General features: G+C 40.3%; 6 protein-coding genes and 2 long non-coding RNA genes across 14 annotated transcripts in view; 5 read left to right on the top strand and 3 right to left on the bottom strand.

Moving 5' to 3' along the window:
- sdhaf3 (succinate dehydrogenase complex assembly factor 3) overlaps nt 1–5,768 on the bottom strand; it is a 16,560-nt gene extending 10,792 nt beyond the window's left edge. The window contains exons 1-2 of one of the 3 annotated variants that reach the window (XR_006008105.1): nt 5,437–5,768; nt 1,355–1,926 (exon numbers count right to left, since the gene is read on the bottom strand). Coding sequence is in view for 2 of the 3 variants with exons in the window: in XM_041967063.1 (XP_041822997.1) it covers nt 1,783–1,926; nt 5,437–5,613 (321 nt within the window). In the remaining variant the exon portion in view is untranslated. Of the gene's footprint in view, nt 1–489; nt 1,927–5,436 lie in introns of those variants that run through there. The other 2 variants (XM_041967063.1, XM_041967062.1) reach the window with 2 other exon arrangements.
- Nucleotides 5,769–6,600: 832 nt separating this feature from the next.
- On the top strand, nt 6,601–14,449 carry si:dkey-202e17.1 (uncharacterized protein LOC555344 homolog). 3 transcript variants are annotated; one of them, XM_041967059.1, is made up of 5 exons: nt 6,633–6,733; nt 6,863–6,917; nt 7,078–7,241; nt 9,671–10,332; nt 13,764–14,447. In XM_041967059.1, exons 3-5 carry the CDS (start codon nt 7,091–7,093, stop codon nt 13,926–13,928), a joined length of 978 nt encoding a protein of 325 aa, XP_041822993.1. In that variant the 5' UTR covers nt 6,633–6,733; nt 6,863–6,917; nt 7,078–7,090; the 3' UTR covers nt 13,929–14,447. The 3 variants fall into 3 exon arrangements, with proteins under 3 accessions (XP_041822995.1, XP_041822993.1, XP_041822994.1); XM_041967060.1 differs by lacking the exon at nt 6,633–6,733 and having other exon boundaries at nt 6,783–6,917; XM_041967061.1 differs by lacking the exons at nt 6,863–6,917; nt 7,078–7,241 and having other exon boundaries at nt 6,601–6,733; nt 13,764–14,449.
- A 1,935-nt stretch (nt 14,450–16,384) lies between these two features.
- Nucleotides 16,385–48,436, bottom strand: col28a1a (collagen, type XXVIII, alpha 1a). The gene is made up of 33 exons (XM_041966913.1): nt 48,356–48,436; nt 46,768–47,345; nt 46,075–46,134; nt 41,803–41,856; nt 41,660–41,704; nt 40,245–40,271; nt 39,882–39,926; nt 39,748–39,792; nt 36,223–36,276; nt 36,052–36,120; nt 35,367–35,435; nt 35,199–35,267; nt 34,908–34,976; nt 34,741–34,809; nt 34,577–34,645; nt 31,862–31,930; nt 31,682–31,753; nt 30,095–30,163; nt 29,688–29,759; nt 26,301–26,369; nt 24,681–24,749; nt 24,445–24,513; nt 24,284–24,352; nt 24,112–24,180; nt 23,954–24,022; nt 23,738–23,806; nt 23,571–23,651; nt 22,695–22,730; nt 22,584–22,620; nt 21,806–22,357; nt 19,712–19,848; nt 19,318–19,582; nt 16,385–16,557 (listed from the first exon to the last, which is right to left on the bottom strand). The coding sequence occupies exons 1-33, from the start codon at nt 48,426–48,428 to the stop codon at nt 16,385–16,387; spliced, it is 3,441 nt and encodes a 1,146-aa protein (XP_041822847.1). The 5' UTR covers nt 48,429–48,436.
- A 12,830-nt stretch (nt 48,437–61,266) lies between these two features.
- On the top strand, nt 61,267–79,590 carry LOC121628010. Its single transcript, XR_006008095.1, has 3 exons — nt 61,267–61,277; nt 61,553–61,555; nt 79,461–79,590. It is a non-coding gene; the product is annotated as an uncharacterized LOC121628010 (long non-coding RNA).
- rpa3 (replication protein A3) lies at nt 63,507–64,345 on the bottom strand. The gene is made up of 4 exons (XM_041966902.1): nt 64,186–64,345; nt 64,015–64,089; nt 63,831–63,942; nt 63,507–63,746 (listed from the first exon to the last, which is right to left on the bottom strand). Exons 1-4 carry the CDS (start codon nt 64,282–64,284, stop codon nt 63,664–63,666), a joined length of 369 nt encoding a protein of 122 aa, XP_041822836.1. The 5' UTR covers nt 64,285–64,345; the 3' UTR covers nt 63,507–63,663.
- umad1 (UBAP1-MVB12-associated (UMA) domain containing 1) lies at nt 64,612–79,311 on the top strand. The gene is made up of 4 exons (XM_041966901.1): nt 64,612–64,837; nt 65,073–65,161; nt 68,911–68,996; nt 76,032–79,311. The coding sequence occupies exons 2-4, from the start codon at nt 65,080–65,082 to the stop codon at nt 76,305–76,307; spliced, it is 444 nt and encodes a 147-aa protein (XP_041822835.1). The 5' UTR covers nt 64,612–64,837; nt 65,073–65,079; the 3' UTR covers nt 76,308–79,311.
- Nucleotides 79,591–82,526: 2,936 nt separating the features above from the next.
- LOC121627996 lies at nt 82,527–84,541 on the top strand. Its single transcript, XR_006008091.1, has 4 exons — nt 82,527–82,901; nt 83,008–83,153; nt 83,735–83,886; nt 84,013–84,541. It is a non-coding gene; the product is annotated as an uncharacterized LOC121627996 (long non-coding RNA).
- Nucleotides 84,542–85,973: 1,432 nt separating this feature from the next.
- On the top strand, nt 85,974–121,892 carry glcci1a (glucocorticoid induced 1a). 3 transcript variants are annotated; one of them, XM_041967072.1, is made up of 8 exons: nt 85,975–86,610; nt 105,066–105,217; nt 107,468–107,557; nt 115,539–115,694; nt 117,309–117,461; nt 117,563–117,773; nt 121,000–121,120; nt 121,199–121,892. In XM_041967072.1, exons 1-8 carry the CDS (start codon nt 86,268–86,270, stop codon nt 121,494–121,496), a joined length of 1,524 nt encoding a protein of 507 aa, XP_041823006.1. In that variant the 5' UTR covers nt 85,975–86,267; the 3' UTR covers nt 121,497–121,892. The 3 variants fall into 3 exon arrangements, with proteins under 3 accessions (XP_041823008.1, XP_041823006.1, XP_041823007.1); XM_041967073.1 differs by having other exon boundaries at nt 85,976–86,610; nt 117,312–117,461; XM_041967074.1 differs by lacking the exon at nt 115,539–115,694 and having other exon boundaries at nt 85,974–86,610.
- Nucleotides 121,893–144,179: the final 22,287 nt, after the last annotated feature.

Genomic DNA, 144,179 nt, shown 5'->3' with positions numbered 1-144,179 from the left:
CTACAGAAAAAAACCTGAAATTATTTTTGACAGCGTATTTTTGTAAAGGTTGAAAAAAGGTTGGATCAAATATACCTTTTTTATTTTGGTCCCGATCAGACAGAAACCTCCCTTCACTTCAATCTAGAGATGGATGAAATCCAGTGTTTGCTTTTTAATCAAACTGAATTCCGTTTGAAATACTGCCAAAGCCGCATGTAAATATGACAAAAAGCTTGTCATCCCCTGGTAAAGAACAAAAAAAAAGAATTCAAAGGGATCTGGGTTTGGAAAACATCCCAGACAGATGAGACTGCCTCGTCCTCAATGACAGAAACCTCTCAGGATTCCAGCTGCAATCTCCACCTACTTCATTAGCGAAATTACCTGCTGATGGGTGATTTAGCATCAGTTACGCTGGAAAACATTGGCTCATTCTCAAACAACAACAACAAGACCATGAATACTCTTAAAAGTAGGATTATTTGGGGAAATACACAGATCCCCATCAGCACACAAAGCAGCCGGTTTGCTGTGGGTGGGGCTTGAATTATTTTCTTTATTTTTCTTTTCTACAAAGATCCACACAGTGAACCTTCAAACTTTATATTTCACTATTTACATAAATAAATAATAAATTTAGCCTTTAATAAGGCAGAAATATCCAACCTGTCCCACCAAACGGTTCATCGATCCCGACACAACCCAGGGAAGACAGACTCTCCTTACAGCCTCTTACGGGTCAGTCCAGACACCTCATCCACCTCCACCTTAGCTCACACTTTCCCACAAACATCTCCCAAACTACCTGAGGAGTTACCTTAAAGTTTAAATCTGATCCTTCAGATTGAAGATCATCAATAACAGAAGCTGAGCAGTTAGAGTGAGAGAAATGACATGAACGCAGGCCTGCTCCTTCACGTTTCACTCTTTCCTGAAGCTGCTCTGCCACCATGTGGTGATGGACTGGTATAACAAGCACAGTGGAAACCAGGGCTCTCCAATCCTCGGTCCGGAAGGGCTGCTGTCCTGCAGGTTTTAGATGTTTCACTGCTTCAACACCCCTGATTAAAATCAATGTGTCTTTGTGTAGAACCTGACAAGCTGCTGTCTCCATTAATTTGAATCAGGTGTGTTGGAGCAGGAAACATCTAAAATCAGCAGGACTCAGAGTTTGACATGATCATTTGATTTCACAACTTAGTGTGGTATTAAACGTCACAATTAATTACAATTAATTAATTAAGAGGGAAGAACTCTGCCATACTTTCCCATAAAAACATGAACGCAGAAAACTAACAGATTAAATCATCCTTGTCAGATTTCTTTGGTTCTAGAAAAATTCAGCAAGATGTGATTGTGGAGGTGGACTCACCAGCCTGCAAAGCGTCACATAAAAAAGGAAATCCATCCAAAAGGTTTCTTAGCCAGCAGCACAAATGTTCTGTGACTGGGTTAAAAGATGCTAACGTTTCTCTAGCCTAACACTGAAATGAAATGTTATTTCTTATTTTCTGATTCTGTACGTCTGGTTGGACAACGTGAGGAGTTAAACAGCGTTCACTGAACGTTTCATTACACGGATGCTAAAAACTGAAAACATCTCAAACTTTGGTTTGATTGATAGTTTCTATTCTTCAAGCATAACTGGCTCGGCGTGAAGTCAGTGTGGAAGAAAGAATATTTAATTCCAGCTATGTGGCCTAGTTTCTTTATTTCCACTGTTCAGTATTATTTATGTCAAACAGCCAAAGCTGCTGGATGTTTTCCTGCTTTCTGACTAAATGTTGAAAAGCATTTTTACTATGTAGTTTTCAGAAAGAAGCCTCCCAGGTCCAGGTAGAGGTCCGGGTAGAGGTCTAGATAGAAGTTCAGGTAGAAGTCCAGGTAGAGGTCTAGACAGAAGTCCAGGTAGAAGTCGGGGTAGAGGTCCTGCAGCGTTTTCATCTGAAATTCAGAGATAATATGTCGGGTTTATTTATTTTTTAACAGAACAGAAGGGATGTAGATGGAGTGAAACTTCATGGCTACACTTGTGCAACCAGTTACTCCATCATGTATGCAAATCCTCTCATCACCTGGCTGGGATTGGCTGCACTCCACCACACCTGCTCCGGGGTTTGCTGCCCTCCGGACCAATCGTTGCCTCGCTGTGTTTGTGGAACTGGGCTGAATTGTGTCTGACCGTTTAGGTCTTGAGTTGAGCCTTTAAGGCAGCTTGCTTTAGTTTTTGTGTGACCCTGGTTTCAGTTAATTGTTTGGGGTTTGGACCAGATAGGTTGGTCTGCTTTCACAGCAGTTTTTGGTTTGTTCTACAGTCATTTCTCTTCTGCCATCATTTAGCAGATCTGAGAGTAAGAACAACACAACCAGAAACCAACCAGGAGGGACGTCATAATTAAGTGGTAGGCAGACTGCTGTGAGTCTAGTTGGACCCAAGAGCTGTCATGTAGTGCTAGAGGAAGTATGCATATATATTTTTTTTTTTTTGTTTTATATTGTTTTTTCCAAGTCATTTTGTTTAAATACAGAATCACGATTTCATCACACAATACCATCTTGGGCATAAGTGCACACAGCTTATTCAGTACCTGGTTGAGCCAAAGATCTGGACAAATCTTTCTAACTCATTCGGAGTAGAAGAGTTAAGCTAAGTGTGGAAATGCTCCTTAAACAACTGAGTCTTTAGCTTGCTTTTAAAAGTGGATAAGGACTCCGCGGATCAGACAGAGTTTGGTAGATCGTTCCACCACCGGGGAACAACAGAGAAGAAGAGTCTAGCTACTGATGTGGCGCCACCTTTTGGTGGGAGCACTAGGCGTCTTTCACTGGCAGAGCGTAACTGTGGAGAGGGAGTGTAGCTCTGGATTAAGGAGTGGAGGTAGACCGGAGCCGTTTGGGTTATTGTTTTGTAAGTCAGAAGCAGAGCTTTGAATTTGATGCGCTGCAACTGGAAGCCAGTGGAGAGCGATTAGCAGCAGAGTGACATGAGCTCTTTTGGGCTGGTTGAAGACCAGACGTGCTGCTGCGTTCTGGATCATGCAACTGAGCATGCAGGCAGGCCAGCCAGTAAGGAGTTGCAGTAGTCAATCCATGAAATGACCAGAGCCTGGACCAGGAGCTGGGCTGTGTGTTCAGTCAGGTAGGGTCTGATCCTCCTGATGTTGTAGAGAGCAAATCGGCAAGACCGGGAAACCGAGGCAACATGGTCCTTAAAGGTCAGATGCTTGTCTACCATGACACCAGGTTTGTTATCTTATTTAGTTATCAGTGCTGCTCCTGTTTGTTTTTGATTGTTTTAGCTTTGTTAGTCCATCGTGTTATTTCTTTGATTTGAGCAGCACCACCCGCCCATCCCTCCTGTTTTCTGTAGGTTTCCACCTTCCACAGGAGAGTGAATTCCATGTTACTCCATTTTACAGCTGGACATCATTCTTGTTATGTTACTTCCTCCTTCCCTAGCCAGGCCAGGTCATAACATTTGCTTTATATATTCTGTTATGTTGGCATCAATAGACAGAAATAAAATCTAAAGACCTTTAAGGAGTCTTGATGTGGGTTACACATATCATGCTGGGAAATTAATACATAATAATTGACACAAGTGATGATGGGATTAAGCAAATGTACCAGGAGTAAACTTGACACAGAGAACATCGCAGGCCTGACGGACCCCTTGTACGAGCTGTCAGGTCCCTGTACGACCAGAGCCAAAACTTGAGGTTTGGAAGGAGAGTGTCTCAATTTACTGGCCAATCTATGTTCCTACCCTCCCCTATGGTTAGAGACTGCTGGTAGAGACCAAAAGAACAAGATCATGAATACAAGCGGCTGAAAAGAGTTTCCCCAGAATGTCTGAACTCAGAGACAGGATGAGAAGCTCAGTCATCCAGGAGGAGATCAGCGTGGAGCTGATTCTTCTCCACAATGAAAGGAGCCAGATGAGGTGGCTCGGGCATGTGGTCAGGGTGCCTCCTGGACGTGTCCCTGGTGAGGAAAGAAGGAAGGAAGGAAGGATGGATGGATGGATGGATGGATGGATGGATGGATGGATGGATGGATGGATGGATGGATGGACGGATGGAAAATAAGATGTGGAGTGCTGTAAGTTGGACAGCTTTTCCAGATGATAAATTCAGATTATGAAGAAAGAAAAAAAGACTGGCTATTAAAAGAAATGGGATTTCTGCTTTCATTCGACTTTAAAGAAGACAAGTTTCATTTCAACTTGTTTCCCTTCATAATTTATTCCTTTTCAGCAACAACACGACGCCCCTCTGGTCGGAGGATGAAAGATCCTCGCGGTAGATGCTTCAGAAACTCCAGCACTTCTTCTGAACTTTAGGAACAGAGGAAAAACTGGATCTGTGGCTTTGGTTTTGGGTGAAAAAAAGATGTGTTTGATGATGCACCTGAGGAGGAAAGTCAAGTGCTGCTATGTTACCTTCACTGAGAAACTTAAACATCCAAGTGCCTTGAAATTTTGAAAGATCAAAACATTTTTGTGCAGTTACGCACAAACTGACTTTTTTTATTTTATAGTTTTTAAAACTCACATACTGAAGAGAAAATTACAATGAAATTAAAGTTTTCCTCAAAACCAATTACAGCTTTATCCCTTCATCAGCTGTGTCAAGATCTTTAATAAATTTAGGACAAAAAGTCAGTAAGTAGGTGTTTGGTTGATTATTTCTTTGTTGTAACAAAACTTATTGATAATAAATCAGATACTGTTGAAAAGTCTGTTTATTTCTCTTTTAAATGGAGCCACATTTTTAAGGAAAATGCATTTCTGGGACAAGCAGCTGAGTTTAGTTTGTGTTTAAACTACTGAAGTGTATCCTATTTACTTTGGAGGGGGATAATGTCTGCACAAATAATAGGCTAATTCTGGAAAACAGTGCTCTTTTATTTTTTTGTAAAACAGTCTTTCAGAATTCAGAAAAACCATGCTTTTAAATAAAAAAAAAAATCAATAAAATAAAGATCTAATTCTGAAAAAAAACTGTCTTAGTTTGTTTTAAAGAGTTTTTTCCATGGAAATTCATTATGTTTTCATACCAGGCATTGTTTTATTTTTTTGTTTGTTTATTGTTTGCTTTTTCTCTTTACGCCCACTGACAATATAAAGCCAAATTTTTATTAAATGATTCCAGTTTAAAGCCACACTGTTCCTGTAAAAAAATAACCTTCAGAACAGAATGAGACTAAAACGAATCAAAGCTGTATTTTGTTTAACCCCGTCATTCATTAATCAAGCCAAACAGTAAGAATTTAACATTTTATTTTATGGTAGTTGAGTCAAGTTCTTGTAAAAGGAATTTAAATTAAGAGTTTTAACACTTTTCAATGTAACATCACTAAATTAGTTTTTTCTTTCTTTCTTTCTTTCTTTCTTTCTTTCTTTCTTTCTTTCTTTCTTTCTTTCTTTCTTTCTCATTTAATTAAATGTTTTACCTCCCACTCGGTCATGAACTTCTTCACCTCCTCCGGTTGTACATTTTTATGTCTTCTGAACTCGTCTTTCACATACTGGTCTCCCAGAGCTCGGAGGTCTAGCGGCAGGAACCGGTGCAGAACCAGAATCCTCTTGTACAGAGAACGGACGCTCGAGAGGTGGACGGAGGTCGCCATGACGTCATGTAACGGTGACAAACTGATTCTGAGGCCAAAGACTTCTAACAACTGTCATACACGTCGGAAAGCAGCCACACACCCCGCTGATGGACGCAAAGCAACATTCAAAGAAGGTTATCCAACTCGTGCCCTTGTTTATCCCGGAAGTTAGCTTTCTTCTTCTGCTGCTTCAAAGGTGTTGTCTAATGTATGTGTACTACCGCCACCTGCTGGCCTGAAGAGGAAGTCCACTGTCTCTGGACGTTTGACATTTGTGTGGAAAACGTGGAAAAAAGAAGAAGAAAAAGAAGAAGAAGAAAAAAAGGAAATCAGGAAGAGGGCATTTTTCATATATATATATATATATATATAATTTATTGCCTTAAAATTTTTAGAAGCTGATAAGAAGCTGATATTTTGAGAATGAACATGTGTTAATTTAGTTGATGAAAGCCAATAAAAAGCGGAAAAACAAAACAAACAAACAAAACAACGAGTGAGTTGAATGAGTTTGGAGCCTCGTCCTTATATGTTTAAACTTCTTGATATTAACTCTCCATACAAATGAATTAGATAATATCTGTGACCCCGTGACGTATGTTTAACATTTTCTTCACAGCTGTGGTTTGTAAATTCATAAAGAAGAAACCGTAATCATAAAGGACATTTTGTATTTGAATTTGTAATTTTTAAATTGTATTCCCACAGACTAAACACACACACACACACACACACACACACACACACACACACACACACACACACACACACACACACACACGCACACACACACACACACACAAACATTTCATGTGTGATTTTACACAGAAGAGAATTTAGTCATCAACATTTTTTACTCATTTGGTTTAATGGTGCTTTCAGGTTCACCCTGCTCTCCTAGACGAACAGCCTCGTCTCGTTTCTACCTGCTCTTTTGTCTCTGAGGCTCTTTGTGATATTTGTTACTGATCTTAATTCACCTGTGTGGGCATGTTTACAGAAGCCATAAAAGCTTATATTTTACTCTCCCTCAGCAAACAAAGTCAAACAGGTGACGTTACATGAAGCTTCACGAGCTGCTGCTGAATTTCTTTCTTTTACGTTTTGAAATGATGAGGACTACAGGAGCTGTTTTCAGGTGATGCATGTTTTATGTTCACTCATTTCCTCTTCAGCCCTCTGTTTTTTTCTCTCTGTTTGCATGTTTGGTTGCGTCAGGAAAAATTGGTTGTTGTTCCTCTTAACTGGAATTTTAATGTGTGTTCAGGAACTCTGTAATGTGTGTTAGTCTGAGCGCCAACCAGGACTCGTCACCATAGCAGGTCAAATATTTTATTTTATGTTATTTAGTTTAATTAAATTTCATTTAATTTATTTCACAATCTTTATTTGTCTGTTGGCAGTTTTTCAGGCCTTTATATTTTTTTTTAACCTACAGTACAAAGTGGTGTTAATCTGTCTGATCATGTCTGTAACTGGCAGGTAAATCAGGAGAATGAGGAACACATCTAACTTAATGTTCAGTGCTGGGCTTTTGGCGGGATTTTTCTCCCTTTTCTTTGTGTTGGATTCAAACTTTTTGATAAAACAGCTCAGCAGGGACTTTAAGCATGAACCCAAATATGGTTTCCAACACACACATACGGGTAAGTATTCATTTATTCATGTTTTCTGGGTAGCAATCTAATTTTTAGGCAGCAGACTGTTGAAATGACCGTGAAACCTTCTGTATTGTAGGTGTACAGTGAACACTGTGTAATTACTGGGGGACCAAATAAAAAAGCTCTAAGACAAACAAGGAAGGATTTGAGGTCTTACAAATAGCTTCAGATACTTTAAATTTAGAAGCTTTTATTAAGAATATTTAATCTGAGATTATTTAAAGTCTGGTTATCATTTATTTACTGCATTCCTGAACTGAATAGAAATCCATCTGTGATGAATTCAATGCAAATTAATAAACAACAATACAACAACTTTTTCCCAGAATGATTATAAAGTCATCTTTATTAATGTTGTTGGATATTACTGATTGACAGTTTAGTATTGACTCAAAACATATTTTGTAGAAGAATATCAAAGTCTGAGCGACGATCTACAAATAAAGACCAATAATAATTTACTGACATTAATTATGGAAAACGAAGAACATTTGGAGGATATGGCAGTGGTTACCATCTGGTAAGAGATATTTCTCATTTAATGTTTTCTTTTAATCAAATTTGTCCATCTGACTTTGTCCAAATATAGATTCCTAACTTGTTCACCATATTAACAATGACAATGAGTCTTTTTGCCCAAAGGAGATTCTCAAATAAACCAAAGCAGATTTCTGTCAAAAGTAAACCAACCTCACAGCATTATTCCAGCTTCAGGCGGGTCACGGTCTGGATCGTTTCAAAGAGTAGGGACAAACCAGCTCAGCAGGATATTCTACATGCATCTGTGTATTTATGAGACCTTCAATTATTTCCTTGTTACAGAGCAGCCAACTAAGGAGTGGGAAAGAAAAAACTTTTAAGAGGAAGCACAGATGTTTTTCTTTGCTGAGGTGACACGGTTAACACAGATATGCTAAACAGGATGAATACACTGGTAAAATATGGAATGCAAACAAACTCAGATCTGAAGCTCATCAGTGGTGCGTTGAACAAAAGCCAGTGAGACAGCATTTAACCATCTTGGACAAATAATAAAGTTAAAAACAGACTTAAAATCACCACCTGCACAAATAAGCAACAGGAATGAAAACATAAAAAATGAATGTCAAACATTACCCTCCTAGCAGAGGAGGTGGAGGTGGTGGTGGATGACGTACATCTGGGTGTTCACCGGGACAGCAGAGTGGACCAGAGGCGAGGCTGTTTGAGACATTATTCAGAATTACCCTCTCACATATATGTGAAATTTAAGTCATTCACATGTTGTACTAAAACCTCTCATACACTATACTGAAACTCAGGGTTGCCAACCCTCACACAGTGGCCTTGAGGCTCACACATTCATCATTTTTGTCCAGGCCTGTTTCATGAGTTTATTTTTTTAAATAATTCTGTTGAAGTATGGTTGAAAAGAAATGTCTGACTTTCATTGGTTAAATTTCATAGAATTTTTATTTATTATTACTTTTGTCAGATTCAAGTTATTTCTGTGACCATACATTTATATATATATATATATAAATAAATATATATATGGTCATTATGATCTCCCGGACCTTGGCTCCAAAAGTTTTTCTCTAACGGGACCTCTTTACATTTTAGTTAAATACCCCTGGTCTAAAACAAGCAGCTAATGAGGTGTTTTATCAGCAGGTGTTTACTTTGGGTGATGCTGCTGTAGGACTTTTATTACGGCTGCACAAACACTCACACTTTAACGATAAAAGGAAAAACATGTTTTTATCCAGATCATCAGTTTTATCAGAGTTTCTTCATCAATGTCAGCTGTTTAACTTCAGTCGTCACATCTGCTGGTTTTAGGACCGAAATTATTACCATGGAGACGGTTGGTGAGATGATATATGAATTCTGAACTCTGATCTAGAACATGGTAGAGATGATGCAGAACAACATATAGAGGTACATTACATGCTGCATTTAATGACCCTTGGACATCTGACGTTTACCCAAGAGAAGGTCAGTTAACAGTAAATATTTGTAGCATCGGCTCGTTGATAAAATACAGTAAACACAGGCAAATTTCAGGCATATAAAAACTTACGAATGGTGATTAATCATGATTAATTTGAAAGCTGTGATTAATCTGATTAAAAATTGTATTCATTTGACTCCCCTAGTTATTATGTATCATTATTTGCTACTAAAAAAATACTCAGACCAGCAACCATACCACATTCAAAGTCATTTAAATCCATTTCCTTTCTCGTTGTGAAGCTCAGTTTGAACTTTAGTAAGTCGCCTTGACCATGTCTACAGGACTAGATTTAGAGCTTCTGCCATGTGACTGGCTGAACAGCTTAGCTAGCAAATAAAAGGTGATCCTAATAAAGTGGACAATGACTGTATAAAGCTTACAACACATTTATGATGTTGTGTGTTTGTACTTCCTGCAGGTGAGAACAGCTCTGTCAATAGTTCCTCTCACAAAACACGGATCTTATGCTGGATCATGACAGGACCTAAGAACTTGGAAACCCGAACCAAGCACATCAAGCAGACATGGGCCAAGCGCTGTTACAAAGTGCTGTACATGAGCTCAGAGAAGTCTGACTTCCCCACTGTGGGGTTGAACGTGAACGAAGGAAGGCAAAACCTGTACTGGAAGACGATCCGAGCCCTCCAATATATTTACCAGCACCACCTGGATGAAGCTGACTGGTTCCTGAAGGCAGATGACGACACGTTTGTGGTTGTGGAGAATCTGAACTATATCCTATCCCAATATGATCCAGAGGAGCCTCTCTACTTTGGAAGAAGGTTTAGCCCTTTTGTCAGTCAGGGTTACATGAGTGGAGGAGCAGGTTATGTGTTGAGTAAGGAAGCATTGAGGAGATTTGTCAAAGGTTTCAATTCAGGAGAATGCACCCACTTCTCTGACGTGGAAGATATGGCCCTTGGGAAGTGTATGGAGACAATGAAGGTGAAGCCAGAGGACTCCAGAGATGTGAAAGGGAGGCAAACGTTTCATCCCTTTCCTCCAGAATATTACCTGGTTCGACAGCCTCCGAGACCCCGCCCTTGGTACCTGATTTATGATCACTACACTCCAGTAGAGGTAAGCAACATACAGTATCTCATAAATAAATGAGTACACCCCTCACATTTAGCAAATATTTCATTATATCTTTTCATGGGACAACACTATAGAAATGAAACTTTGACATACTGAATATCAAAGTTTACTTTCCATAGTTTGATATTCTGTATAGCACAATTTAACTTATATAGTGTAATGTCATGAAAAGGTATACTAAAATATTTGCAGAGGTGTACTCACTTATGTGAGATACTGTAACTCAGGCACAAACTTTTACTGATGAAGTTGTATATAATAATAATGGGATTAACAAACTTGTGGGCCTCATAATGACACTTTCATAAAAAGTTCTGAAATTACTAAAGCAATTCGAAACAATCTCTAATATGGTTTTTATTTCACTGTTTAAAGAAAACAACTCAGCTATGGTAAATACTCAGACACAATGTGGAATTTGTATTTTTTATTATATTGTTGGCTACCAAACCATAAATCCTCAGATTCAAAAGGAGCTGCTTGTTTTTGTTGGATCCTGTTGAAGAACCAACAGGGACAACAGGTGCCCTGTCACCTGCATCTGGGCATGGATATCTGGGACAGGTTCTCTGGCCTGGGTGACTGTGGTGGTGGTCCCTCTATTTAAGAAGGAGGACTGCAGTGTGTGTTCCAACTACAGGGAGATCCCACTCCTCAGCCTCCCTGGTTAGGTCTATTCTGGGGTCCTGGGGAAGAGACTCTATCAGATGAACCTCAGACTGAGTAGGAGCATCAGGGCTTTTATCCAGGTTTGGAACTGTGGAATTCTCACCAGGGTCCTTGCAGGTGCTTGGGAGTACACCCAACCAGTTTACATGTGCTTTATGGACTGGGATAAAACGTTTGACTGTGTCCCTGTGGGTAGTCCTGTGGGGAGTGTTTTGGGAACAAGGGGTACCAAAGCCAGACTGATACGGGCCGTTTGACATTCGTAGGACTATCAGCGCTCGGTCTCCTTTGCAGTAATGGCAATGTCAATTTTATTTATATAGCACATTTCATTATATGTAAACACAATGTGCTTTCCATAAAAAGAACAAGAAATATAAATACACAAGTAAACACATACAGTATGTACATATTCTGTGACACACATTTACACACATACATAAGCACATGTACACATGAATACGAAAATACACATAAAAAACAATACAGCTGGTGTATACCAACAAACATCGACACAGTGTAAAGACAAAGCCTGTGAGAATAATAAAGTTTGTAGTTTGGTTTTGAATGTAGTAGCTGACCTCAAGTCAGCAGGCAGCTTGTCCCAGAAAACAGGACCACAGTAACTAAAGGCACCTTCAGCAGCCTCAGATCTGATTCTAGGAACAACTAAAAGACCTGCATCTGCTGACCTGAGTCCAGCGGAAGTGCAAAACAATATTACATCAAGTGAAACACTTTTACATTATTACCATACACATTTACATCATAGAAACCATGTTTACACTTACAAAACAAAAGTACAATCCCAAAACACTTTTACCAATGACAAAGCAACTTTACATTTATGTGAAAGACTTTTACAAGTTTACCCAAACACAAATACAAAGACAGGCGTTTCACCAAAATCTGTGATCCATCAGGACCTGGGACCACGGGGGTGCATGTGCGTCTTAGAAGACAACCAAAGTCTTGAACACTTCTATTGAAAAAACCTATTCCTGATAGCTATCAGAATATGTTATTTTACTGTACCTGCATTTTAATAAACTTAGACTTCAATTAAAGTGTTGTCAAGGCTTTGCTCGTCTTCTAAGACAGATGCACAGAGGGCTCCATGCAGTCACAGATTCTGAAGGATCACAGATTTTGGTGAAACACCTGTCTTTGTATTTGTGTTTGGGTAAACTTGTAAAAGTGTTTCACGTAAATGTAAAGTTGCTTTGTCGTTGGTAAAAGTGTTTTGGCACTGTACTTTTGTTTTGTAAATGTAAATATGATTTCTATGATGTAAATGTGTATCACAACAATGTAAAAATGTTTCATTCAATGTAATATTGTTTTGCTTCCTGGCCACCGTACCCGAAGGACCTGATGGGGTCATACACATTGAGCATGTCAGAAATGTACAGAGTGGCTGAGCCATTTAGTGCTTTACAAAACAGTAAGAGGATTTAATATAGGGCTGGATATATCAATATATCTGAATCAATTAGATTCGATTCACAACAGCCTATTTCGGTACAATTTCGATTCAATTCGATATTGATTCATTTAAAAATAATTGTGTAACACCACCCGTTTTTCTTGAATAATAAAAACATTCTTATATCTGCTGTTTTATGGTCAAAACTTATATTCCTGCTTGAAAAAGCACTACTAACATCTGCTTCTTTGATTGTGTTATTTGGAAATGAGTCATGAAGGTCTAGGTTATTTACATAAAGTTTTTTTTTAGGATTTAGGATTCAACGTATTACCTTTTGGCTTTACTTCCTTCTGGATTATCATTGGTGTTTCTAAAGTGAATTTGAGTTTTAGCCCTTGTGTCTCTTGACTGATTAGTCAATAGAGAGGTCAATCATCAAATTCCATTGCCAAACCCCCCCCCCCAAAAAAGCTTCATCCTCCCTCTTCTAAAAATATTGCTCCCTGTACCCGTCAACATTCTTTGAACACCCCCTGGGTGCAGTACTGCCCCCTGTTGAGAAATGCTATTCTAAGCTGAACACCACATAACGTTCCCAAACTTGAAAAACTTCCTCAAATGTTGAAGGAGTGGCAGTAAGGCTCGAAATATAATTTCCTTTTAATTACTCGTAATCTTGGCCATTATGGCTGCCTTCTGTATTTTGTGTATTTTGTTTGTTTGTTATTTGTATACATCCTCAGGAATTAAAGCTACGCATTTGCAAATCACAATATCAGTGTAACCAGTGTAGGGACCAATTTGACTGGATGTAAGGCCACGGGGTCTACAGCAGTAAAGATGGTGGAAGATTCTAAGAGATTCTAAGATTCTTCTAAGACAACACTTGGCACACTTGGTTTAGGAGCCTTACATACCATCTACAATACCACTTTTTTTTATACTGTGATCTCAAAATCAACCAAACACTAACCTCCTCTATTGTCACCATGTGTATTGTTTTGTTTACACCCTACAAATTCAGCATCTCCATCTGGTCTCTGTCTGATCCTCTAATATGCCCCTTATGGAATCCTTCTGTAACAAGTGTAGTTCACAAGCAATTATGTGAACAATTACACTCACAATGGAATAGGTACGCCACATGAATGCAAGGTTTAAAAAGCAAGTATATTTTTGTTCTACACTTAGTCTTTAATCACACAGCCTGTTCAGCTTGATAATGTCCAAGTCTTCAACTTCAACTTGAATATAAACAGGGGTTTTAAAGAAATCATTAAATGTTTTTCCTCTTTCTCTTTCCCTCTCTCTCCAGGGTCCAGGTTGCTGCTCGGATTTAGTTGTTTCCTTTCACTACATTTATGCTGTCCAGCAGTATGTGTTGGAGTACCTGACCTACCATCTGAGGCCTTACGGGTACAAATACAGATTCAGACCTGATGACAAAGTGGACGTGACAACCATCAAGAAAGTAATATAGAAACCAGCCTGTCAACTATTTGAAGACGAGAACAAGGGAATGAGTAAACTTTCACCATTACAGAAATGGTTTTATTTATTGAAAATAAGTTTATTTTAATTTTTCTACTTACTATTCCTTCAGAAACATGAACAGTGTTAAACAATAAATGATATTTTTACAGTCAAGTGTGGCTCTTTTCATACAACATTCATTGCAATGGATGTTAATACATTTGGTTACAAGAAGTGAACACTGATGCGGCTACAATGTTGTGAATGTTCTATAAACAGCTTACAAATCTTACGGTTTACTAATCAAGACTTAAATGCTCCTGAACTTGTTGACACCACCTGAAGAAACTTCTAAAAACATAACAAATCATATCCCAAAATGTGGTACCTTAAAACAAAATATAAAATGATTTGTACACTGTTGGGTCCATAAAACACATCAGTAAGATCCGTATGTACACTAGACTACACTCACATAGCAAGTAGAAGTATATTTGATTTGATTTTTAAAGCTAACATCATTACCAAGTGATGCTAGCTAGTACCACATCACTTGATTTCTTTTGAAGCTAACATCACTAGCTAGTGATGCTAGCTAGTATCACTATCTTACAACCAGGCTAGAGATAGTAAGTGGTAAATGGTCTGTATTTATATAGCGCTTTTACCCAAAGCGCTTTACAATATACGTCACATTCACCCATTCACACACACATTCACACACTGATGGTGGAAGCTGCCATGCAAGGCACTCAACCACGACCCATCAGGAGCAATTTGGGGTTTGGTGTCTTGCTCAGGGACACCTCAACATGAGCTCGACAGGCCGGAGATCGAACTGGCAACCCTCAGGCTACAAGATGACCACTATACCCACTGATCTACACCACCTCTAGTATCACATCACTTGATTTCTTTTGAAGTTAACATCACTAGCTAGTGATGCTAGCTAGTATTACTAGCTTACAAACAAGCTAGAGATGCTAGCTAGTATCACATCACGTGATTTTCTAAGCTAACATCATTAGCTAGTGATGCTAGCTAGTATCACTAGTTTACAAACAAGCTAGAGATGCTAGCAAGTATCATATCACTTGATTTTTTAAAGTCAACATCACTAGCAAGTGATGCTAACTAATATCACTAGCTTACAAACAAGCTAAAGATGCTAGCTAGTATCACATAACTTGATTTCTTTTGAAGCTAACATCATTAGCTAGTGATGCCAGCTAGTATCACTAGCTTACAAACAAGCTGGAGATGCTAGCTAGTATCATATCACTTGATTTTTTACAGTCAACATCACTAGCAAGTGATGCTAGCTAATATCACTAGCTTACAAACAAGCTAGACATGTTAGCTAGTATCACATCATGTGATTTTTTTAAGCTAACATCACTAGCTAGTGATGCTAGCTAGTATCACTAGCTTGCAAACAAGCTAGACATGTTAGCTAGTATCACATCATGTGATTTTTTAAAAATTAACATCAGTAGCTAGTGATGCTAGCTAGTATCACGTCACTTGATTTTTAAAGCTATCATCACTACCTTAATAACAAGCTAGTGATGTTAGCTAATGATACTAACGCAGACCAGAATTCTGATAAACTACTGATTGATTGTAATGGTAATTTTCTTTCTTTTTTTTTTTTCTTTTTTTTTTTTTTTCTTTCTTTTTTTTTTTTTTTTTGTACCAAGGTGGTGTTGACACCTGTTGATCATTCAGACAATGAGGGAAAACAAGAAGGGAGATGCTTTCAACTTTCCATAAAATAAAACAGATCTCTTATTCCTACACAGGTTAGCAGAACAGCTAAAAAAATCTTTACATGTATTTACAGCACTGACTTTTAAAGTGTCATCTTGCATTACAACTTTGTAGGATTGTCACTGTGTTATTCAATATGAAAGTGTGAATGTGTTGGTGAAACACATAATTACTCAATTAAGAAATTTCACAGTTCATATTTTTTCTAAAGTTATCCCTGTAAGCTATCACCAACATTTCTAAAAGTTATCTCTTATTTTGACCTTTTCTAGGAAAATCTTTTGATTAAATTAATAGCATTAACTACTACTGAATGCTATCCATTTTCAAACGAGGCTACTTTGGGGGTCATATTTAGACTTAGTTTGTATTTGAACACCTGGGTTCAATGGAGCTTAAAGGGTTGATAAGTGAGTATAGACTATATATACTTTGCACCTTTTATCCAAATAGATTAAACAGCTAATTTGTGTGTATAAGATCATAAAACAGTAGTAGCACCTGCAGTGTGAATGTAGTCCTAGAGACAGCTTAGAGGTCTTCATAATCTCCTTCACCTGCAGAAGTACACAGAGCATGGCTGCAACAGCTGCTGGTCTGGGCTCTGGTCAGAAAGTAAAGCCTGAGTTGCTTCTGTTCATCAGTGGCACTGATGAAGCTAGTTCGCTCTGTACATTTCCACCAAACAGTCTGTTACGTGTGGATACAGGTTTTCCTGCAGATGGCTTCAGTCTTATAGTTGTTTAAATTGCCCTCACAACCTCCGAACCAGAACTGGGCACAGGCATGTGCCACTGAGTCGTAGTACCACCTGACTGTGTACTCCCGGCAGGGACCTGTCTTCATTTTCTGGAAGCAACCCTCTCCTGAAATGAGAAGAAAATGTGTGAAATGTTTGACTTGAACTGATTAATAAACATCACTTTACAGAGGTGATTATTTTAAACCTGTTGAAATTAGTTAGTCATTGAGATAAAGGTTTAACAGCAAAAACCTCTCACTTGATGCTAATAACCAGCTGTGAGGCTGTGGTTTTATAGTTTGTATAAACATTTATACACCTAAATGGATTTAGGTGAAACTTTTACTAATTCCCAAATATCCCTTTACAAATCCTCAGCACATCATCATCTGCTAAGTGGTGTAAAAAGAATTTAGAGGTTTAGGAGGAGTACCACACAATGGTGACATTCCATCACAAGTTCAATTCCTGTATATAAAAAAAGTCAGTAAAGACAGAATAACTAACAGTACCAGTCCAAAATATGTCACACTTCAATATGTTGTTGGACCTTCTTTATCTCTGATTACAGTAGCATTCTCAGCGGCAGCATCTTGATAAGCTTCTGCAATGTCATGCATTATTTTTTCTCCAAGAGCTTGTATTGATAATGGAAGAGTTAGAACTCCATCACATCCCAAAGATTCTCAGTTGGGTTCAGGTCTGGGCTCTGGTGGCCAATCCATATGTGAAAATGATGTCTCCTGTTCCCTGAACCACTCTTTCACATCAGTATGTATCAGTATAACATAATGATTAATGTGCAGGCTAAAAAAAACAAAACAAAACAAAAAAAAACAAAACTATATCTTAAAGTGTTTTATCCCTGTATATTCTCCATAAACACCCAACCAGAAGCTGCCTCTAACACATTTTGACCCAAAAGTATCCGACTTTCACCCAGCAGCCAAAAAAAGAATAGCCTAGATAATAAAAAAAATCAGAAATCTGCCGACTCACTGTTTATGTTCATGAATGATGGTTAAAATCTGCTCACTTTCAATAAGATGGTTTAGTTCAGGTAGGCATGAAAGAACTAAATTAAAGATCTGCTGTTTCAACCAGTGAAGATTACCAGGTAACCAGTCAAAACAACCAGTTAACCAGCTATTCTCCAGCTGGAGACACTGACATCATCAACTAATTTAGTAAATGTAAGAAGACAAACTAAGGTAAAACAACTGTTTTAGTTCAATGTTTTCATCACTTCATCATAACTTTGTAAACACCTAGTATGTTCACTGCTAACTGTTAGCATGTTCACCGCTAACTGTCAGCGTGTTCACCGCAACCAGGTAAACAAACAGAAAATCAAATAAAATAACATTAAAACATACACTAACTCCTAAAATCAAATCGCTAAAATTTGATTAAAGGAGGCAATAATACTTCCATGATCCCTTTTCAAACCTAAAAAAATCTATGAAAATTGTTTTGAGGTGCGTTATATCGGATATTAGGTTTAATTCATTTGTTCGAAATAACTCTATCCAGTAGTTACACACCACACCTCTGGATGTCAACATTTTCCTATTAAATAAGACATTTTAGTTGTTAGAATAAAGAAATTCAAAAAAAATAACACGTTCTTTTTGTAGAAGATTTCACAAATGATTACTGGATCCATGTTTGATCCATATTTTCAGTCTAGTATTGATATATCGGCTCACTGATCACTGAATGAATGTAACGTTACATCCCACTGGCTAGGTCTCCAAAGGTCAATCAATCCATGCCATGAAAGTTTAAATTACGACTAACTTTTCAAGTTGATGCATTTTCAAGAAGTCAAAACAAATCATGCTTTTGAAGTACTAAGGGTTATCAAGCCACGTCCAAACAATGGTTGATGTGATTTCATATGTCTTAGGCCACATTAACACAGCGACAGCTAACTATGTTTTGTAAAAGTTTCCTTAAAGGACAGAATAATTTCAATGTGTGCATCCACACAAAACACTGAAAAACCTGTTGTACATATGCGAGGCCTGATGATGCAACGCCACCACAAAATAAACTAAAAACAGAGAAGAAGACATGGAGTGTGCTCAGAAACTCATGCTGGTGGGTTTTCGCATGTTGGTTAGGAAAAATGGAGCAATAGTGTCATCGGTTCAGAAAAAAAGTGTTTGGATTGTAAACAGAAAAAAAACAGTGCTCTTTCCAGATTTATTCACTTTGGGACCCAGTTTTAAACAGTTTGTATTTTCAGGCTAAAATGTCCAGACAATATAAAAAGCTTTAGCGGATACATCTAAACTCATCTCTGTGTGGGCACAGCCATAGTTTTTTCTCACTGCTTCCCATTTCCAGTTAGTTTTACTTAAATAGTTAATGGTGTAACATGTTTAATATTTATTCAGTCATTCATGAATTCGGAGAGTGATGTTTTTTTATTTATTTATTCATTTATTTATTTATTTTCGAGAATGCACCAATTTCAGTATCGGGTATTGGTCCGATACTATGTGTGTGTACTTGTACTTGGTATTCATAAAAGCTTTCCGATACAGAACCTGATACCTATGAAAAGGCCTGTCAAAATTAATGTGTTAATACAAAGAAATTAATCTGTGGAATTAACACATTAATTTTTTAACACATAAACAACAAAGTTATTACTCATGCCATATTAAAAACCCAAATTCAACATCATCTCAATGGGAGGAACTAATTTTGGAATGTAGGTCCCTTGTCAACAAAGATGATATGTGAAAAAGGACAGCAGTCAGGTTTCTTACCAGATGGTGTGAGACATTACGATGAAGGTTATTTTCTTGTCATGTGTCAAAATATAATGGAAAGGTGAGCTTTCAGTTTGGTTTGTTGTTTTCTGTCTTTTTACCTGACACTAGTGAATCTGTCCGTGATGGAGTAGAAGAGCTGAAGGGAGTTGGGGTGCTCTTCAGCCAGTTAGCTGGACTCTCTGGGCCCACCACGGAGGTCAGCCCTGGGCCCTGCTTCTCCATGCCATCAGGAGACGGGAAATTGTAGCCTGGCAGATTGTTCCAGGGCTCCAGCAATGATTGTGTATCAACCTGGTTCTCATCAGGCCATTCTGACTCAGGTAACTCTGGCTGGACTATAGATTTCTCCACTGGGAACTCAAGCTATGGGAAGAGCACAGAAAAAACACACATTGTTCCTGAGTATGAAAATCAAAATCCATGATAAATTTTGTGTATATCATGAATTATATCAATCTATCTTATCAAAAAATGAAACAATAGCATATTTACTTGTGTTTCTTCCTCTCCTGGGAACTCTGTAGAGTGTCTGCCAGGATGGAGTCCCTCAGGTGGAAAGAAATACTTTGGCATGAAGGGCATTGTGCTATCTGGACCACAAAGCTGCTTCAGTATGTTACTTTCCAGATCTAAACCAAAGCAAAGAAAGCGATAATAGCATAACATTCATTACATGACCTAATGGGAGAAGAATTGTAATAGCTGGTGAAATAAATAATTAACCACAGAATTCCAGTTTATTGTTGGGTTTCACTCATTTTTAACATCTGCCAGAGGCAGGTGTGTTATGCTGACCAACAAGGGCTCAAGTCTAAAATATTGATCAATTCAGATGCATATGGTGCCAGAAAGTTTGATGTTTTCTTTTTGTTTCTTTCTTTCTTTTTTTTTTTTTACATTGTCAGTGATCAGCACAGTGGTGTAATTGACCATCAGTCTGAGCCACACAGCTCCAATGCATGTTCAATAAAATTCCCTTTTCCTTTTAAAAGCTTCATTTAGTCCTACATGTAAGGTATTAGATAATGTAGCTTTAGTTACTATTTGCGATAATTATGCTATATATCAACACTCAAGCAAACGTAAGATTAAAAAAAGTGGAAGACCTTGCAACAACAACACACAATCATCTATGTGTATCTAAGTATCTTGGATAGCTGCTGCTTAAAGTTTGCACTGAAAACTAATGCTAACAGTAACACAGCTAATCCAACTAATCCATTGTTACCTTAGCCCACTAGCTGTCTCAATTTAATGCCAGCAATACAGAATGTGAAAGTAATGTCACACCATGTTGCATGCTGGGAGGGGAGCACCATCTTGTAAGGAATATTACTTCATTACAATCATTGTTAGGACACATGTCATCAACGTGTCCACTCAGATGAGACATAAATACCATAACACAATTTTCTCCAGTCAGTCCTAAAAACCTGGATGAGATCACCAGCCACCTGAAATTCACCACTTGCTGTCTTGATGCCCTGCCAATAGAGGTGTTCAAGATTGGTTTACGATGCATGGCCTCAGATATTTTACAGATTGTAAACACGTCTGCTTTCAGGCGTCTTCCCTCAGACCCTAAAAACAGCCATTATCAAGCCACTACTGAAAAAGTAAATCTTAGCTACAGGTCGGTAGAAAACCTCCATTTCTTAGTAAGATTATAGAAAAAGCTGTCTTTCAACAGCTACACAACTTCTTGGCACTAAATAACTATTCTGATGTCTACCTGTCAGGTTTTCAGCCACACCACAGCACTGAGATGCTCTAGTTATGGTCTTTAATGACATCCGCCCAACACAGATAGCAGAAACATTTCAGTCCTGGTACTGCTGGATCTCAGTGCTGGATCTTTATATTGCTTCCTGCACCCCGCTGTGATGCTTTTAATGTTTTATCTACAGTGTGTGCAGAATTATTAGGCAAATGAGTATTTTGATCACATCATCCTCTTTATGCATGTTGTTCTACTCCAACCGGTACAGGCTTGAAAGCCTACTACCAATTAAGCATATCAGGTGATGTGCATCTCTGTAATGAGAAGGGGTGTGGTCTAATGACATCAACACCCTATATCAGGTGTGCATAATTATTAGGCAACTTCCATTCCTTTGGCAAAATGGGTCAGAAGAGAGATTTGACAGCCACTGGGTGGGCGGATGGATGTGTGGGTGGATGGATGGATATTGTCATTCATTTGTGTTTCTCTTTTTCTTTCTCAGCAGGTATCTCTGGCTTAGAGTTATGCTGCTTGTTGAACCCTCTTTTCTGTCCTCTACACACCCAACTTGGCCAGGTAGATGGCGTGCTTTCTGGTTCTGGTTTTGATGGTTTCATTATCTAGGTCAGCATTCATGAACTGGTTTATATGAACACAGGTATTATAAACTGGACTAATTTGGATCATACAATGGACTTGTTTCAACTGGATTTAATTTAACTGTATCTGTAAAAGTGTCTTAGGATGACTTTGTTGAGAAATGGTGTAATAAATGAATAAAGCTGAATTGAACTGAACTGAATTGTCCTGGTCAACGGTTCATTTTCTGATAAATGAATTCAGCTTTAGTTTTTTTTGCTTACTTGGCAGCATTCTGAAGTCATGGATAAGGTAGACGTAGTCTTTATCAGGATCAGAGGCGATGGTCTTCATCTCAGCCTGGAACTCTTTATATAGAGGGTCGGTCTTGTTCAAAACTCCGATAGCAAATATCTCAATGCCTCCGTCGTGGGCCTCCCTGGCTGTCTCTTCAAACTTCATGACATCACGTGGGTCAGCCTGCCCATCCGTTAAAACCAACGCTACTTTCCTCACGCCGGGTCGCGAGGCCTGGAATAACTGATTTGCTCGATGGATGGCGCTGCCTGTGAAGGTGCCCTCACCCAGGTAGGGCATTCCTCTGACAACAGCCTTGATGTCGTTCTGGCTGGGTTGCTGCTGCAGATTGACCACCACAATGTCTACATGGCTGTAAAGCACCACTCCGATCCGACTGGCTTCCCGACTCACTGTCAGCTGGTCGATAATTGCGTTCACAAAGTCCTTGACTACTTCGAAGTTTTCTGGCCCCACGCTCTCAGAGCTGTCGATCACAAACACCAGCTCCAGAGGGCTGCTGCACTTCAGACCACATCCTGGGTACCAAATACAAAAGGCAAATACAGCATGAATGAAGCTGTTTTAAAAACAGGAATCTTTGTTGTATATTTGCAGTGTGCCATCTTTAGGCAGCTTATACTGTGTTAAGTTGGAGGATGTTAACAATATTCAGTACGTTCAGCTTCTGCCACAACTTCTAACAAAAAAACACAAAATTATTACAAACACCTGGAATAAACTTCTAATAAACATGTTATTTACCACATATTTCTTTGATGATTCTGACGATGTCTTCTCTCTGTGGAGAAAAAAAAGAAGGTAAGAAAACCAGGTCGTGTCTTCTTGTATAACTAATATCTGTCAGCATCTTACCGTCAGTCCTGGGTCCCCTTTCTGTCCAGGTCTTCCCTGTGAGAACAACAATAACAAAGCTTTGGTGCAAAATTTAACATTGTGTAGAGAATGATCTTCTTGGCATCAATTGCTACTTTTGATTAGTTTCTTAAAATCTGTTTCAGCAGTCTGAAATAAAAACACTAAGTTTAAAAAGCATATGGTTTTAAGTTGACAGTGAATGAGGGGGAAATTAGTACATTATGCAATTAACTCAGTTTGATGTATAGTTACTGAAAGTGTTGTACAACTTCACCTTCCTGGCAGGTTTTAATATGTTGTGCATGCATTACTTAACAAGAAAGCAAGCATCTTCATTTTAGTGTCAGGTCCTGCGAATTAAGCTTAGCACAAAAATTTAGTAAATAGTTTTTAGTGGATTATATCAGTAGTAACAATGCTTTTTGGTAATAATTGGTACAGTTGAAAAGTCTTTATTTCCCTTTTAAATTGAGCCATATTTTTGAGGAAAAGGCATTTGTGGGATGAGCAGCACCTCAGTGCTGACTGCTAAACCACTTTTGGTGGAGGTAATGTGATGGTGTGGGGGCAGCGTCTTCCTCACTGGAAAAACTAGGCTTGTCATTAGAAGAAACCTCCATGCAGAGAGATGCGGAGATAAGAATCTGGAACCAGAGGTGATCCCACATTCTTTGTTTTTCCTGATTAAATCTCTAAACACTCTTAGTTTGAAAAAGTAACTCAGTCATTTCGGACTGAACTGTAGTTTTTACTTTAAGGATATTTAGCAAATTATTCCCATGTATTTAGATTGCAACTGTTAAATCCACAGTCTGTTTTAGTGGAAAGTGAGGAGATCATAATCTACATTAAAATGAAACATGTCTTTTTTACCTCTTGTCCAGGTGAACCAGGAACTCCAAAGTCCCCCTGGTCTCCCTTCCTTCCTCGGTCTCCAGGATTTCCTTGATCCCCCTGTATATGTGTGAACACCGGTAACTAAATGCAGTACATGACTTGTCATGCACTCATTTCCACATGCAGCATCTGAATCGGTGTACCTTATCTCCAGGAAGACCAGCCCCCGGTTTCCCCCTGGGACCCATTGGCCCACGAAACCCAGGCTCTCCCTTGGAATAAAGATTGATGAATTGTAAGATCCAAAAGGAATCAAACAGCACAGACTGATTTAATATAATAGGATCATGGATGCTGATAACAAGCTCCAGCACAGCTGAGTGCAGAACTGTCTTGTCTGTGGAGCTTTTCCTGATTACCTTTGATCCTGGAATGCCCTCTCCTGGAGGCCCAGACATGCCAGGTGGACCAGGCTGCCCTGTAGCCCCCTAGAAACACAATACATTAAAGCAACTGCCGAGATACCGTATAAGACCAATGACAACCAAAACTGTTCATGCTTATTGTGCACACTGACCTTTGGTCCAAAAAGTCCAATTCCTGGAGGACCCGGTGGTCCTGGAACACCTGGTAAGCCTCTGTCACCCTGATAAAAACAAAACACAAAAACAATCAACCCATAGTTTCATTCAGTATGTCTCTGCATTCCTGCAAAACACCAGTCAACAATCAGAGCAGCACATCCTCACCTTCACTCCAGGTAGTCCTTTCCCATCTGGTCCCATTTCTCCCTGAACTCCCGGCAATCCGGGCAGACCCTAGTGATCAAGGCAACATCACGGAGAAGAGCATCATCCTTTAACTCTAATCTTTAAATCTAATTTATTGAGCGGAACCTGTTTTCTCCTACCTGTGGTCCTGGCAAGCCTTCTCCCTTCAACCCCGGTGGACCTGCAGGTCCAAAATTTCCTTTGTTTCCCTGAAGAGCAAAGGAGGAGAAAATGGACTAGTGACAGAAATAAAAAGATATTTTGCTGTGTGTTGTCTTATCTATGACCACATCTTGTAATTTCATTATTAATTTGCTTTTGCATTCATTTGATTCCACAGTGGACATCTTTTAGCTCCAGTCTGGGATCAAACTACCTTGGGCCCGATGATTCCTACACCAGGCTCCCCAACAGGTCCAAATGGTCCAGCAGGCCCAGGATCTCCCTATCAGTGAGCAAATCAGCTATTAATCTTTGTATTATGCAATAACACATGATATTTACATTATGTGAATTGGTTCATCGTCTTCCATACCGGATCAGTCAACGTCTGGGTTAACAATAACCACCATCTGTGCTGTTAACCTACAGGGTGGAGAGAATGGCTACTGTAGGTCAAAGAAGGAAAGGAGGAAGGTGAATCTGTAAGCAGAGAGAACGATAGGAAAACTAAGAGTCTAAGACTAAGAGTAGAAGGAGGAGTTTGATAGGATGCTCTGGAGGTGAAAAGAGTGTTGGAATGAGTGTGAAGCTAGAAACTGAAGGTAATGTTCAGTGTTGTTTGTGGTAGGATGTGAATTAGACGAAAAGGAAAAATTATGGAGTGAGTTAGATGAAGTGATGCAGAGTATCCCTGGAGATGAGGGGGTGGACAGGTTTGGTATCCAGGTATAGGAAAGCAGAGGGGCAGATGGTGGTAGACTTTGCAAAAATGATGGAATTGGCTGTGGTGAATATTTTCTTCTAGAAGAGGCAGGAATATGGGATAACATAGAAGCGAAAGTAGGACCACACAGGTGAACTACATCTGGTGTAGATGATGTAATCTGAAGTAAATCATGGTAGGTGAGAGCGTAGGATGGTGGTATGTAGGATGACTGGTGGTGAGGAAGTTGAAAAGAACAAAGACAGAACGACTCTGGGTGGTTAGGAGGGGCTTCCAGATGACTATAATACTACAGCCAATATGATCGAGAGGCAGGTAGGAGAGGACTCAGTGGGACACTTAGGAGGAAAGTAGAACAGGAGTCTTGGTGGTGGAATCAGAAAGTGCAGGAATGTATACAGAGAAAGAAGTTAGCTAAGAAGAAGAGGGAGACTGAGGGGACTAAACAGAGTAGACAGGAATACAGAAAGGTGCAGCGACAGGTAAAGGTGGAGGTGACAAGGTCAAGGAAAGGATGTACGATGACTTGTATCCTTGGTTCCACTGCAAGAAAGGAGAGTCTAATTTTTACTGACTGGCGAGGCAGAAAGATGGACATGGGAAGGAGTCCATGTTTCTGACTGGTCAGATGCTGCAAACTCCGCCCCTTTTATGTGAGCGCAAACTGATCGAGATGGAAAAAGCCTGGGTTGAATTAATGAGTTGATAACCAGCTTCGTCATACTGTTTATCAGGATTGTAAATGTAAGGTAAGGTAATGTAAGTCAACCCAGGTAACAGAGGGACATCCCGGGTAAGTTAATCCTGCTTCGTAGTACAGGCCTCAGATCTCTAAGATGTTCATGTTGTTCTGGTTAAAATGGTGTGAACGCCAGAGAGCACAGAGATGACAGATGAAATGAATGCATACGAATTGCAACTCAACATGACTGAAACAAACTCAGGAGGTTCCAGGTTACACTAAATGCAAGATAACAGAAGGGATTTAGTTGTTCAGAGATTTTGTGGTTAGTATCTAAAAAGTTTAATGTGTATATTTTTTGTTTAAATTTAAGTCTAATATAGTATTTGTTCAGTTCTTTATAAAAAATGAGTCATTAGATTAGTTACCTTTGACCCTGGAAAGCCACGACCAGCAGGCCCCGGGAGGCCAATCATTCCTGGACTGCCAGGCTCCCCCTGAGTCCGTAAAATATCAAAAATGAAGATTGTTATTGACAACATGAAAACACAAGCATTTCTCTTGTTTTGTTGTTTGCACATAATGCCATCAAACATCTTTACCTGGAAAAATCATAAAGCTTCCATCAGAAAAGATCAATAAACAACCAAACTCTTTTGGTCACACAGGTGAACAATAAGCAGGTGATAATGACGTGAATGACCAACAGACTGTCGGTGAGTCAGTAGCTGTGTCCCAATTCAGGGCCACTACGTAGGCTATGGAGTGTCCTACATAGACAGCACACTCCGAAGCCTGCTTAACGTTCGTAAAGTGGGACAGTCTACCTAGCCAACGAGAATTTCCCATAGCAGCAACATAGGACTTTAAATCACTTAAATCTCTGAAATGACCAAGTTTGCATTTCAAAAGACCCTTTAGTGAACATGAACACCAACCGAGTAATAATGCGAGGAAAAAACACATGAGTCTTTAAAAAATCCACGAATATTAAATTACAGAATTTTAATGTTGCCATTTAACAAAATTTTTTTAATGCACTTGGTTTTGTCATGTTTCTACTTAAGTGTAGTTTTAAAAAAAGAAACATACTCTGAGCTTGGCTGCTGATTCGCCACCATCTTGTGCACAATAAATTCTGGGAGAAAAGATGCATCACCAACAGCCTTCGTTTGAGGCCAAACATTGCAGATTGGTAGGGTGGATTCGGAGGCTCCTTCCAAACGGGACAGTGCTTGGGACACCACAATGACGTATGTAGTCGACAAATCCACACTTGAACGTGTGCAGACCCTGAACTGGGACACAGCTATAGACACCACATGACCTTAATGGGTCTGAACCTGTGAATATTCTAATACTGATAATCTGAAACTCTTCACCAACTGCCTAGAACTTAAGAAGCCATTTAGATGGTGAGAGGTGGAATGTCTTCAAGAACTAGGAAAGAGAAGTCCAGTTGACTTTAAGCAAGCCTTTAGGATTACCATGACCTGGAAAACCCTCAATCTACACCAAAGATCCCCAATTCTGGACCTCTAGGGCCAGTGTCCTGCAGGTTTTAGATGTTTCCCTGCTGCAACACACCTTATTCAAATGAAATGGATCTCTAACAGCTTAATATAAAGTTCTACACAAACCAGTAAATGACCTGTTCCAGCAGGGAAAATCTAAAATCTGCAGGACACTGGCCCTAGAGGTCTGGGATTGAGGATCCCTGATATACATCAACATAACCAACATTTTGAACCATGACTTTAGGAAGTAACTTGTTTGCTTATCCTGATCCTTAAAATATGACTATTTAAATACTTGGTTCACAGTGGTAAGGATTTATGATAGAGGTTGGAAATACACTCAGCTCCACATGTTCAACTGCTTGCTAACACAAATATCTAAGCATCCAATCACATGGCAGCAACTCAACACATCCAGTCATGTAGACCTGGTGAAGATGACTCGCTGAAGTTTAGACTGAGCATCAGAGTGTGGAAGAAAGGAGATTTAAGTGACTTTAAACACTGAGATTCAAACAACCATGCACATTCAAAGCCACTTAACCTCTTCATGACAAGGCCTATTTTTTCTAGCTTCTGTCTGATGTGACATACCCTGAATGAACTGAGTATATATTCAAGGGCTGTATGTATTATGTTGATCTGTAGAGAAAGCTGAGACGTGAGATTACTGCAGAAGAGTCAGAATCAAGATATTTGTTACTGTGTAAAGGAACCTGAAACGCAGCAGAAATGTAAAGTTATCTCCTAAAATAAAAGCACATTACTTTCTGTAAAAACCAGTGGATAGCAGCCCAGTTCATCTAGAAATGAGTAAAGTAATCCTCGGAATGAGTAAAGTAATCCTCGGAATGAGTAAAGTAATCCTCGGAATGAGTAAAGTAATCCTAGGAATGAGTAAAGTAATCCTAGGAATGAGTAAAGTAATCCTCGGAATGAGTAAAGTAATTCTCGGAATGAGTAAAGTAATCCTAGGAATGAGTAAAGCAATCCTATTGCTTTCCCCACAATGGAATTTTATTTCTTGTATTTTATCTATTTTATTTTAGCATCTTCGTTATGTTTTTATTTCATTAATTGCATTTCTTTTAATCTTTTTAATCTCTCTCTTTCTCCACCCTGCTGAAATGTTTTATGTAAAGCACTTTGAATCGTCTTGTACATGAAATGTGCTACACAAATAAATTAGCCTTGCCTTGCCTAGGGATGAGTCAAGTAATCCTAGGAATAAATCTGATATCTCATGAGGAACTGTGCTACAGTAGAAGGTAAAAGTGATCCTGAGCAGGTTTCCAGGTATTCTAATAGAGGTGTTACGCAGGTAAATGTCAGGAAGCCATCGGCCGATGATGATGATGATGGACACCTCTATCAATGGTCAGAGTCAGGAGGATCCAGGGATAGCCCCACATTCACCTTAGAAACAACATGAGGGTCCAGAAAGAAGTGAAGCCCAAGATAGTTTATGATAGAAAGAGAGAATCCTTCACTATAAACCTCCTTCATCTCCATGGAAACCAGCAGGACCTTCATGGTTCATTTCTAACAAAGGCAGAGTCATAGAACACGTTAGCAGAGTTTTTAAAACTGGAATCAAACTTTTCACCACAAACAGCAGCAGTAAGACCTGGTTTCTGGTTCTGGCTGCTAGCTCCAGAGTTTCTGTCCCACCGTGATGAGACGGATGTCTCTGGAACCAGCAGAGTCTCTGCTTTCATTGACTCCTTGTTTGTGTGGAGAAACTATCAGAAGAAGTGGACAGAGATGTTCTCATGGTTTTCTTATATTTGCTGGGGGTTTGAACTGTTTGGTTTGGATGCTGCTGCTTGGTGGAGTCTTTTAGCTGAGTTTCTCTCGTCACGTTGCTATGCTACATGTTAGCATTGCTGCTTCTTCGTGTGTGCAAACATCTTCTGTACTGCACAGATCTCACGCACAGAAAAGCAATGAGTTGCTACCATGTGATTGGCTGATTAGATATTTGTGTTAAACGGTGAGTGTATATTTTAACCAAGCTTGACTCGTCATCTGTTATTGTTAAGGATTTATCATTGGTTCAGTCTCAGTATGCTCCTCTGTGTCCAGTAGCAGGAAGACGTTGTTTCTATTGTTTCAATGTTTTGATTCAGCCTGGCTGTAAAACTGCAACCAACCTCTATTTTGTTTTTTAACTTTAATACAGACATTAAAACTGGACATTCTGAGGTGTAACATTATAATTGCAGGAATCTAAAGTAAGCTACAGGTAGCAGACATGTTCATTATTACAGCTCTGATATTGACCCGTGTTCAACATACCTTAGCTCCAGCTGGTCCAACTGGACCTGAGGAACCTGGAAATCCCCTCAGGCCTCGGTCACCTCTATCGCCCTGTTGGCAGCCACATACATACAAAACACGTTAGTACCATTCATATTGTATGAGCAAAGAATTCAAAAGCCTCTTTCACCTTTCTGATCAGAAAAGTAAATAAAGTAGAACCAGCAGCTACCTTTGTGCCAGCATCTGGATCAGTACAGGTAAGTCAACAGGTACCTCTAAATGTTCATAGTACCTATTATTTTATGTCTGGTGTGTTGATGTAAGGTGTGGAGCTCTTAAAGCTGGAATTCTTACAGCTGAACATAAAACAATCAGGACATCCTCTGAAGGAGTGTTTGCATTAAACCTGGACAGCAGCTGTTCTGTGGGGGAGTGAAGATTACCTTTTCTCCAGATATGCCTTTCCCCGGTGCTCCCTCTGGGCCTCTCATACCTGGCAACCCCATCTCTCCCTAGTTAAAACAACAGATTAATGTACAACACTTAATTCATTTTAGGTCAAATAAACTGAATAAATGAAATGAAAATGACTTTAATTAACCTCAGAGGAAATGGAAAAGATGTGAGGTAAGTTTTATTTAAACATTTAAATGTAACTCGTCAAGGCGAAACAGCTGGACTGATCTGTTATGTACTCTGTTTTGCTTTTTATTGATTCTTTGGGTAAATCTTGTTTTTAAGGATTTTTGTTATTCATCATTGTGAGGATTCAGATTATTAGGTTGTAAAGTTTGACAACGTGAGGTGTGACAGTGGTACAGCAGTGTTTCGGAACTGGTTGGCTAAATGGGGAAAAGCAGCACATTTCAGTCTACACGAGAACTTCTGCTGTCCAGAAGATAATATCGGAGGATATCAGCGCTGGAGCATTAATTGTGTTGCTCATTCACTGATAATTCACTGATTCACAAATTCACTGATTCGCTAATTCACTGATTCACTGATTCACTGATTCACAAATTCACTGATTCATTGTACATGTTGTCTAATGTTTGTTTTAACTGTTTTAACTCCATTTCATGCCTTTCACTGAGCCCTCTGTCCTGTCCTCTCCAACCAGTCCAGGCAAAGGGTTTTCCTTCCTGGTTCTGGTTCTGATGGAGGTTTTCCTTCCTGGTTCTGGTTCTGATGGAGGTTTTTCTTCCTGGTCCTAGTCCTGATGGAGACTTTCCTTCCTGGTTCTGGTTCTGATGGAGGTTTTCCTTCCTGGTTCTGGTTCTGATGGAGGTTTTTCTTCCTGGTTCTGGTCCTGATGGAGGTTTTCCTTCCTGGTTCTGGTTCTGATGGAGGCTTTCCTTCCTGGTTCTGGTCCTGATGGAGGTTTTCCTTCCTGATTCTGGTTCTGATGGAGGTTTTTCTTCCTGGTTCTGGTCCTGATGGAGGTTTTCCTTCCTGGGTCTGGTTCTGATGGAGGTTTTTCTTCCTGGTTCTGGTTCTGATGGAGGCTTTCCTTCCTGGTTCTGGTCCTGATGGAGGTTTTCCTTCCTGATTCTGGTTCTGATGGAGGTTTTTCTTCCTGGTTCTGGTCCTGATGGAGGTTTTCCTTCCTGGGTCTGGTTCTGATGGAGGTTTTTCTTCCTGGTTCTGGTTCTGATGGAGGTTTTCCTTCCTGGTTCTGGTTCTGATGGAGGTTTTCCTTCCTGGTTCTGGTTCTGATGGAGGCTTTCCTCTCCACAGTGTCCTTATGCAGCTCAGGATGGAGGGTTGAATCAAAAAGAAGATTTGATCCAATCCGTTGGTTTCCTTAGCTAAAGGTCATTATTTTTGTGAGTTGGTCTCTATGAACACAGGTAAGTGGATCACACGACGGATTTATTTTAATTGGTTTATAAATGGATGACAATGAATTGCACTGAACTGAACTGAGACTATAAAAATGACTTGAGATGAGGTGTTTTGAATTGGCTATGTATAAATAGAGCTGAGTTGAATTGAACTGAATTAATGGGTCCCCAGACCTGCGGACTCACCTTCGTTCCGACACTTCCATCTTCACCTGGAATGCCAGGTATCCCAGCAGGCCCCTCAGGTCCTGGCTCACCCTGGAAAAATCGTCCATGTATTAACTCTTTTTATGAGCTTCAGCATTTCTGTCTTGTTGTTCATTCTTCTGAATGTGGCTTTATTCAAACAGGTTCTGGTTCTCTTACCTTTGGTCCTGGTACACCTATGCCCCTCTCTCCCTGACGTCCAGCCTCACCAGGAAAACCCTGATCTCCCTGAAAAAAAAAAAAAAAACACAAATTACAGAAAGAAAACATAGATGACAAAAACTGAAAGATAAAAAATATTTTTTAGTCTAAAGATTGCTCAAGAAAAATCATGTGTAAACATTTCTGTTTACACGTCATTTAACCCGTCCATAGCAGTCGTCCCGTGGGCCTGACAGCACAGATTAATATTTATTTTACTCAGTCTCCCCTTCAAGTACCTACACATGTCATACAGCAGTGAAAAGCTAAGATTCTTGATATGTAAATACGGAGGACCGAAACGGCCAAATTTAAATAAATAAAGAAATCTAAAAATGGCTCAATAAACAAACTGATATGCCGAAAAATTATACAAAAAAGTTAGAAAACCTATAAAACATCCCTTTTTTAAGTCATTTTCAGCTGTTTTAATTTAACTTTGTGTTAATATTCATATTTATTTATATTTATTTACTTTTTCATGTCATTTTCATTTGAATTTATTTTATTTATTTAGAGATTTTTAAACATTTTTCCTCCTTTATTTTAAGGCGTGTATTTATTTCTGTATTATTTTCTTTTAAAATTTTCTTATCCTCAAAACATTTATTTCTGTATTTTCATTTAACATTTTATTTATTTATTTATTTATTTATTTATCTATTGACACTTTCTTAATTCAGTCATATTTATATCATCATTATTTCCACTCTTGAATTTTCTTGCTCATTTTTTCCAAGCGTATTCATTTTGACTTTTTTTTGTATAATTTTTTGGCATTTCAATTTGTTTGTTGTTTTTATATTTCTGTATTTATTTTTAATTTTAGCAGTTTCAGTCCTCCATAACAGAACAACAGAGGAGGATTTATGGTCGCACAGCGTCTGCATAACCGCCGTAGGCTCGGCGTAGGTCCCCAGAGGCTCGACGTGCACCTCTTCCAGACCTGACGTGCACCCTTGCTACGCAGATGGTTACGCGGAGGTTCTCCCTTGTGATTGGTCAGTTTGGGATCACGTGTTGCCAGATATCTGGATCTTCTTGCTGAATTTGTGTGGTAACCACAGTTAAAACAATAACCAGTGAATCAAGTTGATGAGAGGCTGATTGAATTATTTCTTCTTTTTCTTTCACAAGCTAATAAAGACGCTGAACTGTACTGGACGCCATTGTTGTTTTAAAACAGGAAATACCACCGAACTAAAGTGAACCATCAAAAGAACTCCGACCTGGAGAGTTTACCGGCCAAAACCACCCATGCTACCACCTTCAGATGGTGGAAGGTGGAAAAACTGCAACACAACACCACAACGACGCGTTCACCCTACGAGTACGAGAGCAAACTCACCAACGACCCCACACAGATGCCGCGCGAGTATAAATCCGCCTTAAAAGTATAACAACAGATGATGTAATACTGGATGTTATTGAGTCTGTGCACCTCTTAAATTGAACTGTGGCTGTAAGTTTCCATCCATATAATCTGTTGAGAACTTTATTTATTTATTTTTGTTATTCCTATTATCTATTAACTAAATGTAAAATTTAACTTTCTATAAAACTGTCAAAATACTGTAAAGAAATCAAAGAAAGTCTCATTTCTAATTCCTCTGGGCCAATCTATATGTAGCCAACATTACACAAATCCACCACTGGCAGGTAGCATCCGTACATCTGACATCAGTAGTAGGTCTCGTGTTACATGCAGCAACCTGAACATCATCACATGTTTACATGGACACAAGTATTCAGAGCTAAAGTCAAAATTAAAAGTCTTCATGTGCTAAATATGCTGATTGCTGATGATTTATTCTGTTCAAACGTGATGCATGTAAACACAAGTCATGATCAGAATAACTGTTTTTTTTATTACATTAGTGTAAACAGTACATGTCGCACTAATATTAGGTCAGAACTGTAATTCAGATGAAGAAATTTTGTGCATGTAAACATGGTTTGTGTAAATCAAAACATTAGCTACATTTATTTGGAGCATGTTTGAACAAATGTCCTATCAGAATAAAAAGGCATCATGTAAACACCTCAACTTACCTGATCAGCTTTGACTAGAATGAATTTTCTATCAAAAGAAGTTTTCAAAAAAGATTTTAATAGAATTTAATCTTCCCTGTTGTCTTTTTCTTCTGCTAAATTAATTCACATCACATATGTCAAAGCATTACAATCAAATGAACCTGATGGAATCACTTTATCCGGCGTCCATGTGAACATGTCAGCTGGAAAATTTGATCTGATTAGTTTTAATAGAATAAATTAAATATTAACTATATAAATGTAGCTATTATTAAGTTATCAAGTCCGATCTCACTTTTTTTTAGCACTGACTACACTGGTTAGCCTGCATTTAAGTACATTTTTATTATCATATTTAATCAAATATTTTAAAAGCTATTTGGCCAAGTTTGATATGATTTCTTATGGAGAACTCTTCTCTTAGCTCTCCATCATATCATGTAAAGTCAAACTTTATTACTGTAGCATATTTAACAGTAACCTTGGTTGACTGAAGAACTCTGCAACCCATTGTAATTGTAATAAAATCAAACATTGTGCAACAAATATTGACTAAGTCAAGACAAAAATAAGAGGATTCCCTGATTTCTCCACAAACAAAGGTCAGTTTCTGTTTTATTTCAAAACTCTGTTACTGACCTTTGGTCCAGCAGCACCCATTCCTGGAGGTCCTCTGGGTCCAGAAGGGCCAGTAGGCCCTTGGTCCCCCTAAAGCCATGAGAGAAATGTTTCATTTAAAATGTCATCATGCAAGCATGTGGTAAACACAGTGGGCAAAAGCTCCATTTTTTTAACAGCCTTGCCTTTTCTCCTTGAATGCCGACACCTGGAAATCCCACCAAACCTGGAAACCCAGGGGCACCAACGTTTCCCTGAGAGTCAGATTGGTAATAGGTGAGGTATATCGCCCTTTATGGCATCACAGCTTTATGCTACATGTGTTTGCAGTTCTACTGACAGTTAGCCATACCTTATCACCTTTGAGCCAAAGCCCTGGAGGCCCCCGACTACCCTTTGGACCATCAAACCCCCTCTCACCCTGAAAGACGAGCAAGGTGAAATATGATGAAATTGGTGAGATCTCATTTCAGTGCTGAGATTTGACTCAAGGAAAGCTTAGAGTCCAAATAGTAAAAACATTGTTTACTTATTATAACACAATTAAAGGTAAAAAAAAATAGGTCTACTTTGTGAATTAAGAATACTAATAAATGAAGATATCCGCATTATTCATAGTAACAAGGTATGTTTGTGAACTTACCTTGGGCCCTGGGAGACCCTCACCTGGAAGCCCTGGTGGCCCTTGCATCCCTGAAGGTCCTGGTGATCCCTAAACACATCAAAACAAAAATATTACTGACCTTTAAAAGATGTTCACTGAAATTCAAAAACCACTCAGCAGTTCCTAAACCTAAATGCGTTAACTCACAGGCATCCCTGGCTCACCAAGACCTTTTGGTCCAGGTGGGCCTGGTCTTCCATGGTTCCCCTTGTCACCCTGAGAAGTAAATAACAAAATAGAAGTTAAACAAGTTGTATATAAGGCATGGCCTGGCCTTCCCAAGTACCGGCCCATTTATACTCCTTAACGTATGTACATAGCGACGTCTGTTTCAAACGTCATACGTCGCCTTCCTCATACTTCCATGCATCTTTTACGTTGCCATGGTTGTTAAGTCAATTCCTCCACTAGTGGGCAGTGCTGATTTCAGAGTTAACGCCTGCGATCTGACATCAGTTGCCATACTACATCGCTTTAAAGTTGTTTCCAACTGCCCAACACACCCTAAACACTCACATTCCCTGTCTAAAAAAGCTTGCACAGTTTTCACTGTTTTACAGTCTTCGTCTTTATTCTCCTGTTTTTGTTTTGTTTTTCCTCTTCTTCTTTTCTGGTTTAATTCTTTCAGATTTTTGGTGGTATTGCTCCGTTTTCTACATCAAGGGATGGATAGCTAAGCTCTGGGAAAACGGACAAAATTATGTGCGTAACCAACTCAGAAAACGGACGAAACTGTCCGTCCGTCTGTGTATCTGTCTTCTGCATCGAGTATAAATGGGCCTTAAGGCAACAATCCTCATTTCATCAAATGTGAAGTAAATTATGGATTTACCTTGGGACCTGCAATTCCAACGCCATTCTCTCCTGGAGGTCCAGCTGCCCCCCTTGGTCCACGCTCACCCTTTAAAACAAGTGGAAATAAACTCTTAAAATTTCTCATAACTAAACTTGTTAATAAAGTAATTTATATAAAGTATCTGATGCTCATTCCCACAGTCCATACTTTAGGTCCAGATGGCCCCTCAGGTCCCTGTTCTCCAGGAGCCCCGCTGGATCCCTAAAAAAGGAACAAAACAATGAAGCAAGATGTGATTTTAAAAAAGGGAAAAGGAACTTGAATTTCATTAGCATGTCGTGGTTCATGATGGTTTTTTCAACAGCATTCACCAAGCAAGCACCATCATGTTAGGTGGATGTTTTGTTTTTATTTTGTTGCTCAAGATCAGTCTCAAAGCAGCACTCAAATTAGACATGAGCTGAGCTAAATAACTTATTGTGAACAAGAATGTGTTGTTCACGAACGAGCCGAATCTTTGTAGTGAATGAGAAGACCCAGCTCCCGCTCACGAGAGCTGAATGTTTAAAAGGAGGGGGGACTTTATTTTGACTGGCACCCTTTGCAACCAGTCACATGCAAGGAAAGACTGGGATCAACCATTTTGTGAAAGAAGGAAAAGGACAGACGGTAGTGGTATGAGCCAGGTTCACAGATATGTTCACCAGGTTTACCAGTCCACATGAAGTGTGTGGCGATTTGGAGGAGGTCTTCAACCCAAGCCTCAAGCTGAAGGTGGAACCACAGCTCTGGAAGACCTCCTGTGTGGTAGCAAAAAAAATCGCACCAGGTGGCTCTCACATCCCATCTGATGAAGACCCTGGAGAGACTGATCCTGGAACACCTCCACTCCACGGTGGGACCCTCCATTAATCCACTGCAGTTTGCCTACCGGTCTGGCATCGGAGTGGAAGATGCAGTTACCTTCCTGCTACACCGTGCTCTGGCTCAGCTGCAGAAACCTGGCGGGACTCTGGGAATCAAAACATGATTCTGAGGATGAGCATCATCATCATCATCATAATTTCTCCAGTGCCTTCAGCACCATCCAGCCGGTACTCCTGAAAGCCAAAACGGAGAGGGCTGAGGTGGACCTGCACCATTTCACAAACTGGCCCCGGTTTCTGAAAGCCCCATATGGTATTATTAGAAAAGTTGTGGACGGATTTTGATAAAAATTTTCAGGAACTCTCAGAGATGGAATAAAGAGCAAGTGATTAGACTTTGGGGGGGATCTGGATTCTCTCTGCTTCTAGTTGGAGGACTTAAATCTGACAAGCTAAGCTGATATCGATGATACTGAGCACTGAATCCTCCAAATACCCCCCTTATGTCATTTTTTATAGCAGCTAGTGCAAAGCAGCCAGGAGCCTAGAAATGAGAAAAGCTTAACAGAAATCTGTCAAGGTCACTTTTTCAAAATATTTTTAACATTTTTCATTTGTGTTTGACCTCTAGAAAGATTATGCAATATTTTTATGTTTTGTTTCTAAACATAAATTGGCCACATCTATTTTTACTGGTTTTACCTTTCTATAACATTTTTAAACGATCTTGCAAATGCAACCATGTCTTGTTCTGGGTTTTTATAGCACTATACACACACTCTTCCCTTCATCAGCTCCACCTGTTCAACTTCTTGTTAACAATAATATCAAATCAACCAATCACATGGCAGCAGCTTATCAAATTTATAGCCTTTTCCCACTAGTACCCACTTACCCCAGCCTGACACCACCCCTCCCGATTTGTAGGTGTTCCCATCAGGATTTCACCGGAGTGAGCAGACACATTTTTAGCACCTACTCCGTCAGGGTTCTGAAGGTGCAGGTGTCGGGCCGAAAACTGAGATAGCAGGCCATTATTGGCCATAATTTGATGTAATGGGGCAAGTCATTAGAGCGACTCCTGACCCCACCATCTTTAAAACCCCGAAGCTGTGACTGTACATTGGCTGCAGTGGCAGCAGAGATGTTGTTTCAAAAGCACCATGGTCCAACACAGGTGGAGACCTGTTTGTGCTTGTTGGCTGATGGAAAAATCCAGAGCGAGCTGGACGGTGCACGTAAAGCATGGCCTCGACGTCCTCCAGTGTTGTTCCGTATGTGTCACAAACAAATGACTTGACCGCCATGCTAAGACGATCCCGCCCACACTGAACGCGGCCTCAGTTGCCCCTATTCTAATGGGAACAATCGAAACTGGGGTGGTGTGGTGTCCGGCGGTAGGGCTGAGTGGGTACTAGTGGACATTAGTCATGCTGCTGAAGTTCAAACTGAGCATCAGAATGAGGAAGAAAGAGGATTTAAGAGACTTTGAATGTGGCATGGTTGTTGGTCTGAGTATTTACTGGGATTTTCACACACAACCATCTCCAGGGTTTCCAGAGAATGGTGTGAAAAAGAGAAAATATCCAGCGAGCAGCAGTTTTCTGAATTAAAATGCAGCAGAAGACCACACCGGGTGCCTTGTCATGATTGTATTTTCCTTCCTGCATTTCAGTTGTGGCACTGGTCTGCGTCACTCGAGCTCTATGAGTTAAAGAAATTGCAAAAAAAATATGTTGCTCTGATTTTTCTCCTGATCTTCCTTTTACCAGTCAGACTAAGAAAACACCAGTTAGTGCTTTAAACTGAGGCACCTCAAAAATCTGAACCTGCTGTTTAAAAGTGTTTGAGGGATGCCGGCTGGAGATACTTGATAGTGAATATATACAACAACAGATACATGGATAAACTTTTGGCGGTGCATGCAGGTAGATTTCATGGGAAATGGAGACAGACTAGATTGACATGAAACCTTGTGGCACTCTGATGATGGCTCCTGTTGTTCTACTGATGTTGAAGGGGGCAACAAGCATTTAAGGAGAGAGGGAATGAATAATATGTGCCCAAATCCTAATCCACTGGGACAACGTCTGCTCAAACACTTCAACCAAACATTGCAAGCTTGGATTCTCTGCTTTAGAAAAGCTATATTAGGAGGGGGTTAAGACCTAATCCACAGCTCACATTCCACAAGTGCAGAGCAGAAGATGGCCCAGGAGTGTGTCGCTTTCACTGCAGCACTGACTGTTTCCGCACAGAAGCAGGGCGACACAGAAATCTTTCAAACTGACCACACACCCAAATGTGTCTTTCTCATTAATCTTTTTATCAGACTGAACGTGGCTGCCAGCTGAAGACTGCACATATTTCCTACCAGAATCCAACCTTCTTTCATTTGTGAAGCTCAACATTTTACAGTTTTATGAGAGAGAGAGAGAATTCCTCATATCTGAAAACAGGTGAGCAATGGACTGCCTTTAGTAAATGAACCGCATTTATTAAGTCATTTTCTTTTCTAGTTGACCATACCACAGAATCCTTCTGCACTTTTCTCCCATACTGTACATCGAGCACATCGAGTTTGTCTTTGACTCTTTGACTCCAGCTGAGTGTGGCAGTCTTAGGATAAAGACTAGAACCAGAGCGAACAACTTGTCTAAATATTGACTTAACCCATAAGGACTGCTGCCTAATGAGTGTATTTCATTACTAATAACCAAGATTAGTCCTCACTAAGCACAAACATGTCTAAAGACCTGGTAAATAGTCGTACCAAACGTAGAAAAATCCCTCTGATAACAAGACTTTGGGATCTTGTTGGGTTACCTGTTTCATTTTGATCAGTGAAATAAAATATAAATTTCACCTGTTCTCCTTTGGGGCCTCTAGGGCCTGAAGGTCCTTCAGCACCCTGTTGACAAACAGCACAACATCAGGATTTTTACTTCAGGACTGTGATCATGGAAGTTGAGGAAAGAGAAAATAAACCACAAAGCTTACTCGTTCTCCTTTTTTACCCTCGACTCCGCATTTTCCATTTTCCCCCTGGAAAAGGTGAGCAGAGATCAGAGCAGGCATCCATCTAATGTGGGCACTGAGCCGAGTTAAACGGTCTGACAATGAAGCTCCGATGGCTTTTCTGTAGGAATACTATGGCAACAATCACTGTCTGTGTATGCACTGTATGTGATTTAATATAACCTAATAACAAAGGCATCTGTAAATCCACCACAATAGACTAAAACATACATTAATGTGTCATATTTATCTTTTTATAATTACATTCCAGCACGATAAAAAAGACTTATAACTTATAACTTAGAAAATAAATTAGAATATCTCACAATATTAAACCTTACATACCTTTTCCCCTTTGCTGCCAGGTGGTCCCTACAAAAAGGGAAATTTTGCATTACGATTTGAATCAGACTCTAATTATCAAAGATTTTATTGTGAAAGAATTTATTCAACCAACTGTTCTGACATATTATCAATAGTTTAATTTGTTAAAATGAAATAAAAAAGCTCATCTGGAATCTTAATGATGAATAGAAATATTTCACACTACTAGTCCACCTCAAGTTGTTGCTGCAAAAAATGGCCAAACCAACCAAGTCGTACAAACTTATATTCATCAGATGATCGTTACAGGCACTTCTGAAATACAGTATTCAAAAGATTGTCTACAAACATGCTAAGATCTCGCAGAGCATCGATAAGTCACGCGAGAGCAGGGTCGTTTTTGTCCCCAGGAATGAAAACGCATTAAAACAAAATCGATCGAGTTTTATGGACAGTTTTTTCATTAATTCATGTTTTCTTTTATTATTATTTAATTAGTTGTTAAATGCGCCTCCAGTTATTTCTTATGTGGATCGATTCCATCCTTTTGTTGCTTCTGTTTTAAACTTTTTACAGATGTTTGATGTTGTCAGATTCAAAATATGAATGGCTCTATGAAATGGTAAAATATCTCAGTTTCAGCATCTGATATGTTGTTTATGTTTAATTGAGAATAAAATGGGTTTATGAGATTTAAAAATCACTGAATTCTTTTTTTTCTTATATTATACACAGCATCCCAGCTTAGCATATGCTAATAGCCATCATGCTATTAGCAAATGTTTGACCTAATCAAACATTCAACCACATTTTGTTTTGTCAGGAAAAGTATTAGTGATGAAAGTATGTCAGTTTATACAATAAGCTCTCCTAAATGATCCCTAACTTAGTAGCATCTAGCTTGCTACCACCAGTTAGCCTGCAGGTGAGTTCTTCCTCTGGGTATTAGGGGGAATAAACTACTTATTCATGTGTTGATATTTGATAAAAAAAAAATGTTAATATTGAATGAGATTAGAACATCAGCTGCCCAGTAAGGTATTCTAGTAGCCACGATATTCAACAACACTGGAGGCAGAAACAACTCATCCGGTTTCAAGTTCAGGAATGCTCTTTTGTGGAAAAAACAACAGTGCGATCTCTTTTTTATTCTATTCCCAAATAAGTTACTCCCTCAAATTCTACTTTATTTCTTTTGAAATGTATAAAACAAGGAAGTATAATCAATTTAAATGCCCAGAGTTAAAAAACAAAATCAATACAGTGAAAAGAATGGTCTCCACCTGAATCTGAGTTAAACTCAGATTTGTTTTTTTTTTAGGACAACAGTGGTTCTGCATCCCCAAACATGACTTCAAAACACATCTCAACAGTACTTTCATGTACTTTGATCTGTGAACAAAGTACAAAAGAAAAGAAAAAGGTCTGATGATTACCTGAATGCCCACCACCCCTGGATGTCCATTAATGCCAGGATCCCCCTAAAGAGATGGAGCCCAGACAAAGAAGCTCATCAAACAACACCACATGGAGTCTTTCTGTTATCAGCCCTATAAATATGAAAATAACAGAAACTTACACGAGATCCTTTTGGACCCGGAGCGCCAGTGGAGCCGGGCTCACCTGGTGGCCCCTACATGAAAGCAAAGAGACAGAAACACAACAGTTATGACCATATTTAAGTTTAGACTGCTGTGGGTGACTCAGCATGTACACCAGCTATAGTTTTTCTTTTACCACTTTTTTCTGAGTGAACATCATGTTGTCACAAATTCCCTGTAATCAGGTGATTTAGTCCATGTCAGTGATAATTTGACCATTTTTTGCAACTGAAAAACAAACTCATTGATCATTGATTATTTGTCACAGACTTTGACTTACAGTCAGTTAGGCTAAGCTTGTGACCCACATTCATACCTGTGGTCAGTGTAACGTCTTCAGCAGAAGAGTCCACTGTACTGGAGGCAGCATAAGATCCTTCAGTACAGAAGATGTAACGGAAGCAGCAATGCTAACGTGTATCATAGCAAAATGACGGAGGAAACTCAACTAAAAGACTCCACCAAGCATCAGAATACAAACCAAACAATTATATGGGAATGTAAGAAAAACATGACCAGTTTAGAGATGGCTTCCAGAGATATTTACCTGCGTAACACCTCCATTAAACACCTGGAAACCTGCCAGGTTCACTTTTTACTGTAGCACAGTTACTTTACTCATTCCTAGGATTACTTTACTCATTCCTAGTACTACTTTAATCATTCCTAGGATTACTTTACTAGTACTACTTTAATCATTCCTAGTACTACTTTAATCATTCCGAGGATTATTTTACTCATTCCGAGGATTATTTTACTCATTCTGAGGATTACTTTAATCATTCTGAGGATTACTTTACTCATTCCTAGGATTACTTTACTCATTCCTAGGATTACTTTACATATTCCTAGGATTACTTTACTCATTCCTAGGATTACTTTACTCTTGAATAAAGCATGCATACCAAACAGAAAGATTCCAGCAGAGATGTGACGAACGGCTTCAAGTGAATATTAGAAAACAGACTGCAGAATGCTGAAAAACCTACATGGTTTAATCACAGACGTGTAGCCTGGGACTGGGTTCCTCTGTAGAGATGTGATATTTGCTAAATGTGTTCTACAAGGTTGCTGACACACTCTTATATCTGAAACATCATCAGTTTAAACCGTCTAGTCTACCACTGGAGAAAGTTCCTGGACTTAAATCAGGAGGTTAGGTTGTATGAAACTGCAGGAAACTTTACTTTTTCTTTGTCAGGACGAGAATCTTCAACATTAATGCGTTTTCCAAGATTTGTTTTACTCATTTTAAAACATCATCAGACCTCTGATGGATGTAGAGAGAAGAGAGAGGGCATTCCCAGATCGACCTGTCCGTGACCTCTGCCCAAGACAAACCTGGACTTCAATGGATCAGGTTCTCAGATTATCACAGCCTGTGTTTGTTCATGTCTAATCCTCCACCATTGACCTTCGTTTCTTTCAGAGAGGCTCTCTTCAGTACCGCCGCCTGTAAAAACAGCCGTCTGACCACCTGCTACACTTTCATTGTGGGAAACATGCCCTGGACATCTTTCCTCGTCGTGCTTTGGAAACAGCTGCACCTGCTCGTAGAGGCCACCAGCCCCAGTGTTGAGTCTGAGAGAATGCCTGGCTATCAGGGGATAACAAAAACACTGTGAGGGGATTTGTGGGCTCTGTGTGGCTGAGGAAGTACAAGTCAGCCTGAAGCCAGCAGATATAACCACAGCCAGGTGGGAAGCTGGTGTAGAAGTAATAAAAACCTTTTAAAGTATCGGCTGCTGACCATGTCACAGAATATCACGGCTTATACCCGATGCTAACTAATGCAGGAGAGAACTTCCCACCGGTCCGTCCACCTGTACAGCATTTTTATCACTGGAAACCTTGTGTGTCGAACCAAGTCTTAATCTTATATTCAGTCAGTTATGATCGTGTTTAGAGAGCGATGTACAAGGCGAGAGCAGAATGTGGATTATTACAGGTGTCTTTCATTTCTTACCTAGTTACTAAATCCTAATATGGGTTATTTTACACTCATTAAGTTAAATCATTTCTCTTTCACACCCAGTTTAGCTGTGAAACCTGTTTCAGGACCAAAAATCTTTATATGAGAAAAAAACACTTGTCCTGAGAAGATTTAGACGATAATGGAGTGAAATAATCTGCCAGTGCAGATGGGACAGCTGAGGATGGCAGCGTCTCAGGAGGTCCAGCGAGTCATCCAGTCACTGGAAGGGTGGCGGCTCGATTCCTGCTTCATCCTGATAAAGTCAGTTCACCCACCTTGGCTGTTGGCGTGTTACTGCCATGTTTCCATCAGTCTGCCCCAGCAGCTGGGACTACATGGAGGTTAACACCACCAGAAGAGTGGAGGATGAAGATGAGGATGAGGATGCTGTCTCATTTTTCAGAATCTGACTCATTTTTCTTGATTTTATTTGGTGTAAATTCTTGTTCTCGTTTTTAACGATAAAAATGAAAGAACTATCTTAATTTAAGATATTTCCTGCTTGAGTAAAGCTTAGAAATGTTTCCTTTTTCAGGGAATCTTACCAAGTGTAATTTTCTCTATGTGTTCTAGCAGATCATTTCACTTGATTAAAGTCTGAATCTTCTCAGGTTTGGTGGTTTTTCAAGTGTAGTCAGACATCAGAAATGAGTCTGATGAGTTTACTCATAACACATAAAAAATGTTATGGGTGTAAATGAAATACTGTCAACAACAGATAAACTGTAATTTATTTTCTAAACCCCAGATAATACCTCCTGCTTCTGGTGAACACCAGAATTTAGCTGTAGTGTTGTGGTTTCACACACCATCCATCATAAACCAGTTAAATGATTTCCATTTAGTTTCCCACAGTATTCATTATTATGGTCTGCTTTAACAACCCTTGTTTTTTTCTTTCCTCCTGCACCATCTTTTCCATATAAACATGTTTTATGTGCCATGGCGGTCTGGGTCACAGAGAACCACAAACATCTCACTTCAGGTTTATTCTAACTCAAATGGACCGTCCTGCATGAGGACCTGAATCTCAGGTTGACCAAGAAAACCAAAGAAAGCAATTTGAACAGAAACATTACATTAACTGGTTTGAGGGGAATAGAATAGTTTTGCCAGTGGATGGTGGTACCATGCTAAAAGTTGTAAGTGTACTGGGACGGTGCCAGTCTGTTAAGTGAGTTTACTGATGCTGTTTAGATCACAAGCAGCTGGTGAGTCTTGTCATTTTATTCTTTGCTGAATAAACCTTGTTGGAAACTCAGCTCATGATTCAAGCACTTATGTATGCACCCGAAATGAGACCTACTTGACACTATTGTGCCATTTTGTGTAGTTCTTTTCAGACAATAAGAACAACTAAGCACTGGAATCAGCCATCATGAGGGTTGAGGGGTGGTAAGTCAGGGTTGCAGCTAAAACGTCGGTATTTGTAAAGAAAGGCGAAAAGACCTGCAAATTATCCATGAATTACAAAGACAAATATCAATGTCCAAACACAGACCTCAAGCTGGGAGAGTTTCAGCTATTTACATTTAATTTATGTGTGAAAATGTTCCTGAATGCAGCTGCTGTTTGTGAACAAAGGCTGCTGCAGTTGGTGTGAATGCTAATGCTAGCATGTTTGGGCTACTGACAAACATTTTCTGATGATTGCAAACATTAGTCAAAGTCTGACCCTAAAAGTGCTCACAGGTAGCAGAGCTGTGAAAATGTGACATAGTGTGTACAAATAACTACATCCTGAATATTTTGACTTATAAGGCAGTGTAAGTTAGATAATGTCTCTATATAAACAAGATTATGTCATTTTAATCGCACTAGTTATTGCACTGACATCACAGCACTGCATTGTATGCAGTTTTTACTGCACAGCATCATACATGGTATATTCTGATATTACCAATGAATGGGACAGTGGTGTGCATGGTGACTATGTCTTTTGTTACTGATACTACTACTATTATTATATAGCTGGTATTATTGTCATTGTATTTGCATTATTTTTTATTACTACATAGTTTCCGTATACTATAACGTAATGTATGGCATTGCCTCGTGTTTATTATTGGAATGGAGAAGGGGAGGGATTAAAGAAGTGTTGGCTTCTTCCCACTTTTTTTGAACAAGGAAATTTTTGCTGTTATTATTTTTTGGGCTTCATTTTCTTTCTTTTTTTTTTTTTCCTTTTTTTGTTTGCTTTTATGTTCAAATCAACTCCCTCAAACAAATTTATTTATTCTATTTATTCCAAAGGAGCTTACTATACGACACCTACCGGACTTCCAGGGTGACCCTTCGCCCCTCTTTCACACAGACAAGTCTTTGGCTGTGGACACTGAAATAAAGAAATAGAAAATATGTTTTTCATTATGTCTATGATATGCTAGTAGAGCCATTTATTATCATTTGTGGGGGTGTGTACACCTGCAGACTTCCATGCATAAAAAACAAGTAATAACCCCTTACCGCCTGGTGTATAATATTAGATACATCCAGTTTCTGAGACCTATTGCAACACTTTATGGTAAAAACAAAACAAAACAAAGACAACAACAAAAAAAAAAAATCTGCCCCTAGTGGATACTTTTGGCACTGCAATAATTCTGACATCACACAGTTAAAAGCAGCACATTTATGCAAATTATCATTGTTTATTTATATTTCACGTTATTTTAAAGGGGAAAAAAATAAATACTTCAGATTAAAGAAACTTGAGTTTTTACTGTGATCATCACAGTAAATACTCTCATACAATCAGGTAATCAAACACTTTATGATACTCACCCCAGTCTTTACAACTGTATCCTGAAAGAAGAGAAGAAAGCAATTTAAGTTAACATCTGCATTTAAGTCTTTAGAAATGTTCTTTTTTTAACAGCTGCTGTTGTATTAGTTATAAACTGTATTGTCTGTGTTGTAAATCTGTTATCTTTTTCTATTCTCTTCCCTGCGTCTGATTGCCAGGAACTCCACGTACCAGTTCGGTGAAGAGTTTATCATCCAGCTGGCTGTCAGTGAGGCTGAGGACGTACTGCTGTGGGGGCGCGGTGGCGATGGATCGCAGCTTTGTGTCTATGGCGTCCTGTTTGGGTGATGGTGGGGACAGCTGGATGACGAACACCCTGATGTTGTGCTGTTTGGCCTCTGCAGCAGCTGCCACTGCGTCGGGGCTGCGTGGGTGGTCAACTCCGTCCATCATCAACAGCGCCACCCTGAGGCTGCTGGGCGACGTCTCCTGCAGGAACACCTTGGTGGCATTGGTGATGGCGTAGGCGGAATATGTGCCATGGCCAATGAAAGCCATGGAGGTCACCCGACTCTGGAAGACATCCAGGTCCTGCCAGTCTCTGAAGTTGTGCTCCACCAACACGGTGCTGCTGTACTGCAGTGCGGCCAGGCGCAGGCGGATCCGCCAGCCGGGCGACTGGAGCTGCATCAGCTTAGTGCTGAAGCGCAGGATGAACTCCTTCTGTTGCTCAAATAGCAGAGATTTGGCTTTCTCTGAGCTGTCTACGATGAACATGATCTCCACCGGGCAGATGAGGGCTGGGCAGGAAGAAAAAGAAACAGACTTATTCAAGCACCCGTTTACTACAACTTCTCTTGGGCAGTTTTTGGTTGTACTCAGTGCATGGCTGGAGGCTGGAATCTGCCTCCTCAAGATGATAGAGTGTTCCATGGGAAAAGACTCCTTCTCATAGGAGGACAGCACCGCCACTGGTGTGTGATTGACTGATCATGTGATTAAATTCAATCCAGTTTTAATTATGTAGCATCTCATTCCGGGTGATATAAAAGTTAGTCTTTATTTTTGTTAAACAGTATAAACATTGTTGGGAAGCTGTTTGAGGGGGGACCTTTTTCACTGCTGCACCACTAAACCTGCAGCAGAGCAGCTGTGTTGTTGTAGATGTTGAGCGGAGAAAATGGGCAGAGAAAATTCAGAAAGTGAAGCCATAGCAGACACTGAAGGTGAACATGATGACGTGTGCTGTCTGGAGATATTTTGGTTTTAAATGGTTGGATGAGGACCATACTACTAGTGACTGAAAACAATGTTGAGTTAAATTGGTTGGTGGAAGAGGGACCACCAGCAGTCTGCTGCACTGCCATAGCTGGAAACATGCTTTGGAGAGCCAATAATGTCTGAAACTAAGATCAGAACTCTCCACATCTTTGGTTAAACTGATAAAGATGGAGGACACTCAAGTTAGATGTCACTTGTAGACGTGTCACACTGTGTCACACAGATAAAAAAAAAGCAAGAGGTGGATGAAGACAACCAACAACGTCACAATCCATACAGTCAAAGACCTGGTTCTGATAAGTCCTGTGGAGAAAGATGGATTTAGGAAATCTTCTCAATCAGTGGAAAATTTGGTTAATGCCCAAAGATGAAAAAGGGGGGAAAAAACAAAAAACAAATACCAACATTATTAGTATCTTTGTACAACAAAACGAATACATTAAAGCCATAGCAGCGCTTGGATGTACACACAGCTATTACACACACTTAATCTCTCCACTAAAGGTCAACAAGCTGAAAGAAAACTCACTTTTAAGTTCATTGACGATGACCTGGTTATCATCTCTCTGTCCCTTCTTTCTTCTGCCTTGGCATCCGGTCATGCTCGACAGCACCAGAACAAACATGAGAATCTTCGCAAACCAGTGCGCTGCCATTGTAGAGTCAGCAGCCCAGCCTGGAAAAAACAGAAAAGATTAGAGCAGCTTTAGTGGTGAATTGTCCTTCTGTTAGACACAGCTGACTGTCGCAGAGCTGCAGTTACTTCATGTCAACACTAGAGGGCGACATGACAAGCTGATCTTCATCCCGGAGCACTGATGATGGCGAAATGCTGCTTCAACCTTTAAAATAGTAAAAGCTACTACATACTAATTCTACTGCTAATGGTTTACCCCTCAAACACTTCCTGTGCTTATAGTCAACTAGGAATGAACAACTCAGGTATTAATCCAGAGACAAAATATAAATTTAACTGTCATCAGTATTATATGTGTACATTTAACATTCAGTAACTGGGAGTGATTTGCTCCAGTTAATGTAAAATAAAAGATAAATAATAATTTAATAACAACAGGACTCTGAACTGTGGATCATATTATTGATCAGTTTATTTTTATTACTGCTATTATTACAACTTTCTCTGTTACTGCTAATATGAATGAATCTGTTATTTGTTTTACTGCATCTGTTTTGGATTTACCATCATTTACAAACACAGTTCCAACAGTCTCTGCTTGCTATGAAACAGATCCCACTAAATGAACTTTACTTGTGATAATAACCATAAAATCTGTCATCACAATGCTCTTAAAGCTGAAAACAAAGTTTCCTTGTGCTGCTGCTGATGCCACAATAACCACTAGAAATACAGAAATGGTGTGAATAACAATACTTAAAATGAATAAATAAAAATAATATTACTGAGTTTGGAGCAGTTAAAAACATCCCATAATTTGCCATGAGGTCACATACCTGTGTTTCAATGAAGAGACAAAGTTATTCCACCAATGAGATGAAGCAGCAGCTCTGCAGTGTGATCAGTGGGACAGCAGAGACTGATCCTGCAGAGGCTCGGGCAGCAGTCAGGGATTCAAACCTGCAGCAACTTCCTGTTTCTACCTTCACAATAAAACTCACAATGAGAACAAGGGGGAAAAAATATTATTTTCAACATGTTCTTACAGTTAAAACTCAGTCAAGGTCATTTTAACAACTTAATAATATCATCTGGAGCATATCCTGATATTTTGACTTTTTTTTCCCAGAAAGGACAGATTCACTGCTTTTACTATGAAGAAGTTCTTTTCAAGAACAACAAGAGACAAAACAAGCTGTATTAGTGGTCTAACTTTGTCCAGCTCCACCTCTTGTCAGTCCTGGTTGCCAAAAAGTCCAAGATAAAAAAATGTCCACATGCAAAGTTGAGATTAGCTCACAGTTCAGCCTCTGGAGGCATCATGGTGGTCCGTTTCTGTGGTTTTAATAAAAAGGAATGATCTTTTCTTCTTTACTTCATTTTGCTCATAACACAATAAATTTTGTCCAGTTGTTTAGTTAAACCTGCTCAGATAAGTCAGCGTTTAATAAAAAAGATTCACCAGATAGAAAAATCTGATAATTCAATTCTCATTCTGCACTTTATCAGGTACCTGGTTGGACCCCTTTGTCTTCCAGAACTGCTTTAATCCTGGTGTGATAGATGAAGCAGGTGGTGGAAACCTTCCTCAGAGGTTTTCTCCATATTGACATGACAGCATCACACAGCTGCTGCAGGTTTGTCGGCTGCATCCATGATTATATAAAGCAGCTGAACCCATTACTATAATGTTCTTTCAGGGATTAATGGGGTGTTTTTTCATTTAATTATTTATATTTCATTACTTGGTAGCTATTTTTTGTTGTGCAGTTGGTCAAATTAATTGCACACACATATATATATATATATAAAGAATATCATTTACAACAAAGGGGGGTGGTTCAGTTCAGAAAAATAGACTTTATATAACAAGAGTTATAAAAGTTTTGGCTTAGATGTGAATTTGTTTTCAGGAATAAAGTGGAAGGAAGCTCTGGCTTAACATGTCTACACAGGTGAGGATTTTTATGTATTGTTCATCTTTCTGCATAAACAACCAACAACAGTTGAAAACCAGTTGACAGTTTAATCTTATGGTCAAACATAACACAAAACAAACATTTTATTCCTTGTATTTAGGATATAATGAAATGATTTTGTTTTTCAGATGAACTCTAGTCTCCCATATAAACTGGAAAGGATAAAAGAAATTAGAGGGAGAGGCAACATGGAGGTCAAAACAAGGCAGCTCCGGCGGCTTCCACAGAAATAAATGTTTGATTCATGATATGGAAGAGAAACAAGTCTATTTTGGATGTTTAAAGTCTAATCTTTATTGACTCATGTCCAGAGCAGCAACTTAAAAATGTAGCGCGGCTGTAAGGAGCTGTACCAGAGGGACGTCGGTATGCAAAACTTCTATTAGCTGCTTCCATAATTCAAACAGACAGGCTCGGTTCAGGCCTCATGCCCAATGCCTGACATAAATCACCGATGTGTCTGCGGGCTGCACCTGATCCTTCTGGAACAAGTTAGCAGTACCCGGGAAATGAGGGAAGACACTGCTGCTAAGAAGAAGCAGCTCTCTAAAGTCACCTTAAACACAAGCTTTAATGTTTGCTGGAAACATCATGAAAACATGGATCCATTCTGCCTTGGATCAACACTTCAGGCTGCTGCTGGTGTAATGGTGGGGGGAGATTTTCTTGGCCCACTTTGGGCCCCTTAGTACCAACGTGGCCTGGTTTAACCAGCACAGTCTACCTGAGTATTGTTGCTGACCATGTCCATCCCTTTATGACCACAGTGGAGCATCTTCTCATGCTACTTCCAGCAGGATAATGCACCATGTCACAAAGCTCAGATCATATCCACCTGCTTTCTAGAACATGACGATGAGTTCACTGGACTCCAACGGCCTCCACAGCCACCAGATCTCAGTCCAGTAGAGCAGCTTTGGGATGTGGTGGCCCATCATCCTGAAATTTATCATATGGATTATTTTTCCGTTTTGGGGTTGTTTTTTTGTTTGTTTGTTTGTTTGTTTGTTTGTTTGTTTGTTTTAATAAACAATGCTATAACTGAAATGATCAAACTGGTATTTAAAGAGTTTTTGTATGTGGACAAGAGACATCAGATTTTAAAAAATGAACTATAAACTATGTCACACAGTAAAAAAAGTTGAGAGAAACGTACAAAAATGCCAGAGGAGGACATAAGGGTTAACATAATTTTTTTTGTGCTGTACTTTAGTATCTGTGAGGACGTAGCAGCGATTGTTTTACCCATTGCTGGTGGTGCTCCAGATCAAGCCTGTTACAGGAGGGCGACTTTGTGTATAACTGTGTGCTTCAAAAGCTCGGACTAATCAAAATACATCAGGAAGTGCTCTCTAAACTCGCAGTATGGCATTGTCTTTGTTGCCGCCTGGCTGTGTTGTCTTAACACAGCGCTGTCTGCAGACAGTGCCACCACCAGATTTACCACCCGTCTCTTCCCATCGCCCCAGCAGCATTCGCCATTCAAAGTTTCTCCGTCCACACCCTGAGTGATCCACCTCCCTTTGAATGTCAGGTTACATATTCCACAACCATCAAAGCATCTGGCTTCACATCAATCACAATGTCATGTATGCAGAAAATTAAGTATTACTATGAGCAATTTAAATGTGAAAGCATTAACAAATCTGCACCTCCACCTTCAGCCTGCTTAGGTAGTCCACATTTAATTTAGTCCCACTGCAGTCATGAGGCTCTTTACAGTGAAACTAATGCCAACCATGATACCAGTCCATCACTAGTTAGCAGACAGACACATCAGCCAGTGTTGCTGGCATGTTTTTCTGCCACCTGATATTCTGTAGAAATCTTTTTTTATAACATTTACCTGCGAGATCACAAGTAAATCAATTCGCTTGCAGTGTGAAAGCAAACAGAGAAACCATTTAACCGAAGAAAGGATGTTACATTGATCGGTGCTGGATTTCTGGCTGCCTCCCCTGCTGCTCATACTGGACAGATGCTGGTGAAAACCAGATTAGAAACCCTGAGACTGCATAAACTTGGTGTTGCTTCATTGTTTATTTGCAGTAAACAAGCCGTTTTTGGTTCTGGCCAACCGATGAGCCGGACTTTCTTCTTCTCTCTCATGGTCAGTGGTTGTTTCAGGACTGGTCAGAACTGATGACCAGTCTATACAACGTATAATCTGGTGCAGGGATCAACAGCCCTGGTCCTTGAGTCCCACTATCCTGCAGGTTTTAGATATTTCCTTCTTGAACTGGATACAAATAAAATGGATCTTCAACTGTTGTCAAGTTCTGCACAAGCAGAACTTGACAACAGACCCATTAATTTGACTCAGGGGTCATTCAGCACAGAACGTTTTAATGTTTTATGTAATGTGCCACACAAATAAATTTGCCTTGTCATGCCTTTTATCTTGACAAATTATATCTGTGCATGTACATAGAAAATGAATGATATGGACCAAACAACTCAGAACGAAACAGATAGAAAACACGACACAATGATCTGGACAGCAGGACAGACAAGACAGCTGGACAAAATGATCTGGAAACAAACAGATGATATAAACATGATTTGATAAGCTCGGCTTCATATCAGTTATGATAATTATAGGCTGACATTTGCTTCTTTTTCTGTTCATTTGGTTTTCAGAAATTAAATGAATCCAGTGAGCGATGTGACACGAGTTCCTTTATTTCCAGTTTTGGGAGACTCCTTTCTTAGAGACAGTTAGAGATTCAAGTAACCGGCTTTTAAATGTGGGTGGGAGAGTATTCTAGAGAGATCACCACGGAGACAGAGTGAGACTGATGTTGGGACTCAGGATAGTGCAGAGCGTCTCAGTAATGGTGATCCAGAGTGAGTGAACTGGTTGGCATGGATACGGTGTCTGTGCTACCTGAGGTGCATTGTGTGCAGATATGTGAATTACCCCGTCCCATTTTAAACGTTTTACTTTGAGTGGTGAGCTCTGTGAATAACTTCATGTCGTATAAGCTGCAAGCTGGCGCTGGTGGTCATGGAGAAGATGTTTGTTCCCAGAGGTCGGGGTTGGGAGAAAGATCCAAGTCTTTTCCCAGATGGTTGATGGGAGTGTTTTTGTAGTCTTTGTGCTGGAGATGAGTAGGTATAATTTAGAGATTAGTTTTATAATTATTGATTCTAATAATTCCTACAGTTAATGGAGATGATTCTAATGCCTTGTTTTGTGGAGGGGTCTCGGTCCTTCCCACCCTGTACCTCTGTACTAGTGTGTGAAATGGTTTAAACTGGCTGCCTGAACATAAGTGGCAGAGTTGTGTGATTTCTGTACCCAGGGGGAGAAATGAATGGGTTTGTTTAGTAACTTGAAGGTGGGATTGTGCCATAGTGGGGTGTACTTATGTGATGATTTAGGGATTTGGTTAGTTTTCCAGCGGCTAATGATGAGGTTACAGATGTTTGATTTTTTAGTGGTTGTAGGAGGAATGGCAGACTGAGATCTTTTGACACTGGTTTTCCAACTAGGAGTGATTATGCTTGTCTTTGTGGGTCTATTTAATTAAATACTGTAAATACAGAAACATCTAAAACCTGCATTCAGTAGGCTCTGAGGACCAGAGTTGGTGATTCCTGATCTAGTGGATCAATCAACTAAGGCTAGTCACTAGCCTTAGCCTAACGATAATACCAGCATCTCCTTGCTAATGGACAGTAGAGGGGAATCCACCACCTAGAGAAGTTGTTAACCCCTCAGTGCTAACACACATCCAGGACAACAGATGATCTAATGAGAGGCTACATTAGATTTACCTACCGCTTTACCTACCGCTTTACCTACCTCTTTACCTACCTCTTTACCTACCTCTTTACCTACCTCTTTACCTACCGCTTTACCTACCTCTTTACCTACCTCTTCAGCTGCTCAGGCATCATATCGTAGCTGGCTTCAGGATGGATACAGTCTCATGAGGGAATTGTGTAGCCATGGCAGGTTGTTCCATATTTTTATTTTTGGTCCTTTGCCATATTTCACAAGCTTGTCGGGGTTTGATGCTTTTTACCTGAACATCCACTAGAGGGCACTAAAGCAAACTCAGGCTATGTAGAAGTTCTGGATTTACATAATAACATTAAACATGAAGATAATGAATGATATTTGTATTTGGTTTATGTAAAGATTGTGAAAAGTCAAAGCTGCCATGTTATTTAAGTCCATTAAATCAAGGACGCTGGATATCTGGTGATATGTAACTACTCAAGATCTGCTTGTCACGTTAATAAATTAAGATGTGCACAACCAACTCTACAATTAAACACTGAATAAGGATCACATAGTGAGATTGGTATGACAGCAGTGCTGCTAAGCTAATAATAGCTGCAGCTTCAAACGTATGTTATTGGATGGTATATTAGTTCCAGTGAAACATTTAGACACACATGTCCAAACTTTTTACTCATACTGTTAGTGCTATTTTTAGTATTGGTGTCATTATAAAAACAGCTATTACAGAAAGATAACGAGCCACATCTGCTATTTTCAACAAGCTGCAAACAAAACTTTTATTTTCAAAGAGTACTTCCCGCCTCCAGAGGAGCATTGCTTGCTGTGAGTTTACATCTCCAGCTCTGAACTGCATACCTGAATGAGAAACTGAGAAAAAGTCTGAACCTGATGGAACTGTTTAAAAAATGGCTTTAGAGTTTAGATTCCTGAGCTGTTTCATGTTTGTGAGCTGCAGAGAGGGTGCGGGGATGGTCTATGTGCATGTGTGGTTCCCACAGAGAAGCACAGTGGAAGAGCTATAATGATGTGGGTGGGCTGTACTGGTGACATTGCATTAACCTCTTACTGAAGCTAAGATATAAGCAAAGTTTAAACACAACTTCAGAGATCAACATGCCGCCGTCCCTGCTGCAGTAACAGACAGTTTTAGAGCCTGTGGATGTAAGCAGGAGCTGCTCTAAGGTATGAAATCTTCTTGAACTTGCACTGCTCAGATCATTTGTTAACACTCCCTGTGGCACTTCAAACTGTGGCAGGCCTGACAGCTTCATACGATCCGTCCACCAGGCCTGCTCTGGGGCCTGATGCATGTGATAGATATGCAGCAAATTTTTAGACGTGTTGGCTCACATTACATAATGAAGAAGTCCTCATTGACAGCCAGCTTCAGTGGAAAGAAAATATCAGTGTCCACCTTGGTATGTAGAATATGAACCGATAACCTCTGCAGGAATGGTAATGGTTTAAACACAGAGAGATTTACAGGATCCATCCAGGAGTCTTGGAGTTATCGTCGTCATTTCTGGGTTAACGAGGACTGAACTGCATCATAAAAATAAAAATAGAGAGAAAGGAAGAAAGTTTGGAGGGAATTTATCATGGTTGGAGATGAGTTGCTGACACAGAGGAAGAAGATTTTGTGTGGTCAGTCTGGACGAAGATCAGGAGGATTACTCTTTCTGACAGTTTCAGAGGTGTCGGTTTGTGAAAGCTGCAATCAAACGTGCCTCATTTTGCCCAAAGAATTTCACTTCACAATGTTTCAGTGCACCAGTTTGGCTCCAATTCTGAGCATTTTAAGCATAAAAACTGAGAAACTTTTGCATTTAATGATGAAAATCTCTGATGTCTCCCTTTAACCCTTTAAACTTCACTAGATGATCCCGGAGTGCCGTCACTTCTATCATCACCAGTGTGTCAGTGGCGGTGGTGTGTAGCTCTGTGGGGTTAATGTGATGGATAGCTACCCTTTAGCTGATCTACAGTGTTTATTCAGAGACTATCTGGTAAATCCACAGTGATCCATGATAACATTTCATCATAAATAAAACTACTGTGTTACTGAGACCTGGAAATTGTGATGAAGCCACTTCCTGAGTTATCCATATTAACATCAACAATTATAATAATATATTTTTCCTTCCCAATGATAAAACTGAGCGCTGCCTTTCACCCATCTCTAGGTTTTACTATCGAGCATTGGGCTGCCGTGTTTTGGCATCCAGGGAGTCATTCGGGGATTAAGAGTCTTGCTAGAGGCCCAGTGTGATAAATAACACACTTTTGGATCAGATGGAGTCTCTTCAGAACATTCCTGGGACAGAATAATCAGGAATTACAGTCGTCCAATCTAAAGAAACAAAACCATGGACTGATTTCTCTCTCACTATCAGACAGGATGTTTAAAGCTAAAACAAATGATAGCACTCACATCACAAACATAACAATCCATCAAACAATCAGTAACCTTCATATGTGTGATGTGATAAACGGGTCAATGCTTAAACTTCACACTTGTTGTCAGGACAAAATTCTGTCTGTTGTTCTAAAACCACATACTTATCTGAACCCCAAAGAAAAAAGATTAAGAAGAAAGAAGATGGATGAATGGATGTGTGTGCTGGGTTTGACGAGGATAGGCTCTGACACAGAGGGAAAATGTTTCCATGACGAAGTGTGGGAGATGGAAGTGATAGTATCTGTGGATGGAAGCAGATGGAGCAGATGCTGCAACATAAACAGCAGTGTCTCAACTTGCTGAAACATGGCAGCTGCCTTCCTCCGGGCTACTCCTCTCCCACCCATCGCACTGAATACTTGCAGGGAGGGGTCCGGGGACGGGTCATCTTTTTACAGCAGCTGACATTATCCCCCTGACTTCACTAATGATATACGCATCTATGCGCGGGTTTACTATAAAGCAGTCATTTCTCGCTTGATCACGATTTATGTCGGCATCCTGAACTGGTTGCAAACTTACAGACTTAAAACCCTGTTAACGTGCAGTCAAGCCTGCGGCTCTGGAGAATCACACCATCTTTCACACTGATTTATTACAAAAACCAAATGACAACTTATCCTTGATTTCAGAATATTTTCTGTACTTTGAGGCAGTAAAATACTTTCTTTGTAAATTAAGTTAATGTGCTTTAAAGTGGAAAAACTGACTGATCATAGTCAATTTAATCAAATGTATTAATAAAATCTCACATATGGAGAGTAAAAAATGTGACTTATGTGATTTATAAATGTATGAAACAAACTTTGTTTTCTTACAAATGTGTTTGAATCCACATACAAACATGAAGCAATATGACAACACGTAAAATAACTTTACACAAGAAATGCAGTTCCAATACTTGATTTATTTACTTTAAATAATAATAATTAATAGCCAGTTAATGACTTGTTCTAGAGGCTGATGGCTGCTGCAAGAATGACCTCCTGAACTTTCTGTGTTGCAGCAGGCGTGAAGAAACCTCTGACTGAACACTGTTGTTTCTTCAGTGTAAAGGACGTGAAGAATTGTCCATCATGCTCAGCTGCTTGTATCAGCTCCAGCAGATCCAGATCAGTAAACCAGAACACAAACAGATCTTCTGGATTTCTTCAGGCCTCCGGTTCTGCTGTCCCAACAGATGCTGCAAAGCTGAAACACTTTCCACAGCAGTCTTATAGAAGATCTGCAACATCTGGGTGCAGACACTGAAGGATCTCAGCTTCTTCCAGATGTTGTCTGCTTTGTCATTTCTTCTAGATGCTTCCGTGTCACATTTCCAGCCTAATCTGCTGTCCAGCTGAACTCGGAGGTGCTTGTATTCCTGCACCAGCTCCACCTCTTCTCCCAGGATGTAAACAGTGTTTTCTTTTCTCCTGAAGTCAGCAATCATCTCTGTTGTTTTGTTTGTGATCATGATGAGGTGATTGTTTCTGCACCACCTCACAAACTGACTGACCAGTTCTCTGTACTCGGCTTCATCACTGATACTCCACACACCTGCAGAATAATCAGAGTAGTTCTGCAGATGACAGGACTCAGAGTCGCATTGAAGTCTGACGTGTACAGTGTGAAGAGAAATGAGGAGAGTGGAGTCGCTGTGGTGCTCCAGGGCTGCTGACCCTCAAACACACAACCTTCCTGTCTCTCAAACTGTGGTCTGTTTGTTAGCTTGGATGTTATGCTGGTGTTAGGTCGTCATATTAAATAATAAATAAAATAAATAAATAAAGAGAAATAAAGTATTTCTATTCTATTCTATTCTAAATAATACACATCGTAAGAATTACGAAACTAATTTCTCTCCATACATAAAATGAACAAATGCAGCAAGGACAAACCTGTCCAACATGGACATATGCAGCAAGGACAAACCTGTCCAACATGGACAGATGCAGCAAGGACAAACCTGTCCAGCATGGACAGATGCAGCAAGGACAAACCTGTCCAACATGGACAGATGCAGCAAGGGTAGTTTTGTCTGGACACTGCAACTTCATCTGGGGTCTGGAGGACCTGCATGTCCAGAAATGCAGATGTGGTTTTACAATCATCTGGTAGGTGACGCTGTCACAAAAACATTCTGGTCTGGAGGTGTGGGTCCAGATCTGCAGGTCTCAATCTGCAGCTCTTTGAGTCTGCAGACAGATACCACTGTTAGGATGTCAACGCAAGCTTACCGAACTCACTGTCCACATTAAAACGGAAAATTTATGAAAATTTAATTTTCATAAAGGGTAGCAGTCAGTAGGCACGCAGCAGCTGTAAGGAGTGTTCCAAAGATAAGAAGGTCAGGTTGCCTTTTATATGGCACGTTATCAACATCCAAACATCTTGACTCCATCTGGTCTTCGTCCTCGAACGACACCACACCGCAAATCAGGCCACTGAGACACCTCCAAGGACAGAACCCAGACAGAGAGGAGCCGGACTTCGCATTGTTTACGCAGATATGATTAAAGTATAAAGTCAAGATGACTTAGATGCAGCAGCATTCAGGTTTTGCACCACATTAATTATTCCCATGATTTAATGACCTGAAGTTCATCTTCAGCAGAGGTCTGTAGTCAACATACCGTCTTCATCTGTGGAAGACCAGGTTAGGGAGGAGGCACTGGGTCAGCTTCTCCAGTTCTAGCTGCTGTGGTGGCTGTCCAGCAGCTGGAAAGATGGTCATGTTCCATGTTTGATTATTTGGTCCTGCTTTCTTTGACCACTGATGGCATCATGGGTCACAAAGAAGAGGGACTATTGTTTGGTGCCTGTTAAGAACCAACTTTTCAGATTCCAAACCAGCTTATTTTGGGTATGAATGCACCGGTCGCACCATGTCGGTGCCCAGCCAGTGGAAAAGGACTATATGGAACCATCTCCCAGTTTGGGTTCAGAAGGCAGACACCGTCTCTACTTTTAAGATTAGAAACCTCCTCAGGTTGGAGGATTGAATCAAAGAGAGGATTTGCTGTTATCTATTGGATTCCTTAGCTTAGTAATTATTTTTATTAATTAATTTTGTGAAAACACTTATTATAAATTGGAGTAATGTGGAAAATATAACATATTTGTTTTAATTAGATTGTAACTGGACATCAATGAATTGGATTGAATTGGAATTTTTTTGTGGAAGTGCCTTGAGAAAACTTTGTTATTCACTCGTCCACAACAAAGTTTTCTAAATGAACTTTTAAGATGAATTAAAGATGAACTGAACGAAAGTGAACTGAACAAGATAAAACATGTTTATTTATGAGCTTTTAAGACTCTGGCAGGTGAATTATTCACTGTTAAATAGACCTGGTCTTGCTGATTCTGGTCTTCATGCTGAGCCAGTTTCTACTGGGTCCCTCCAGCTCAGCTGGAGATGTGTGAAATGTTGGCCGCTGCATTCATATGAAATACAATCTAAAACTTCTTTCACTTCTAAGGGCTGTTTGTTTTTTTATGTATATTTGAAGATGTAATAAAAGAAAGCATCTTCTTGTTTCCACAATGATGGACTTCAAGTGCATTACATCTTCCAAGCAAAGGGGACAAAAATATCATTTGTTTCATAACCCTGAATATGTCTCATAACCAGCTGCTGTAAAAGACCCCTCCTGCAATTATTCAAACACTTTCACCACTTCCGCGTTGGCTTAAGGAATTTAAATCAGTTGGTTAGAGTTATAAATTAATACCACTTTTATGGTCAGGACTAAAATACATTCTTCTTGCAATGCAACTATTTTCTTCACGGAAGCCATTTTTATATTTCACAGACTGTCAGCACCTTTAATGTTACACAATCTTTTAACATAATTATTTGTCACTTTGACCTAATATTTCTCAAACTCAGTTTTCTATTTTTTAAAGTCCTTTGGATGCAGTGGAACTATCATTTCTTCTGCAGTAACACTCGAAAGCTCAAAGGTCACGTCCATCCAACAGTGGTTTCTGTTTTGGCTTTTTTACACACTGAGATGTGAAAAGAAAGAGTCCCTGAGCCATTTTTTACAATATTATACAATAAGAAACATATTTCTTTGAAATAGTTAATGCTTCTCAAATAAACTTTCACAATGTAGTGAGCCACTTGGAAAGACTTAACATTTGGTGGATGGTCTTTTTATACCCAACCCTGACACCCTCACCTGTCACAGTTAATGAGCTGATTATAAGATCTTCCAGAACATCATTAGTTACATGTTTTAATATTTCTCTGCCTCTCCCATCTTTTTTTAATTGTGTTGTGTCAGAAAATCATTTCCTGCTTGCTGGTGTCTGTTAAACAAATGCACCACCTAAAGAATAAATTACGTTTGCTTTACTTTTATATAAATATTATTGCAATTGTTAAATCATAAAATCAAAAAACTCCCCTTGGCAAAGAAAATTTGTTCAGCACAACACAGCAGCCGGACCATCATTCTGCTGCTACAATGCTGGACAGGACATGTAAAAAAATTCATTAAAGTACATATTTGATGATGTATTGCTACTTTTATTTAAGTAAAGGATATAAATTAGCTTTTTTCTATTCCTGTTAATGAAAAAAAAAATGTTTGTTGTAACATGCACTGTTTTCTACTGATGTGTCACTTCTTGGTCCTTCCCAAACTGCAAGAATAAAAAAGGAACTGGGATTGGACCCGTTGTCCTGTCAGAGGCAGCAGCCCCAGTTCATGCAAACCATTAGGAACCAGCAGGATGTACCAAAATTATGATTTGAACTGATCGTGAGTGTGCTATCATGTGAATAAATATAAATTAATAAACAGTATGTATCTTACAAGTAAATAATCAGAAAATAGTTGTTCTGTTTGGATGAGAAACAGTGACCAAATGAATGGATTGAAGTTGGTACATTAAAATAGTTTCAGCAGGTTTTAGGAGCCTCATTTCTTTAATAATCAGAACTATTCAATAACTCTTTTATTAAACAGTCACAGACAGAAACCGAGCAGCATTTTTAAACTAATCTTGCGTGTTCTATACATGTTTATAAATGATAAACTGAGGATTTTCTCCAGCTGTGAAAACGTTATTTATAGCATTTAACTTGCATATATCAGCAACTGATTGTATAACTACATTATAAAGGTTTTACAAGGTTACAAGGTTTTAATTAAGTATATAAAATAGAGTTTAATCCAACATAACACCTTGAATTAAGTCCATTTTCCAGCCTCTGGGAGGATTCCTGGAGTTTCTGGGGTCATACTGCCTCCTGCTGGTCTGTAAAGTTCATGGTCAGAGGATGAAAAATGAACTGCTGCAAGTTTAATTTCTAAATCAGCTGTAACACCCGTTTCTCTGAAAACAGAAAGGAAAACTACTTTATTAACCCTGCAGGGAAATTATGCCTAAAATTAACACTGATTATATATTTATATTATATATGATTCTGCACCTGCAGGGTTTACAGAAGAAAGCGTAAATCTGAAAAATAATTTGACATGGGATGATTATGATGACGATATCTTTATTTCGAACAAGTACTTTAACTGGAAAATCAGATGTAACAGCAAAACCACAGAGGCCAATAGATTTAAAAAGATCACAATACAAAGAGAAAAAAACAATTTACATGTTCAAAAAGGAGTAAAAACTCTTAATGAGCTCCCCTTTTTTCTAAAATTCCTCACATTTAATATAGATTGAATAAAGTACATGAAATATATACTTATATTTATATAAATATAAGTATATGAGTGGTATAAATATCTTATTCTTACTTAAAATAAAAGATATGCATATGAAAAAAGACAATATACATATATGTATATATATATATATACATATATATATATTCTTTTCATATTTTCCTATTATATCTATCAATACGGATACATTTAAAATTCAAAAGCAGACCTGAATCATTTCAACATGTTGACTTAGTCAGCTGTCATGTTTATGTTTGTTTAACAGGCACCACACGGTCTGCAGTGAGCTGGTTTTTTATTTTTCCTTTTTCACCAAAGAAGTGAGCTTGTTACAAATCCATTTACATTTTACATTTACTACTCTCACACATCCTCGTGGTCCATGATGTGCTTAGGAGGCATCTGCCTGATTCCAGCCCCAGACCAACACAGGTCCTCCATATTTCCAGCTGGTGTGAGACTTTGTGGGTTGTGGACCTCTCCAGGTCTGCGTCTAACCAGAAGACGTGTTGGACTTCAGCTTCAGTGATCTTTTTCAAACCTCAGCCCGACTGGCTTTTCATGACCTGTAGTTGTCCGTTTCCATCTGTTCTTGCCATAACCCCCCAGTTTGCCTCCATGTTGGAAGACTACCTAACATCAGCCTTCCGTTCTCGAGTGATGGGTTTGTCATCAGTGTCAAGTTTATTAATACAGCACATTTATGCAGCCAAAGCCTCCAAAGTGCTTTAAGACATAAAAATACAAGGATAACACACAAAGGTACAACATAAAACTCCAACAGGGTGCCTGTACTCAGCCAAAGGTCGAGGTAAACAAGTCTTAAGCTTCGATTTAAAGCCCAGTTTGCAGACCGCACAGTTAAAGCTGGGTCATCAACAGCAACGTGATCATCCCCGTCCCTCCGCCAGACTGTAGCTTTGCTGTCCTCATAAAGCAGAATGACATCTGCTTGTGTAGGATTTTAATATTTGGTAGTAATACTCAAGAGATGCTGACTTAAGAAGAAATTGCAGTGGTCTCTTTTTCCCTAGAACTGTATGCAACTTTAACCAAGTATTAGTTGTGTAATTAAATTACTACTTAAATCATTTTAACTATGGTCTAACACATGAAATGTCTTATATTAAGAATTTAGCATACAGATATCACTTCCAGCATCACGCAAACATTGGTCTATTCAGTTTTATTTATGCAGAATAACTTCCACTTGTTGCAGTATTTAAACTTAATAAATTTATTGAAAAACATTTGTACAAAACTATGCCTTCACTGCAGAAATTAGGCACAAAAACGAACAAACTGACACAAATCTCCAAATGTAGGTTTCAACCACTGGCAGCCACCACAAAGGGATAGTGCTGGGGGAAATCATGGATGACTTTCAGGGCCTCATTGTACAGCTCCAAATCTGTAGAGGACAAACACGTTACTGAAGGACTTAATGTGTAACTATGAAACTGTGTGAAAAGTGCTTTGTCTATCAGAAACCTACCAAAGGAAATGCCCTTGTCTTCCCGTAGGATGTTGTATGTTGTGGCCATTATTTCGCCTCTGCTGGACACCATACCGATAACCTCCACAATGCCGCTCAGCTCTTCTTCCAGCTGCACAGATGAGTGACAGGTAAACACACCCCAGCAGCATTTCATTCACCAACTGTACTTATAATTACTTACAGGGTCGTTCAGTTCAATTGTTACAGTTTTTCCTTCTCCATCTGTGACAGTAAACGTTTTCCCAGTTGGATGAACCTTAAAACGGAGAAAAAGTATGTGTTACTAATATTCCATAGGTTAGCCAACCACACGACATAAAAACTCAACCTTTCTGCTAAAAAAAAAACTGACCTTTCCAACCCGCCCGACAAAGCAGACCGCTCGATTAATGTGCTGAGACAGCATAGAATAGTTTATTCTTGGTTTCGGGACATCCAGTATACCTGCCATCTTCGCAGCTTGCTGTTATGGCGTTTCTGATCCCGGGGTAATGCGCCACAGCGCGCGAAAACATAACGGCCATCATTTTTTCACTCTAGGATAACCTGCGCGGGCGGAGTCACCACATTTCCTGTGAAAATGACGAGTGGTACTTCCTTATGCGGCTAACACGGTGCATAAAACCGAATGCCTCCAATTTTCCGGAAGACATATCCGTTGAGCTCCAATGTTTTATTCCCCAAAGAACAGGTCCCAGCTAAATAGTTCCGCTTCGGACCGCAGAATAGGTCGTAACGGAACTTTATGGACATTTGTGGTTTCTACACGGACACGGATCGCATTAATGCCAGTGATGTCACCCCTATATCATAACACAACATAAAACGGATATTGCAGAAAGGACTCAAAGGAAAATTAATTTTGGATACGTTTTGGTTTGTTCAGTGTCCGAGTGAAGTCTATACGCCGAGCTGAAATAAACGGCTCGACTCCAAATCTAAATATAAAATTTACATGAACCATGAACTGAGTTTGTGAGCGCGTTCTACACTGACGGACAACAGTAAGACGCTAAGTTTCACTTTACAGAGAAAGTGCTGCTGTTTTCACTGTTTAAAAAGAGTGATCTTGCTATGTGAAAAACAGGCTTTCCTGGTGGGTTGTCTGAAATAAATCCCATATTACTCGGCCTTCCTTTCCTTGTTAATTCTTACTTGAACATGGAATTTGAGTTTAAAATTATATTGATATTTATATGCTGTTGGAATAGATTTTTTTTCTTTTTTTTAACTTTATAGGAAAATCATGTTAAGTTTTCTTGGATTTCGTAAAGACTCAAAAAAGTCAACATCCGACAAGGAAGTCGATGGAGGATTTGTCATCGTAGGTAAGAAATCAGAAATATTCAGCCTTCTCACAGATTTTAAGGGTTTGGATTAATGTTTTACAACTTGAGACATAAAATCCAATAAAATGCATAGTGTAGCATTTGTGTGTAACAGTATATTTAGTTAAGATTATTCAGCCCTTTATAATACCACTGTTTTTAAAACTTCCAGACATTTTTTATTGAGCTGACACATAATGAAACCTTTGGGAACTCTGTAATGATCCTTCATTTTCTTCAGCTGTGATGCTAGTTTGAACCCCAACCATGGAGGTATTCATGGAAAGACAAATGGGCTTCACAAATACTTCTACATGTTTGCACAAATACATTTGGTTTGGATTTAAGAGTACAAAATAACCACATATAATCAGTTTGGTTTTACATATAAGCATTGTACAGATCATTGCATATACACACATTGAAAAAATTGTTAGTAAGGACAATAAAAACAAACAAAAAAAAAAAAAAAACAACATTCATGTGCTTTCTAGATGCGTCTAAAGCTTTTTACAGAATTAATTAATGGTAATGGTTTAGCAAAAGGGAGGGGTCCCTCTGTATCTATTAAAATTTTTAATAATTACACATAAGTCTGTGGAAGCTAAATGGGGTTAAGCTGAGCACATTTGCATTCTTTTTAGTAACTAGTCGGGTTCAACATGATGGTATACTGTCATCTGTTCTTGGCTATATTTACATGGGTGGTCTTTCTAGGAAATGAAGAGTCTTTTTAATAATTTAAACACAGTTAGATATTTGGGTCATACAATCAGATATGACTTATGTGATGATGATGTTCTTCATCCGTGCTTTAAACTGTACATACAAGCAAAGATGCTGGCACATAATCTAAAATAAAAAGCTTCAGGTGGCTTTTCACGATGCATTCATAATATTATTTCACTTCCAAGGTAGACAACGTGAAATAAAGTTCCTGCCTTTCCTGCTGAACGCAGGAACTTCAGGTATAAATCCATCTGTATATCCACTGATTAGAAAAATATGATCATACTGGACTGAACCAACACTAACTAGAATACGTGTCTGTAGTTTTATTCACTGTTTTTATTGTTTTTTCTTTTTATTGCTGATTTGGACTGATGTGTCTGAAATGAAGTAAAATTAAATTTAAAAACTGTAAGACGAGATTATTTCATCACACCTGAAGGGTCGGGTGAGTAAGATTTCCAAAAAAATAAAATTCCCAGGGACAGTATCAGGAGCGCTGTAGGGAAGTTAAAATCTGATGAAACCACTGTAAACCTGCCTGGATGTGAAAGGAAAGTCCAACTTTTCATCACAGGTCTGCAGCAGCTTAGTCAGGACTTGAGTCTGCTGGAGCTGAATGGGTTTACTACGTCCTGGTATTTGCCATTTTAATGGTCCTGTTCTTGATGATCTTTGCAGAGAAACATATCTCTGATTTTAAGCAAAATAATACACTCTGATATTTTAATAAAGGATTAATTTGTGTGTTCTCTGTTTATAAAAGACTTTCCCTGCCATACTGTCCCCTGCGTTACGAATAAACCTGGAGCAGTAGAATAGTTTGGGGACTTTAATCACTTCTTTAAAGTTTGTTTGCACTGTTCAGCTTCACACAGAAATTCCTTAAATCATTTTTGTTGCTCATTGCAGGCGCTTTGGTTCACCTGCTGCAGGCGCTTTGGTTCCCCTGCTGCAGCGTTTTTAACAACACAGAGCTGCCTGTGGACGCCTGTCTGGAAATCATGCGTATCAGCCGATGCCGATACTAGTAAAAACGCAAATATTGGCTGGTCCGAGTATCAGTCTATAATTAATTTTCAATAAGCAAACACTGTTTTACAAATAAATAAATAATAAAATCCTCTGAGGCCTCGTCAGGCCTCCAGAGTTCAGGATGTAACACACGGAGAGTTAGCTAACTTTTTATTTGGTTCATCACATGTTGCTCATCAACATGTTGGAACATCAGCTGACTCCTGAGCTGTGAAGAACAGGAAGAAACTGTTGCTTCACTGAAGACGTCTAACATGAAAGTCAGAGTTTATTACATGAAGCTGGTCACATAAACCGTCTTCATCATCTCCTGAAATATTCCACACCACCCAAACAATCTACAGTTTTTGTCAGATTGCAAACTGCACCTGTGTTGTTAGAGAATTATTTCCAGGGTTTGCATTTTATAATCCTTTCTACTTTATTTACACAGCTCTTGGTCAGCTGGAGGTCATTATTATTGTAATGACTTAGCTGCATCAGTAACCATTGATCAACACATTACTAATACACCGTCCTTACATCTTTTTCTGGTTTATGGCCTCCTGATAATTCAGATTTAGTGACGGAAACTTGAGATTTTTGCTGTTATCAGTGAATCTGTTCATAAGTCGAAGTAAGTGGATCAGTTAACAGCTGTAACAAAGCTCCTACCATCCCAGCTTGGCTTCTTTCTCGCAGACATGATACCAAATTCAGATTTTTAATATGGCTTGAGTAATAACTTTGTTGTTCATGCATTAATTTTTTAAAAAATTAACATTTTAAATTTTACAGATTCATGTCTTTGTATAAACATTCGTTTTGACAACCCTAATGAAAATCCCACATTTCTCTGATATTTTCTTTTTGTTTATTTTTAATGATCTGGGAACCCCCGTAAGGAAAGGGACTCCCAATCTGGGAAAGGCTGATGTAGACCACCGGTGTTTCTGGTTCTAGTCCTGGTGACTCCCTGGTCCCTAATAGGCCTCTGATGATGTGGCGATCCATACACTTAATTCACTCAATTATTGGATCTGCAGTCTGGTCCTTCAGTCTTCAGATCTTATTGCTGTGAGGCCATGGTGCTAACCAACACACCACCATGCAGCCCCCCAAAAAACTAACTGCTGTCAGGTAGGGCTGGGCGATATGGCCTAAAAATAAAATCTGCGATTTTTTATAACTAAATCCGATTTTAATAGATTTTTTTTTTCTTTTACAAAACATAAACAAACGTATTAAAAACATTTAGTTGTTTATAGATAAATGCCAGCAAAAACAAAGCATATATTGTCAAAGCTTTTCCACCATATAAACGACATTTAAAGACTGTACGAATGCATCTGAGATGGACTAATGAGAATAAATTAGGGGAAAAAAAATTACTTCACACAAATATGCGACACAATGCATCCGTCATCTCTTTCCATCTGGATCCTTATCATACAGGATCCACTGCAGGAATAATTCCCCTGATGAAGGTTGTCTCTTAACGAGGGTTTGTGGGTTAAGTTGACTTCTGCATCTCGTAGAGAGCAGCATTTCTCACTGCTGTTATACACACAGCTAAATCCCAGGCGTGAGTGAAGGACCACTTCACTGAACATCTGTCAGACACAGTTCTGGTGTGGAGGGAGGGCTAAGTCTGCTGCTAACTAACTATGGAAAAAAATCCCGATTTTCATAAAAATAAATCTCCAGAAATGGAGAATTCGATTTATCGATTTTATCGATTAATCGCCCAGCCCTACTCTCAGGATAGTAGGAACTGCTCTCACCTTCCATAAGTCTGATTATAATAAAGCAACAGGGACCAACAGTGTTAATAACAGTGTAACAAATTCTGCTTTAAGATGATTTTGGTATCAGCACAGAAGATTCCTAAAGAAAATATTAAACAAATAATAATAAGTCTTCAGCATTAACTGGTGAAGAGCATTGTTTTTCCTCAGGATATCATTAGTAGTGAGCTAAGCTCTGTTTTATTTATTTATTTGCAGGAGAGACACCAGAGGACCGCAGTCGGAAGACGCCGTCCATGAACGTTGGACAGCTGTATACGAACGTTGTTGTGCAGCCATCAAAGGTGAGCTTGCTGAGCCTTTCAGATCACCATTATGTGTCCTGCAGTATTTCACTTAGTAATAGTGTAAAAAAGAAGTAAATTCAGGTTTTAGGGCCACAGGTCAGGATGTTTCAGTGCAGCAGGTTAAATTAAAACAAAAAGATGTTGCTGTTTGACCAATAGTCCTTATTTTTTCTGAATATCGCTAGAGAAGAGTTAAAAATGATCAAATATGTTTTGTTGTCTAGGGCTGGGTATCGTCACTAATTTCCTGAATCGATTCGATTCACAAAAGCCTATTTCCATTCGATATCGATTCATTTACAGCTAAACATCCACCACCCATTTTTCTATTGTAGATGTTCTCAGAAAAAAATTTTTTCTTGTTTTTTTTTTACATTTACTTGACGATCAATGTCAGTTATCTGGGAGTAATCAGATTACTGTAAGAATCTGATCTGCTGATCTGATCTACATTTATTTCTGAAGTACTATAACAATACAATGTCTCCCAGATTCAGAGCCAGAAATGCTGTGATGAAGAAAAAAAAGAAAGAAAAAAAGTGAAACTTTTTAAAAGTCCTGATGAAGCGTTTCATTCAGCGAAGTCGCTGTAAATATTCTCAAAAATTCAGATACCTACCTAAAACCACGTGACTACCAGCCGTCACCACGGCAACCAGAGCACGCATCAAGATGTCATTCCAAATCCAATCCAACGTAGTGTGTAAATATTTTTATTTTTATTCCTTTTATTGTATTTTATTCTTTGTTGCATATCTATTCAATAAAAAATGTTTTTCGCCTCCTTTCTCCATGTTGAGCTTCTGCCTGCAATGCATTGAGGTCTATATTGACCCGTCTAGTGACCATCAATGCTCACTACTTTTCAAGATGCATTGTGGGTAATTTTGAGTGCCCTACTTTTTTCTCTCTGGACATTCAGACACTCCGACAAAATGGCGTGGTCCCTATATAGGGCACTATGTAGGGAGTAGGGAGCACATTCGGACACAGCCCAGGTGTGTGTGTATATGCTAAGATCTCCTCGCGCCTCTTAAGTCATGCAAGAGTAGGGTCACGTTACCAGAAATCAGGACAATTTCCAAGTTTTATGAATCAATATTGGACTTATTTAATTTGAATTGATTAAAATCAATTAATCGATTTTTTTTAACCCAGCCCTGTTGTTGTCCATATGTTGTGTGTTTTTTATGCCTTTCTTACTATGACTAAAAGTATTCAAATAGATCTTTAGGTTGATCATTATGGGGATACAATTTAGAGCAGAACGCTTAGAATAGGCCTAGTGTGCATCTACTGTAATAAAATCATTCATCAGTGGTGAAGGAAGGAAGGAAGGAAGGAAGGAAGGAAGGAAGGAAGGAAGGAAGGAAGGAAGGAAGGAAGGAAGGAAGGAAGGAAGGAAGGAAGGGTGTTTTTACTTCTCTCAGCTCCTTGTGATACCTCCGCATTCCTCATCTTTAAAAGATTTTCCATGATGAGGAATGACTTGCATTTGATGAGGAGGAAAAACTGGTCCAGGAAGCAACTCTGGTGATGAACATCATGAAATATCTGATTCATAGCACTAAAATAAATAAACCAAATTGTTAATGTGCTTCATTGGCCTCCGTGTTTTGGGGTTTTTATGGTATCAGTTCTGAGACCAGTGACGTCCTTTTCCTGCAGCTGTAACTCTCAACTGAAACTGATGTTTTGATGTTATAAGCCTCAGTTTCTAGGTGTTGTTTGGTTTCTAATTGAGGATAATTTAGTGAACACTGGTGTGCATGTGCACTTGTTCCTGTTTACATTCGGTCCATATGGCACCCTGCACCCACCACATGTCAGTCAACCCACACAAATTTCCACTCCCACTAGTGGTCAATCTGAACTGATCATTTTTGTCACTAATAAACATGAAATGTGTTTACAGGCCTTTTCAGTGGCAGTGGCCATAATATGACTGCTTGAAAACTAAAGTGCCCAAGTCAAAGTTTGGGATTGTTTACCGGAGGTCATATAAACGATTTAATGCCGACTTGTTTGTTAGTGATGTTAAAGATTTAAACTGGTTTGAAGTATGTAAAGAAAATGATGCAAATATTTCTCTGAATATCTTTATGAATAGATTTGTAAAGCTTGTAGATCAGCACGCTCCACTTGGAAAGAGGGCTGTGAAGGGTAGAGTTGAGATCGTTGATGCATCAGAGGGATAGAGCTAAGGTAGCAGCACTTAAATCAGGAGTTCATTCAGACAGACGTTTTTATTGCAAGCTGAGAAATAGTCACTAAGCTAAACTAAAAAGAAATTATATTTTACAGTTTCGATTGCTAAGACATTTCTCAAAAGCGTCTCTCCTTGTCTCCAGACTGTGAACACAAAACCTAGTTTTCAAGGTACATTCACAAAACCTCAGACTCTTCTTCCAAAACCGAACTCACCTCAAAACAGTTCAATCTGTGGCCAGAACTGAACTATGCTGTCAAATCTTGTCTCGAGTCAGTCAAAATTAAAAACATGACTGAGCAGTCACTAAACACGACATAGAAAGCGCAATGCTCAGGACATGAAGCTGTAGAATAAATGTTTATTGTCCACTGTAGGCTACATGCATGATCCAAAACAAATAACCTGCATTTAGCTCTCCTCTCAGATTTCTACCCATCGCAGGGCCTCACAAACCAGCTCTCTCTGAACTGGCTTATAAATGTTCCCTCACACCATTTCCACGTGTGGGATCAGTTTTGAGTTGTTGTGTTCAACAGGTGACGCCTGTGCTTTAATTGTGCTTGACTGTTGCCTCCTGTGCTCACCATTATGCAGCACAGGTGCATCACAATGAACATGTGCTGGCAAGTTGTGTCCAAACACGTGGAAAGTGCTGATGGTTTTGCCAAAAGAGTGACTGATTCAATCAGTGGGTTCAGGCAACTGAGCGTTTGGTTGGGACAGTAGGGTTCAGTGTTTTAGCAATTTAGAAGAACTGTAAACAAAAAATCAACAATTCGGTAAATGACAGTAAAAAACTATGGAAGGTTTTAAATGAAATTATGTGTATGTTGAATGTGCAGATCAATTTATTACCAAACCATATGAAATTGCTAATTACTTTAACTACTTCTTTATCAGTACAGTTGACAGTTTGAGATCTGACATCAGTTTAACACATAACATAATTAACAGTATTATGAGGGACCAAATGGGTTATTTTTCATTGGACAAGCTTAACCAAGTAACCGTGGAGAAGATGTTACTCTCAAAAGACACATCTCCAGGTATAGATAATTTGGATGGGAAAGTGTTTAAGGCTGCTGGGCTGCTCTCCAAGCCAATATGCCATTTTTTAACAGATGCATACTTAGTGGGATCCTTCTGGAGCCTTGAAGGTGTCTAAAATTATACCCTTCCCTAGAGGCACTAAGGCAGGTTGTTTTGGTTTTAACTGTAGACCTATTAGCATCTCCCTGTGCTTCACAAAACACCTGAGAAAATAATTTTTTAATCATATGTTTAATTATTTTAACAGAAACGATTTATTTACAGATGCACAGCATGTATATAAAGACCAGGACACGCTACCAGCACAGCATCAGGTCGCAGGACTGATTAATGGTTAAAATCTATAATTAACAAGGAACTAGTAGGTGCCGTGCTCCTGGATTTTACTGCTGCTTTTGATGTCATCGATTATTTCATCGCAGCCAAGCTCAAATGTTTTGGCTTTTCTCCCCTTTCTCTGGCTCAGATGAAGAGCTACCGCTTCAGCAGAACACAGCCAGTAATTTTTAATGGTAGTTTTTCTGCCAGTGGGAATATGTCTTGTTCTGCAGGGAAGTTGTTTAGGACCTCTTTTTTTTCAATTTTCATAAACAATCTGCCTTTAGCTGTTTAAAATGTTTAAAAATAAAACATAACCAAATGTATAAGAATGAACCAGCTGGTATTAAATACTGACTAAACAAAATCCAGCTCTTATCTTAGCTCTTGGGAATGCCACTGCACTTAATTTGCTTGTGGATGGGGTACCAATCGAGCAGGTGACTAAGACCAAATTATTGAGTGTTAAATGAAATAATCTATTGTCTGGTCTGACCAGATTGATCATATTGTTTCGGAGATGGGAGAGGGCAAAGCAATTTCAAGGAAATGTTCTGCCTATGTTCCATCTTCTGGTATGCATGACGTAGTTCGGTCACTTGTTCTGTCGGATTTGGAGTACTGCTCTGTTATTTGGTCAAATGCTGCTGTGATATACTTTGGTGTGTACAATTTCCGAAGCTTAACTACAGGTATTACAGTCCTTACTCCTCAGATTAATGCACAGCTTTAATTTGCCTCTTTCTTAGTTGTCCTCTTAGACAGCTGTCTCATGTCTCTATGCTCTTTTCCAGCTCACATACATATCATCAGTCTTTGCTCACTTGGTATTAAAAATCTATCTACATTGCAGTAATTTATTGTCTCTTTGAGCAGCATCAGTGTAATAAGTTATTCTGGCGGCTTTAATCTGTCCTCTGTCTCTCCTGCTTCATGGCTTTATGTTTGATAAGAGAAGAGTTGTGTTCGTAGGGCGAAGCTCTGAAATGAGCATCAGGCTGCTGAGCTTTGCGTTATTCAGTCCATTTCTGAATTTGTTTTAATCCTGCTCTGAGTGGGATGATTTCACAGTTCTGGAACAGGTGTGGTTTGATCTTTTTCTCATCTACGGCTTTTCAAACTTTGAGGCCAGGACAAAAATGTTGGCTTCAGTCCTTTTCTCTATTTGTATTTTTCATATGCATTTTCTTTTGCTTTTTACTTCAGCAGCGTTCTTCTACCATCTTTCTGTGTTAAATGTTAAATGTTTATACTGATGAGTCTTACAGAGATTGTAGCAACTAATAATGACCAATAATGTTATAATTATGGCCATTTCAAATGTAATAAAACCAATAATGTAATAATTTGTCAATAATATAATAAGTTGGCATTAAGCTATTGTTTGGTTAAGTATGAAGAAATCCTTGAAAATGTAATAATTGGAGTAAATGATGAGTCAAATATTACATAAATAAAACTGCATTTCTCAGAAATTCTAAATGTTTTAGCAGTTTGCTCATCAAAAAGAGATATGATTGCATTATTGGCCAAAAATCTGCCATTACTGGTTGCTACAGGGATGGTTTTTATGTGAGGCAGCATAAGCTGAAGGATTATTGTGGCAGTAAAATCTGAGTTTGCAGCCTGCTGTGAGATTAAACCTGACATGTTGTAAAGTGCTACACCCTCACTGGTCATGCTTGTAGCTGCTGCCATTAAAAACAAAGCACCAGTTCAGGCTGCTTGTTTCTGATCCAAGTAGAAATTATTTATATTAGAGAAGACAAGCAAGTTGTTATCAGGACGGATACAAACATCCTGCATAACCTGATAATCCGCCTGCTTCATAGACTGTTGTATCACAACAGCTCCCACTTTAAAGCTTCTCTGTGATATCTGACACCAAGATGTCAGCAGCAGATCCTTTAAGTCAGCACCCTGTTCCTGACTCTTGGTTTGCGGCGTATGCTACACCCATCACCCACCCCTTTTTCCTCCAGAACTGCCTTATTCTTGGTGTGATACTCAGAGGTTTTGCTCCAAATGAACATGACAGCATCACACAGTTTCTGCAGGTTTGTCGGCTACTTCCATGATGAGAATCTCCCGTTCCACCACATCCCAAAGGTGTCAGGTGTGGTGGGAGTTTGGGGATGGGACGTAAATGCGGAACCAGACAGGAGGAAGTTGCATGAAGGTGTCAGAGGTTTACTGGTCCAAAACAAAAGGCTCTGCTACAGCAGGTTACAGGACCACTAACCAGATATATAAAATGAGAAGCTAACCAGACGGAGGGAAACCAATGAAGACAAGAAGCCAGGGGGTATTCATGGACTGAGGAGTACTAACTACACAAGTAGCAGGTGGAGAAATCAGAAAAGTAAAACCTGGTGTGCGCCGAACAGGAAGTAAAGAGCTTAGAAGGGTGTGACTACAAAATAAGTCAAGAGATCAAAACACAAAACTCAAAAACAACAGAAACTAAGGAACAGAAGTACAGCTGAAGCAAAACCCGGAAACCACGACAGAACCCCCTCCTCCTAGAATACAGACCGTTCACCACAAGGTGCCAACCATTAGTCAGCCTCCAGGTTGTCTTGGTGTTATCTGTCCCCAGAATGCTGTTCCAGGACTGAGTGGGCTTCTCTAGGAAGCCTTTTGGTAAAGTCTAATCTGGACTTTCTACCCCTGAGGCTGATCAGTGGTTGCACCGTGTGGTCCGTCCTCTCTATTTGCCCTCATGAAGCCTTCTCTTTACGGTAGATTTAGACACAGATACGCCTGCTTCCTGGAGTGTTTTTGACTTGGGTGGATGTTGTGAAGAGGTTTTTCATCACTAAGGAAACCATCTTGCAAACATCCACCTCTTTTGGCTTCCTTGGACATGCAGACCTTTTTGAGTCCCTCAGCTCATCATTCTCTTCCTCTCAGAATACAGAAAGCTGTTGTTTTAGCCACTCCTAACATTTCTACTGTCTCTGATGGATTTCTTTTTTCCAGGCTAAGCTTTAGAGTAAACTGTCCAATTGCTTTTGGTCCCTTAAAAAAGAAGCTTCATATTAAAGACTGTAATTTCTAAACCCTCCTCCTATTTGGATGTGAATACTCTTAAATTAAAGTGGACAGTCTGCACGTCAGGCTTATATTAATTAGATAACTGTATCTGGAATATGTTTTGGTAAACACACGAAATAAAAAACTTGTCAATCTCCAACTATGTAGACCTTCCTGTATGTAATCTGAGACCAGTATCGAGATCTAAGATGGTTCTGTGCTTTGCAGATCGGTCTGAGGTAGACCAGTTTTCCTTAAACATTTTAATGCTGGAGCAAAATATATTAAAGTTTTTTAAGACTTCTCTAAATAACTGTTTTATTTTTTCATTGTTAAAAAAATTTCATCATGTTTTCACTTTATTATTGTGTGTTATATAAAAGTGTGATCTCAGTGTGGACGTCTCCTTCTTCCAGCCGTCCTATCCAGCTCCACCTCCACCTGCTGCTGAAGCGCTCCCTACACCTCTATTTCCCCTGGGGACATCAGAGGGCCCCCCAGCGGTGGAAGCTGCCTCCGCCCTCCCAGATCTCCTTGGAGACATCCCCTTCACTTTGGCTCCTCACGTCTTGGCCATGCAGGCGGGGTGCCCTCTGGTTCCTGACGTGCTGCTGTCCCGTGACATTAACTACAACCTGGCTAGTTTTCAGTATGACTTCACTTTAGAAAACTCTGTGCTTCATAACGGCTAGTTTTTTATTTCACCGTTACCATGACGTCACACTGCAGGGAGCTAGAGTCAGCATCTACACCCACATGATTGAAAGATCCACTGAACAAAAACCAGATGAACAAATCTAACCTCGTTCAGCTGATATGTTTTCAGCTTAAAACCAGAACCATAATACTGATGAGCTTACAGACATTTATTCCTGTTTTCTGGTTTTCAGTATAAAACAGAATACCTGTGAATTTCTCACCTTCATTACAAACACAGAACACCTGTCATGATTTCTTAAGACGTTATGATCATCATGGACATTATTTCAGTCGTTTAAAGGCTTTCAAGTCAACCTTTGATACAAGATACTAAAGTCAGACAGGGAGACAAACAGGGTGGTATCTACAGACAACCTGCCACCAACAACTAAAATCTGAATCTAACATGTTGGTCTGATGTGACCAGTTAATATTTGGACTGATAATTTTAGTTTGTTCCATTCAAATAAGTTACTGACCTGGTGGTTTGTTACCGGTCTGCGACGACTCCCACATTAACCTCCCTCTTTATTGTTTAAAAGTCCAAATGTCATTAGTTAACATTTATACAGCCGCCATGAAACAGCTGGTCAGAACATGAAGGAGCTTCAGCGCTTGTTTCATCCACCTTTAACAGTCGTAGACTCACCAGCAGACGCGTCATGATCCAGCTCAGGTTCACTTCTGATTTCATAAATCCCACCTACAATCGATGAGCTTCACCATCGCAGGTCAAGAAAAGTCTTTTCTTTACGTATTGTCTTCTTTTGTGCAACAATATCCAGATGTTCTCTAAACGCCTCAAACACACACAATAAATTCAATCTTACAGATAAATTGTACAATTGTTTTTTTTTTAGACGTAACTACTATGAATCAGGACAAACTTAATAAAAATCCAGATTTTTCAGCAGTGTGATGATAATCTGAAACAAGTCCACCATCCAACATGTTCAAACCTGGCTCCACAGTTTTCCTTTAGGGGGGTCAGAGGGAAACACCCACCAAGTCTGGAGGAGAACACACCCATTATCGTTTACTTTTACACAAGTTCTCTTATTCATTCATTGGATATGTTGCTAAAATACCGAATCGTGATGAAGTCACTTAAAATGTTTTTCTGAATTAATGAGATCAGAAGAAACACCTGTTTTACCTGCATGTACCAGGTGTATTTTAAAGGAAAAACATGTTCCAGTTTTTAATTAATCAGATAGTTTTACACAACAAACCAATTATGTTACATTTTTACATTTATGATCTAATTTTCAAATCAATGTTTTTATCACTTTATAAAATAAATAATCTAAAGTAATTTTCTTTTTTCTGAAAAATTCGGTAATTTTACAAAAAAATCTTGTTTTTTTTCTGGATTTTTTATTATTTTTTTTACAACAAAATCAGTTACTTTAACTTTTTTATTTCTCGTTTATAATCAGAATTAATGTAATTTCACAAAATAAGCTGAGTCTGTAAATTAAAAAAATTTATAAGAAAAGTTTCAAAAATGTAATTTTATCTTCATTTTCTTAATGAATGAGACCATTTTACACAATTCATGAGAATTTCTTTCAAATAAGTCCTTTTCTGTGTGTTTTTTAATGAATTCTCTTATGAATTAATTTTACAAAAACATTTTTGTTTTTTCTTAACTTCTAAAATAATTTACCAAGTAAAACCAAAAATCTGTTCTTTTAAAAAAAAGTATGATATCAAAACAATTTTCTTCTCTCCTTTTTATTGACTTATTCATGAGTTTTCTCACTTTCTGGAAGTGAAAATAGAAAAAAGCTGGTGTCATTCAGCATCTTAAACGACGATGGTTCGGCTACATTTGAGTTCAGCTCAGCTGTGCACAAAGAAACAATCACTGGTCCAGTTGCTGCAGAACCAGAACCTGAAGTCCCCGGATCTCATATTCTGCCACTTTTCAAACATTATTTATTCACATTTTGAAATGTGACAATGAAGAACGAAGCGGGCTTGGCTTTCTCAGCATGAACTCTTTACCACCTTTTATTCTGAAGGATCTGGACTCCTACAAATTAGCTGTAGTGAAAAATGAGGGTTCTGATTTAGCGGTGCAGAACCAGCAGCCTCTTGTACCGCAGATACCTCCTACTTATCACGGTGGATGTTCTTGCTCATAATTATCACATTAATTCAGAAAAACAAAGTTTTATTTTTCAAATTTCTTAGAAGTGAATCTGGTACACGTCTGTACAACAAGGATGTTTAATCCCAGCAAATGAAGAAGTTTCCTCCTGAATCTGGCCGCCTTTTTTTACCCAGCATGTTTGTTTTGGTTTGTTGTTTGCTGTTTGTCTTTAGATGTGTTTATTCTTGTTCAGGACACATGTTCCTCCACATGATGCAATCAGATTTATTCCTTTGCTTGATGGTCAAAACGTGTGGCTGTGATTTATCCAACTAGGAATATTTGCACCTTCTATGTAGTTTTTTGTGATTATTATCTGTTGATGTTAATTAATTTGGTAGGAAGTTTATAAAACTTCCACAGCATTTTTTTTTTTGTTAAATTTGAAGCCATTTTATCCTGAGTTTCGCATTCTTTTCTTCATTGATGTTAAAGATTAGGGCAAAAAAAATGTAAATAGAGCCAAATTAGTGTAACATTAAGAGCAACCAAGGAACATGTACATCCTCAACCTGTTATTTAAATGGACATCATGCTGGATTTACTAAGAGCTGTCATAGTTCAGATAAATCCAAATGATTAGTTTCTTCTGGTTCCTTTTTTAATCTTTATTATTTTCATTTTAAATTTTAAGGTTGAACATTGTAAATATAAAATTTTATCATCAGCAAAGAAGTTCAGCTGTGACAAAACCAGAATTTGTACAGTCATGTACAGTATTTCCTGTAAATTTACCAGAAAAGATTTGTATCACTGATGGCTTGTATGTGATCAGATTTGGACTCCACTGCCAGCCGTGCCTTTAACATGCTGAAGACTCATTAAATCCTTCTTCCTCACCCAGTTTGTCCAGTTTGTTCCCTGAGTCTTTGGTTGATCTAAAGCCTCGTACACACATAAAGGTTATCAGGCTGTTTTTGTCCTGATTTTGCCTCTTCCCGACCAAGGACGGCAAACGCCTGATAATCATGAATCTTATGAGATTGAGCTCAATTTTTTCGCCTCCTTGCGCCATGTTAAGCTTCTGCCTGCAATGCATTATGGTCTATATTGACCCGTTTAGTGACCATCGATGCTCACTACTTTTCAAGATGCATTGTGGGTAATTTTGAGTGCCCTACTTTTTTCTCTCTGGACATTCAGACACTCCGACAAAATGGTGTGACCCCTATATAGGGCACTATGTAGGGAGTAGGGAGCACATTCGGAAACAGCCTTTAGGTGTGTCCCAATTCAGGGTCTGCACACTTCGAAGTCCAGGTTCGTCGGCCACATACGTCATCGCGGTGTGCGAAGTACTGTCCCAATTCACAGAATTTGAAGAACCCTCCGAATCCACCCTTCAAATCCACACTTCGTTTTGCCTCAAACGAAGTGTGGATTTGAGAATGGCAGAAAAATTGCGGACTATCCGAAAGGATAATAAATCATGAATCTGACCCTGCCAAAAAATCTAAAAATGCAGCTAAATTGATTTTGTTACTCATTTTTAGTATAGCTAAGACTGATCTGTACATTAGGTTCCCAACCACTAAATATCTATTATATGGGAAAAAACCCTCAATTTTTCTAATTTTTGTTTCATGAAAAACAGTGACTTTGTGTTGGAAAATTGGCATTTAAAGGGTTAAAAATAATTCTAATTATCTAATATTTAATATTTTTGATTAGGGCTGAGGATGATTAAAACATCTGTGCAAAGAAAATTGTTAAAAAATATCATTTCAGAATTTTTTAATAGTTTTTTAAGAATGTAATGGCCATTGTAGAGAAAGAAATAGCATGCAGAGAGACAAAAGGTGAGTCAAAAACACCCTAAATATGTTTAGAACTAACAATTGATTGGCCAGGACTGAAAGCACCTCATTCACCAAAAGGAAACAATGGAGTAACAATAAGTATCTGCAGTCTGGTTTCTGTTTTTACTTTGGTGTTCAAACCTGATCTGGTTTTCACGAGAATCTGTCCAGTATGAGCAGCAGGGGAGGCAGCCAGATGTCCACCAATCAAGGGCGTAATTGTTTGATTTGAGAACAAGATTTCATGTTTTCATGCTCAAATATAATCTTGTTCTCCTCTTCTCCCCTCCTCTTGCTCTCAAATATATCATTCTTCCTTTTGCAGGTGGTTGTTGCTCCAGGTGACAGTCTTTCTCTAGACTCCTGAAAATGTAAGACCTGCCTTGACCCTAACGAGTTAATTTTCATGTGATGGCCCTGAGTTGGTGCTGACTTGAGATTCAGTGATTTCAACTTGGAACTTGTTAGCTCTGATTGGGAGTTGGACTTGGAACATGCTCTGATGGCATGCTGAACAAACTTCTCAGATGGCTTGATTTGATGTAAACATGCCAGACTGTGTTTCTGAATCCAAGGAAGGAGTTGGCTTAAGAAGGACAGTGGCCCTCCAGTACTGGAGATCTCTGACATGGCACTAGCTACCATGAAATGTGATTGGACGCCCCAGGTGATTGACAGGTCACTGGAGGAGGACAGAAACATCTTTCCAGACCTGCATGGATCACCAGTATCACTACACCAGTTTGAAGTAAATTTTAAAGTAGTTTACTAATTAGTCATCCTTTAAAAATATTGACATCTGGCTGCATATTTCTAGAAGAGATTTTGTCCCTGTGCGAGTATAACTACTGATAGTCTGTAAGGCTATTTGTCTGATGTTAGCACGTAGCAGTGCTAATGTAGTTATATGTAAGCACTAGATTAATTTTAAGCTTTTTTAGGAAAACCATTTTATTTTTAGTTTTCAGTGAGTGGATTTAGGGACTACACATTAACTAAGTTAATAAAGATTTTGACATTGGAGCTGAAAATAAACTATAAAGATGCTCAAAGAGAACCTCAGTATGCATGTTAGTGTTAAGCTAACGCTACATGAGCCAGTTTCATTTAAACAGGAGGCTAGCAAGGCTGCTACTTAATTTTAAAGTAGCTACAGCAAGAAAATCTGGAGAAATATACCCTGTAAGCAGTACAGGAAGATATAAAACTGACAAGGGGGATAATTCTGACTTTTTTTGTAAAGATGAAGGACACAAATCAGTCTGAGCCAGGTTCCAGTATTAGCAGCCCGACAACTCCCAAAGTGGAGCTAGCCACACACACACTGCTCATCAAGTTCTTTGTAAGCCCGGACCATTTATATCAGGGATGTCCAGCTGCAGTTCTCAGGGTCACAGTCCTGCAGGTTTTACATGTTTCCTCCAAACCAGATTCAAATTAAATGTCTCTCCTCATCTTGTTGTCAAGTGCTGCCCAAGCATGTCGACCCATTAATCTGATTTAGGTGTGCTACAGCAGGCAACATCCATAACCTGCAGGAATGCGGGTCTCGAGCTCCGACTTTAGACACCCCTGATTTAGATGATTCTCTGCTGCAACACACATGACTCAAACCAATGGCTCATTAAGAATTTGAAAACAAGCTGTTGAAAAACCATTTTTAGGAAAATGTCTAAATTCTTCAGGACCCTGGCCCAAGAGGTCCAGAATAGATGATCCCTGGCATAGATCAACATCTTTCCAGGGAATATGTCGTGATGTTCTGCTCGAGTCTGTTTCCTCGATTCTGCATAGACCTTATGAAGTGGAAGTGCTGTTTCAATGAGTTGATTCAGCATGCCGAACATCACATGACCACGCCAACCAAGGCTTTGTTACATCAGGTGTGCCTCAGACAGATGTAGAGTTTCTTCACAGGGGTTTGAAGAGTGTTCTTGTCATACATTTAAAAGGGTTCCATTCTCCTACATGACTTTTAACTTAAATGAACTTTTTTTTTAACTTTATAAAGTAACAGTCATGTTCCCAGCTACATAAGCTCCTACTTTACCTGTTTAAAAACACTGACTCAGCATCGAATGGCTTCTGTTATTGTTACAGATGAGTAACTTTGTTACAGTTACACCATATAACGTTACCTAAGCTATCAGCCCCCTTTTAATTATTATTAACAAAATAAAACAGTAACACATAGTTGAGAACATTTGAGACAGAGAGACTCATGGCAGCCGTGAAATAATTAAGTCCTGTCAACGTTTCACCTCAAACACATCAGACACACAGCCTGCAGATGGCGCTCTTTGACTGGATTAAATGCTTTAAAACACAGCAGATGTGTCAAAGTGATTTGGTGCTTCACAAAGCTTCGGTTTCATCATGCCCAGGTGGCGTGCAGAGTGGCAAGACTACAGGAGAGTGACTGAAATCACGGGAGAACTTTCCTGAGATGAGTGACGGTGGACTGAACAGGAGATCCAAAAGTCCAAACAGATTCAGAATTCTGGAAACAGCTGAGGGAAAAACCATCCATTTTTATATACCTGCTTGTTACAATGCAGGTTTAGTTTTGGGGGGCTGGCACCTATCCCAGCAGCACCAAGCACCAAGACCACAAACCAGTCTTCATATATGTGAGTATTATATTTTATTCGTAGGCTGTGCTCTGCTGTTGGCCTGAACACATTTTTATGAGACCTGTTGTTTATTTACTTATCCACAATTCTTTTTTCTTCCTAGCACACCTAGGCCTACCACATCCAAGGGTTGAAATCTGTAACTGAAGAAGAGGTGTTGGACCAAATCTGCTACCATTAGCTGATCGCCAGTCTGTCCAAAACATGGAGGAGCGGCTCAGAAATAGTGCTGACCTCAAAAACCATCTGGTAAGAATGTCATGTCAAACTATCCTTGTGAACTGGAAAACCAAAAATAATTTGTGTATTCAGCCTTATACCCATAAGCCTCCCCTTGGCAAAGCAAATTTGTTTGGCACAACAAAGCAGCCAGACTATCATTCTGCTGCCATGATGCAGGACAGGACAGGTTAAAACAAAAGAATGTCATGTCAGTTAATCTTCTGGAGAAAAGTTATACAATGACAAACCATGTTCTTGATTGAATAGGCTTTAAATAACATTGCTGGGACATACAGTATAAAATTGAGAAACTATTTAGTATATGGGGGAAAAGGGAATCATAATTACACGGATAAATTTAACAGTTTCACGGCACCACAGGCACACTATTATCAAAGTAGTTGAAACCATAGGAAGACTGACTTCACTCTGCATCCTCATCCTTTATTTTACTTTACAAATTATTACTGTTGTGCTTTCATTGCATAAATTATGCTGCTCAGACTATCAGACCAGTTCAGATTTGCTGCTGATATTTTCAAACATGTTTAAAAGAGTTAGGGCATATTGTACTGCTGATAAACTAACAAAGAAATATCAATTCACAGAGAACTGCACTGGCTCTTAAAGGAGGGGGAGACGTTAAAGAGTGTAAAGAGTGTCATGTGCAACCTTAACACTCTCGCCAAGAATGTCAACATGCGCGGTATAAATGGCAAGATTGGCTTCCAGCACCTGCAAATAAAGGATGTTGTAATTGGTAAGTTTGTCTTAACAAACACTGACTCCCTCAGAGACCATGCATTTTTTATTTATTTGTTATGGCTAGATTTAAACTGTAGGTCTGGATGCACTGCTCTGAATTTTTTCTCTCTTCTTTTTTTAGAAGTCCACGGTGGGAATGATGGACTGCACGGACAGCACTGCTTCATTTTAGCTTCTGTGCCCTTTGTTAATTTTTTACTAAGACTTTAACCTCCCTGATTTTATTTGTTTTCCTTTTGTTATCCTTAAGCTCACATTCTTTTAATGTATTTCAATTATTGATCTTATAATTTTATTGGGTTGAAAGCATAAAATTTTTTTCCATCCCCACTTAATGTTGTTTCCCTCTGTTCACCTTGTTCCCTCTCCAACAGTGTCACACATTATTTGATTTTTATATTGTTATTTATTATATATTGTTATTTTAAACAAGTTATTCAAATCAAAATAAATGTTATTTGTATAATTGTATCACCGTTGTTGTAGTATTTTTAATCTAGGCTGAATATTGCACAGTTTGATTAAGGTATTCATTAGGCTGACACCTGGTGCCAGTGTGGAAACTGTTCTGGGCCAGTACAGGGCCACCATTAGGCTGACATCCGATGCCAGTGTGGAAACTGTTCTGGGCCAGTACAGGGCCACCATTAGGCTGACATCCGATGCCAGTGTGGAAACTGTTCTGGGCCAGTACAGGGCCACCATTAGGCTGACATCCGATGCCAGTGTGGAAACTGCTCTGGGCCAGTACAGGGCCACCATTAGGCTGACATCCGATGCCAGTGTGGAAACTGTTCTGGGCCAGTACAGGGCCACCATTAGGCTGACATCCGATGCCAGTGTGGAAACTGTTCTGGGCCAGTACAGGGCCACCATTAGGCTGACATCCGATGCCAGTGTGGAAACTGTTCTGGGCCAGTACAGTGCCACCATTAGGCTGACATCCGATGCCAGTGTGGAAACTGCTCTGGGCCAGTACAGGGCCACCATTAGGCTGACATCCGATGCCAGTGTGGAAACTGTTCTGGGCCAGTACAGGGCCACCATTAGGCTGACATCCGATGCCAGTGTGGAAACTGCTCTGGGCCAGTACAGGGCCACCATTAGGCTGACATCCGGTGCCAGTGTGGAAACTGTTCTGGGCCAGTACAGGGCCACCATTAGGCTGACATCCGATGCCAGTGTGGAAACTGTTCTGGGCCAGTACAGGGCCACCATTAGGCTGACATCCGATGCCAGTGTGGAAATTGTTCTGGGCCAGTACTGGGCCACCACTGTGTCTGCATCTGGCCTCAGGCTGGCCCATGTGTGGGCCACCTTTGGCAAACCAGATCTGGGCCAGCAAAGGGCCGTCATTCTTTGAGGTATGTGGGCCAGGTTTAAGTGTATTGTGTGGGCCAGAACTGGGCCAGACCAATTTTGCTACCTGGGAAGGCAAGTGGCAGGGTACACCTTGAACTAGTCAGCAGTCTATTAAATAAAATCTGAGGTGTTTATTTAGCCCTTTAACAAAATGTGAAAAAAATAATTACCAAAAATGTTTTTGTATTTATAGTTTATTACCGTGTAATATGTTAAAATTATTGTAATGCACTATTATTATATCCACCAAAGGGCAGGAGACAAGTATCAGATTGTGTACAACAGGGTTTTGAGCCAGGTTTTTACCATAAAATGATGCAAAAAGGTCTCAGAAACTGTATGGATCAAATATGATAAATGCATTGTGTTAAGCAACCATTTGATTTTGGTTTCAGGAAATAATACTAAATTTAAATTTAGATTATCCTTGGCATATCTGTAACATAACTACTGAAAAACAGATAGTCTGTATTTACAATACTTACAAAGTTCCTGTTGATCCTGTTTAAAAGTAAATCAAGCCCAGACAAGTTGTTCAGACGAACTTCGTGACCACCGCATTGGTCACGCCCTCAAAGCGCTTTTGGGTGACCTGTTGCTCATTCCTATTGGTCAACACGAGCCACTGTCACGTTGAGAAAGTAAATACACTAATCAGAAAGTAGCCAGTGTGATTGGGTCACAGCCGTAGTCCAACCTCTGCTCTGCCGGCACGAGTCTCAGTTAATAATTGTGTTCTTGACACTTTGGAGAAGTTGCTATGAGAATCAGTTTAACTAGTGGCATCGTACCAGAGAAGATCCAGTCATGATGGGGATTTATTGACTAAGTAACTGTGACTACTCATCTTGGATGACGTAAAATAACTTTGGTAACTAACACTGCAAAGTTCATTATCCTGTTGTGTGGGAAAAACAAAACACTTAAGTAAGGCTGTGGAATATTAAACAGGATTAGTAGTTTTGCCACTTTTATTACAACATAAAGAGCAATATCAGCTGAAAGCGGCTGGCCATGTCAGCGGCAGCAGTCAGTCCATCATCACAGCAGCGGGTGAAGCAGAGTGGCTCCCCTCCAGCCTCCAGCTCCGTCAGCAGCAACAGCACCCCGGTCCGACTGCATCCTGTCCGCGCAACGGTGCCGTACCTGCTTCTGGGTGGAAATCAGCACAGCCCAACCCGCTACGCTTCCTCCTCCTCCCCTGTAGCCGGGAGCAACACGGGACCGACGACGTCCAGTTGCTCCAGTCCCGCCAACCCGGGTGGAAGCGGCTCGGACGGCAGGCTGGTCCCCAGGCAGAGGCGTTCACCGCCACACAGCAGGATCTCACCAGACGTCTCTTCTTATCCGCTCAAAGGTAACCTCGTCCCCATTGTTAATGAAATTTACCTAACATGCATTCATTGTCGTTCAGATACATTGGTGCTATGCTAAGTGGAGTTCTGAAGGACCACTACGAAACCCCATTTTAAAAACGTGTGATTGAAAAAATCGTCCATTTTTTATCATAATAGGTAGATGAAACAACCAGAACCGATTTATTTTCCGAATAAATATACACTAACGTTTTATTCGGCGTATGTATGGTCAACTGTCCACGATTAGATGTTGATAAAACAACAACTTAAGCTAAAATTCCCACAATTCGCTTTCAAGTGCCACGTTGTGTTTTGGTCAGTTAAGCTAAAGTAAGTAACGTGCGAAGCAATTAAAATTTTAAACTGTAACTAAAGTTGTCATAGTTGCATTAATTATAATGAAGCCGAATCGTAAAGTGGACTTCGATTAGTCAGAAAAAGCTTAACTCACTTTTTATATCCGACACATTTCATCTAGTAACACAGAAAACCTTAAATTTATATAATTTTCCTAGCTAGATTCAGCCGGCCGAGACACGGCAGTGCTACACTTAATGGTAGCGATACGCTAAGCTAGTTGGCTAGCTGTCTAATTAGGTCATAATACATTAGGGATCGTACTTGATGCTAAAAACATCGAGGTGACACGTCAACCAACGCTACATTTCCTGCACTCAAGCTCTGATTTTATTAATATGTTTAGTAGTATTTTAGTATACCACAGATTGTGTTGTTATGGTGTATTTTAGCGAGTTACAAAGGCGATTTAAACGGAATAACAAGCTAATCCAGCAGTCATCACTGTATATTGTCAACATCCTGTTTATGATGAGCTAAGTATTATTGGTGTTTGCTTGTGTGTGAAGTGATGGTGCTGCTGCTGTTGATAATAAACAAGGCTCACTGATCAACATAGTGATGATAAGCTACATTCCCAGAAACTGATGTTGACATTTAACAGGTATAATTAATTTGTTCCCTTATCAACTGTTTACTGCCAGTAAAATGAAAGAAAAACAAACAAAATGCGTTGAAAGCTGTTAGGTTGGTGGCTCCTGTGGTTCCATTTGGGCCTAGCAGTCACTGAGACATAAACAGAGCCTTCTGAGCAATCAGGCCAGCCTATGAAACTACATGCACATATAAAAATACCATCAAATAACTATAAACTACTTGTTAAAATATGTGTGTCTACATTTAATATGACCTTGATCAGCCCGGCCAGCTTGCATTATGGGTCATGGTTGCAAGATATTTATGAGACCCTCAACCTGCTTCCTCTTCTGGTCGGGGTTGTGACACGCTGCTGTGTGCACTTGACTCTGCATCTTTGCTGTCTTAGATTTCATTGCTGATAGCAGAGGCATGTCCAGGGTGGTTTTATGGGGTGGCTAAGGTGGAGCGTGCATCCAGCCTGAATGGCACTAAATGTGGCATTGTGACCGTTTCAGCAGCCAGTAAACAGACTCAGACAGAGCTGGCGCTGGTTTTGATGACCTCTTCTAAACAATGACAGTGGGAATGTGAACCAATGAGGAGGCTGCTAGTGTTATCACTGTCTGTGATGATAGATAGATGAACCAGTTAAACTTCTTCATTACGTCTTCATTCCTGTGCGACTTAAGGTCATTTAATTTCTCTAGATGCTGTTTTGGATGATAGCATCTTAAGGTATGTATAACAAAATCTAATCGCCTCCAAATTGAAAGTTAATTAAATCACCATTTACTTCCACAGAGAATCATCATCAGTAAGCTTTTCAAGTTGATGGTTTTAGACTTTTAAATCATGTTTCGAGCTTTCAGCAGCAGTTTACAGCTTTTAGAGAGTCCGATAAATTCAGTGTCACCACAGGGCCAACACCAAACAGCAGTGGGGGTGTACACACACCTGAGAGTCCGCCAGACTTGGTTCAGTTGCAGGTTGCAACATTCTTCTGGTCAGTTTGCTTTCACACTGTGCTGCCAAACAAGCCAGACCTTTTCAAAAACATATCCCCCTCCTTGCCACAGGGGGCGCTGCATCAAGAATTACTGAGGAGAAGACAAAGACCAGATAATCTTTTTCATCTATTGGTTAATCTGTTATGGGGTCTGTTTTCAGGGGATGTAACGTCAGAGGGGTATTGTACGAAACCAAGATAAGGGATTAAGCCGGGATATGTTGGTTATCCTGGCTGAATTTAGCCCTAAGTCAGTTGCATGAAAGCAGCTCAAACTAAACCCGGCCAAGTTACTGTGGTGATTTATCCGCTGCAGCTAGCCTGCTCCAGACCAGGCTAACTGCCGGAAGATTAATCCTAGCGACTACCTGCATGTCCAACGTCAATTCTGTGAGGAATTAATGTGTTTTACAGCATGTCCATGGTCTTCCTAAGTATGGCGCGTCCTCTTAATCATCCAGTATTAAAATATTACATATACAGTCACTGTACATTTAATCCAAATCTGTTCATAATCGCAACAGCCTTTTTATATGGATTCGAGTTGCAGTTTTATTACTCAGGCCAAGTGTTATATTGCTATGCTAATGAAGACTGCTCATCAAATTGCTGTCAGAGGTTTTATAAATATGTGTTTTATTGCATTAATTGAGATTACAAAACACAGCGGATGAGGTTACAAAGGTGTATTCAAAGAAATCCGTGACAAGGGCAATGTAGAATATTCAGGTCCAACTCCCCTTCACCTGGTCCCTCTTCATAATGGCTTTCCCTTTTTCGGAGGATGTGCTGGACGAGGAAGCCCGCATCCTCAGAAGAGCATTCAGACGTGAACGAGTCTTCAGGGACAGCTCACATCCCCTGGCCTTTGGAGATGACTATGTCATTGAGAGATACAGATTTTCGGTTACTGGATTTCCAGGTCCAGTTTTCTGAGTGTCCGGCGTTTAATCTCAAGATCCAGCTCCATTTCTTGGAGCTTGCTCTTTTTGAGTCAGCTTTATACATCTGCCAGCTCTCTCTCTCTCTCCAGGTGCCCTGAATAAAGCGTTCTGACAGTTTGCGAAGTCTGTAAAGGAAATGTCAGTTAGCACAGCAGGATTTGTGCATAACGTAGATTTACTTTAGCCAATACTCACAATGTTACCAGGCCGCTTAGGAGACTGTGCAGCATCCGGGTCCTGCTACACATTTTCTATTAGCACCACATCACTGACTTCATATCCTTCATGGAATAAATAAGCAGGCCAATCCCATAAAACTGACGTGCCTCAAGCCTTCTGGACTCCACTGACACAGTCTCCTCATCTGCAGACGTGCATTCTGCAGCTGCAGATGTGCCTTCCTCCTGCCGTATACATGCAGCGAGAGGACTCAGATTAAGATTTCACAGAACATACCAAGCCTGTGATTTCGAGACACTGTACTAACCGGATCATCTTCTGGTGGCTCCAAAAGCGTAATTGTGTTCCCAGACACTGCAAGGTTATCCAAAGTCAGACACTATATTATATTTGATTGTGTTCCATGTGCAGTAGAATTGCAGTACTTTGTGTACCTTGTATGAAGCGGACAGTTTCTGTGGCTGGGACAGAGTCAGTTACTGTCCCTCCCTGGATCCCCTCCATCACTGGCCTCCCTTTATTTAAATGGAGGCCAGTTCCTCTGCTGGAGTCACATCCTGGCTTGGTGGGCCGCCCCCTGTGCCAGTTCTATAGGCCTTTTTTTAACTGCTACAATCATACAGACATTGAACATGTCAGCAGACACCTCATCTATTCACCTCATTTGTTCACGGTTATCTACTTTGGAGTCACTTACCAGCCTGCAAAATGTTCTTATATTTAATTTTTTCTTGCTGCCAGGTCCTTTTATGGCCAGACAGGTTTGTCCTTTATGAAGGACAGAAAGATAAAATAGATAAAAACGTAACATGAGGAAAATAGATTAAATGACACATTGTGGATAATTGTTTGCACCTAATCATACTCTACATTTCCTGAGTAACATGCACCTGCTTGTCACTCTTAAAGTATACAAGAGTTAGTGGATTTGAAAAGTAATCCTTTAATTGTAGCCTAATTATGACAGTTCCAGTGGAGCACTGTTTATTAATTGTACAGTTTTTGACTACTTACGCATTGAGCCGGTCGGCTATCGTCTGCCAGGCTCTCTCGCGTTCTTTACTTATGGCATTGGTATTGCCTTTTTTCCTTATAATATCCTTAACTTCGTCAGAGAACTCCGTCAGGAGCTGTTGTTCTGCGGCCGTGACGTAGGACGCGCGACTTTTATCCATTTCCCCATCGGTGATTCTGTGAGCGATCGCGAGGTCTGCTTCAGTATGCCGTGCACACGCACTTATCCCAACTATCTTCACCTGGCTTAACCTAGCCGCACCTTCTCATCCTGGCTCAGCAAACGTGCATCAATTAAGCCAGGATAGGCCGCGCAAGCTAGGTCAAGCTGGGCATGATTAATTATCCTGGATTTCTTTATTCTGGTTTCGTGCAATACCCCTCAGATCTTTAATGTGTTATTGATGTCATCCACCCGACACAATACAAACACCTACAAGGACAGCCGATGTGACGCCGATGGAGACACGCTATCCGAATAATTAGTTTGTTTTAACTCTTCGGTTTACTTTCATTAGTGTAACAGGCCTAATGAACAGGACGTGAATCTTAAGACTTATTCATGAGCTCTGGATCTTCATCTTTACTGTGTGAGTGAAACATAATTATGACAGTTATTAAACATGATGTGACAGCTACACTCAGCTGTGCTGTCGCGTCACATTTCTGGATTAGTTTTGCATAAATGACAAAAATGTGGGGATTAAAAATAAACATACTGGACAGAAAAAGTTCAGATTTTTAATTCTCTTGATGAAGATATATATATAAAACCATTAAATGGTAGGGGAAAGACTGCAGATGATCACTGGATCACAATCCAAACTGATTGTTAAATAACATCAGTTTGGATTGCTTATTGGCTTATTGATCATTGATTCGTGTATCCTTAGATACCACCTAGATTGTGAGCTTTTATAAACGTCTTTAGTTCATACCATGATTTTTATTCACTTGGTCATTTTTTCCCATTTTGTTTTTCCTGTTTGTAAGTTTACCACCAACAGAGATCATACTCATTACAAGAATCAGCATGACTCCCTTTTCCAGTGTTTTCAGTCCATTATAAATACATTTAGAAATCATATATGGGAAAAAATCATTGACTCATTTTGTAGTATCTAAAACAAACGAGTTGGGGTGCCAGCCATGATTAGCTGCTAAGCTTTTCCAGCAGAGCTGCCAAAATGTACCAAATGTGTTGGTGGTGGAAGCTGACACTCTGCTGCTGCACAGATTGTAGCTGAAGAGCTGAAACACACCATTTCTGCAAAGCATTTCTAAGTTTACAAGTGTTGAATTATGTAAATAAATATTGTATCAGTTCAAGTTAAACTTGCTATTTTAATTCAGATTAAAATGCTGCAAAACTGAGCTCAAATTCTTCATAACCCAGCCTCAGTTCCTGCCCCTGGTCCTACTGAGGGATAAGGTGGTGCTTTTTATTCGGGGTCATCTAGCTCTTCAGCTGGGAATTTGGCCATTTTAGATGACTGGACCACCGGCTTTCCTTGTCCCCCTAAATACTTGGGATTAGGCCTTTTCATCACCTAAGAATAAAATCCAATCAGCTTTTTTATTGTTTGAAAATACACGAAGAAAATACACGAAGATGCACACATGATAGTATATGATGAGTTCAGAGTGATCCACGTTCCTGGTCTTGGTGAGGACTCGAGTGGCAGGATTTTTTAGGGAGACCTGCAAGGACAGTGTTACAGTGGTCTGGTGTACTAAAGATAAATGCAGAAGTCCTGCTGAGTCATCATTCCTTTAATCTTCCAGATGTTCTCTAAGTGATAACAGGCCGACTTTACAACCGTCTTAATGTAAAACTGAAATTCAGGTTGGAGTCCAGGACTACTCCCAGATTCCTGGCTTGGTTGTTTTTATGGCTGTTACCTGTGCAGGTAATCATTCCATCTTGTATGCAAATCACCATGTGTCATCCCCTGGCCCGGATTGGCTGCACCGCTCCACACCTTCCCCACCTTCCCCCACTGCGCTCTGGACCAATCGCTGCTGCTGCTGCTTCCTCGCTCCACAGGCGAAAGGGCGTGGCCCCCCCGCATTCAGAGGCAGCTGTGCTCTTTGCCTGCTTGTTGAGACTCTGGTTGGGTTCTTGTGATTTGTGAAGTCATTGGACTGTCTGACCTCTTACGTCCAGAGCTGAGCCTTTAAGGCTATTGGCTTTATTTGGTTTTTGTATGTCTTGTAAATGGTATTTGTTAGAGACTGGGCCAGTTAGATTTGGGTTTAGTTTTTGTTTGTTATATTCTTAGTTAGCGGTGATGCTTCCGGTTGTGTTTTGTTTTGCAGTCAGTGCAGTTAATAGTGTTTTTGTTTGTTTTTATTTTCAACCTTAGAATGGTTGTTTTGCACTTATGTAGTTCGTTCTGTTTTATTTGAGCAGCACCACCACCCATCCCTCTTGTTTGTGTGTTATTTTACCTTTCACTTGCCATAGAACAATAAATTCCCTGTTGCTCCATTTTTTTCTGGGCATCATTCTTCTTGTTATTTCCTCCCTCCCTTGCTGAGCCGGGTCATAACAGATGTTGAACTTGCTGTTTGAAGCTGACTTGTAATCTTTCTTCCTTGGCTCCAAAAACTTTTATTTCAGTTTTGTCTTCATTTAACTGTTGGAAGTTCAGACACATCCAAACTTTAGCTTGATAAATGAAGTTTATCAGTGTTGGAATTGGGCTATAGTCGCCTGGTGAGATGTTTATGTAGATTTATGTGTCATCAGCATAGTCATGGTAATATAAGTTTTTTTTTCATCATTTGAGCAATGGGGGGCATTGCATGGGGAGTTTACATGCACATAAAAAATTATCTGGATTTTTGGACTTTATCAGATTATTCAAAGCAACATAATCTGATTATCTTTCATCAGATAACTGCCTTTTTCAGACTCTAAGTTGGGTTAACACACCTTTTTTCTACTAGGGCTGCACAGTTATGACCAAAATAACAATCATGATTATTTTGATCAATATTGTAATCACGATTATTAATCACGCTCATTCACCGTGTTTGGAAAAACATGTATTTTTTTTTTTCACCAATTATAAACTATGTGGCAACAATTTTTAGTGAAAAATTAAACTTTGATTTAGTTAAGTTAATGTCAATTATGGGGCTACAAAAGATGCTAAATTAAGAGCCGTTTGGGAGCCAAAAGAGCCGAACATCCCATCACTAGTATATATAGCTGTAATGGAGGCTACCGTGGAGACGGATGTCGTGAGAAAGGCAAAAATTGATGAAAAGACAACCTAAAAATTTTTAGAACAGCAAAAAAAAAATTAAATTCCTCAATATTTTCTTTGTTTTTTAAATTTAATTTATTAAGTGTTTTTTTTATGAGTCTGCAACATGTCACAACACTTAACTTTTTAAATATTTAAGTCCACACTCTTCATTAATAAACCTTAATATCTGATGGTAAGCCAGTGTGGGATCCTCCAGCAGCAGCTTCGTACGTTTCGTTTTCAGCCTGGTCATGAAACAGGCGGTCATCTCCTGCTCTGAATGCTGCTGCATGAGGAACAAGCCTCTTCTGACTGCTTTGAAAAGCAGTTGCTAGAGGCGAGTGAAAACTCACTAAATGTAGCAACAAAGTCGCTACGTTGGTAACACTGACAACTCGCTGCCGACTGTAAAAGGTGTTCTTTAGGCAGCGTAATGAAACCTTGACCTTGCGTTCGCCCCCTGGTGGTTGGCAGACTGCTGGTTGAGAGTGTGTGTGATCAGAGATGCAGCAGAGTCACATTTTGAATGTAAACATCGTTGACAATCAGGTTAATTTAATTGTGGCCACCAAAATCATGATAACAATCAAAATCTGATTAATTGTGCAGCCCTAGTTTCTACCCAGTGTCCCGTTCTCTTCATGCATGTAGGCCTTTAAATCTGATTTTAGTTTTTCATACATATGCAAAAAAACTGTGTCACTGTTAAAGAGAAGGAAGCATCACAACATAAGCGGAACACAAAAGAAAAACAGGATGTTTTGCATTAGCAGGAAGTCAGAGTGTAAGCCAGCTAAAGCTTTGGAGCTTATTAGCTCCCACATTAGCAGCTAACGCTAACACCACGGGCGCCGCGTGTTGAACATGGACTGAAAGAAATCTGAAACTGAAAGATGTAAAGTTTTTACATTGTGATTATTGCAGTTTTCATGTAGATGGGCTCACTGAGCGCCCTGATTTGATTTCCTTTTGTCATCTAAAAGACGTGACATGACCAAGAACTTCTCTGTGCTTCTTGTCGACCGCACGTCCCAAACTGTGAAACTGATCTGATCATTGGGATAAATCCATCCAGAATCAAAGATTTCCTCACTTTGTTTCACATGTGCATAAATAAGCATTTTGATTTCTACCTGTTTCCATAGTTACGAGTAGATTAAATGCTCATTTTCTGGTTTCTATTTTAGTTCTGAGCACAAATCAGAAAACTGATTGATTATTGTTCAGTAAGCAGAAACCTTAAAGATCAAATGTTTTTACATCTTTTGTTTCAGAGGATAAAACAAGCGTCCTGGAAGTAGACTCATCGTACTGGAAATGTGGAGCAAAACTAGTCTCGTTCACACCGGATTTATTTTAGGTGTCATGGTCTCTGAACGTTATTTTGTTGTAACTCAGCTGATTCTGGAAAACATGCGCTGATGCAGATTCGAGCCACCGCTGTAGTGACGCTACGTCACTGCTGATGTTCAGATCAAACACAGATTTAATGAGGACATCTTTTCCTCACCAGTGAATCTGGCCCCGATAAGAACAGGGTTAGTTTAACGAATCTTTTAATCAGAAACACTCATGTTTTATCATGTTTTCACATTTATTATGTCAAATGAGAAATAAAAAGCTCTGCTTCAAGTTAATATTATAAGAAAGACATCCTCCTACAAAGGAGAAACAAAGATACTGAAGCCAGATCATCCCATATCCCAGTCAGTTGTCTCAATGCTGAAATTTAAACTCGATACCGACACTAAGGACGGGGCTCAATAATCAAAGTCAGAACACAAAAATAATAACAATCACAACAATACAACAAAATATATTAATAAATAAAAGTCATTAACAGTATAAAATAAATGCTTTAGTTTAAAGCTCAAGCTTCATACTGTCTCTGTTCTCAGACTGTGGTGCAAAAAATACTTAACACAAAATTACTTCACACAAATAATTTTCAGGTAAGTAAGCGTCTCCTGTACTTCCTGCAGCTCGACGACGAGCTTCTGGATGGGGGAGGGGCCTGCGGTAGCATCCGCGACTCTTCGAGAAGCACAAATGAGACGTTTTCACGTCAGTCTCACGTCAGTAACACAGAAAAAGTCACCAACTGTGTCGCTAGCCGCTTTCTTTAAAAAAAAAAGGGTTGCTAGGCAGGTCTAAAAACTCGCTAGTTATAGCGACAAGTTGGCAACACTACAAACAATGGGTCCTCCAGGGAGATGGTGTAAGGACGGGGCTGCCCGCTGCAGTGCCTGTTTAAAACGGGCAGAGTTGGTCCTTTCCTTGACACTTAAGTATGGATACCCATCCTAATGAATCTCTAACTTAGTACTAAATTTTAGATTCAACTAAATCTGAAAATTGATTTTGTTTTTTCTTCCAGCGTTGACACAGAGGTGATGATGATGAAGGTATGACAGTGAGAAACTCTTCATCAACTCATATCGACTTCATTCTGTACAGTCAGTTGCAAATCCTGTGAAAAAGTCCTTTAAATAGAGCATCCTGAATAATGAAAGACCCCGTGAAGGGAGGCTTCCTGCTGCGGTTGGACGTTGTTAAACGACTCAGACGCCTGTCGGATGACCTTGTTATCCTACAAACCTTTCCAGTCAAACTTTAGAGCGAACTGACACATTCCTGATGAGCTTGTAGCATCAGTAACTAACGCTGCACACAACACGGACGTCTGGGGCTTTATTGATCCACTGAATTTACTGTTGCCCTGAAACCACTATCTGTACACATCATAGTTTTCTCCTGTTTGTCAAGGACTCAGAAATCTACATATTATGTAGCAGAAAGGAAAATCTCTTTACGGTTCATCACGTTTACTAATCGTGTAATAATGGGTGTGAGTCTAAAGCAGAGTTGATGTGTGCAAAGGGTTAATGCTGAGAAGAGGAAAGCAGACGGAGGGAGGGCGGCCATCTGTCTGAACTGGTTGGGGAGGGAGAGGCCAGGCTACGCATACCTGCAACGTGGAAGAGAAAAACTATTTACAGATAATGTCCTGTTCATCCATCCAGAGTGAAGATAGAGTGAGAAGAGGTGCATCATGGGAGTTGCTTCAGTGGTCACTGATGCTACTGTAGTGCTACTGGTTTCAGAGCTTAAAATGACCAGGGTATGAAGTCAACATCTTTTCCCTTATTCTGTTTTGGTGACTTAAATCTGATCAGAGAAGAAAAAGGACACATTACACCTCAAACAGAGATGTTGATCAAGGAAAACATTTTTGTTAGAAATGAGTCCAAGGGACATAATGATGCTTTAGATGAACTCAGGTTGGTTTAGAGATGCTAACAGTGCGTCAATCTACATGAGTTATTTATCACTTCCTCCAGGAGTTTGAGATTTGATCGCAGCTGTCAACACAAATTCATGTGTCTCCAGGAATTCTGTATATCTTTGTAATTTTGTCCAATCTCAGCAACTTTAAGGCAACTTGGACCAATCACAGCGCTCCTCCATGTTACCTTATATACCTCATTAACTTTGGTGTTTCTGAATGTTAACGTGGTGTTAACATGTTAGAGAAATGAAATTACTGTGAAGCTCCATGTATGACACTTCATCTGCCTCCAAAGAGGAGTTGAGCTCAGAAGCGGTTGCATACAGAAGTGGCAGCACCTCCAAGTAGCTGGTCCAGGTTTGAATCCCAGACTGGTCATATTCCCACTTTCCTGTCAGCCAGCTGTCTAATAAACCAGAGGTGGGTAAAGAAAACAAAAATGACTCAAGTAAGACTAATGTTACTTCAAAATAACTTTACTCAAGTAGAAGTAAAAAGTAGTTTTTCCTGCCGTTATAACAAGGTCAAGTTCATTTATTTGTTATCTTGTTTTATACGAAACAGTGATGTTGTTTATCGGATTTACATGACGGCATGACGTAGCTGCCCTCTGTCAAGCTCTCGGACTTCTGCTTGATCTGCACACACGTAGCCATTTGCGTGACCACTTCCATCAGTGGACAGAGAGCATGTCAGAAAACACGTCAATAATCTAAAATCACACAAAATATCAGAGTTTTTAAACTTTCCCAGAAACATGAAGATGGAAACAGATATTCTCCAACGAGGAGCAGCCACAGTATTTCTCCTGCTCCAGTGTTACGCCGAGAACGTCCGTCCATCACTGGAACATCCGTCCATCACTGGAACGTCCGTCCATCACTGGAACGTCCGTCCATCACTGGAACGTCCGTCCATCACTGGAACGTCCGTCCATCACTGGAACGTCCGTCCATCACTGGAACATCCGTCCATCACTGGAACATAAACTGGTTTTACTAGGACTAAAAGCCGGCGGGAAGGCTTTATAAGCTGGTTTTACTGGGACTAAAAGCCGGCGGGAAGGCTTTATAAACTGGTTTTACTGGGACTAAAAGCCGGCGGGAAGGCTTTATAAGCTGGTTTTACTGGGACTAAAAGCCGACGGGAAGGCTTTATAAACTGGTTTTACTGGGACTAAAAGGGACTAAAAGCCGGCGGGAAGGCTTTATAAGCTGGTTTTACTGGGACTAAAAGCCGACGGGAAGGCTTTATAAACTGGTTTTACTGGGACTAAAAGGGACTAAAAGCCGGCGGGAAGGCTTTATAAACTGGTTTTACTGGGACTAAAAGCCGGCGGGAAGGCTTTATAAGCTGGTTTTACTGGGACTAAAAGCCGGCGGGAAGGCTTTATAAGCTGGTTTTACTGGGACTAAAAGCCGACGGGAAGGCTTTATAAACTGGTTTTACTGGGACTAAAAGCCGGCGGGAAGGCTTTATAAACTGGTTTTACTGGGACTAAAAGGGACTAAAAGCCGGCGGGAAGGCTTTATAAACTGGTTTTACTGGGACTAAAAGCCGGCGGGAAGGCTTTATAAGCTGGTTTTACTGGGACTAAAAGCCGACGGAAAGGCTTTATAAACTGGTTTTACTGGGACTAAAAGGGACTAAAAGCCGGCGGGAAGGCTTTATAAACTGGTTTTACTGGGACTAAAAGCCGGCGGGAAGGCTTTATAAACTGGTTTTACTGGGACTAAAAGCCGGCGGGAAGGCTTTATAAGCTGGTTTTACTGGGACTAAAAGCCGACGGGAAGGCTTTATAAGCTGGTTTTACTGGGACTGAAAGCATATCTGACAGTTAGATGGGATCCAGTTCGTAATATTTATGAAATCATCAACCTCTTCACCTGAGTGAACATTTCACGGACTCTGGGATGACGTGCTTTCATCGGTGTTGTCAAGGCTTTTTGAGACAGCTGTCGTTGTTGCAATATGTCTGAAAAAATGAGACGCTAGAATGAATTATATATTAGAATAAACACACGATTCCAGCGTTAGATGGTTGTAATTCTTTCACAATGTCCCTTTAGATTTTTTTCTGTCCTGAGTGTTTCAGTCATTTATGGAAAATTGGTCTGTGATGAGGTTTGAAAATGTGATGCTTGTTTCCTGTATGTAAATTACACGTATAAAAACTAACACTGAAGAGTCAATACAGAGTTCATCTTCTTCTTCTTCTTATTATTATTATGTGTCTTTTCTCCAGCACGACTTAACTTCCATGATCTGATAATTATTTATTCACTAAAACCTATTTTAATAACATATCGGGGCCCAAAAATGATCTGATCTCAGTTGGGGAAAAAGTTAAATAAATACCCATATAAAAAACACTTTTATCCCACTTTTAGTAAAAACAAAATGTGGAATAATTTCTATTTTCTTTTAACAACCAAAATGTCTGAGTTGTTGACTTTTCATCTGCACCTCAGATCAGCTCCTGTTTAATGAGCTTTAACTAACATAATAGTAATAATAATAATATCATTGTTCAACGTATCTCATCCTCTTTCAGTCTAATTACAGTATGAAGTAGGAAGTTTGGAGTCTTCTTGTTATCATATTATGATGAATTACCAGAGGTCTTAGATTTATAAAGGACTTGTTTGTGTGCTGTTAGACTATATTAGCAAGGTAAAATTCCTCTTAACCAGTTGTGATTCACTTCTTTTCCAGTTTTCTCAATATTTACTATAAAATGTGCAGCAACAGCATCAAGCTGTGATTAAAAGAAAGAGCAGGCTTATTTATTCTCATCAAATGAATCTGTTGCTGTACCGGTAGTTGTCACCGAACTTCAAGAGCACAAAAGCAGAACATATAAAGAGCCGAACTGAAATGTGTGATTAGATTTAATCTGACTCTAGTAAAAAGCCAAAAGCAGCTTTCATATGTAACATAAAACCACAGCTCAGAGCTGGGGCATCTTCAGTGGTCTGCAGGTTGCTGCTTGGTTTCTGCCGTCACACAGCACACACAGGAAGTAGAAGGGTTTTATCAGATTGAGCTGAACAGGGAAACAGTTATTACAAACTTCTAAATAAATCACTGTTTCTGAACTTGGTGTCTAAACTGTAGACAACAAACTCTTGTTTTGCTAAATAAGTAGTTATTAATCATTCTTATATTTTTACAACCCCAGTTAAAACCAGAATGCAATCCTTTACAAATACCATCAACATGTTTTTTTATTCCCAGTAGAACATAAACAACATATCAGATATTAAAACTGAGACATTTTACCAGCAGTCTGTATAAAGTAGTTCCAGGGTGATGTTCAGCATGGTGTAAAAAGTAGTTCCAGGGTGATGTTCAGCATGGTGTAAAAAGTAGTTCCAGGGTGGTGTTCAGCATGGTGTAAAAGTAGTTCCAGGGTGATGTTCAGCATGGTGTAAAAAGTAGTTCCAGGGTGATGTTCAGCCTGGTGTAAAAAGTAGTTCCAGGGCGGTGTTCAGCAGTGGTGTAAAATGTAGTTCCAGGGCGGTGTTCGGCACGGTGTAAAAAGTAGTTCCAGGATGATGTTCAGCACGGTGTAAAAAGTAGTTCCAGGGTGATGTTCAGCATGGTGTAAAAGTAGTTCCAGGGTGATGTTCAGCATGGTGTAAAAAGTAGTTCCAGGGTGATGTTCATGGTGTAAAAAGTAGTTCCAGGTGATGTTCGGCATGGTGTAAAAAGTAGTTCCAGGGTGATGTTCAGCATGGTGTAAAAGTAGTTTCCAGGGCGGTGTTCAGCAGTGGTGTAAAATGTAGTTCCAGGGTGATGTTCGGCACGGTGTAAAAAGTAGTTCCAGGATGATGTTCAGCACGTTGTAAAAGTAGTTCCAGGGTGATGTTCAGCATGGTGTAAAAGTAGTTCCAGGGTGATGTTCAGCATGGTGTAAAAAGTAGTTCCAGGTGATGTTCATGGTGTAAAAAGTAGTTCCAGGGTGATGTTCGGCATGGTGTAAAAAAAGTAGTTCCAGGGTGATGTTCAGCAAGGTGTAAAAAGTAGTTCCAGGGTGGTGTTCAGCAGTGGTGTAAAAAGTAGTTCCAGGGTGATGTTCGGCATGGTGTAAAAAGTAGTTCCAGGGTGGTGTTCAGCATGGTGTAAAAAGTAGTTTCAGGGCAGTGTTCGGCACGGTGTAAAAAAGTAGTTCCAGGGTGATGTTCAGCATGGTGTAAAAAGTAGTTCCAGGGTGGTGTTCAGCACGATGTAAAAAGTAGTTCCAGGGTGATGTTCATGGTGTAAAAAGTAGTTTCCAGGGTGGTGTTCAGCATGGTGTAAAAAGTAGTTCCAGTGGTGATGTTCAGCATGGTTGTAAAAAAGTAGTTCTAGGGTGATGTTCGGCACGGTGTAAAAAGTATTTCCAGGGTGATGTTTAGCATGGTTCTAAAAAGTAGTTCCATGGTGAAGTTCAGCATGGTGTAAAAGTAGTTCCAGGGTGATGTTCAGCATGGTCTAAAAAGTAGTTCTAGGGTGATGTTCGGCACGGTGTAAAAAGTATTCCAGGGTGATGTTCAGCATGGTGTAAAAGTAGTTCCAGGGTGGTGTTCAGCAGTGGTGTAAAAAGTAGTTCCAGGGTGATGTTCAGCATGGTGTAAAAAGTAGTTCCAGGGTGATGTTCATGGTGTAAAAAGTAGTTCCAGGGTGGTGTTCAGCATGGTGTAAAAAGTAGTTCCAGGATGATGTTCAGCACGGTGTAAAAAGTAGTTCCAGGGTGATGTTCAGCATGGTGTAAAAAGTAGTTCCAGGGTGATGTTCAGCATGGTGTAAAAAGTAGTTCCAGGGTGGTGTTCAGCATGGTGTAAAAAGTAGTTCCAGGGTGGTGTTCAGCATGGTGTAAAAAGTAGTTCCAGGGGGATGTTCAGCATGGTGTAAAAAGTAGTTCCAGGGTGGTGTTCAGCATGGTGTAAAAAAGTAGTTCCAGGGCGGTGTTCAGCAGTGGTGTAAAAAGTAGTTCCAGGGCGGTGTTCAGCAGTGGTGTAAAAAGTAGTTCCAGGGCAGTGTTCAGCAGTGGTGTAAAAAGTAGTTCCAGGGTGGTGTTCAGCAGTGGTGTAAAAAGTAGTGGTGTGTTCAGGCGGGCGGACGGGCGGACACCTCTCTTCTGTGTAAAGAACAGAGCAAATTAGAGTAAATGTATACCATGCAATAGACATGACATCTGTAGCTCAGACACACTTATGTCTCTGTCCTGAACACTGCAGAATCAAAAAGTGCACCCACACATTTTATCTGACTGCAGACTACACTGCATGTTTCTTGCTGAATTTCTTGCAGCTAAAGTAACTCTGCATAAGTTTCTGGCCTTAAAACTCAGTGCTTCTGACTTGTTTTGATAGCATACTGACATTTCTAATGTACATTTCCAGAGCTGTCATATCCTGAGGCTGAGAACCACACTTCACATGGTTTTATTCCAGACCAGAGCACCGCATTACATGCCAGAAACTGGATATCAACACAGTGGCTTTCTTCTTCAACTCGCACCAAGCCTGATTCATGAAATAAGCTGAAGAAAACATTATCAAACAAGGAAAAGAAAAGAAAAAGAGGAAGGAACAGAGCAAGAGATGAGACACGAGTCAACTTTAGACTGACTTTTACTGGCTGGAGAGATCTCAGAGAAGAGACAGGATGAAGATGGTGCTGGATTAATCGTCGTTAGGATGTGCCTCTTGGAGAAAATCTGCTAAAGTTCAGTAAAGTTACTGGATTTTTTTTCCTGATTAAGAAAAGGAAATGGGATTTTTTTTTTTTTAAGTTGTGAAACAATCTAAATCTTACAAAATAAGACATGAATTGATAAATTGGTGCATGGAGATATTCTATTCTAGACAGATTGCAGCTTGTGTGAAATGCTAGGAAAAGAAAGGGAAACCAGCTGAACCTGAGCACACTTTCTCTTCCACGTATCTGTGGTAATGATCACTTCGGTTTACACCACATTTGCTGTGTGAATGACACAATTTCCTGTTGAGTTCAGGCTGCTCTGTCTTTGCTTCATTTGCCAAAGCATCGGTCTTAGAGCTCTGCTAATGAGCAACAAAGGAAGAAGGAGTGAAAAGAGATATTCTTCCTGGGATACGGGTGTTTTTCACCTTCTTTAGCTCAACAGAATATTCTGGCCAAGTCTAATTTAGTCCCGGGAGTGTACCTGTAATCCTTTAGATATGTAGCTAGTGGCCCAGCTTCCTGCCATGTTTGTTAGGATACTCTATAGATGAAACAAAGGCCAAAGAAGACGGATTACTATAGAAACATAATCCAGAGGTGTCATGAGTAACCACAAATGGGGTTGGCAGCAACATTCAGCATCGTCTGCTATCAGGTCTTACCTCTTAGGAAACATGATGCTTTGAACAGATTCTTGAGACTGGTTGGACAAAAAGCTTAACGAACAGAACCCAACAAATTACGGTCTATGTTTCCATTTGGTGACGGCTCTTTGCCACTCTGACACTTTTTTTAATAAAGTTGTAAAATAACTCAACTAAGGTTTTATATTATGACGTTTTCTGAATGAAGAATAGGTCCAAGGTCTTAGTCATTCATTGGCTGAAATAATTTTTTGTAGCTTAACCAATTATTTGCCAAGCAGAGTTAGGCCAAAATAAACTTGTTTAGTTACACGTTTGCATGTAGATCATGAAATTCTGCCTTTCAGATTTTTTGTTTAAGTGTTGTTTGTGCACATCCTCAGAGAAGAACGTGGTAAGCTGAAATATGTGAGAAATCAGTGGAGCCAGTGTAGGGACCAGTTTGATGTATTGGTTGATTTTTTGGAGGGATTTCATGCATCATGTCTGCTACAAGGGACACCTATTTTGAAGGCTGTTTTCTAGTATATGCATGGGTGTGGATGGTATATTTGCAAATTAGCCACTTCAGTGGACATTAGCGTGGGTAGCTGGCAGCAATGCTGAGAATTGTAGCAGGAGTGGGCGGAAGCGGGACTTAATAGTCCCGTGCAGGGCTCTAGTACGTTCCACCTCTGTAGTTACTCTAATAGTACAATAAAAAAAAAGTTTGATATCAGCCAGTTTACAGATAAAGCTCTGATTAATCTGTAAGTTATGGGACTCAGAACTGTGTTCACAGAAGTAGGAGCGGCCTTCTCATCTGAAACACTTTCTCCGCTTACTGTCTGGTTAACTTTAACACGATTTTTAAGTAACCAGATATTTTTTAATGAGAAATGTCAGGCGCACTGGTGCAACCCCAAAAAATTTATTGTACTCAACACATTTTTGGTCACGCTCTAGATCCCTGTGTGGAGCACAAAGGAGTTGGCTAAGCCACTTGAAAACATAAATAATTCACATTAGAGACACGTTGAGTCTCATTTGAACGAATCCAGGGATGCAGTCTGTAGAAATCTGTCCTGAAAGCGCTGTAGTCGGCTTTTTAAGAAAGCTCGTCAACCAGCGACAAGCTAAACAGCAGAGCGAGTGACCCGTGGCCAAATGGAAGCCGGGGCCGAGAAACACCTGAATATGTTTTAAATATTCAATCAAATGTTCAAGTTAAATGTATTTAATGTATTTAAATGTATGATCTGGAAACCCTGCATGGGGTTGATAAAGCCGTGGGCTCATAAAGATGCGTTACATGGCTGGAAAAGCAGCTATAAAAAAAAAAACTAACTATTTGGTGCTGACTAAACTAACCAGCTAACTGAACTTTGTTCACTAGCTGTTGGCTGAATATATAACAAGGTTGAAGAAGAAGAAAGTTCAAAAGATAGAAGTTTAAATCTGTTTTTCTAACTTAAGTCTAATGCTTCTTCTCCTGCTTCTTTTCATCTGTGCAGCTGAAAAGACAAAGTCCCAGCTGGTCCGGAGTTCAGGGGTCGTATTGCGGTCTTTTTCTCTGGGCACTATCTGTGGGCCCTACCTCACCGGGCAGTGGCCTCGTGACCCCCATGTTAATCACACATCTTGTATGACAGATCAATCCACACAGGTGAGCTCAGTCTATACAGATTCTCTCCTTTATGTTTAACTCAGCATTAGGGCTACACAAGTCTGAAAAAGATGTGACGCTCAGTTTTTTTGCTTCGGATTAAGATCACGATTCTCTGGCACGATTTTTTCTCAAAATGTTTTTTGCACTGAACTTTCACAAAAGAAAAAAAGACATTTAAATGGTCGTTCAGGTAGAGCGGGGGGGGACAAACTCAAACACACAGCAGGCCAAAAAGACAAAAACTGGAACAAGTTGAGGGCCGGACTGCTTCAGTGTTCATTAAAAACCTTTTTAAAATGACCTTATTGCACACATTTTATGTCTTTCTTTATTTTAAAACCTAAAAATGGAAATAAAAATGTGGTTCTTCAAAAATAACAAACATCCTATGGTGGCTCTTCATTAAAATAAATATTAACTTGCCTTTTTGAAAAGTCTGGTAACATTTGCGTCTCTAAAGGAGTTTTATTTAGCTGGCTGAGGGAAAAATGGCTCTTTGTATTGGAAAGGCTGCAGACCCCTGCACTAAACACATAAACAGGTTTAGCAGCAGTTTTCTCTTTAAACACCAACAGTTAAAATATTTCTTCATATATAAAATCAAATATTTATGAGAAAGGATGAAATGTTCAGGATTTACTAACTAAAAGGTAAAAAGTCAGCAGGATGAATTTAAAGCTGTGAAGCTGCTTCCTTCTAAACACAGAAGGAACAATATGTGATGAATATCAGCATCAGGTGAACAGACAGAAAGCAGGATGAGAATCTCACAGCTTCTAGATGGTGAGGAGAGAGAAATATTCACAATATGCACAATAACTTCCATCCATGCACCTTCACTGCTTCATTATCCAGATTTCTGGATATAAATTCTCTAACCTTTCATTCTGCAGCCTCCGCTACCGGGAGTTAAGGGTTAACATCTCGTTTCCAGGTGTAGCGTCAGATGTGCAACTAAACATGTGTGGTATCCACAGAAAGTCCAGAATCTCAGCTACCAGCTCAGTAAAACCATTTCTATCACCAACAAACACATTTAAGACAACAAAGTCCGAAAAACATGTAAACACAGATGATGTTTCCCATGAACACGAACAAACGACTCCTCTACTGAAAGCTCACATCTCACAGATTCCACAGCTGGAAGTTTCATGTCGCTATGACCAAGATTCACCGAACCAGAGGCAGAAAAAGACCCGATTTATGCTGCACGCTTGTAAAAGTCAGAAAACATGTCTTACCTTTGCTGTCTTGCATAAATTAAAACCGCATTTATTAAAAAATAATAATAATAAATAAAAAGTTCCTCGTTGTGTTTTGGGAGCAGTTTCTCGTCCAGAAATCAGGATGTTCTACCATCTGCAGGTTTAGACAAAGAGAAACGTCGGTTCTTCTTCGTCTTTCTTAAGTTCCAGACAGAAAACATCTCTTTATTTTAATAAACCCGCTCTCTCCCGATCACGTCAGACGCACCGCTGCAGCAGGGAAGAGAGACATGGACGCCATGTTTCCGTCATCAAAGCCAGCGGCCAGAAAAAAACAAAAAAAAAAAAAACAAAATAAAAAAAAAAAACAAACAAACAAAAAAAAAAAACCTTAACCCGCGATTTTAAAAAATTAATGACATTGATTCCCAACCGTGGTCCTCAAGGCACACTAGCCTGCAGGTCTTAGATGTGTCACTGTATATATATATATATATATATATATCCTGCAGCAAGAGGAGTTCTGCTGGTGTGAGATGTTGCCCAGATCTTTGCTGTTAATGGGATTAAACTGTCATGGTGTTTAAACTGGTTTTCAATGGACACAGTATGTCTGTTGAACCTGCTGCTTGTCAGATATTCTGGATTTTGTCTTTGAAGAATTTGGCGAACTCAGCAGCCTTGGTGGAATAAAGTTCAGGTGCTACTGACACCAGAGGGTTTGTTATCCTGTCGACAGCAGCGAGCAAGACCCGAGCTTTGTGACAGTTTCTGCTAATAATGTCAGAGAAGTAGGACTTCCTGCATTCCTTAGTTGTAAATTATAAGAGGGAAGTTTCTCTTTACACATGTCACAATGAACCTGCAGATTTAGGTTTTTCTCCATCTGCGCTCGGCTGGCTGATTCAACACTGGTGAGAAGAAGGAGCTCATTAACACAAAAAGAAACCCTATTACACAAAGAGAACTCTTCTTTAGAAATAGTTGAGTAAACCTGACTAACAAGGTAAATAGTGTTGATGTTCTTTTTATCGTGTTCCAGACTCCTGGATGTTGGAGTGACAGAACTGGATATAAGAGGAGCTCACACCAACGCTCTGCTTCCTGGAGCAGCACCGATCAGCTCAAAGAGGTACGACACCACCCGACTTATCAACGCATTCACAACACCACGTTTCATCCATATAGCCGTAAATCTCCATGGAGACCATGAACATCTGTGAAAGAACAGATCCCTCAAACCACCACTTAGACTTGTTCCCTAAATAACTTCAGTCATTCAGGTAGTCTGTGGCAGAAGTGATTTTAGACCAGTTTTAAAAAATGGATCGCCTCATACCAGTGTTTGTTAGTCAGTGTCAGTACCGAACAACACCGTATTTCTATACTTTAATATATATTTTACTCTAATATGGATTTTTATGAAGTTTTGTTTCTAATGGATGGAGGGACCCAACCATACATGACATCACATTCGCCTCATTAGTTGTTCATAACATGAAATGGTGTGTGTCGAACATGAACTGGACCTTTGTTTTTGTTTTTTCTTTTTTTTTTTTTTTTTTTTTTAACCTGTCTTGTCCAGCATCGTTGCAAACAGAATGATTGTCTGGCTGCCGTCTGGTGCTGGGCAATTTTACTCTATCAAGCAGGGATTTATACTACATGTATAAAGTCCCTCTTGATGACATGAAAAACTTTATTAAATCAGACTCTTAATGCTGGACTCGACCGGAGGGGACAGAGAGAGAGAGAGAGAGACAAGAAAGGAGAGAGAAGAGGGAGGGGAGAGAGAGGGACAGAAAGGGTGTGGGGAGTGCGGGTGGGGACTTGAAACATCATACAGAAGACCATGTAATCCATACTACTTACAACATATATAGCTAAGATCATCCTAGCCAGTAGGTCATTACACAACTAGTTGATAATAGTAACAATAATAATAATAAGAGTAAGAGTAATAATAATAATAAGAACAGAAATAATAAAAAAAAGAAAAAAAAATATGATAATAGATATAAGTGAAACTGCTGTATTCAAGAACACGCGCAGAGAAACCTGTGTGGATGTGTTGGAGAACTCGGCCACACGGCGACGCAAAGACTGTGTGGAGACGTTCAGGAAGGAGTGTGTTTTTGTTTTTTCTAATGGGTCAAATCATTAAACTAATGGAAATTTCCTCAGCGTTTCTCATGAAGTCATAAAACAGGAGAGTAAGCCAAGGTTTTAATGAAGAGACATAGACCAAAGTGGTTGAAGAGCCTTTGGTTGGGATGAAAATGAGCAGTTAAATGTAAATGAAGCAAAAATCCTTTTACTTCAGTTGGATCGGGTCTTTCTCTGTTAACCCATGATGCTCTAATTTGGGGGTAAATTAAAACTCACCGGGCAAATAAATTTGTAGCTGCTTTCTTGGATTTCTCGTTGAAATTGCAGTTTTCAAGCAAGAAAACGACAAAAACATGTGAGCTGAGCTAATTTAAACCTGAGATAATGTTGTAGCTTCATCCTAGTGATCCTTCTGATGAAGACAACAGACGGGCTACGAAGAATCTAGACTAGTGTTTCTCAGTGAGGGGGGAGGCTGGGAGCAGCACTTGTAGGGGGGTCGCTTGTCGATTGTGGTGATTGACCCCCCTACTGACCAGTCGGGAGAAATTCACATTAGCAACACCTATGATGATCCAGAAGGAAGGAGACCAAAAGGTGGTATTTTGTAGAAAGAGGCCACACTCGATCCTAAAAAACTTTCTTTTTTTGTATAAAAACCTGGAACTTTGTGATTAGTTTCCACCTAACACCGACTCATAGAAGTAGACTTTAGTGATGGAGGTATCTTTTATGACTTTGTGAAGTTTTTATGGTTGCTTGCGCTTCATTAGCTGAGTTTCTTCTGGTGTTATACAGAGTTGTTAGGTGATGATTCATTCTTGTTGGCATTTTTCTGATTCTTTAACCACATACCTGACATATGTGTGTTTTATGTTGCTGATGGTTTATAAAGGACACTGTCAGCCTCACTCAGCTCCACCCAGCTGATACTCAGTGGCAGCAAGGAGGTGGCAGATAACGCTCTCTCTTAACTACCCACTTCCTCTTCTTGAAGTGGCCTGTTTTTCACGGCGAACCGAGTCCCAGCTGGCTCTCCTCCACCTTCTGCAGTAAAGGGGACAATACGATCTGGCCAGATGACAGCGCAGCTATCGTCCACGTTACAGCTGCAGGAGGAGGACGAAGCACAAAGCTGAGAGGTGCAGCTGCACAGAAGAGCAGCACCAGAAATAAAAGCAGAATTATTAGTTTGGATAATCATTAATCCTGCTTCGGATTGTCGGTAATTTTAGCTGATTTCATGTTTCATTTAATGAGTGAAATTAACATGTGTCACCACAACCTAAACAGATGCAGCCTACTGACCGATGGAAAGTTCTTTTTCCTGTTTCTCTGCAGGATATTTGAGGATTTGTGCCTTGAGCAGAAAACTTGAAAAGGATGAGTTGATAAAAAGATCTACTGTAATGTAATGATGTTACTGAGTTAGTGTGCAGCTTCAAAATCACCAAGCTGGCCATTCAACTCACGAAGCTTTTGGTGGGACTATATATATATATATATATATATATATAACAGCTTCCTGCTGCATTATGTTCCCAATGGTGTGTGTTTGTGGAAGGAGACAGACTGTGGTGTCAAACTTTCAGTATGAATTGGTATGAACTGTGTCTCCATCATCACTGTGTTCAGTTTCATGTGTTTCTGTTCAGAGCTGTGATAATAAACACATTTGGGAGCTAATAATCACAAATGAATGTCTAATCATTTCAGACTGAGGAGTGTGAAACCGGAGCAGCAGGTGTGTCTCTTCATTACCTGTTCGGGGACTACACCTGTGGACTGAGTAAAGCCTCATAGGGAAACAGAAAGTGTCTGACCGTCCTGTGGAACTGGTTCAGAGATCACATTACAGCTTTTTGACACAAAGCCTTTATTGATGTGTGTTTCAGGGTCCGTGTCAGGACCAAAGACGTGTCTGGACATGTTCTGACATGCAGCTGAGCTCTGTGTGTGTGTGTGTGTGTGTACAGCTCCTCGTGAACTCCTTGTTTCTGAGTATTTCACAGTGATAAGAATAAGAAAACCTTTATTAGTCTGTCAGTGGGGAAATTGCTTTGTTGCAACCATGCAGGTGCAGTAAGCAGAGGTACACACATGGATTTCAAACAAGAACACACACATTAAATAACAATTTGTACCAATGTGTACAGTATCTGGTCTGACAGGGTGTGTACGTAAAGTATATAAATATGTACATGAACATGTATATAAACGCGTAAAGACAGTTTCCGTGTGTTCATTGTAAAGCGTGACAGCAGCAGGGAGGAAAGACCTGCGGTATCTCTCCTTCACACAGCGAGGAAGCATGAGTCTGTCCCTGAAGCTGCTCTCCAGAGCAGACAGGACGTCCTGCAGGGGTGGGACCCGTGGTCCAGCAAGGAGGGGGTGGGACTCGTGGTCCAGCAAGGAGGGGGTGGGGCTCGTGGTCCAGCATGGAGGGGGTTGGACTAGTGGTCCAGCATGGAGGGGGTTGGACTCGAGGTTGAGCATGGAGGGGGTTGGACTCGTGGTCCAGCATGGAGGGGGTTGGACTCGTGGTCCAGCATTGAGGGGGTTGGACTCGAGGTTGAGCATGGAGGGGGTTGGACTCGTGGTTCAGCATGGAGGGGGTTGGACTCGTGGTTCAGCATGGAGGGGGTGGGACTCGTGGTTGGACTTGTGGTCCAGCATGGAGGGGGTGGGACTCGTGGTCCAGCATGGAGGGGGTTGGACTCGTGGTCCAGCATGGAGGCGGTTAGACTCGAGGTTGAGCATGGAGGGGGTTGGACTCGTGGTTCAGCATGGAGGGGCTTGGACTCGTGGTTCAGGATGGAGGGGGTGGGACTCGTGGTTGGACTCGTGGTTCAGCATGGAGGGGGTGGGACTCGTGGTCCAGCATGGAGGCGGTTGGACTCGAGGTTGAGCATGGAGGGGGTTGGACTCGTGGTTCAGCATGGAGGGGGTTGGACTCGTGGTTCAGCATGGAGGGGGTTGGACTCGTGGTCCAGCATGGAGGCGGTTGGACTCGTGGTTGGACTCGTGGTTCAGCATGGAGGGGGTTGGACTCGTGGTCCAGCATGGAGGCGGTTGGACTTGTGGTTCAGCATGGAGGGGGTGGGACTCGTGGTTGGACTCGTGGTTCAGCATGGAGGGGGTTGGACTCGTGGTTCAGCATGGAGGGGGTGGGACTCGTGGTCCAGCAAGGAGGGGGTGGGGCTCGTGGTCCAGCATGGAGGGGGTTGGACTAGTGGTCCAGCATTGAGGGGGTTGGACTCGAGGTTGAGCATGGAGGGGGTTGGACTCGTGGTCCAGCATGGAGGGGGTTGGACTCGTGGTCCAGCATTGAGGGGGTTGGACTCGAGGTTGAGCATGGAGGGGGTTGGACTCGTGGTTCAGCATGGAGGGGGTTGGACTCGTGGTTCAGCATGGAGGGGGTGGGACTCGTGGTTGGACTTGTGGTCCAGCATGGAGGGGGTGGGACTCGTGGTCCAGCATGGAGGGGGTGGGACTCGTGGTCCAGCATGGAGGCGGTTGGACTCGAGGTTGAGCATGGAGGGGGTTGGACTCGTGGTTCAGCATGGAGGGGCTTGGACTCGTGGTTCAGCATGGAGGGGGTGGGACTCGTGGTTGGACTCGTGGTTCAGCATGGAGGGGGTGGGACTCGTGGTCCAGCATGGAGGCGGTTGGACTCGAGGTTGAGCATGGAGGGGGTTGGACTCGTGGTTCAGCATGGAGGGGGTTGGACTCGTGGTTCAGCATGGAGGGGGTGGGACTCGTGGTCCAGCATGGAGGGGGTTGGACTCGTGGTCCAGCATGGAGGGGGTTGGACTCGTGGTTGGACTCGTGGTTCAGCATGGAGGGGGTTGGACTCGTGGTCCAGCATGGAGGCGGTTGGACTTGTGGTTCAGCATGGAGGGGGTGGGACTCGTGGTTGGACTCGTGGTTCAGCATGGAGGGGGTTGGACTCGTGGTCCAGCATTGAGGGGGTTGGACTCGTGGTCCAGCATGGATGTTAGTTTTGCCAGGACCCTTTTGGCACCTACCTCCTGCACTGAGTCCAGACAGCAGCCCAGGACAGAGCTGGACTTCCTGATGACTTAGCTCGGTTCACACTGCAGGGCAAAATGCTCAATTCGGATTTTTTGTGAAATCCGATTTCTTTCAGAGTTCGTTCACATTTCCAATTAAATTCGACTTGTATGTGGTCTGCTGTAAGAACCTTATCTGCACCGAAAGTGTCCCGCTTGCGTAGAAAACTCGACTACGTTACAGTGAGCGTGTGTTCGAGGTGTTGGTGTTTGCGGTAACAGCGGAGCGTATGTTGCAGTTTTAAAGTTATTGTTCAACCAGCACATTTTCAATGGCCTCGTTTTAAGAAGAAGATTATAAAAGAGGAGAGCCAGATTTGTGGCCATGGCATTTTGTGGCAGCAACGTCTGTACAGAGAAACGTGGGTACGGAGTCGCAGCCAGGAGTGGTGGAGAGTGGTGTGAGGCCTTTACAGATACGAGTTTATAAACAATGACATGCATGACGTGTAAGCTGATTAATGCCACCTGGCCGTTCAGACTGAAGTCGCATGGCAAAAGATCATATCAGGCTTTCAGGAACACCGGCTGGATGGTGTTGAAGGCACTGAAGAAATCAAACGTAATTCTCGCAGTCCTGCCGGGCTTCTCCAGGTGAGCCAGAGCACGGTGAAGTAGGAAGATAACCGCGTCTTCCACTCCGATGCCAGGCCGGTAGGCCAACTGCAGTGGATCCATTGAGAGACCGTGGAGCAGAGGTGTTCCAGGATCAGTCTCCAGGGTCTTCATCAGATGGGATGGGAGAGCCACCGGCCTATAGCTACTGAGTTCTCTGGCGTGCAGTGTCTTTGGTGCCACACAGGAGGTCTTCCAGAGCTGTGGTTCCACCTTCAGCTTGAGGCTCAGGTAGAAGACCTGCTCCATAACTAAACACAGCTCTGCACAGGACTAGGACTAGGAGCCTGGAGCTGATGCCATCTAGACCAGCAGCTTTTTTCTCCTCGATCCGCCTCAGCTCCTTTCTCACCTGGGCTGCTGTAAGTAATAGAGCGGGGCGGGCAGGGGGGCTCTGTGCTGGGGGGTGGCTGAGTCCAAGGAAGTGTGAAGTGTTTTGATGGCAGAATGAGCCAGAGGTGTGAGGGGCTGGGGGGGTTAGTCCAGGTGTCAGGGTGTGGGAGTGGGTGCTTGACCCTCAGCCGGTGACTGGGGCACTTTGAAGATAGTTTTCAGGCCACTGATGTTCTGCTGCTGCAGCTGCTCCTCCAATCCTCCTCTTGTAACTGGCCCTCCTCTCTGATCTTTCTTCTCAGCTTCTTCTGTACAGTCCTCAGCTCCTCCTTGTTCCCTGATCTGAAAGCTCTCTTCTTCTCCTTCAGGAGAGCTTTAATATCAGGATAAATCCACAGCTTGTTGTTGGTAAAGCACTGCACTGCCGTGATGCAGTCTGTGATGACATTAATGTCCTCCCCATGTGGTTCGCAACACAGTGGTGTTGAAGCAGTCCCTAAGAGCCTCCTCGCTCTCAGCTGTCCACCTCCTCACGGTACAAAGGACCACAGCCTGCTTGTATACAACAGGTTTATATACAGGCTGGAGATGTATAATATGGTGATCAGCTCTCCCTAGGGAGGAGGCAGGGGATGCAGAATATGCCTCTTTGGTGCTGGCATTAAACAAGTCCAGTATTTTATTGTCTCTAGTGGGACAGGTGACGTACTGTGTGTTTGTTGGCAAAACAGATGATGGAGAGGAATTGTTGAAGTCCCCAGATATGAGGAAGAGGGCCTGTGGACATTAAAACACATGCGGACCTAGAGCAGGATGTCAGAGGCTTTGTCTGCATTAGCAGAAGGGGGCACATACACTGCTATCACAATAACATGTGAACTCCTGTGGCAGATGATAGGGCCTCATGCTAACCGCCAACAGTTCAATATCTGTCTCTTTAGCAGTACCTCGCATTCACAAACACAGCTAGTCCCCCTCCTTTTCTCTTGATGCTGTTCTCCGTTCTGTCCGCCCTCAGTAACACGGTGTCAGCCAGGTCTCTGTAAACAGAAGAACGCTACTCTCTCTGTACTCCCACCGATGTCCTGTGAGCGCCGCCAGCTCGTCCATCTTGTTGAGAAGAGATCTTACGTTTCCCATGATGATGGAGGGGCGAACCGATCTGAAGCTCCTCTTCTTTTCCTGAACTTTTGTCCTGGCGCGGCGCCCATGGCAGGTCTTCCACAGCACCTCCACGGGGATTTTTTTATTTTATTTTTTTATTATACTTATACTCTTATTATACTTTAAACTCTGCATTTCCCATCCTAGTTGCTAGGAGCAGTGTGCGGCCAGATTCAGCCCACAGTGGTTTTTTTTTGTTTTTTTTTATCTTAGACTTGTACTCAGGTTCCCCAGACCCAAGCCCACCTCTGTAACCACTAGACTACCACTCCCATCAAGAAAAGCTGTTGCGAACAGTGGGTTGGACCCGCTGAGCACGTGTCTGTCACGCTGAGCACGTGTCTGGTGAGCTGGTGGGGGACCCACACACATTGTTAAATTGGATGTTTTAGTTTAAAGAAACGCTGCAAATCCGAAGATTTGTGTACAAATACGTATATAGGGCCTGTATACAAATATTTACAGAAGCAGTAAGCTATAAATAAGTTAAAACACCAGAAGAGAAAGCAAACAGGTAAGAGATGTTGCAATCCACCAGCTAACCAGCACTGAAGAACAAAAAAAAGAAAAAGAAAATGTGATGTGAACACCAGCAGCTCAGTATGAAGAATAAAGTTCAGATTCACCTCATACAGGGTGGTGATGATTGCTTTAGTCCACCATCTGTAGGGGAAACAGGGTCACCGGCTGGACTGTTGTGGTTTTTGAGTTTCTAGCTGCACCTCCTCTTGGTCAAATGAAGCATGAAAAGAAATGTGGAAGGACATGTGGTTTCAGACTGGATGTAAAAACCTCTCGTTCTGCTGCGTGTCTTCTCAGATCGTGAGGCTCCGGCAGCAGCTCCAGCGCAGCAAACAATCAGGCCGCACCACTAAAGACAAGGACCGACTCTCCCCCGTTCAGTGTAACACCATCACCCACCCGGCCCTGACCAGCACCACCACCTATATCTACACAGCAGCCGGACACATTCAGGTATAAACTATCAGCCCCTCAGCAGACGTTTAACCCTTTAAGCTCCCCGTTTCTGATCCATCTGTTTTTTATTTTACCACTGCCTGTAGAAGCTGAACCCTTTTATTCCCAGTCAGCATGATGTTTCCAGGACAACCTCAGCTGTCACAATATGAGGCTAAAATTATGCAAAATGAATGTATCAGTGTTTGGTCAACCAGAAGAAGGAAGCAGAATTTATTACTAACAGAACTTTGTAGAAATAACACACAGATCAACAGTGACCAAACCTTTTCTCATCTCATCGTTCTCTCAAGTCTTTCAGGAGAAAAAATATTGTTATTGAAACAAACACACAACAGAAACTATTTCCATGTTTCCACTTTTTCCTCATTTCCAGTTATTCCTGCTACTATTTACCTGCTATCCTCACTAAACCAACTCCAGCTCAGCTGCTTTGTGGCGCCACCGTGCATCAGAAACGTCTTCTTGGCTTTATTCCAGCCATAGAGGAGCATTATTTTTCTTCTTTTCACACACACATAGAACTTTCTGCTCACTGGTTGATCTTTGGCTGCTCCTGATTGGACGTTACCGTCAATCTAAGCTCTCTGATTGGTGGAAAGTCTGACAGGAAGTGGCTTCATCATCATGCCCAGGTCTAAATAGAGGTCTCTTATGATCTTTTTTTATGATGAAATGTGATAAATAATGGTGTCATCATGGATCACTCATTGTGGATTTACCATATAAAGTCTCTAAATAAACACTGCATTTTGTGGCTGGATTGAAAAACTTCTGTAGACTTCTATACATCACAGTTTACCCCACAGAGTTAAACAGTACAATTCATGAGAAATTATTGACAATATAAGTGATAGCACTCAGGGAATCCAGAGATCTAGTGGAGTTTTAACAGTTAAGGCTGTGGGGAAAAATGCCTGTAAAACTTTGAAGAGGTGCAGCATGTTTGCTCACCTCCTCAATCAGCCTGATGTACAGGTGTGGTGAAAGGAAGCTTTTTTATGTTTGTTCCAGCTCAAAAAATGTGTTCAATGATTTTGATGATTCTACCTTTCATAGTTTTAAGTGATAAAGCTTTTTTCTAACATTAAGGCCACTAACAATCGAGAATCTAGACAAATATGATCTGGATTTCCTGGAGCTGTTTGCTCAGAGAAGAAAGCTGCACAAGCTCCTGAGCATGATGGACAATTCTTCACATCCTTGACACAACACAGTGAAGAAACAACAGTGTTCAGTCAGAGGCTTCTTCAGGTCTGATGGAACAGAGAAAGATTCAGGGAGTCGTTCCTGCAGCAGCCAGCGGCCTCAAGGAGAACACAACTGCCAATTAATTACATTTTTTATTTAACTACTATATTATAATTTCTTCTTAAGGTATTTACATTATTCATTCATTTTAATTCCCAAATCATCAACTCAGAGCCGGCAGCGGTTGGATCTGTAGCTTCTCTCTCATACACACACATCCAGGTCATATCAGGCGCTTGAATTGTTTCTTCTCTTTAATGAAGATCAGCTGCAACCGCTTCAGGAGAATTTGAAGAAGTGAAGTCAGTGTTTTTATTTAGAAAAAATGAACTAAAACATGTCTTACCTCTGTGTGTGCAGCAGTTTTCCATGTCGAAGTCGGCCCAGATGCCGCTGTCTAACATCACAGTGCCAAAGCCCTCCATCTCCAGGGTGCCCAGCAGCATGGAGGGCATCAACCACGAGCTGGAGAAGGTCTTTATCAGAGACAACGGGGAGAAGGAAGAGCTCAAGGTTTGTTTGTTTTTGGGTTTTTTTTTTCCTCTTTTTTTGTCTCGCTTTCTGGAAATCTGTCTGTTGACTTGATTTGTATTCCTCTCCGTCTCCTCCTGCAGTCCCTGGAGGTTCCTGACGGCCGTCGGGCTCCGTTCCCTCCCCAGCAGCGCAGCGGCAGTTCCCGGAGTGTGGACACCCAGACCCCCTCAGCCCCGGGGCGGTCCAGCAGCTGCTCCAGTCTGTCACCATGCCCCTCACCAGCCTGCCCACCAGGGTCACATGACGGCAGTCCTTACTCCACAGAGGATCTACTCTACGACCGAGACAAAGGTGGGAACATCCAGGTGTTGATGAAGATGGTCACGCGCTCCCTGAATGCGTCATTTCTCCCCTTCAGATTAAAATCAGAGATTTTGGCTTTTAGAGCAATGAAAATAAAAAACATCTGGCAGCTGATTCCTGGATGCATGATTGATCCAGATTGACAGTTTGAGTCAGTGTTGTTGGATCATTGATTACTAGATCAGGGATGTCCAACTCTAATCCTTGAAGGCCACAGTCCTGCAGGTTTTCAGTCCTTTCCTGCTCCAATACACCTGATTGGAATTAATGAGTCATTGTGCAGAACTTCATAGGCTGCTGGATCCATCTCAGGTGAGTCAGGTCTGTTGGAGCAGGGAACACTGAAAACCTGCCGGACTGTGGCCCTCAATGGTCGACTTTGGATACTCCTGATGTAGATCGAGGTTTCTTACACCCTAAAGGTTCCTGCCTGAAATTATCTTGATGTTGGCAAAATACTCAATTAGTCCAAAAAACTAAATTTTGTTAAATTCATGACAAAAAGTCACATCCTCTGTTAAAAGGTGGCCTTGGAAATGTCAGGGGTCTGTTGAAATGTGGCAGCACTGATGAAGGCTACCCCCACCTTCCTGACCAAGCTAGGGGCTGGTTCTAAAACTCCCATAGACTCCCATGTTAAAAAGACCAACTTCACAGCAGAAATAAACATGTTTAAAGCCTGGTACAAAAAACATTTTAAGATTAAAAGGTCAAGTTTACCTTCATGACAACTGTGAGGGGGGTGAATTTTTTTCTAACTCATCTGTTTGGATGTTATTTATCTTGAAATTCAGCATAATTGAGGGCGTGTCCTTTTGATTGGCATGTATCCCGTATCCGCGGCAATAAGGGAGAGTGTAGCACAACCGCGGTCTTTAGCCGGCTAACAGCGTGCCTTAGCTTTAGCCCGCCTACCTCTGTTAGCTGGCTAGCTATCGTTAGGTCTGGGGCCCACCTCCACCTTTCATTCTTAGGGCGGGGATATACTTGCTGTTAGCGACACAGCCGTGTAGGGATCATGGCTGCCACGCGTTCCTAGCGTGCGTTTGGCACGTAGGCCACTCATGTCGATGCAAGGTCATTTGTTGTGTGCGCGAGTTGCAATATTGACTTGAACACTCGACGCACTCGTGCGGACAAGAGCGTGAACATGACAGGTCCGTGGTAAACACAATGGCGGATAGTTTTGAAGACTGTCTCTAAGAAGATGACTTACCGGCATCTGTTTGATTTTTCCTCCCCGTTGCACAATGACAAACACTCATTCCAGAAGGCAACAAATTGTAATAATTTTTGTATTGGAAAAACAATGTGACCTGTAGATTAACCTTTTCACTATTTCAGAGTCTAAGAGCTGTGTACTCCCTCTAGTGGTGGCCTCCAGTATTGAGTGTTTTTGCTGCGCCGTCCTTCTGTTGTTTGCAGCAAGTATATACAGAAACACGGCAGAACGTTGACATGTACGCTTGCGTTCACAGCAAGTATATCCCAGCCCTTAATACAACTAATGGTGTGCCTTGTAAACAAACATGAGGACGAAGTTTTCTGTCTGGCAGAGACAAAGGAAAGAAAGAAAACATAACAGGAAGACCAAAAAAAGAGAGAGCAGGACAGTGGTAAGTAGTGCAGGAAATCCAGACCCTAATTTAGCTCTTGGCAGCTCAGTCTGTCCTCCTGGTAAAGTCCTGGGTGTCATCAAAAAGCAAAACAGATAACTTGATCAATAATCTTACTTTAGTAAAGCTGTGTCTGACAAAGTTAAACTGTCAAGCTAAAAAATCCTGAGTGACAGAATTTATAGGCAAGAAATCTGATGTACTACCACGGTGCATGGATGGAAGCTACAGTGTGCAAGTGGGGTTTATATTTTATTTCCACACACGTCCAAGAGGCTTGTCTGAAAACTGTATTTACATATTTCTGTGCTGTGTTAGCAGCAAATCCAATCTTTAAGAGTTAGAATGCTTTAACACATAGTTTGAGCTTCTGTATTGGAACCATGTTAAATCATATCAGCCTTTTTAATTAAATGAAAATAGTAAATAATGCCAGAGTTTGAAATACATTTAGAGTAACTTTGCTCTGGTGTACATGGCAAAAAAAAACTTGCACCAAAAATAATTTGGTTCACAACCCAAGTTTACGAAAACACACATATGAAAATGTTTTTAAATCTGGTTTTTAATTATCGCCCCGGAACAATTCATATTTTTAACACACAATTCAATGATGATTCTAACCTGGTGTAGCCTATTGCAAACTGGATATTAAAAGTACATTTAAATGAGCAAAAGTGAACAACTTTTTGTTTAAAAACACATAAACCAGTCTCCTCTTTTAAAGCAGTATTATCCCTGCGACCTAGCAGCTAAATATTTCTCTTAAATCTCAACTTAAAGAAAATAATGAGATCAAATATATTTGACAAAGAAATAGGAAAATTTCAGGATTTATTAGTTAATCTAGAGTTCAACATTTTCTATTAAAATTCCTGTTATTGCATATAAGCAGCAGGAGAGCAACAAGACGTGTTTAGTCTGTACAAAAGTTACTTTTTAAAATTAAAACTTTGAAATAGAAAGAAACAACACCTGATTTCTGCAGCAGTCCATCCACAGATGCCCTTAATGGCTGAGACACAGGAAGACTTCCAGCCCTCCTTCGACCACTGATTCGTCTAGATGTGCATTCAGAGCCAGTGAGCAACGAACTACAACAAAAGTACGTTGACACGTGATGGAATAGGCCAGTTGTTGCTAGTAAGTATTGAGGGGAAAATATTGTCGACAGCATGTTACAGTAAAACTCTTTTTAAAAGTAGTTTTCTCCAGTCTGCATTAATGTACATTAATATCTGACCGTAAGCCAGGACGGATCAGCCAGCAGCGATTCACGATGGCTGGAGGGTTACTGGTTTTCCATGTGCACAGGTGCACATGCAGGTTGCACATGCATGTTTCAAACCCTGAATGGAGCGAAAGAAGAGTGAAAATCAGCATTCGAGGAGTTTAATCTTATAACAACAAATTCTTTAACATGTTATAAGTACACCATATCATAATAAAAATGCAGGTTAAAGGGGCCCCCTGTGAAAATTTTCCTGAGGCCCCAAGACACCCTGGAATAGTGATCCTCAATCCTGGTACTAAAACTCCCGGTTCTGCTGAGATGTGGATGAGCTGTTTCATTCCCATCCTGTCTGTTTTGTGTGCAGACAGTGGAAGCAGCTCACCGCTGCCCAAGTTCGCCTCCTCACCCAAACCCAACAACAGCTACATGTTCAAGCGTGAGCCTCCGGAGGGCTGTGAGAAGATTAAAGCCTTCGAGGAGATGAGGTAAGGACCGGTTCAAGCTCAGTCCTCTGCAGTTTAAGGAATCCATGACCCTGACACTTTATAAACGTCTCTCTGCAGTTCCCGGCAGTCGGCGGCGGCATCGGTCCCCCTCTTTTCCTGCCCCGACAAAAACAAAGTCAACTTCATCCCAACAGGCTCCGCCTTCTGTCCCGTCAGACTCCCTGGCGCCATGCACCTCACCCCGGCCTCAGAGCCAGAGGAGGATGAGGATGGAGAGCCTCGGGGGGCCGCCTCCCTCTACGGCATCCCCACTCAGGTCTCGACGAGCACCAGCACAGACGACCCCCCGTCAGAGGAGCCCGGCTCCCCCTCAGAGACTGCAGAGCCCCAGACAGACAGCCCAGCCATCAGCTAGAGCCGAGCAGAGCCGGACTCCGCCTCGGGGAACCCGTACGAGTGAGCACCGACCACCAAAACGTTACTGTTCCACCAACACCTCCCTCTGCTCTGCCAGGGGAGCCTCCGTCTCTGTGCTGACCCCTCCACCCTTCTTCTATCTCTGCATGACGTAGCAACTATGTCCCTTAATCTTCACCGCCACCATCACCCAGACTGTCCACCTTAACGTTCTGTCCTGCATCATGTCTGAGCTGTCTGCAGGGGGCCGAGGGTCCAAGGAGGGAAGACGGGGAGGATGGGGGGGAGGGGGGCATGCAGTTTAAACTGGTAGTATATTTCTGGTTAAATTATGTGTTGTCTTCTGTTTCAACATTCACAGTACAAATAAGCTCTAAACTTACATCATATATATGTATATGTATATATATATATATATATATACATATACATATATATATATATATATATATATATATATACACATATATATATATATATATATATATATACATATACATATACACATATATATATATATATATATATATATATATATATATATATATATATATATATATGTGTGTGTATATATATATATATATGTGTGTATATATATATATATATATATATATATATGTGTGTATATATATATATACACACACACACACACATAGCTCTATATGAAGAAAGAAAATGCTTGTTTAAAAATCCCAAACTGTGTGTTACTGTGTGATGTAATGAACAGGAAAACCTGCTGCACTATTCAGGATTATGTTTACACTATCCAGGTCTCATGTGAAACCCTCTCAAAGAAATGCAACAAGAAAAAGAAAAACATAATTTGGGCAAAGGAAATAGAAAAAAGAGATATTACTTCAGGTATTACACAATCAGAGTCGATACTCAGGTAATCTGGAATGAATGTCCATAAAAATCTCCTCAGCTCGAACAAGCGTCACGGTTTAGTTTCCTCATTCCCAGACCAGTCATTCCTTCCTGTTCCAGTGTCCAGACTGGTGATGGTGAAGGGTTGGATCAGAACCGGGAATACCGTATGGACCACACACACTGTGACTGAGAGCTTTAGCCCATGTGTGTGTACTGATGGAGCTCGGTGGACGGAGACTTGGATGATGTTGAGTGGTTGTTTGATGGTGGTGATGTGGGAAGCAGACGTAGATTATTCTGCATTGCTGTCACATGAAGGCTGAGTCAGATGGATGCAGATCGGAGGTGTTGTTGTTCTACAAACATTCATTCACTTCTTCATTATGAGCTGCTTTATTTTTTTAAGCTAAAATTGACTTTCTGATGCTGCAGAAGTGGATTAATAACAGATTTCACCCAAAATAATCCTATTTAACCCCTTAACACCTGACCCAAGAAATGACTGGTAGAAAACTCAAAATAACTTTTATCCAGTCTTTATTTGGCCCATACGTACCGTACCATTTATTACCGTGTGATATGACTTCTTGTAGTGTCAAAGGTCTCCACCAGGGGGCGGAAGACAAGCATCAGAGTGTAAACAACTGGGGTTGGAGTGGCGTGTGTACCATAGAGTGATGGAATATATCTCAGAACCTGTATGCATCTAACATGATAGATTAGGCGTTATTACAGAGTGTCTGATGGAAAATGGTGCCGAGTTCATTTCAACCAAAAACATTTAGTTATTCTGAACTGATGTTTTCAAAAATGGCCGCTCCACATGTCTGAGTTCACATGGTGCTGGGTGGTATGACCTACATTATGTATCATGGCATTTCCTAAATTGTACTAGTTTAATGTTGGACAGTATTTTTTGTGTTTAATCACATTTTCCACTGATTGAAAAATAGCAGATTGACTCAGAACAACCGTTTCTATAATCATGAGGAAAAAACATTTTAATGGCAACTGTTCACATCCCTGAATCCGTATTTCTCCACAGAACCAGATCTTTATCTTTGTTTTTGTCCCAGTCAGTTCCTCTAGCAAACACGTCTACAAGTGTCCTCCATCTTTATCAGTTTCACCAGAGGACGTGAGACATTAGGTCCACATCTGACCATTTAAAACGAAATATCGCTAGACAACAGATACGTCATCACGTCCACCTGCAGCTGATACAGCTTAATAAATTCATATCATATCACCCAGCACATGAAATGGTTTAAGCAAATATCTCTTTCTTCGGAAAGCTGATTTGCTTTGAGCCATGATCCAGCTGCTAACACCTGCTTTACAGTCATTTCAGGATGATTAAAACTGCCCCGAAGCATTTAGGTCCTTATTAATTCAAGTTAGAGAAAGATTTCATTTTTTTAAAGTCCCATTGTGCAGCTTTAAAGATCTCAAAAGTCCAATCAGATATTTTATTTTATATTTATTAGTTTGTGGTACTACAAACTACCAAACAAATCTTTGGCCTTAATTTCCGTTCTTGATCACCAAGCAGTTTTCTCCACTGTAAAAAATGAAGTGTAACCACACAGAGTGAATGTTTGTTGGTCCTCGATCTCGGACCTGCATCCAGGTCCACATTAAAACTCTGACTGCTCTGGTATTCTAAAAAGAAAAGAAACCAAACTTCCATTAAATGCATTCCTGAGATTTCAGCATCCGGTCCTAACAGTGAAGTCACGATGATTCATTCCTGAAGTGTCTCTCAGCCTTTTTGATTTGATGGCTGGCGAGATCATCTGTAGATCTGAGAGCTGATTGGCTGCAGATTCGTCTGTTTGATGCACAGATGAAAGGATGATGCGAGCCTGTCTTCCTCTCACTATTACTGCAGTGTTGCAGGCGCAACAAAACCTTCTAAACATCATATATTCTGTGCAAGAGTGAAGCATATTCCACATTTCTTTTGATATCTGGTGTGCTTGTAGAGTCCCTGCATTGTCGTTCCATTACTATTTTGTATATATGTGGCTTTCAGAGACTCAATGCAATGTTGTGGTTTCTAAAGACATTTCAGCACCTTACCAAGAGTTATAGCTTTCCCAGTGCCCCACATATACCCGGCATTGGTAAACTAGGTGTGTGCAATAATATGGAAAAAGGAAAAAAGAAAAAAAAAAACAAGAAAAAGGTGTTGTCCTCCCAGACGTTGCCCGTTCTTTGACAGTGTCTCATCTTGCATTCCTTTGGTTTTGAGCATGGAGGCTGGACCAGCACATCGTTTGTTGCTAAAGCCATCGACAAAACCAGCACTGAGAGCGACCAGAGCACATAACCGGCAGGTCAGTCTTCATCAGCTCACTACATGATACTCCTTGTGAAACCTGCAGTGTCAAAGTTCATGCACAATGGCAATAAAATCCTGGTTGTTTTGTCCAGTTTTTGGTGTGTGTGTTGGTGAATAGGGGGTCCATAGGTTAACAGGTTTTATCCTCCTAAACAGACGTGAAGATGTTGCTTTGATGGAGAAATCAGGCTTCAGATCTGCAACTCCACAGAAAAGTTAGAAAAGATGCACGTTGTCTCCTCAGTTTCTTACTACATTCACGTGTTTCCAGGTTTTTTTGTTTTTCTTTTTTTCAGGCTGGTAAAATATATAAAGCCACAACATGAAGCTTCTACCTGGATGTTCACGTCTCACATCAATGCTGGCATTAAGAATCCAGGCGATGAATCATTTCGTGTTATTTGGTCTCTTCCTGCAGACGACAGTTTAATGATCATGACAGTAAATCGATTCAATGGACAATCATTCAACGTTTTAATTCTTAAAGAAAATAGAAACAATTCCATATATTATTGTAAGAGCTTGAATAAATTGTTCTTTAAGATGTTCCAGCTCTTATCTGAAAAGCTTCTTCATTTCTAGTGCACCCTAAAATGTGTTTTTTGAAACAACATAGTAGCCTACTACTTAATTGTGATAAAAACCACATATACAGTTAAAAACCGGGATTTTGTGGGTCAAAAATGGCCCATAACGTTCTCTACAAAACCAGTAGAGCATAGAAAACCACGCCCACCATCGCACATGAAGGGATGTGAACTTATCTGGTGTAGATCTGCTAGTTTCAGACTTCTGTTCTTTCAGAGTTTCTGATGAAATCTTCCTGCGATGGGACGGATTTGTGCTTCTGAGGGTGTAAAAGTAAAACCGGACTCTATTCTTTACCTGTTGATCCTCATCTGGTGACAGACAGCAGCTCAAATCGTAGCAGCAGCAACTTCTAGCAGCTCTTCCTGCAGCTGCCACAACCTGCCGCGAGTCTCCACAGCTTTCCAGAGCTGCTGGAGCTGCTGACAGGCAGCTAACAGTCCCACAACACAACACTCTCCGCCCCCGATCACCCCACACCTCCCACCCCAACACCTGCAGTGTCAGGCATTTTAAAAATTTGGCAGTGGGTGGAGTTACGCTTTAAAGGACAATTCACACGTTCCTGCGCGGGAACACCACCAAGCCGCTGGTTCAGATATCTGGATGGTAACTGGGTCAAAATCCAAACTCAGAAAAATTTAAAGAACATCGTGTCGGTGGTTGTGTCTACAGACAGAACTTCAGGAAGAGAAAAAGAAAGGACATCGAATTATTTTAGAGTCAATGTAAAACTTTAAGTCGCAAAAAATTATTTTCCAGCTGCTGTTTAGTCATTAATAACGGTGATAATAACAGTCACTAAGTCAAAACACTTGTTTCCTGATCATGAGTCCATGTTATTTAGTCAGCTGACAGAATCAAAGCTGTAGTTCAGAGAGGAGATGATGAGGAAGGTGGCGAGGAAGGTGAGCTTTAGTCCTCAGAGTTGTGACATGGTCTGTACAATTAGCTGAAATTTATAGTCATAAAATGTCATTCTGAAGCATTTACTTGACCTTCACATAATGTTGCACAGATTCCTGAAAAAATGGACTTAATCATTTTAATATATTTGAAAATGAAAATGAGGATAAAAACGATGTAAAGTTGATCTACTGCAACAAGTCAAAATGATCACGCATAGATTTTCTTTTTCCAAATTAGTCCAGCTATGAGGATGATGATGTACTGGGTCACAATGATTTATCACTGTTTGTAATTCTGTTAAAAGTCTGTTTTAAAGGTCCAGTGCATCAGGATTACTGCCATCTAGTGGTAAAGAAAGGTATGGTGCAGTTGTGAATGGATGGTGGCCATCAGTGGCCAAACTTCCTCCTGACATAAAAATATTTTCACATGTGAGTGGATCCAGTGGTCTGATGTACAGAGATGGCTGCACTACAGGTAACCGCTTCAACACTGTGCACGTGTACTGTCTTCTTCTATGGTGTGTTTAAGACGTCATTTATCCATAACGATGCTCTAGCGCCTACCAAACAAAGTTTTAAAGCTTCACACAGAGCTGTTTGTCCATTCAGAGACACCGTAGTAAATATGGCGGAACAAATATGGCAGCTGGACCCACAGCAAGAAGATATAAATGGTTCATTGTTAGACAATAAAAAGTTATTTTAATAAAGTGATTAGATGCCAGCAGAAACACAGTGTTTAATGATAGAACACATTTCTCTGGCATTGAGCTGTGATTTTGTTACACGCTGCACCTGTAATGTTTCATTAAGTTCCTGAACTTAAGTCGTGGATTTATTCTAATTAAAGTAAGTTTCTGTGATATTGATAATTGCACCGTCGTACAAACTGCTCTCTCTTCTGGAACCAACATGTCAACACATGTCTTCAGTTATTCAAGTCAAGTAATCCTGCGTTTAGTTTTTCCAAAAGACAAAGAACCCTGTTCCAAATCTCTGAATAGATTATTTCAGGTTATAACTGCTCAATTAAATGTCTCTTATAACTACCAAGTAAAAATGTTGCGTGAATGAATGATTACATATTGAATATTATAAGTGTACCAAACATCAGTCTTCCAGGGGCCTCGCTGGGCTGCTTTTATGTCCCTACTCCGGCCTTGTATAGAACAGATGGGAAAAACATGAATACATTTACAGACCTTTTCAGAAAGTCCAGACTTTTTGATGAACAAAAAATCTAACTTTTTTAAATCCTTGAATTTAAAGAAGACAAAACATATAAACTAGAAGCACTCAGAGTGCAGACCTCTGCCAAGCCACAGGGTCAGTCACCGGAGAAAAGGCCCAACAACCCGCCCAGTTACCAACACTCTAATGTGTACTTCAAGCTACTATCACTATATGTTTCCATCATCAGGGTTGATGTCACATCTTATTTACAATCCTGGAGCCTGGAAACAAACCCTTAGACACCAAGATGAAGCAAATAATTCTAAAAGTCTTGAAGTTATGGAAGAAATGAACGTTTTCTCTAATGCCGGCAGGCTGGGTTAGTCGTTAACGTATTTAACGTCAACCATGATGTCATCGTGTAATTTTTTTTTTTTTTCTGGGCATTATCTGATGAGTAGAAGCTGTAATGGCAAAATGATCCCTATCTCCCCACAGTAAAGAATCCTTTTTAAAAATTCGTGGATCCAGACGGTGATCCGGATTACCCCAAAATATAATCACTTGTTGCTTATTCCATTTCTGACGTTTCCTCAAAATTTAATCAAAATCTGTTCAAAGATTTTTTGAGTTATGTTGCTAACAGACAAACATAACCTCCGCCGGGGTACAAATGTGAGACCATGAAGGAACGTCCACACCTGTGAGCTGCAGTAGTGTAACTCTCCAGCAGAGTGCAGTAGACAACCATGACAGTTCCCTCATCATGATGGCAAAACATCTACATTTTTCTAAAATTTCTAAATGGACAAAACATGTGTTTGTGTCTCATCAGGACTTGTCCAACCCTCTAATTGTTTCCTACACTAAACATGTTACAGCTGCAGAGCATTACAGTAAACCACTACACCGTGCAATCCATAGTTTGTCATATAATTGGAGCAGGAAATGAAAATGCTTTCTAGCTTGACAGAAAAAAGCAGACCCTCTATAACAAGAAAAGCATTGTTGGCCCTGTTTCAACTGCTAATCGGCTTTGTCACAAACTCTATTCTGTGTGTTAATCTCAACCTCCCAGCACACCCTAACTGGGCACATAGAACAAAGGTAAGACTCTTTTTTAAATGAAATTACAGAGCAAAGAGCCTGGTGTAATCCTGTGTTTTTGTAGCTTTCTTTGCTACGCTGCTGCTTCTCCATTCAAATGCAGCTCAGTGCTATATGTTAATCCCAATTTATGAAGGAAAAATGATAATAGGACACATCAGATGAGTGCTGATTGCTAAAATGCATATGAGTGACAAGTGGCTGCAAGAGGACACAGAGTTCAGCGTGCTGTCACACAGGTTGGTTTGCCCTTCACTGTGAATCCACCCTCTGATCAATCAAGGCTTTAAATTAGCAGCTTGTTAGCGAGCGTTGTTCCCAATCAGAGCCCTCTCAGTCCTGCTGCTCAGAGGTTACACTCACCACTCCTCAGCACTCCTCCACCTCTGCATCTGGATACAAGAGTCACAAGTCTTTTTTTCTAGTTTTACTCCCCATGTTAACAAAAAAAAAAAAGAAAAAGAAAAAAGATGCTCCCATTTCTTACCAGATTTAATCTGTCTAAATATTGTAAAACATGCCCAGGTTATAATACCTAAACAAATACACACCCACCTTGGTTCGGTCCACATCGGGGCCGGACTGGAACAAAAGGCTGGGAGTCGTACATTCACCCAGGCCACCCTAATTCATATACTGCACACATATGCTCACATGCAAGTACACACACACACACACACACACACAGGCTAATTAATCACCAAAGCTCAGTATTCTATATAGACCGACATTCACACACAGAAGACTCACAACAGTCCCAGCAGGGCTCCATTGTTCATATCATGATCTTACATTAACCTGAAATAACATTTAGATGCCAGTTTACCACAAATATAACATGTTAACATCAATATTCGCTGCTACAGTAAAAACAAGAAGTGGTCAACAGCAGCTTCACTTGATGTGATTCAACTAACACTGAAAATAAAAAGTCAAGTCAACATAGACAGGAGACTGTCCAACCTTCAGAGGGGTTCCCAAACTTTTGGTCCAGCAGGACCATCAAATCTGTCATGTAAAAGAAGCCAACAAGCAAAGCTGCAATCACATCATTTACAGCCAGATAAACACAAGTTTCCTCATTAGCTTTACCCTGGACTAATAAAATGTTTCTGAGCTGGACGAGGACAGATGTGGACAGATTAGTTTAGCTGAGCAGCAGGTAAAACATCCACCTGTCACTGACCTGTGACTCTGTTTTTAAGACTATGAGTTAAATACAGAGTTGAATTGATTTATAAATCCTTCATTCTGTGTGACTTTATATTTAATGCAGCGTCCTGTAACGGCTGACACTGTGGAGGCAGCGTGGATGGAGAGGCTATAAGCAGCTTTGTCATGCTGGAGCCACAAATTCTCCTCCTGAAACCCACTAACATAGATGCTGTGGTCATGACAGACTGACCGCTGGGATTCCTCACTGCATCAAGCCTTTTAAGTTGTTTCATTGGCTTCAGGAAAATTCACTGTTTTCAGATTTTATATATATAATAAATATGTTAACACACATTTATAATCAGCCAATCACGCGGCAGAAAGTCAGCACATTTACTCGTGTAGATGTGGTGAAGACAACTTGAAGTTAAACTGATCATCAGACTGAAGAAGAAAGAAGATTTAAGTGACTTTAAACGTGGTATGGTTGCTGGTCTGAGTATTTACTGGGATTTTCACACACAACCATCTCCAGAGTTTCCAGAGAATGTTCTGAAGAAGAGAAAATATCCAGCGAGCAGCAGGTGTCTGGACCAGGATGTCTGGTTGATGTCAGAGGTCAGAGGAGAATGGACAGACTGGTTGGAGATGATAGAAAGACAACAGGAAGTCCAGTCAGCACTGGTTCCAGCCAAGATCTGCAGACCATCATCTCTGAACACACAACACGTCCAGCCTGGAAGCAGATGGGCTACAGCAGCAGAAGACACACCGGGTTCCTCCTGCCAGCTAAGAACAGGAAACTGAGGCTACAATTCACACACACTCACCAACACTGGACAACAGAAGATGGAGAAACGTTGCTGGTCTGATGAGTCTCCATTTCAGCTCCACATTCAGATGCTTGGCTCAGAATCTGCTGGAAACATCATGAAAACATGGATCCATCCTGCCTTGGATCAACGCTTCAGGCTGCTGCTGGTGTAATGGTGGGGGGAGATTTCATTGGTCCACTTTGGGCCCCTTAGTACCAACGTGGCCTGGTTTAACCAGCACAGCCTACCTGAGTATTGTTGCTGACCATGTCCATCCCTTTATGACCACAGTGGAGCATCTTCTGATGCTACTTCCAGCAGGATAATGCACCATGTCACAAAGCTCAGATCATCTCCACCTGCTTTCTAGAACATGACGATGAGTTCACTGGACTCCAACGACCTCCACAGCCACCAGATCTCAGTCCAGTAGAGCAGCTTTGGGATGTGGTGGAACGGGAGATTCTCATCATGGATGCAGCCGACAAACCTGCAGCAACTGTGTGATGCTGTCATGTTAATATGGAGAAAACCTCTGAGGAAGGTTTCCACCACCTGCTTCATCTATCACACCAGGATTAAAAAGGTCCGACCCGGTACTAGAAGATGGTGGTCCTGATGAAGAGGACGATGAGCTGTATTTATAACGGGCTTCAAACATGAGTTGATGTGGTCAATTTTACACTTAATGTCCAAGTATTTTAAACAAATTAACTTCCACGAATAGAAAAACTGACAAACGTTTATCATTGGCTCAAATAAACAGATTTTAAGATTTTATCATAAGATTTTTATGTTTAATCTCTAATGTGACTCCTGCATAGTTTAAACCTGACCTAAAACTGAAGTTTCATAACTATATTTGGATGTTGTGGTTGGATTTAAGATTTTTTTTTTTTCGCTGATGTAACAAATTTTGTCTGATTAATATTTTCATTAATCAAAACTAAAGATTTTGGATGGTTTCAAATGAATATTGGTTTAATTAGGATTCATCTCCTCACTGAAGCGTCCTTCTGTTTTGTGCTTATTAATTCTAAACATTAGCCTTTCTATCATTTTTACCTTTAGAAGAGCAGCTAGTTAATGGGTTTGTAACCAGTTTGTAACCAGTAACGTACTGATGTTGGCCATTTTGAATGTATTTAAGGCAGTAATGTAATAACCTAAAAATAATGTAATCATATCTATTTTTGATGCTGCACAAAACTGTTAAAAAATCTTTTATTTGTTTTTCATTTGTGTATTATTACATTTTCTAGAGTTTTTTTATGCTAAGCCAATTAGCCACCTATTACATTACTGTCTGTCATTCCATTTAAAATGGTTAAAATGATCAGCTTATTGGCCGTTGTTGAATTACTCCAGCAGGGTTTCAAGTGGAAATCTGTAAATGTTTTGGATCAAGTTTAAACTAAATTTAAAACTTGTTGGGCCTTTTTCAAATTTGACCTTAACCCTAATGAGCAAATCGAGCTAAAGTTGATGTGTTTTACTCAGAGATTTGATGAGGCTCACGCTGAATGAAATGAGACTTTCTGTCAAACATTTTTATGTATATATTTTACACAGAAAGGGAGCAAATGTCTCTAAACAGGACATTTTGGAGCAGTGACAGTGTTGTTTCTATTTCTGTCTGATTTCTGTTCAGGCAAATGTTCGGGCAGAGTGCTGAGGAGGATCGTCCACGCTAAGATCTGAGATATATTTGATAAAAGAGGAAAGCACTCAGTCAGTCACAGACTCAAATTAAAGTGAAATGTCTGTTTGGGAGCTAAATAATAAGCCTGATGGAGACTTTAAAGGTATTTTAAAATTATGCATTAAAAAAATCTTGTTTCTGACACTGATGTCAGTTAACAGAAAATCTTTGTCTGAATCTTTCAAAGCAGCATTTTGGTGCAAAAGTCAAGAAGCAGGAGCTGCGTTGTCATTTCTGACAAACGAGCTGATAGGTTGGCTCATAGTGGTTTGAACAGGGGTCCTTAAAGAAACAGAAGCTGAAATGAAACCAGAAGAAGATGCTGCAGCAAAAAGCAGTCTGAGAAAAATAAGAAAAGCAATCCCAACTCTGAGTCTGTAATAATAATAATAATAATAATAATAATAATAATAATAATAATAATATAGCTCTTTCCTTGTAGAACCAGACAGAAATCTGCAGTTTTTTTCTATTTAAATGAGTTTATTCCCAGTGTGTGTGCAGCTCTGTGAACTGCATCTAATGTGTCAGATCTGTCAGACGTTCTGTACAATGCTGAAGGAGGCTTTTGTGAAGGTGGAGGAGCCAGCAGCCAGCTCGTCATCTCTGGAGACGGTGGCCGGCCAAGTGGACGGACTGTCACATTCAGCTCTTTTGTGTGTCCATCTCATCTTGCAGCTCCATTGTGGAGGCTGGACAGGCTGATCCCACCTCGGGAATCGTGCCGTCCTCCCTGCCTTGTATGCATGTCAGCTTCCCCCTTTCTCCCACTGAGGGATTTCATTGTCCTGCCCCCCTCCTTTTTTTTCTAAACCAGACCTCTTCAATGCTACACCGATCTAGGAAAAATAATCAACTGCCCTTTTGTTTTGAACAGGAGAAAATAAACTTATGGTAATGAATCCTTATCGTGTGTGTTTCAGACGGAGGGTGATGTGATTTGCCTTCCAGTGGTGTGCAGCCGTCCAGCAGAGGCCCCCCCTGCTGCGAGCTCAGGCCTGAAGCCAGCTGACAGACTTCCAGCACATTCTAATGCTCAAGAGCTGCTGCCTCTTCCACCGTTTTCACCCCCTGCAAAGCTCCTACTGCAGATAATAACTGATAATAATAATAACACATAATACAACAGGGCATGTTCATTCTTTGGGTCAGAGGTTGCTGAGCGAGGGCTGGTCGTTTCGATACTTTGGAGTCAATACTTTGATATCTGCCAGGCAAAAAGACTTTATGGTTTTTAACGTTGAGACACCACTGTTGATACAAAACTTGTTGTTTTCACTTCTGAGTTATAGAGAATAAAATTCCATGTGAAAATCAGCGCTGGTGTGTTCCTTCTGTGTCACATGATGATAGTAGCCAATCAGACGCCAGGATTCTGCTTGTGTTACAACCATGATGTGTTTTAATATTTCACTGATTTAATCTACGTTTTTGCACATTATGTTTAATATATTTAATATATTATTATTATATTTTAGGAAATATAAATAATCTTGTATTGATTTGTAGTCTAATTATTTTATCATTTTAAAAATATTTATTTTTGTCTTATGTTTTTTTACTTACTAATTAATATGTTCTATTATCATTTTATAGGTTTTCTTATAACCCTTTAAACTCCAAGTCATTTTTTGGTCTTTTTAGCTGTCTGTTTTATTTACAAGAAGAAGCTGAAGCCTTTCAATCCCAGTGAGCATGCAGACATGATGTTTTCATCACAGCCTCAGTTGTCAGATTATGAGGCTAAAATGATGTAAAATGAATCTAATATAAATAAATAAAATAATATGTATAAATAAAATATGAATAAGTAGGAAGTCATATGGGCTGCACGGTGGTGTGGTGGTTAGCACCGAAGCCTCACAGCAAGACGGTCGCTGGTTCGAATCTTGGCTGGGGGAGGTTCGAACCTTTCTGTGTGGAGTTTGCATGTTCTCCCCATGTATGCATGGGTTCTCTCCGGGTTCTCCGACTTCCTCCCACTGTCCAAAGACCTGCATGTTAGGTTAATTGATGACTCTAAATTCTCCCTAGGAGTGTGTGTGAATGGTTGTTTGTCCCCTATGTGTTGGCCCTGCGATGGACTGGTGACCTGTCCAGGTGTACCTGCCTCTCACCTGTTAATGCTGGGATAGACTCCAGCTTACCTACAACCTGTAATGGACCAAGTGGTTCAGATGATGAATAAAATGTATGAATAGATGTAGCAGCATAAAGGTTGACCAGAAGAAGAAAGCAGAATTTATTACTAACAGAACTTTGTAGAAATAACACACAGACCAACAGTGACCAAACCTTTTCTCATCTCATCGTTCTCTCAAGTCTTGGCTTTCAGGAGAAAAAATATTGTTATTGAAACAAACACACAACAGAAACTATTTCCATGTTTCCACTTTTTCCTCATTTCCAGTTATTCCTGCTACTATTTACCTGCTATCCTCACTAAACCAACTCCAGCTCAGCTGCTTTGTGGCGCCACCGTGCATCAGAAACATCTTCTTGGCTTTATTCCAGCCATAGAGGAGCATTATTTTTCTTCTTTTCACACACACATAGAACTTTCTGCTCACTGGTTGATCTTTGGCTGCTCCTGATTGGACGTTACCGTCAATCTAAGCTCTCTGATTGGTGGAAAGTCTGACAGGAAGTGGCTTCATCATCATGTCCAGGTCTAAATAGAGGTCTCTTAGCAACATAGTAGTGATGGTGATGTTTTTATGGTGAAATGTGATAAATAATGCTGTTATCATGGATCATTGTGGATTTACCAGTTAGAGTTTCTGAATAAAACTACATTTAATGTTTGGATTATAAACCTCCTGGACGGGATAAAAATGCGTGTAGATCACCTAAAAGATAAGCTAGCTATCACAATGTACCCCTCGAAGTTATATAAGGAATTTTAATAGCTGATGAACCAAAGCTATCATAGACTAATGGTATTGTATTGACAGGAAAAATGTTATCGTCTATCCATACTCCAATTCACCTCTCAAAGGCCAAGACTATGAATAGATTCACAGTTCACCCCCACTGGAGCCATTGTAGGTTGCAGCCCTCTGTTGCTATTTGGATGGGTGTGTTTGAGCAGAAGAGTGGGGTGATGACCCCAAGAAAAGGCCTTATTTAAATGAAGCTGCGACCCAGTGTGAGATTACACTCTGAGGTGTGTAGTACATGCTCATACAGAGCCAAAGCAGCCAAGAAGATAAAGATGAGAAAACGCTGTAAAATTACAGCGCGCCTCGGTGCTATCACCCCTCTGCAGAGCTGGAGGTGAGAGATAGAACTGTACTAAAAATGCTGGGCAAAGAAGAATGACCTCTCACAATATTATACACCGGCAGCAAGCTGAGCATCAGTATCTGTCCTCAGGACTGCGCTCGGCTTAAATGGCTGTTTTTTCTCAATGTCAGCTCACTCAGGGCGCCATGGAAACAAACATCAGCTGCAGCATGGTTACCTTTTATATTATTGTTGAAAAAAATACCCTCATGTATATGAAAGGGAAATTTTCTCTTCCTCTAATGACTCTGAGGGAACAACATAATTTTTTCAGTCTTGAAGCATATAAGCAACACAACCTGACGGCACTCATTACAGAAACAAATAGCTCATTTTCTGATATATTTGATGGTTTTGGGGAAAATTATCCTCCAGTTTTGAAGATTGCATATTTCAATGGTGCATTAATATTTCTGAAATCAACCCTGACTGAAATGATGGGAGTTAATGTGTGCACAGAGGACTGCTCTGGAGCCCCGAGAGCTGATTGGCTGGTTGATTAAACAACAGAGTGTCTCCAGTCAGCTGCAATAAGAACAAAACATCAGCTTATTTCACACAATCCCGTAACAACCAGTGTCCTCAAATACTGCTATAGGTTTTATGCTATTTTTAAGAGACTGAAATGCTGAACTGGTCATAAGAAAATATCCATCTTCATTTCTGCAGAAATTCCAAGTTTAAGTAATATTCTCCACAGAAAGCCCTGTTATCTTTAAAATGCTCTAATGTGTCTCTGGCTACTGGTTTGAAATCTTCCGTTGTTCATCTGCTACTGTAGAAACCTGATTTGACTTTTTGTGCCCATTATCTAAGGTTCTAGAGAAAGTCATCTCCTCACAGTGTAATTAATAAAAGATAACAGTGTTTTTAACAGCGTTCAGCCTGGTTTAGGGTGCTTCATAGACAAGTAACTTTCATTTTAGTTCTTTTAAAATTAAAAGTGTTCATTTGAAAGTGTTAATTATAACGTCCTTCTGCATCAATTACACTCTTGAACTGGTAAGAAGGATTCTAGTCTTGGCTTATTATGCTTATATCTCTAACAGAAACTTTTAATTTATTCTGACTTTACCTCTTACTTTAACTTCACCTATTTGGCTTTAACAGCTCTGCTGAGTTTACTTGTGGCATACCACAAGGCTCTGCACATGACTCCCTCCTGTTCTCTATGAGCATGTGGCCTAACTTACTCAGGAACATATTTTACTTTATGATGTTTTGGCTGATGATGCTGAGTTGTACCTACAGATTCCAGCTGCCTTGCTAATCTGTGTTTCTTTCTGACATTAAAAATACAATTCCCAGGTGCCTCATTTATAAAACTATGCATGACAAAGCAAACTACATGCGCAAAAAGGAAAGGACACACGTCCTATACCTGTTTCCGTATATAAATCAGAATCAATTCTAAAGCCGGCGCAGGTGAGGGAATGCCTTCCCGCGCCCACAAGGTGGTAGATGCTGTCATCACAGTGTCAGAAGGAAGACACGCCAGAGGCATCGAAATGTATGGCTGGATATCTCAGTCAGTAGAGCATCCGTCTGCCATGTGGGAGATCGAAGTTCGAATCCCACAGGGGTTGGGGCCTTAGGCAAGACGCTGCAGCCCACAGTAAATTATTTTGGAGAAAAGCGTCTGCTAAATGACAGTAATGATGCAGGTAATGTCGTCTTTTGTTTTAATTTACAAAATAAATATGCACAGATACATCTAAGATTGGTAGCACTTTATTTAGTGTTAAATAATATTTCTTTCTAGATTCTGGCTGTTCCTGCTGGGTGGGCGGGGCTGCAGCTGTGGTTGGGGAGGATGAGGCCAGAGACTCCACCCAGCACTGCAGCAGCCGTGTCCTCAGAGGAAGTCCTGCAGGTGCAGAGGGACACCATCACCGCTATTAACCAGGTGGACAAGGAGTTGCAGGAAATGGAGACTGTCTTGATGGAAATGGGGACAACAATTAAAAGAGGATTGTGTAAGAATGAATAAATAAATAAATAAAGGAAATCCACCTCTTTTGTGTTTCATAAGCGTTGCATCGCTTCTAGACTTCCAGTCTGTCCCACTCTGCAGGATCTCAGAATAAATGACCAAAACTTACTTTCTGCATTTTCTTTTACTGACTGGTAAATGTTGGCAGCAGACTCTCCACCTCATCATTTCCTTAATTTTATTCTGTGCTGTTGGTGTCAACATTTGCCATTTTTCTAGATTATGTGCATATGCCTGGGGCCAGAATTTGCGTGGAGGTAGTTTTTTATAAATTTTTATAAATCCCAAAAGTTGACTATATTTGGCGTACACTCGTTTTTGTACTTATGCCAGCTATATAAATGAGGCCCCAGATCACAGTTTGTTATAAAAAGCTGGATTGTAGTTCTGATTATGGGAATGTTTGCTCAGTGAACTCAAACACACTATGTATCTATCTACTTCCTTAAACTTTACCTTTTGTGAAAGCCTTTAACAATTATCTGACCAAACTAAGCTAATTCCTTCTCAAAGAATTTAATGATATAGTTAAAAAAATGTTATGTATACAAATAATATTTTGTTATTCTTCTTATTGGATCGACTGGAAAACTGGCTGACTATCTCCAATCTGGCTCTGAATTAATTTGAATCCAACCTTTACAACAGGAACTACTTAATATTAGTTGGCAACTATAGATCTTCTCAAACAAAGACGACATGTGGAGTTCCCCAAGGCTCTATTTGGGCCCCCTATTGTTCAACATGTAGATGCTTCCACTAACTCAGATCATGGGAACAAACCAAATATCTGATCATAACTATGCTGATGACGCTCAGCTCTATATTACTGTCTCATTCATTAAATTTGTATCTTTGAAATCAGTCAGCAATATTAAAACCGATGGATCAATCCAGAAATCTTGGTGTCATTTTGGAGCTAAATTTTAACATACAATTAAAAGGAGAAACCAAATCAGCCTTTTACCACCTTAAGAATTTATCTAAAAACCTGAAGTCTGATCTAAACCTGAGGTCACTTTTATTTGCGCCCATCTGCCTTGTTTACACGACAACATGTGTAAAATGCAAATATTTTTCCTTTAGATTTTTGGAAAGAAAATGCATTTACACAACAGCAGAAGGAAAACTATGTCCATGCAGGAGAAAACACAGAGGAAGAAATGATGTAGTGTGCATGCCAGGCCTCTAGTGGGCAGTGAAACTTTGCAACGATACACCCAGGTGTGTACAGCATCTTCATAAGAATGCAAAACACAACACAACAACAGAAACGTTGCCGCTAGTTATCTAGAGCATGTAACCTATGCGTCTTTGTTGACATCTTATATATATTGTAGACCAAATAAATAAAAAAATGTAGCAGCACAAACATAACATGGAGGTCCGCCATTGTTGCTGTTGTGCCTTTCGTTGGTTAAGCAGGGTCTGAGTGCACAAGTGCAAGATGACATGAGATACGTCATCGTTGCCAAAAGATTCTATTTCCAGTTTACACTGACAGGACTCACCCTGCGTTGGGAGAAAATTTTACTGGAATTTTCATTTATTTCTATCAGCTGCATGTGGAAGGTAAACTTCATGCTCTTTGTAGAAGAACAAATATAACTAATATCTGGGAAAGGTACCAGAATATCTGATCAGACCTGTCCTACCTTTGTGGGACCTTTCTGTTAAAGTCCCAATTTTTCTGTTGTGACCTAAAGGGTGGAGCTCGACGCTCTGCAATCCACGGATTGGTGGAAAGAATCATCCCTTCCTGTGTGACTTGGCAGTAAGAACAAAGCAGGAAAGGCTCCATGTTTAAATATACAGTGGATGTTTGGTTGTTTAAACCTACATCCAAAATGTGAGCATTTATAATTGTCATGGACTGTGTGTTTTTGGTTTAGTTTTACTCCTTATGGGTTCATTGTCATTGTCTGGTTTCCTGTTTATTTTGTAGGCCATTCCTCTTGTGTATTGTGTTTGCTTCCTGTTCATTAGCTTACCTGGTTTAATTGCAAATTCACTTCAGTTGTTCCCTCTTTGTTCCTCTATGTATTTATACCCCTTGGTTTCAGTTTTCCTTTGTCACATCCTGTTTCCCTGTGGTTTTTGTTCCCTGTCACGTTGATTCCTGTGATTCCTGTGTTAGGATTTAAACATTTGTTCCTGCATTCTGTCTGCCTCCTTCCTCTAAGTCCTGCATTTGGATCCTCATTTCCGCCAAACTGTGGCAACAAAAACGCCTTCAGCTTTATTTGACTGTTCCAATTCAAAACAGAAACATTTCAATTCATTGTAGTCCAAATATAATCCAATTTAAATAAATTCATTGTATGATTCACATCAATCAATTTTATAATAATTGTGTTCATATAAATCAGTTCATAAAATAATGACTGAGCTATGGAAACCAACAGATTGCATCAAATCAAGTCCTCGATCCTGAGCTGCACAAGGAGACAGTGGAGAGGAAAACCTCCAGAATTCACCTGAAATCTCCTTTTTACTCATTTTTATTATATAATTCTCAGATATTATGACCCAAGTCAGCTCTGCCTCATTCAGATGAACAGTGTTGTGCTTCAACCAGCAGCTGAAACAGACAGCTCACCATGAGGTCGGCGAGACAACCCATCAGTGTCTGTGTTCTGCCGGTGACTACGGTGAACTCTGCACCATTTATTGATTGTTTTGGTTATTGTGTTTCTTTTTTTATTAATTATACATGATTATTTATAGCAAATATTAAACATAATTAATAATGAATGTATATATATATCTATATAACACTTTTGTTTGTTTTGATACTGAAATATACTGCACTTGAGGATTTTGGGATATGATTAGTTTTTTGTCTTTATTCACACACCTTGGCTCCGTAGTTGGACTTACGTCTGGTTGTCTTGAATTAACATCTCTTACCATCAGCAGTAGTTAGATCCTTAGCCCTGATAGAGCGTTACATATACAATCAATGAAATGTTTTCAAAACCACAATGAACTGCAATGACGTTCTTGAATTTCATGATTTTAAAGTTATCCATAAAGTAGCTGAGAATGTGTCAGCTTCAGTTACATAATCCCAGCAGCAGATTACAGCCGAGGGAACAGCGTAAAGCCTCTAATTGCTCAAATCAGGTGAAGATGGGCTTTTCTGCTGATCAGATAATACAATCACAGCTCATGGCTGGACCTGGATCAGCGTTCGAGCAGCGGCTTGGATGGCACCGTCAGCGTGCCACTAATTCAGTGATGAATCGGAGCAATTGTGTATTTTATGGCAGCTGAAATGAGCACTGTGGTGGGAGAGAGGAGCAAACCACTCATAAACAAGCCCTCAGTGACAGATCAGCCAATTCATGGAAATGTAGGAACACCATTACCTCCACTTGTAAAACCACCAGTGACCTTTAAATGTGTGCAGAGCTGAAGACATGGGCTCTGCCTCTGCAGGATTATTATAGATTCCTCTGCTTTTTTTTATGAGCTACTTCATCTGCAGAGCTGGAAAAGTTCTGCATTTCAGAAAGCAATTCTCAAGTATCTGTTAGTTTTAACACCCCAAGAATACAGAGAGGACTGAGGATTGCCATGAAAGGAATCCTTTAAATCAGAAGATGAAATCAAGTACGTACACTGAAAGAAGTTGTGATGGAAACAAAGAGATGACTTTGGATACAATTTATGAAAGAAAACTTCTGTTTTACACATTCTGACAGCAGTCTGATTTAAAAACATTGAATAACTCAAGTAGTGAGTTCAATTTATTTATAAACCTCTAGAGCTTCAAGTTTCTTGGGGTCAGCCGACCTCAACTGGTCCACCACATGCCCTTTTCCACCACTCACCTACTCACCCTAACCCATTTCTCCCCGACATCCTGTGGGTGGGACACGGCAAATGAATATGTATTTTACTAAATCTCCTTTTCAAGTACTTACACGTTTTACACCATTAGAAACAATCAGACCTGGACATTCAGTAAACACTTATTTCACCAATACAGTTTATCTGTGAAGCCATGCTGTGCTACAACAGCAGATGATGCTGCAACAAAAATGGTCCTGGTACATCAGCAAGGGTCCAGTAAAAGTAGTCCTGTAAAACAGTTCCAAGTCTTTAATCCATTTAATCTGAGTCTCTGTGACGATCGCTGATCGGGTGGGCTGATTAGTTGGGTTTAATTCATACGACAAACTTATTATTTGTAAAAGTTCTTGTCTTGTGAAGTGAAGTCTGTGACGTAAAGTGTGCACATCAGGTCTGATTGGCTGTCACACTCATGTAAAAGTCAAATCCTAGTAGATGAAAAATTTGCCGATTTGTAGGCATTTGAATCTGATAAAGACGATGGAGACGTAAATTGATCTTCAGTATGTTACTGCTTCTAAACAAATCTTTTTTTTGTTTGTTTGTTTTTGTGAAATGAAGCTTTTTCTTACATCCTGATGTGTTCTGAATCGCTGCATTACAAAACACACAATGAACCTTAACCCGTATGTACGCAATAAAGACTTCTCAGAAGAATTTGTGTCCCAGTAGTGTGCCATGGGTCTGGGCTCTCCCACTGTCCTCCTCCCCCTCCTCTCATTCCCCCCTAGGCATGTGGGGGGTGTGTGCCTTCTGGGGTTGGCTGCACTCGCTGTGTGACCCGGTCGTGGAGAATGGCTGCTCCTGGCCTGGTCTTGGGACCTAGCTTAACTGTTCACAGACACAAATGCAAACTCGGTTGCTGGACAGTTTGTTCTGGGCTTGCACAATGTTTCGAAGAGAGAAATTCCTCTCACTAGCCTGTTGCAAAACAGCGGTGTGAGTGGCTAACTACTAAGGGTAGCAATACCACAACTAGCCTTACTTCTGGTAGTAATATCATAATTGGCAAGTGGCAACACTTAACCAGAGCTAACGCCAGCCTTCTGGGTGACAGTTAGTGGAATCCGAGGAGTAAAATTCCCACTGTGTGAGCTACCTACGGAGGAACAGCAACGCCCTTCTCACCTAGCCACACCAGGTAAGTTGTGGCTGTAAACGACCACGCCCTAGCTTCACAGCTAAGCTGCCCTGCTAAAAGAATGGATACCATCCATTTGGGCTTTTCAGGGATATTTTTATTAAATCTATTTAATTTGACAGGAGTTACATGTCTGCATCAACCGGTTATATTGAAGTAACTTTAAGCTAATGTGGCGAGCTGGTCATGCAACGCCACCCCTGGACTTTCACCCGGGGAAATACACCAAGTTGGTGAACTTACCACCAGGCTCCCAGGTTCAATATGCACGAGGCAGAGACAGCAGTTCCAATAAACAAATGAATTCATTAAACAAAAGATATCGATTAAAATAACCAATAAGACCAAGGGAGTAAATCAGGGCTGAGACCTACTTGGTTGGGGAGGGTCCAGACAAACCGAAAAGAAGGGGGTCCCAGGAACACCACAAGTGAGATTAAACAAACAAAACCAACTTAATTCCACACGACACACAGAGGGGGCACCACCAACACCACTAGAGACACCAATCCACCACCAAAGGCTGAGCACCTGATAAAAGAAACATAATTATAAAATACTCTTAATAAAACAAAGTCACTAAAAGCTTGGGAAAAGGATAACCAAAAGAACTGCCTCTACTATAAAACAGACACGCTTACACGCACACACATGCACACTAAATCGGCTGATGGCCGTCAATGGTGGAAGTCATGCTAAGTGGTCAGGTGACGGCATCAGTGTCCACAAAGTAATCAACAGTTCCAGGTAAAGGAAGACTTAGCCCGAGCATGTCTTTCTGACGAAGATCCTCAAAGGTGGCTGAGCCCAAGCAAAGAGAAGCAAAATGAAGCAAAGCGAAGCAGCAGCGGTCCCCAACAGACGTGATCCATCGCTGCAAGGCCACTACAGCCCAAACAGGTGAGCCGGGATCGCACGGCGTATCGCGGAGCAGTCACCGGCTGGCCCTCGTCCTCTGCAGCATGGTGTCAGGCGCCACGTTGTCACACCGCCATGTATAACACAGCGTAAAGTAAATGTTCTGTTTGAGAAATTTGATGCTGGTTTAAAAATTGTTTCATAGAAAGGGAGAATTATTAGAGTTTTTATAATGGTTTTACCATTGAGAAATGAAATGTCTTTCAAGCACTGGCCTATGATGGGAAAATGGCACCACGCCATGATGAATAGTCAAAATGACTAATTTTACTATTTTTCTTCTAAAATAACAATGACATTAGAGAATACATGGTTATATTGTGGTATAGTTGACATATTTAAAAAGTGTGGTAATAATGGAAGTCAATGGGAATTTGTTGTCTGATGAGATAGTACATCATTAATGCCAAAAAAAACTAAAAATGCAGCTAAATCAATTTTGTTATTTATTTTTAGTATAGCTAAGACTGATCTTAACATTAAATCCTCAACCACCTAAAATCTATTATGTGAAAAAAACTCAATTGTTCTGTTTTTAGTTTTATGAAAACAATGGCTTTGTGTTGGAAAATTGACATTTAAAGGGTTAAAAATAATCCAAATAAGTCAAATATTTGGTATTTTTGATTAGGGCTGAAGATGATTAAAACATCTGAGCAAAAAAAAAATTTTAATAGCAGTTTTTTAAGACGGGACTTTTTTTGTCCTCCGATGACCCGAAAAGGTCGTAAATTTGTCCCCAGTGACCTGTTGACCTCTGAATAAAATTGAAATTGGAATATCAAAGTTCTTCAAAAGAAACACTTTCTTACAAAAAATCA

This window comes from Melanotaenia boesemani, chromosome 17, assembly GCF_017639745.1.
Source record: "Melanotaenia boesemani isolate fMelBoe1 chromosome 17, fMelBoe1.pri, whole genome shotgun sequence".
Lineage (NCBI taxonomy): Eukaryota > Metazoa > Chordata > Actinopteri > Atheriniformes > Melanotaeniidae > Melanotaenia > Melanotaenia boesemani.
This window is presented reverse-complemented; position numbering and strand designations above follow the sequence as displayed.

What these genes read in the sequence shown, in the direction of transcription:
- si:dkey-202e17.1 (XM_041967059.1), top strand. Translation starts at nt 7,091, where the DNA reads ATGAGGAACACATCTAACTTAATGTTCAGTGCTGGGCTTTTGGCGGGA. An exon ending in TTTCCAACACACACATACGG is followed by an intron (nt 7,242 to 9,670) that starts GTAAGTATTCAT and finishes TACTTCCTGCAG; the next exon opens with GTGAGAACAGCTCTGTCAAT. An exon ending in ATCACTACACTCCAGTAGAG is followed by an intron (nt 10,333 to 13,763) that starts GTAAGCAACATA and finishes CTCTCTCTCCAG; the next exon opens with GGTCCAGGTTGCTGCTCGGA.
- col28a1a (XM_041966913.1), bottom strand. Translation starts at nt 48,428, where the DNA reads ATGACCGGATGCCAAGGCAGAAGAAAGAAGGGACAGAGAGATGATAAC. An exon ending in AGGGGCCATCTGGACCTAAA is followed by an intron (nt 36,121 to 36,222) that starts GTATGGACTGTG and finishes CTTGTTTTAAAG; the next exon opens with GGTGAGCGTGGACCAAGGGG. An exon ending in TAGGAATCATCGGGCCCAAG is followed by an intron (nt 24,514 to 24,680) that starts GTAGTTTGATCC and finishes TTTGCTCTTCAG; the next exon opens with GGAAACAAAGGAAATTTTGG.
- rpa3 (XM_041966902.1), bottom strand. Translation starts at nt 64,284, where the DNA reads ATGGCAGGTATACTGGATGTCCCGAAACCAAGAATAAACTATTCTATG. An exon ending in TTGTCGGGCGGGTTGGAAAG is followed by an intron (nt 64,090 to 64,185) that starts GTCAGTTTTTTT and finishes CTCCGTTTTAAG; the next exon opens with GTTCATCCAACTGGGAAAAC. An exon ending in CAATTGAACTGAACGACCCT is followed by an intron (nt 63,943 to 64,014) that starts GTAAGTAATTAT and finishes TCATCTGTGCAG; the next exon opens with CTGGAAGAAGAGCTGAGCGG.
- umad1 (XM_041966901.1), top strand. Translation starts at nt 65,080, where the DNA reads ATGTTAAGTTTTCTTGGATTTCGTAAAGACTCAAAAAAGTCAACATCC. An exon ending in TGGAGGATTTGTCATCGTAG is followed by an intron (nt 65,162 to 68,910) that starts GTAAGAAATCAG and finishes ATTTATTTGCAG; the next exon opens with GAGAGACACCAGAGGACCGC. An exon ending in TTGTTGTGCAGCCATCAAAG is followed by an intron (nt 68,997 to 76,031) that starts GTGAGCTTGCTG and finishes TCCTTCTTCCAG; the next exon opens with CCGTCCTATCCAGCTCCACC.
- glcci1a (XM_041967072.1), top strand. Translation starts at nt 86,268, where the DNA reads ATGTCAGCGGCAGCAGTCAGTCCATCATCACAGCAGCGGGTGAAGCAG. An exon ending in CAGCAGCCGGACACATTCAG is followed by an intron (nt 115,695 to 117,308) that starts GTATAAACTATC and finishes CTGTGTGTGCAG; the next exon opens with CAGTTTTCCATGTCGAAGTC. An exon ending in GGGAGAAGGAAGAGCTCAAG is followed by an intron (nt 117,462 to 117,562) that starts GTTTGTTTGTTT and finishes CTCCTCCTGCAG; the next exon opens with TCCCTGGAGGTTCCTGACGG.